Source organism: Conger conger, chromosome 4 (genome assembly GCF_963514075.1).
Source record: "Conger conger chromosome 4, fConCon1.1, whole genome shotgun sequence".
In the NCBI taxonomy this organism is placed as follows: domain Eukaryota; kingdom Metazoa; phylum Chordata; class Actinopteri; order Anguilliformes; family Congridae; genus Conger; species Conger conger.
Window position 1 is genome coordinate 9,791,806 of NC_083763.1, and position 144,179 is coordinate 9,935,984.

Below are 144,179 nucleotides of genomic sequence, written 5' to 3' on the forward strand. Positions count from 1 at the left end.
CGGGGGGAGGTTCGTGGCGGGCTTGGGATGTTCTCATGGAATGTTGCTTTTAGGGGCTTGTTATGTTCGTATGGATTGTTACTCTTAGGGGCTTTGTTATGTTTGCTGTTTTGGATTGTTAGTTGGGGTCTTAAGCATGTTCTTATGCCTTGTTACTCATCGGGGCTTGTTATTTGTGTTCTTATCGATTGGTACTCCTAGGGGCTTGTTAGGTATGTTATGCATTGTCACTCTTAGAGGCTTGCCGTGCCTGTTCTTATGGGTTGTTCCTCTTTGTCTCTCTCCGCTCAGACCGGGCAGATCTCCCGGAGCGTGCAGCCCGTGGGGGTGCGGGGGGTTCCCCACTCGTACACGACGTCCTCGCAGCTGCAGAACGCCGTGACGGCGGCCGCGCTGGTCAGCAGGCCAGGTAAGCATGCCATGCGTGCAGCGGGGTCAAAGGTCACCAACAGCGGCAGTAACCCCGCCCCCGGGACCTGGAGGAAGCAGAACACCGTGACCACAGGTAGATTCCTTCCACCCATCGGTAGAACCCCCGCCCCCGTCCCCCGAACCCCACCCTTTTACACCGTTTCCGCTTTCCTTCATCACGCCCCTCTTGCTCTCTCCTTTACTGCTCTCCTTTATTTTATTTATTTTAGATTATTTCAAGTTTATTCAACAGTTACTACATATAATAAAATATTGCTTGATATAGAGATATAGTTAAACGTATAGCTAACGCTCATTTTCAACCCTGTTTGCTGAGCTGCTCACCATGTTAAATGGCCACCCTAAGTTCATTATATTTCCAGTGAGTGAATCAAACTATCGGTTTGAAATAAAATGAGCTGGACGGGTGAGAAATTTGCCTAGAGCTTCTATAATCTGGGAAAGCTTTTCTAAATCAGCTCGCTCGCAAGAGGTCTGTTCCTTCTCACCTCCGATAGCGGGATCGTTATATACGACCCTTGTAATTGTGCCATCGTTTAGCACACTGATGACTCGGCGTTTGCATTGATTTGTCTTAAACCGGCAGAAGTATTTCAGGGAGTCACCGGTCCATTTTTATTGCTTGTTGTCACAGCAAAACCTGAGACTGTTATTATTGGACACTGATCCTAGCCTCCCCTCTCTCTGTGTTTTACTGGTGGAGAGAGTGGTACCCCTGACCATGCTCTTTTTTGCTTTTCCCTCCTGGGATCTGACCTCCTTTTTCTTCCTGGTGGTGGGCCTAGTCCTTGTCTTTAGCTCCTGTGTCCTCCCAGTATGATTGTAGAATTACTGTTTGATTTCGTAATTGTGAAAATGTATTTTAACTCCTTGTTGACAAGGATCGTCTTTCTCCTCTTTACTGTCTGATCCTTCATGTAAAAGTCGTGTTCGTCAGTTATTACGGACGCTGAATGCTACGTGTTGCAAATGCTTCGCATTATGGACACTATGCGCGTTACGGACGGGCGCTGCGCGTTACGGAAGCTGCGTGTTACGGACGGGGGCTTTGCGTTACTGACGCTGCATGTAACGGACCGACGCTTCGCGTTGCGGACGCTGGGCTGTGTTGTGTTGACCCTGCGCTTTACGAACGGACTCTGAGCTGTGTTGTGTTGACACTGCGCTTTACGGACCGACACTTCGCGTTGCGGACGCTGAGCTGTGTTGTGTTGACGCTGCGCGTTACGGACGCTGCACATTACCGACGCTGTGCGTTGCGGACGCTGTGTTGTGTTGTGTTGACCCTGTGCTTTATGAACGGACTCTGAGCTGTGTTGTGTTGACGCTGCGCGTTACGGGCGCTGCACATTACCGACGCTGTGCGTTACGGACTCTGAGCTGTGTTGTGTTGACACTGCGCTTTACGGACCGACACTTCGCGTTACGGACGCTGAGCTGTGTTGTGTCGACGCCGTGCGTTACGGACGCTGCACGTTACCGACGCTGTGCGTTGCGGACGCTGTGTTGTGCTGACGCCGTGCCAATGTGTCTGGCTCACACCTGCGCTCTCCTCTCCCCCAGGTGTCACCATGGCCTACGTGAACCCCAGCCTCTCCGTGCATAAGACCTCCTCGGCCGTGGACCGCCACCGCGAGTACCTCCTGGACATGATCCCCTCCCGCTCCATCTCCCAGACAGCCAACACGTGGAAATAATGCTAACACTGCGTATTATTAACCAGAATAATAGTAATAATCATCATTATCACCATAGTAACCGACAGCTCCTGGACACCAGCCGGGGACGACGAACTTACCGACCAATAAACGGGGGGTGGGGGAGGGCGAGGGGGAAACGCTCCCCGCCTTGTCTCTTCCCCCTCTCCCTCTCCCTCCCCCTCTTTTTCTCTCCCTCCTTTTCCAAGCCTTCAGCCTCAGTGAGGGAGTGCTAGAACGTTGCGCAGGGACGGCGATTCACCGGGGGCAGCGGGAGGGATTTTTCAAAAACAAACGGCAGTGAAAAGCAACGGGGGTCTGACGAGGGCTCCCTCTTTCACCCTGCCCTCGCTCCCTCCCTCCATCCCCCTTCCTCGAACCTGCTGCGGTGAGGTCACCAGCCTCCCCTGGGGGGGGGGGGGGGCCACAGGCTGGCCAGCCCGTCAGGACAGCGACGTCGCGCATCTCCCGACAGAGCGCCGCGCTCCAGCCATCCTCCCAATCTGGACAATGAGACTCTCTGCGCCCCCTCTGGCCAGCTGAGGAACGGCCGGGGGCGGGACCGCAGGTAAAATGGCAGGGATTGTGGTGTGAGGTTAGTGGACTCTCTCTGCGGGAAAATTCTAGATCGCTTCTGCTTTGCAACAACAACAAAAAAAAAAAACTTTAAAAAATGAAATAAAATCTAAAAAAAATAAATAAATGATTAAAAAAAAAAAAAAGACAAAAAAATATATATTGACAAACACGACCGCTACCTACGTAGTGCAAAGCGGGGGAGGCGGGTTTGTGTTTGCAGAGGTTATTTTGTATGGCTGAATGTTTTTGTTGTTTTTCTATAACAGTAGTCATACACCATGTGGATGGATATTTTCCCCCGGACTGTGAGGTCTGGGTTTAAGTCGTGTCCATGTTGAGGTGGTTTTACATCTGCTGCGGTGTTGGATTTAATTATTTCTGTCTAGAATTTCTGCAACCTGCCAGGAAAAAACAAATAAAGTTAGTGCTCTGCGCAAAAAAAAAAAAAAAAAAAAAAGTTAAACACAATTTGAGTATATCAGGGAGGTAAATGAATCGTGAGACTGTGTTGCAAAAGTTGATCTATTTTTTTTAAACCCTAGATGCGTCAATAAGCTCAAGGGTGGGGAGGAATTGACATAATAATTTTACTTTTAGTCCTAGGTTATTGTATTTTTGTTTTTGTTTTTTAGGCTTTTCCCCCCCCGGATTCGATTGTGTGGGTCACTGTAGTCAGACGAATTGTACACATGTATATCATGCCCTGAGTTTTATCCAGTTCCACTTTAGATTTGTTCTGTTACATGTCCAGCGGCTCCTGTTCTCCCATTGGTCGATTTAAAAGACTGGACGCCAATCAGAATGTAGTTGTGGACCCTAGTGAGTAAAGGAATGTTCATCTGGTTCAACGGAGAGTCTGCCCAGACGTGCATCGTGTTCCTGACGTAGCCTAGTGGGGTTTTCTTTTCTTTTCTTTTTTTTTTTACCTGCATAAAGCCGAGCGTTTTGACCAGTTTTGCGTAGCGCAGTGTGACCCGGTAGCGGGTGGAGCAGTGATGTCAGCCGTGCAGCCCGTGGGAAGAACTAAAGGGGGCCTCTCTTACGAGGAACCACGAGAGATTGGCCACACGGTTCATTACACCGGAGCCTGGGTACGCTGGGCCTGGTTTTACCCGCTTTCAGCTTATACAATACTACTAAGTCCAGGTGTGAACGAAAAATTCTTCAGACCCGCTTCAGGGGTTGCGTTTTAATTTCTTGGCCTTCAAAAAAACTTCCATTTTTTTTTAAAAATGTTCCTTATCTATGTTAATGTGGTCAAGAAACAAGCCCCTCTTCCCGGTTCTCGTTGGGTGGGGAGGGGAATGAAGATCTGACGCTGTGTGGTTTGGGTCACGGCCGTCCCGGTTGACCCAGCGCGTGTGACGGGATGCAGAGCTCACCCTGGTTAGCGTAGCCGCGGACGCCGTTCCGGCACCACGCCGGGCCGCTCTCTCCCGTTTCGCTTCTGTTCTCGTCCGCCGTCCATGGCTCGTCTTCCCTTCCAGGCGCGCGGAAACATTGTTTTCGGATCATTTCTCCTTTTAACCGTTCTCGACGACCCTCGAGAGAGGTCTGTCGGGATTCGTCGGCCGTTGTGGAAGGCCCTGTTGGAGGGGGGGGGTTGAGGCCCGCGTAGGGGGCTGGATTCCAGGCCGCTTCGCCCCGACGCTGTTCCTGACACCGCCTGCCGCCGCCTGACTGACTAACACCATTCCGTTCCCCTGGGGGGCGCTAGTGCCGTTCAATGCATTGTGCCCCCTCCTAATGGATTGTACAAGTCATGTTCCAAATTGTTTCGGGGGGTTTTTTTTTTTTCTCTGCTCTATCAAGTAATAAAACTAATTTTAATCCCTTTATATTTGGTGTGAATCGGTCGATAAGCGCCTTGTGTTGTTATTCAGAATCGAGTCATTATTGAATAAGCATTTCACTCAATGGTTCATTCCTCCTCTGTCTGGTGTTGAAATTGTGAAATATGAATTCCGTTATTTCCTTGTGGATGCTGGAAGCGGAATATTGCACAGATTTTTCATGAATCCCGCAGCAATTCAGATGCTTGACCTTTAGTTTTCCTCTTAATAAATCAAGGTCCCTGAACAAAGTTTAATCTACACCAAAAAAAATGGATTGGAGGCTTAGTACAGTGCTGATTGTCACAGAAATCCCAGGTTGGTCTAATAGGGCTTCCCTTCATTCTTGAACAGTGGGGGAACTGTGTTTTATTGGCTGAACTGCGGCAAAGCCGTTTCACCTTAAACTGATGTAAAATGCACCACATTTTAATGGTCATTACACTTTGAACAGGACTGTAAATGGCAAATTAAACACATTTTCTTGTAAATAAAAGCTGTCTCTGAACTCATGAAAATGCCTTCCTTGTCATGAAGTTCTTGGCAACAGACATTTTTAATATATAGTGGAGGGATTTAAATTTTAATGTGCCTGAGCGTGATGTATCTGCAGCTAATTTCCCTCAATAATTTATTCCGAGCAGCTCTTCACATAGGCCTATATTTAAACGTAGGATTATTAACTGCTCTAATCTCGTCAACTTTGATTTTAGGGTTGCCAATGTAAAAAAAGAAAAAAAGAATTGCCATTTTATCCCGCACCTGTTCCCCACACACCTGTTTTGTGTTTTAATGTTAGCGATACGTGTTAAGTGAAAACGATACTGAGAGAGCCCCTTGAAAACAGTGCTCCACCTCGCCCACTCTCTCGTGAGGTACAGAAATGAGGCGGGGTGAACGTTCAATTTTAGTGTCGGTGCAGACCTCGTGCAAAGGGTTAAACTGAAATGCGTTCATTCTTGCTCGTTATCTGCCTCACTGTGGCATGGATACACCCCCCTGCTCTTTGAGAGGGGAAAATGTCACATTGTGTTACACCGGGGGTAACAGTATGCCCGGGTCTTCCATCTACACAATGCCGCTATACATTTCACCAGTCACAGGATATAACACGAGAGACATGCATATTTCACCATGGCTTCTGCTTCACTCACACGCACGTACGATGGCCTACATACGGCTCATATACACTCACTTAGCACTTTATTAGGTGGACCTGTACACCATGGTCAAGAGGTTCAGTTCAGTTTTTCAGAACAAATGAAATTAGATCAGACCAGAAGAAATTAACAGCATTTAGGAAAGGTGTTTCAAGGTACATGTATTACATTATTAGTTATTTAGCTGATGCTTTTCATCCAAAGCGACTTGCAGTACATTTGATTAGACTGAGCTGGGGCCAATCCCCCCTGGAGCAATGTGGGGTTAAGGGCCTTGCTCAAGGGCCCAACAGCTGCACTGGTTTTATTGTGGTTACACTGGGGCTTGAACCACCAACCCTCCTAAGTCCCAGTCAAGCACCTTAGCAGCTAGGCTATAGGCTGCCCATATATTTGAGTCTTTTTAAAATTTATCCATTACTTCCACAGATGCGATGCAGCGCTAGCAGGAATTCAGTCCCCTGGGCTGGGGCTTTGACACAACGAGGCTGGGGAGGTCTGGACTCAGCTGGCCTGGCTGTGCAGGCAGGGTTATGCATCAGAACTGGGTTACACAAATAGAGCTGCATCACGCCATTCAACACCCAAGAGTCCAAAGCAGAACCTCGCAATCCATCTACCTGACGGCGAAGCAGATTAAAACGTTAAAGGATAGATCACGAGGCTGGCCAGTGCTTCGCAAAAGGTTTTCAAAATGACCAGATCCAGAAAAGTTCTAAAAGTTTTATTTGCATACAAGCCAGAAATGCAGGCACTGAAACTTTAGTTTCGATCTGAATTATTTGGACAAATGAGGAAAAGGTTGTGGTTACCATACCGCCCTAACCTAGTGGCAAAAAAAAATCATAATGTTCACCCCCCATTAATAAACACATATGACCTTAAAGTGGCTCCAGTTAGGCACCCCTGCCAACCTTCCAATCAATCCGTTACCTGCAAGACAGTATGCACTACTCAGTCAGCTGATGAAACTGGGCCAGGTTCACCCCTAACTCGAGGTTTATTTAAACATAAACGGTCACGCGCTGAACATCCTGTTGTAAACAGTGGGTGGGCTGACTGACGTAGCACGGGTTGCTCCTATGGCATCTGATTGGGCTTTAAGGAACAGGCCTACGTCATTATTTATACGGGCTACACCTTCGTCACGCCCCCCACCAAACGGGAGCAAACGTGCCTGTTGAAAAGCGTTGCGGAAGCGTATCGTTCGACACCTGAAACCGTAGCAAAACGGAGCGAAATACAGTACACGTCCTGTCCTATCGACAGCGAGGGCCACTCCTTCACAGGATAATGTACATTTGAATTCACGGTCATGGTGGAAACCCACCCTGGGACATGCTGTAGCTGGTCTAAACCGCGTTGGCACCCTGAGGGAGTGCAGTAGGCCAGCCGTGGAGAAAGCGCTGCTGAGGATTTCTGCATCACGGAGTATCAAGCCAACTATGTAATGCTGTAGGTGGGAGAATCAGACCGGACAGGCACTCTTACGGAGACGTCCGTACGGCGTGTGATTTTTCCACTGACGCTGCTCACTGGGGGAGGCGAGTGCATTAACGGGAAGGCCCAGTGCATTCTGGTCTCGCAGCGTCGCGGTCGCGCACTGGGGGAACCTGCACGAGAACAATAGCGGCCAATTAAAATGCCTTTCGAAAAATGATCAAAACCTGAATTGTGCAGACCACAGACGGTTGTGTCCCTGAATGACCACATGGAACGGGCTAGCCCAATCCGCTGTGCAGGGTCGAGAATATGCAGGTTTTCATTCCAACCAATCGATACATGAGCCGATTTCACTAACACAAATGTCAATGCGAAAATACAATGAGATATACGCCACTGGTCTGGACTGTGGATCCACCTGATGTTCTGTGGAAGGACATCACGCCCGCCCTGTCTTTTCACTAAATCCTGGAGCACTAGCATTTATACAAACATGCAAACATGCTTAAGAGCACACTATTTACATACTCAAGATCAGTGAATGCATTTCCCTCTCTAGATCACCCTGGAGCCCAAGTGTACATTATACCACTTTCTGAATGTAAATATATATTTATATTTTAGGTATGTCAGGTGCACAGCCAGATATCTATCCATTAAATAAATTCATTATTGTATTACGATACGGTATAATATAGCTCAAATAAAACTTTTAAGTACACCATATGAAATGTAATCGGCTCAAAATGAAATGCTTTATGCTGTGATTTAAACAGATTTTCACCTTGTTTAGTTTTTTAATTCTGATGGTCTTACCTTGCACACTCAGTTGAATACTAAATCCACAAGGTGGCAATGTGCAACTAAAATCAATCCTGCAAAGATCCCCTGTGCTTTTTAGCATTTTTTTAACACCAAAAGTTAATGTGCAAACCATTTTGTGCTTTTTTTATTTCAGTTATTGACACACATTTAAAGAAATTGCAGCAGTTGTGGCATGTTTTGCTGAGAGTGTGGAAGTGGTATTTATCACTGAATCATTGTCAGCAGGGGGTGCTGGGAGAAGATGTCACTGTTTTTTTAATGTCTGTCATTAATTCACCAAATGAATAGAATGCACAAAATGTTTTGTTGACAAGTATTTCTGAATGTATGGCACTAGCACTAAGGCAGCTATTTCAGAAAAACAATTCTGTGTTTTTATAATGCAATCATTTTTACTGTGCGGGGGGAAATTGATATATGGCAAACTATAGGCATCAATATCATAACAGTTCCTGTGAATCCGGTAATCTTGGTGAGAAAATTCAGAAACATTTTATTACACTGTATCCATTTGTATTTCCAGGGTCCGACCCGTAAAAATGATTCTTGTGATCGATAGCGGCCCGGCGTTTCCGCGTAGCCGTCCTATTGAGCAGAAGTCAGCAGTCCCGCTGGAGGGTTCATCCCTCATCCCAACCAGAGATCGATTTAAAACGTGATAAATTGTGCCTGCGGTGAGAATATTGACCCAATTAAAATGTCACTGACAGAAAAGACACAGAAAGACTGATGCTGAAGCGTCAAAGAAACCGCAACTGTCAAATCCCATGAAGTCCAGGCCCTCACTGGATCCAAGGCACGGGTCTACACCTGCTCCAGAAGACCGGTGGAAACTCTCGCCCTATCCTTTCCCCAGCTCACCCTTTCCAAAATCACTACAGCAGGGCTGCCCAACCCTGTTCCTGGAGATCTATCACCCTGTAGGTTTTCACTCCAACCCTAACAAAGCACGCCTCATTCAGCAGCTAGAACAGGGCTGCCCAACCCAGTTCCTGGAGGTCTGCCATCCTGTAGGTTTTAATCCTAATTTGGCTCACCTGATTCTACGTATTAGCAGCTCAATAAGATCTCTATCGGTTGAATGAGGTGTGCTTTGTTAAAAACCTACAGGGCAGTAGGTTGGGAAGCCCTGGATGACAATACTCACCACTTTACTCTTGACTTCTACTACATCATCCTCTCTGTAAAGTTAACTGCCCATAGCTAATTCTCTCCACACACTGTCACCACTTTCAGTTTAGCCTGCCATGAGTGGATGGCCAGTGCTCACACTAATGCAGGTTAAATTGGGGATTACAAATCAAGTTCCATAAACATTGCACTGTACTGCCACCATAAACTGTTACAGTCCCTAGCAGATTTACGTAGTGTTTTCTTACTTTTGTGGTGGTGATCCCAGTCCAAAGAATAACCTTCAGAGACACGGCAAAAAAACTAAAACATTAATGAATTCTGCCTTCAGGGAAATACATTGGTAAATGGTAGGCAACTACTTTAATCCTGGACGGTGTTTTAGTTCGCTGTGAATGCATTAACAGGTCTGTTTGATGGCACTAGATGGAGCCCCTTAAGAGTCAGAACCTCTGTTCTAAGTGGTAAGAAAATAATTATTGTGAAAGAGCTTTGGTTCTTACGCTCAACGGCTTTTTCTTGATTTGCAGAGGGGCTTGTTTTTTTCCACTTCAGCCAGCGTCAGCGCGGTTTCTTTTCTCTCAGACTGAAATGCGACGTACGCTAATGTGGGGTTAGCCGCGGTAATGATATGCTAATTAATGCTCAACTCCCGCAACTTGCTGCTGATGGCAACACATCAACACGGGGGCTGCCATTTTCTGATCTTTTGAAAATAATGATCTTTTTTGTAAACCCCTAGTGCTTTGCATGAAACTCCCTGCGTGAGAACAGGATTCTTCCCCCATCCTCCTCCATGTAATGATGCTACTAGAACACATTTAACGAGCTGAAAAAAGAACATTATTACTAAGTAGATTTTTATTTATCGCAAAATAGACAAACACAATTCGTATTTTATCAATTTAACTAGAATTTTGGGAATATGCTCCAAGTACACTCACTGATCTCATTCCACAGAATATGACTAAATGTACCAGCCGGCTCTTTAGGTGAGAGTAGGTTTAGGTTCCAGACAAGAAGGCATATGTTAACAAATGGGAAAAAAACAAACCTTCTTTCGTGGTTTCTAAATGGGGAACTTAATTCGAGCTACCATACATGTATGCTCTAAATAAACGTAGTTTAGATCTTGCTTAAGACGCGGTGGAATTAGATAAGACATCCAAGTTATCTATTTCAGCCTGCTGATAAGTCAGTATCTGTCTCTGTCTAACTGATGGCGGTTCTGCCTTTTGTTCCCGGATTCTTGGGATGTCACGAGTGAACGTGTAAGCAGAAGCCAAGATAACGAAGAATATGCTAATTGCAAGATAAAGGGAAAGATTTAGCTCTTCCGCACGGTTTAGCCTCTTTAATTGGAGAGCTTGAACAGGCAGCTCTTAGTGCAGTTATCCAGCTAACTCAATCATCCTGCTTCCAGGCCCCAGATCTGGAAGACTGCGTGGAAACAGAACACGGTCGTCTTTTTCTCGATGTCTTGATTTCCGTTCACGATCCTGTTGGTTGTGATCAGTCAGAGCAGCCGGCTTATATTATTCTCTCCGCGTTGATCTCGGATCGCACATTCTCACGCCTACGTCGGCAGGAGCTGCGCAGTTGCGCCTCTTGTTGACTCGGCCCTCATCTTGCATGCAAGTAGGCCAGTGCCAGTAATGCTTGTGGGCTGAACTATCATGAGTCACATGACTAAATAAATAAAGAAAGAAATAATAATGTGAATCCACCCGGAACTAAAAGAGCCAGCCCAGATGAGGGGTATGGTGTGGTTTCCCTGCCCCACAGCTGACCCCTGGGCCGCAAATTCTCCAACCTCTTCACCAAAAAATATTAGACATAAGATTTTAAATCTGAATATAAGACTTGTTCAGACTGTCTTTATTTTTCGGGTTTTGCTGTGCAGTAGACCCTGCTACTAAATGCTAGGACTGTATGGGTGAGTATAGCACACCGTGTGCTACTGGACAGGCTAGGTGTGTATGGATGGGTACAGCACACTGCTACAGGACAGGGTAGGCCTGTATGGATGGGTACAGCACACTGTGTGCTACAGGACAGGGTAGGCCTGTATGGATGGGTACAGCACACTGTGTGCTACAGGACAGGCTAGGTGTGTATGGATGGGTACAGCACACTGCTACAGGACAGGGTAGGCCTGTATGGATGGGTACAGCACACTGTGTGCTACAGGACAGGCTAGGTGTGTATGGATGGGTATAGCACACTGCTACAGGACAGGGTAGGCCTGTATGGATGGGTATAGCACACTGCTACAGGACAGGCTAGGTGTGTATGGATGGGTACAGCACACTGCTACAGGACAGGGTAGGCCTGTATGGATGGGTACAGCACACTGCTACAGGACAGGGTAGGCCTGTATGGATGGGTATAGCACACTGTGTGCTACAGGACAGGCTAGGTGTGTATGGATGGGTACAGCACACTGCTACAGGACAGGGTAGGCCTGTATGGATGGGTATAGCACACTGTGTGCTACAGGTCAGGCTAGGCCTGTATGGATGGGTACAGCACGCTGCTACAGGACAGGGTAGGCCTGTATGGATGGGTATAGCACACTGTGTGCTACAGGACAGGCTAGGTGTGTATGGATGGGTACAGCACACTGTGTGCTACAGGACAGGGTAGGCCTGTATGGATGGGTATAGCACACTGCTACAGGACAGGCTAGGCCTGTATGGGTGGGTATAGCACACTGTGTGCTACAGGACAGGCTAGGTGTGTATGGATGGGTATAGCACGCTGTGTGCTGCTCCAGTGGAGCTCAGCAGGGGCCCGGGGTGAGCGATCGGTATGTAGAGTGGGTTTAAGCTCAGGCGCTGCCCTGCGCGGTGAGCGCCGGGGCTCCTTTGTTCTCGCGCGTTGCGATGCCAGTCAAAGGCAGGAGCCCTCGGGGCAGCCGCGCGGTGTAACTGGGGCACCCAGGGGAGGGGAAGCTCCCGTCGAGGTGTTTAGCATAGCACCTCGCTCCCCTTGTGCGCCTGTCTGTGCGTTAGCCTTGAATGCTAAGGACTCCTCTGTGAGTGTGCAGTTGGGCCGTGTTTTTAGGTCGTGTACCTATTGTGTACCTATAAAGCTTGTTGCTGGGGCGATACCTTATAGGTACACAACTTTGTACCCCTAGCCGGCAAAACATACTCTTGCTTGGAAAATATACTCATTTGTACCCTAATAGAACAGGAAATCTGATCCTTGAAGAACAAAAATGTACCTCCACTGTCGCGTTATTTCTGAGTGTAGTGTAGAAGGTGGTGTAAGTGCACAAACTGTAAATGTAAGTATAAGGCTGGTTAAGTCTCTGTGTGGTGCACCCTGACAAAACTGCTAATGGCTACTCCTGCTACTGTATGCTTTGATGTATTTTGCTTATCAGAACTACAGTGCCTTCTTCCCTCCTGGGAGAAAAAGTGATTTGAAATGATTTATTGGGTTAGAGTAGGCTTCTTCTTTTTTACAATACTGTGCATGTGCATGCATGTATGTATGTGTGTGTGTGTACATGCTTGTGTGTGTGCATCCGTGTGTGTTTGTGTGTGTGCATGCCTGTGTGTGTGTCTGTGTGTTGTGTGTGTGTGTGTGCATGTGTGTGTCCATGCATCCGTGTGTGTGTTTCTGTGAGTCCGTATGGGTATTGTGTGTGCCTGTGCGTTGTGTGTGTGTGCCTGTGCGTTGTGTGTGTGTGTGTGTGTGCATTATGTGTGTGTGTGTGTGTGTGCATGCCTGTGCATTGTGTTTGTGTGTGTGTGTGTGTGTTGTGAGTGTGTGTGTGTGTGTGTGTGTGTGTTGTGTGTGCCCTGATGGGCATCTGTGTGTTTGTGCCCATAGTTAATGACTACCTGCTGATAGTCATTAAGACCAAAGACTGCGTTTTTAAGGCTATTTCAGATGGCTTCTGAAACATAAAGATCAGAGCCCACACCCCAAGCTTTGTTCTTCAGCCGTGACATTACTGTGAAGGTCATGTAATGTCAGGTCATGCGCTTGTGGCAAAGAGTTTTCTCACATAATTAGTTGGAAAATAATGTGAGAAGATAGGTTCATCTGTGGCTGCCATTTTATTTGTGAACCTTCCTGTACGACAGAATGCGTCGAGACTATCTAAGAACTACAGAGAAGAAAATGTATTTTTGCCATGGCTTCCACAACACTGCAATGTCGTGACTTCACCTCTAGGTGGCAGTGAGCTTCAGTGTGCTGCCTCCAGACTAATTAATGCACACTTCTGTCATCATTAAATCATTGGGTATTGCGCCACAGTAACACAATGTTGTGCACCTTAATTTTATATGACGCTTTTTTTTTAAAGTGAAGATTCACTGTAAATTCCTGTAAAAGGGAAACGGATTTGATTTTCATTCACAGATTCACATATTCATTCTCTCTGTGAGCTTCAAACAAAGGAATCTGTTTCCATTTTTTTTCATATATCCTGGCCTTACAGTAAGAAAATCAGGATATATAAAAATGGGAATGAGCCCTAAAATGAGTTGAAATATCAACTTGTACTGTCAATAGCTCAGCAAAGTGGCCTGTATCGGTCATTGTTCGAGGGAGCACAGCAGCCCCTGTTGCGCAACGACACATAGGTACCGTCTGCTTCGCACCCCACAAGTAAACCGAGCCGCTCAGCAATCGAATGTGTAAAATGTCCTCTCGTCTGTGTGTTTGTGGTTGATACGCGGTCGGTTTACAGCTTCGCCCTGATTAGTATGCTGTAAGGCCGGACCGTGGGGGCACCAGGAGTGAGGGGATAAGAGAGAGGAAGAATGTGGCCCTTTGTTGGAGCGCTTGCTCCGGTGGGCGTGTGCCAGCCCTCCTGGCCCTGGGCGCGTTGTGTGGGTGCGCATGCCACCCCCAATCCGTCAAGACCCTCTTCACTCAGCGGGCACCTGCTTCGACTGCGGCGCTGTCTGAGTCCTCGTAGGCTCCGTCCAATCACACGTCTTCCCTTTCACCAGAGAAGGTGGCGCTGGGCCTGTCCCCCCCCCTCCCCTCCGCCTCCCCTCCGCCTGTACCCTTTCACTCATTCATGCTGAAACAAAGCGGAACGCGGCTCTTTTCAGCTGTCTCCCTGTCTGAGGTGACACGCTCCGCTCGGAAAACAACGGGAACAATCGCGTGTCACATCCATCAGCCCAGCCACAAAGATTTCCCCTCTCTTTTTTCCTTTTTTTAGTTAAACAGCCCGGCTCACTGCAATTACCCCTTTCTGTCGGATAATCCCGCGGTCTTATTATCAAAAGCATCAAAACATGTCAAATGTCATTATTCACAGGAATGAGTCGCAGGTCGCGGTGCGTTTTTGTGCTTCTGGTTGGCGTTTTGTCTGCTCTCTCTCCTTCCCCCCCCCCCTGAGTTGTGCTGTCTGTGCCTTCATGCAGACCGGGAGTTGCATCTGAGGGCTGTCGCTTATGGCTGGCTGAGCTGCACGCATCACGGAGGCGGCCAATCGGATCGTTCCCACAGGGGCTCCCTGCCTCTTAATTGGCTGAGGGTGCCAGCCAGAACAGCTGATATAAACACACAGCGCTACTTGTATCAGACAGCGAGGGAGCGCGCGGTTGAGAGAGACACAGAGAGAGAGAGAGCCAGAGAGCGGGAGAGAGAGAGAGGAAGAAAGAAAGAAAAGGCTTTAAGTGGGAGACAGACACAGAAAGGGAAAGAGGAGGTCGCCGGTGTTTGAAAGGAGCCGGTGTTGGTCGCCCCTTTCCCCTCGCCGAAAAACAGCCGCCCGAGATTGTCCGTCACCCGCCCGGCAACATGAACCACAGCTCCACCGAACCCGAGGCTGAGCCCATCGAACCCATCCGGTACCTCAGGTGAGAGGAGTGTTTCAGGGAGCGTGTCTGTGGATGCCGAGGGGTGCTTCCTTCCAGGGGCGTTTTTTTTATTTTTTATGGCGACCATTTCACTGTGGTGTCTGCGACCAGAGCAGCGCGGAGACTTCCAGTCATTTTAACGGGGTTTTAACTCAGAGGGAGCGGGGATTGTCGGACGGGGAGGGATGGCTTCGGTGCACCTGAAACAGAGCCGGTGCCTGTCTGTGTGTCTGAGGTCACAAAGTTTCACGCAGGGTTCCTGGAGTTCAGTCAGAGGTGCGTGTGTGTGTGTGTGTGTGTGTGTGTGTGTGTGTGTGTGGTATGCTCTGTAACAGGTCTGTGTCGAGGTGCTCTAGAAAAATCCCAGAACATAGCAGAGACAGCTGGAGACTCCCTGGTTCTGACTGTGCTATCTGCATTCCAATAAAGTACCCATTCATGTGTGTGTGTGTGTGTGTGAATGCATTTGTTAACAGCTTGTGTGTATATGTGTGTGTGTGTGTGTACACATACATGTGTGCACGTGTGTGCATGTTTGTGTGTTTGTGTGTGTATGATTGCGTTTGTTAGAGGGTGTGTGTGTGTGCGTGCTTGTGAATATGAATGCATTTGTTACGGCGTTTGTGTGCGAATGCACATGCACGTATGCATGTGTGCGTGTGCATGCGTTTGTTACACATGCGTATGCGTTCAGGGTGCAGTGTCAGTCTAAACGCTGTGCACTGGGATCCCCGGCAGTGTGGAGATGAAGCGGACCTGCCTGTCAGTCTCACCCCAGCTCAGAGCCAGCCTGTAGAGCAGGAGAGACGTACCTGACCATCAGTCTCACCCCAGCCTGTAGAGCAGGAGAGACGTACCTGACAATCAGTCTCACCCCAGCCTGTAGAACAGGAGAGATGTACCTGACAATCAGTCTCACTCCAGCCTGTAGAACAGGAGAGACGTACCTGCCTGTCAGTCTCACCCCAGCCTGTAGAACAGGAGAGACGTACCTGCCTGTCAGTCTCACCCCAGCCTGTAGAACAGGAGAGATGAACCTGCCTGTCAGTCTCACCCCAGCCTGTAGAACAGGATAGACGTACCTGCCTGTCAGTCTCACCCCAGCTCAGAGCCAGCCTGTAGAGCAGGAGAGACGTACCTGCCTGTCACTCACCCCAGCCTGTAGAGCAGGAGAGACGTACCTGCCTGTCAGTCTCACCCCAGCTCAGAGCCAGCCTGTAGAACAGGAGAGATGAACCTGCCTGTCAGTCTCACCCCAGCCTGTAGAGCAGGAGAGACGTACCTGACCATCAGTCTCACCCCAGCCTGTAGAGCAGGAGAGACGTACCTGACAATCAGTCTCACCCCAGCCTGTAGAACAGGAGAGATGTACCTGACAATCAGTCTCACTCCAGCCTGTAGAACAGGAGAGACGTACCTGCCTGTCAGTCTCACCCCAGCCTGTAGAACAGGAGAGACGTACCTGCCTGTCAGTCTCACCCCAGCCTGTAGAACAGGAGAGATGAACCTGCCTGTCAGTCTCACCCCAGCCTGTAGAACAGGATAGACGTACCTGCCTGTCAGTCTCACCCCAGCTCAGAGCCAGCCTGTAGAGCAGGAGAGACGTACCTGCCTGTCACTCACCCCAGCCTGTAGAGCAGGAGAGACGTACCTGCCTGTCAGTCTCACCCCAGCTCAGAGCCAGCCTGTAGAACAGGAGAGATGAACCTGCCTGTCAGTCTCACCCCAGCCTGTAGAACAGGAGAGATGAACCTGCCTGTCAGTCTCACCCCAGCCTGTAGAACAGGAGAGACGTACCTGCCTGTCACTCATTCCTGCCGGTAGAACAGGTGAGACGTACCTGCCTGTCAGTCTCACCCCAGCTTGTAGAGCAGGAGAGATGAACCTGACCATCAGTCTCAGCCCAGCCTGTAGAACAGGAGAGATGAACCAGACTCAGCTTGTGTCCATGTCACCGTGATTGACGGGGTGGAGGGGGAGCCCACAGTGTTTCACCATGAATGCAGCATCTGTGTTGGGATTCCCTTCCACATTAGAAGTGTGGAGAGTGATTCTGCAGGGCCTCACACCAGCCTTCGTTCATTACTTACCTTTTAAACGGGCAAGGCACTGCTGCAGTGACTGAACTGGGTCTGCACCTGCATGACTCTGCATCGTGCTGCACACTATTCTGCTGAAGAGTAATACGTCTTGGTTTATGTAAGTGTATTACACAATGAATGCACTGTAGTCTTGGATAATTCCAGCTTTTAAGGTTGTATTGGGTTAGGTCATACAGGGTTGTACAGCTATGCCATTGGAATAGCACATTACAGTATGTTGTGTTAAGACAGGATAAATCCAATCTCGTTGAAAATATTCTGGAAGTAAATCATAAACAGTGTCTTAAGAACAAGTAGATAAACAAACAAATGAATCATGTTCTGTTTATTATTCAAAATTCTGTCTGAGTGTAAGGTAGTGATGGAAACATTTCTCATTTTGTAAATAATTGCAAATTCATACTTAATTGAGTCAACAAGACGTCAGCAGGGTCATTGCCCTGAATGTTTTTTTTTTTGTACATTTTTGCATTTTGTACAATTGTGCTGTGGCAATAACGCTGCCTGTTTGCACAGTAAGTTCTCTCACTTCTTTGATGGTGCAAACCGAGGGTGAAGAATGCAATATTCACATAAACATGCATGCCAATATTGGCAGCGTGAAGGACGGAGAGATTCACGGAGTGTGATTCCAATGGTTGTGTGTATACCTGCGCGCGCGCTTGTTTCCGCGTGAAAAACGTTCCGTGAAGGACAACGCAATTTTCACGGTATGAAGAAACATAATGAATAGATTAGCGGTATAATGTCAGTCTGTCGAGGAAATTTCCGCCCATTCCATCACAACCCCCACCTTCCCTCTCCGTTAAGCAGCTGCGCATCATTGCCCACCCGTCCTCTCCCCGAAACCCATCTTTCATTTTTACATTTTCATTGCTACACAGCATCTTTGCAAATGTAATTTATGCACATAGCGGAGTATTGCCTAAAATGTACTACATGCATTTATACCAATGAGTGCCCATTTCCTTAAAACTGCACTTGTTATTTGTTGATATTTCTCAATTAGAATTCTAAGTCAGTGTTCTAGAACTCAATTGCTCTCAATCACCAATAGTGATCGTTAAATCAGCATTAGGATGTTTGCATAGCATATTTATGACCTCACACCTTAAAGTGCTAATATTGTTCCTTTCTGCATTTCTCGTGATAAAGAGTGATGTCCCCCCCCCCCCAAAAAAACCAAATCCAAGTGCAGAACATAGACGCATAATTGGAGCTTGTCTATGAGGGCAGAGTTGTTTCAGATTTCAGTTAAGCCTGGATTTGGGAGCCGGGATCGGTCTGGGTCGGCGGTGTCTAAACCCGCACATGGTGTGTGGGCTGGCACGCCCCAGCATGCCTTCGGAAATATGGCCGCTGATTAAGACTGCGCTTCATCGCCGTCCCACGCTGCGTAATTGTGCTGCCAGATCACACAAGGAATCAATCCTTAAGAGGCTTCATGAGCCGCTCACTTTCACCTGACTGAGGGCCAATTACTGAGCGGAACGGTAACAGTGGCGGTGGTATGAATAGACCCGTATCCAGCCTCATTAAGCCGGCGTGGCGGCTCAGTGACTGCAACACTGTGGCGGCGAGCGGGGCGGCGGTAATGAGAACGGCTTCATGCTGGTGTCACCGCTGGACGTCACAATGCCATCTCGTCGATTGTCAAAACATTTCAAATTACGTAGAATGCTAAGACGGAAGATGGACACGCCTCGTAATGGCTCGTTATTATTGGAGATGCTCACCTGCCGCACGCTCGTACATAGAGTGGCTGTGGAGGTACATTTCAGTTCTTCAACGATCAAATTTCCCAAATGGACCCTGAAACTACAGTAATGGTCTATTTGGGTACAAATGAGTTTTCAAGCAAAAAAAAAAAGATACAAATGTATTTTATATTGCTGGCTAGGGGTACAATTTAATGTACTTGTAAGGGTAATGCCCATGTGACAAGCACTTACCGTGTACTCTCTGAATGTAAAGCCACAGAGAGTTGAAGGAGACTCCAAACACCAGTGTGATGCTTCATCCTGCCCTTTGTATTTGTATCAATCCGTGCCTCTTTGTCTTGTTACACCCTGAACACTGAGGGCATGTCCAGACACGTGTCTCTCTCAAAAGACAGAAAAACAATAAGCCATGTGGATATTACAAGGCCTGGCAGAACTTGATTTTATTCATATTATCAAATGATACAGTTGATTATTCTTAGTGAAGCCATTCATATTTAATTTGAAACCTGTGGGAACTTGTGAGACCGCAGCCTCTCTGTTGTAAGATAGAAAACAAAACAAATTACTTATTTTTAACAACTACACTACAGTGATGCTCTGGGTTTAGGGATCCTCAAATCTGGCCCTCAAATCCAAATCCTGTCTCGGTTTTCTTTACTCCCTGGTAACTACCAGAACAATTAGTGCTCCTGATTGGCCAGACAGGATTCACACCTGACTCCCAGGTAGAGAGAGGGCGGAGAACCAGCCATTCTCAGCCCTCAAGGACCGTGATTTAAAGAAGAGGACTCTCGAGCAAGGTGCAAATCACACCCAGGAACACGCAGTAGCTGGCACAGTGGGTGTGATTTGCACTCAGGCTTTGGTTGGTCGGCGACATGTGTCTGGCATCTGTCTTGTCTCTTTCTTCCTGTGAAGCTCTCCAGCCAGGTGTGCTTGTTAGGGTGACAGTCTGGAGAGGTGGGGGATATGCTGGCGTAACGGGCACTTCCTGGGCCTCAGGAATGTTATATTCCCGTGTGATCAATTATGATGCAGTTCTGTATACCGCTCAGATCACTGCAGTGCTCAGATGTCCCTCTCACTCTGTTAATTGATTCATACCGTGGTGTAAAATCCAGCTTGAAAATCCCCGCTACCAGCTGTTTCAAACGATAGCTTCAGCTGGTCAAATCATGTTGAGTACGGAGCTGGTCGGAGCTGGTCTCAACTGGTCAACCAGCTACCAGTTGTTTCAAAACCTAGCATTTTCAGCAGGGTAAGCCCAGTTTATTTTGTTTAAAAAAAATTAATAAAATAAAAATGGTGTCACCTCCTGTTCTTTAATGTGTCGGGCACAATCACTGTGACAGGCCCCTTTGGCTGTGTGCGACGGACGGTTTGTTGTTGTTGTGGTGACTCCGCAGCGCGTTCCCACAATTCATAGCGCTGAGAAGCTCCATTTCCTTTCTGCCTGCCACCAGTTTATTTATAGGTGGTCATTTTCGAAGGCAATAATCGCAGCATAGGCGCGGGGTGAAGAAGCAGAGGGGGCGAGACGGGTGATTCCGGGGGGGGGGTGGGGGAGATTCAGGGGAGGGGCTGTGGGGGAGATTCAGGGGAGGGGGTGTGGGGGCGATTCAGGGGAGGGGGTGTGGGGGAGATTCAGGGGAGGGGGTGTGGGGGAGATTCAGGGGAGGGGCTGTGGGGGAGATTCAGGGGAGGGGGTGTGGGGGCGATTCAGGGGAGGGGGTGTGGGGGCGATTCAGGGGAGGGGCTGTGGGGGAGATTCAGGGGAGGGGGTGTGGGGGAGATTCAGGGGAGGGGCTGTGGGGGCGATTCAGGGGAGGGGGTGTGGGGGAGATTCAGGGGAGGGGGTGTGGGGGAGATTCAGGGGAGGGGGTGTGGGGGAGATTCAGGGGAGGGGCTGTGGGGGAGATTCAGGGGAGGGGGTGTGGGGGCGATTCAGGGGAGGGGGTGTGGGGGCGATTCAGGGGAGGGGCTGTGGGGGAGATTCAGGGGAGGGGGTGTGGGGGAGATTCAGGGGAGGGGCTGTGGGGGCGATTCAGGGGAGGGGCTGTGGGGGAGATTCAGGGGAGGGGGTGTGGGGGAGATTCAGGGGAGGGGCTGTGGGGGCGATTCAGGGGAGGGGGTATGGGGCGATTCAGGGGAGGGGCTGTGGGGGAGATTCAGGGGAGGGGCTGTGGGGGCGATTCAGGGGAGGGGGTGTGGGGGAGATTCAGGGGAGGGGGTGTGGGGCGATTCAGGGGAGGGGGTGTGGGGGAGATTCAGGGGAGGGGGTGTGGGGGAGATTCAGGGGAGGGGGCGAGACGGGCGATTCGGCGCGCTCTCGCTCCGTAATGGCGGCTCCCATTAGAGTGGAATTAGACTTAAGAGCTCTCAATTCGCCCTGTTTGAAGTGAGCCGTGTGTGATTGTGACACGTCAGCCCGATGCATACTGTCTGTGACAAAATGATTGCATTATGAGGATTAAAAACACACACACACACACACACACACACACATGAAAGACTGCCCGGCTGATCCTCTTTCACGTTGGCTCTCAGGCAGGGAGAGGGAAACAGGAAACAGGGGAGACCATAGGAACAGTCTCCAGGCGAAACCCAGCTGAGATTCAAGCTTGAACGGCTGCAAAGCACTTATTCTCAGGGCTTTACATAACACAGGTAGCGGGTGTACAAACCCACTGGAGCCTGAGACTACCCAGCATCCCCTGCACAGCACGCTGGAGCCCCCGTCAGTGCGTGACTGTTCCTGGGTAATGGCAGCAGTATTGACATGTTCATCAGCATTGGCATTAAGGCCATTTCACATCCAGCGTGTGAAATTGAGAGTGAATGACATGCATGAGAAGAGGAGAAGGGAAACAGGTTTTTACAGTCTCTGAAGATGGTCAAATCTCTGTGCTCAGCAAGTCTTGAAGTCTTAAATTGATCTACTACAATTCTGTTTATTCTGCACCTAGTTTTTTTTATTTTTACCCCCATGTTTATTTCTTCTATTTGAAAGGTCAGTTTATATTTGTCGGCTTGTTCCATCTCTGCCTCAGCCTCCCTCAGTCAGTCAGTGAGAGTGCAAACCAGCAAGCATCTCCACTGAAATCCAGGCTGTTGTCCACTGTTGTGAGCCTGGTCCTCAGTCGCTCCGCCTCCCAGCTCCTGTGTCACAGCTCAGGAAGGCACCGATTGGGCCAGAGAAGTGTCCTTTCCACAGCAGGACAGGGCGAAAACCCTGTCTCCACCTACCGAAATCCTCCCCTCCCTGGGTGTCGCAGTGCTCCTAGAGGCCTAATATACTTCGTCCTGTGGGATAGCGCTGCTTCCAGGCTAGCCGCTGCACTGGAAAAGGCTGCTTTAGCAGCGTTTGATGCCTGAGAGTGCCAATTTTAGCCCTCCTCTGAGCCTTAAAAACACTGAACCTGTTCTGACGCTGCACTCTAATAAACTCTCTCATCCAGCAAGCTTGTAGACACGTAGACCCACAGGCGTTAGCAGTTAGCGAGTTACACAAAAGATCCTCTGTGTTCTTTCGTGTGATATTAGCCTATTAGCTGTCTCTTGCGGTAGCTGTGATGTCACACTGTCTCTTTGCTGTTTTCACCATCACAGCTGATGCACATTAGATGCTGCGTTGCGCTGGTTTTTACCGGTTCTGTTGCTATAATAAAGTATACAAACTGCTTGCATTAGCTGTGGCAATCAACCCCCTAATGTTGCTGAAGGACTGAAGGGTAAGAGAAAAAACCCTGCATGCCACATTCATGTGATTTTAATGACACGGAAAGGACTGCTTCAAGTTCAAGTGAAATGCTGATGACAAATGAGATCACTCTCTACACCCCCCACGCCCAAGCCCACCCCTGATTAATGCGCGAAACGTGAAAGCCACGAGCATGCTGTCCTGGGCTGCTCCAAGTTCGTGGGAAAACGGTCCTCAGACCACCTCCTGTTGACACCCAATCAGTGCCCAGCTCCTGGCCAAGAGAAGCAGATGTTTGCTGAGCTGTGAGCGAGGCTGTATTATTTTTCAACCGCTGTTTTCACTCCTCGATGCTGAACTCTGCCAAGTCAGCTGCACGGCAGATCCAAAGAGGCTGTGCTTTCGATGATTTTATGGGCAGAGTCCCTCCTATACAGCAAATACACGGATCTGGGAGGACCCCCTAGAGAATGCAAGGACGGCTTGCATGGATTAAGGGATTGCTTTTTGCCGTGGGCAACTTCCATGCAGTCTGGCTCTCGGTAAACTGTAGCAGTCGTTAAAGGTTAACTATTTCAATAACAAATTGGCTGTGGCTATAAAACTTGACTTTAATCTTCCCCATCTGGAATATTCAAAGGTCCCCTTCCCATTTCCTAAGGTCTTCTATGATATTGCTACAGTTTCTCAGCCCTGGGGTAAAATCCAGTTGTCACTATCTTGAAATACCAGCTACCAGCTGTTTTTTTCAGGGGAGACTGCAACACTAACCAACTACTTCACTCTGATATCAACCATAGTTCAATCAACCAGCTGTTGATTCTTCTTGTTCTTTGGGACATGTCTTGAATCTTAATGTTGTGTAGCTTAGTATTCTAAGAGGTTGTAAAATATTTTGCTTTATGGGGTGTTCCAAGGGCTCAATTAATCACAGTGCACAGTTTCCATGTTGAGGAGCTGCTAATGACCTCATGAAATAAACATCTGATTGCTCCTCCAGAACTGGACCTAATCTGAGCCTCTAAATTGCTGATACAGTCTGAGTAATGTGCAAACAAAGTCCCTAATTTTATGTCCCTGGACAACCACCGCATACACTCACTGAGCACTTCATTAGGAACACCTGTACCCCTACTTATTCATGCGATTGTCTAATCAGCCAATCGTGTGACGCCAGCACAATGCATACAATCATGCAGATACAGGTCAGGAGCTTCAGCTAATGTTCACATCAACCATCAGAATGGGGAACAATGTGATCTCAGTGATTTTGACAGTGGAATGATTGTTGGTGCCAGACTGTTGCTGGTTTGAGTATCTATGTAACAGCTGATCTCCTGGGATTTTCACACATTACTCTCTAGAGTTTACTCAGAATAGTATGGAAAAACATCCAGTGAGCAGCAGTTCTGTGGACGGAAACGCCTTGTTGATGAGAGAGGTCAGAGGAGAAGGGCCAGACTGGTTGAAGCTGACAGCAAGGTGACAGTAACGCAAATAACCACCGCTGGAGGAAACTCACACAGGCACGGGGAGAACATGCTGACTCCACACAGACAGGCCCTGGCGTGAGTATTGTATAATAATCTGAGCGGCACACTGGTGTTTCCCTCATTTCCTTAAGCGGGGGCGGTGGGATTACCCTCTCCTTTGGCTGTGGGTGTACAGATCCAGAGGATGGTAATTTGTCGGCTGAATTAGCTCCCCGAAGCCGAAACGTTCTCCATCCATAATTCAGCAGTGCCTTCCTCCGCATGCTTTTTTATCCGAAAGAGCTGCGATCAGAGGAGAGAGGCAGGACCGAGTAGGGTCTGGGGAGACCGGGAGAGGGGGGGGTGGCTAAGTAAGACAGACAGTCCCCATGCTTCATCAGATCTCTTTAATGAGCAGAAGGCTGGATGATGAAGTGTGACCACAGGAGATGCGATTCGGGGGGTGGCAGTTGAGGGATTGTGCATCTCGTACTAGGAACAGGCGGAGGGTCTCCGTGTTCCTGAAAATTGGCTGTGATTGCGACGCCCTTCAGGAAGTATCTTCTCCCTCTGTTACACCGTTCTCTCCATTAATGTTTCTGCAGAGGCATCCAGCTCTGCTCCTTCCCTGCTCTTCATTTCAGTTTGTCATTATATATACTATATATACACTCAGTGAGCACTTTATTAGGTAGACCCGTACACCAGATTGTTAATGCAAGTATATAATCAGCCAAACATGTGGCAGCAACTGAATGCATGGTCAAGAGGTTCAGCTGTTTTTCCGACCAAATGTCAGAATGGGGAAGAAATGTGATCTAAGTGACTGTGAAATTATTGTTGATGCCAGACAGGGCGGTTTGAGTATCTCGGAAACTATTGCTGATGCTTCAGATCTGATGAAATTCACTGGTGTTTCTGTCAATCCTTCCCCTGTGAGGCGACAACTCAGTGCTCTGGGTCTGAACGGATGTGCATCTGTCAAAAAGCCACTACTGACAATAAGGAAATGAGCAAATCAGAAGACCTGAGATGTGTAGTAAGATTTTATGGACTGACAAGAGTTTTTTGGAAGGCAGTATCTACCGTGCAGTTTGTGTTTGTGCTACAACATCTGGAGTTGGTGATTTGGTTTTGATTGAAGGCATCATGAAAGCAGATGAATAAACACAAGTATTAACATATCATGTAATACCTCTGGACAGCATTTGGTCGAGAGAAATAATTCATTCTACAGCAAGATACTGAGCCCAAGCACGCTGCTAAGTAGATTAGGCTGCTCGTGTGCCCAGAACAATGGAGTCCAGACCTCAACACCTGTGAATGTGTCTGGGATTACTTGGATTGTAGTGTACGCGGAAAATGCAACCAACTTCGAAGACTGAACTTTGGACGTGTTTACAAGAAGCATGGAAAAATATCCCTGCAGATTTCTTTGGAAAAACTCAAAAGCAAGTCTCCCGAAAAGAATGGAAGCTGTAATAAAGGCAGTGGGTGGACACGCTAAATACGGAAATATTTGATATTGTTCATTGTTCTGGAAGACCAAATTTGTGTTAAATAATATTTTCTGAAACATAAATAACTTATGCACATAATGGCCATTTTCACTGGTAGCAGGTATGAAGAATTTAATATTATTGAAAATAGACTATTGATATAGAGTATATTGATAGATGGAACATAAATGCCATATAATAGTATATACTATATCATAACAAATAACATTTAGATTGTGTATAGATTGTTTCATGGCCCTAAATGCATGGCTGAGTAACACTGTCTGTTGCACCAGACCCCTGCCAGGAGTTCAGTTTTACTGGGAATCAGTGGGTTTCATGTTCTGGCACCAGGCAACTCCAGGCCTTAAATTTCAATGGAGGAAATTGATAGAAATCTACAACGGACATGTCTCTATGGTACCCTCACCTCTGTCAGCAGCAAACTTTGCACTCGGCTGAATTACCACTCAGCCAATATTTTTAAAGCATGACTTTTCCACAGCAGTTTTTATCTAGCTAAGCCAGCACATAACAGAGAGGGAGAGAGAGGGAGGGAGAGAGACAGAAAGAGCGAGAGAGAGAGAGAGAGAGAGATAGACAGGAAGAGCCAGAGACAGAGGGAGAGCGAGAGACAGAGAATGACAGAAATAGAGACAGAGAGAGAGGGGGAAGGAGAGGGAGAGACAGAGAGACAGGGAGAGGGAGAGATAGACAGAGAGACAGAGAGAAACAGAAATAGACAGAGAAAGCAAGAGAGAGAGAGGGAGGGAGAGGGAGATACAGAGAGAGACAGAAAGAGAGTAAGAGAGAGAGAGGGAGGGAGAGGGAGAGACAGGGAGAGCAAGAGACAGACGGAGGAAGAGAGACACAGAGAGAGTGAGGGAGGGAGAGAGAGTCAGAGAGAGACAGAAATAGAGACAGAGAGGGAGAGAGAGAGAAAGAGAGAGAGCTCTCGCTGGAGGCTCTGTGTTGCTCAGCCGTTGTCAGGGTAAACGGTGGTGTGGTTCCCCCCTCAGAAGCAGTCGGGGAGGCACAGCGAGGAGAGGGGGTGTGTGAGAGTGCCGGTGGGCGGGGGTGGAGTGTGCGGGGAGCTCTGGGAAGGATCGGCTCAGGAGCTATCGAAAAAGCTGGCCCTCCTGCACTCCCTTCCATCTCCATGACAACGGCAAGACCCAGAGTTCTGAGCCAAGCCCACACAGACAAAGGCCACATTCCTGCAGGGCTCAAACACAAGCACGCCACCGATCGCTAAAGCCACGATTACCCTTTTCAAAATGAATAAATAAATACAGAAATACTGCCATGTCGCTGTGTTCTGTAGGTTCATGTTGTACATGTTATGTCCATATTACTGGAGACAATCACCGAAAAAAGAAAGATTAGTTTGGTATGTAAAACCTAAATAAATAAATAATATCAATGTCTTTGTCCGTTGATTTTTGGATTGGTGGTAGAGGTGATATCAAAATCAGCAGTCATGAAACGAACACGGCAAGCCTGCGTCTGAATCGATTCATTCTCATTTTCAGATTGGAAAAATGCTTAGCTACAATAATGTGAACTGAATTTGAAATAAAATATTCTCTCCTTCTTCTTAAGAGCAGCAGTTGACATCCAACTACTGGTGTATTACCAGCATCTGAATAAAATCTCAGTACTCTTGATCTGTCTCTATCTATCCTTCTGCCACTCAGAGAGGGAGACAGAAAGACAAAGAGAGCGAGCGAGAGAGAGAGAGAGAGAGAGAGAGAGAGAGAGAGATGTGGTGAAAACCTGTCAGCTACCATCAGGCCTTATAAAGGCGGATGCCGTTCTCAAACACAGATGTTGCTGTTTTATCAGTTATTAACACTTGTCGCCGGTGTTTCTTGCATGGTACGGAGTCACCATAGAAACCTTAGAAGTGCAGGAAATTCTCGCAGGAAATGTACGGGTAATGTACGTGTGCCTGCGTGTTTTACACTGGGGGATGGATATAATTTGCATAATACTGATATCAAAAGCAAATGTAAATTCAAGCAATTTCAACAGTTATAGTGTATGAGCACAAGATAAATTCCACTCGGCGGTAATGCCACTTTATTACAGACAGGGATGTGTTTTAAAAAACAGAGATAACTCAATAAGTGTCTGTGGGAGTGTGTGGGTGTCGACTCGTCAGTGTGTGTGTGGAGCGCTTAATTAGGTCTTTTGAGCTGGAGATAATTTCTCTCCCTCTGCTGTATCAATCTTTCACAGATCATCAAATTTTTCATCACCATTCTGATAATTTGTTTTTGATGGCTGAAGCCCAAATACTCCACTCAAGCCTTTAGCATTTATTTTGCCTGAACTGAAATAAAATGAACCTTCAATATGAAGGCTATTTTGCTTGAACTGAACTAAAATGAACCTGCAATATCAATCTATTTTTCTTGGTATATTGATCATCGAGTCAGCCAAGGGAGGTCTGAGGCCTTCTCCGCTCAGGAAAGTCAAAATATCCATATACTAAAGTTAGAGACAGCACACAGTAAAACATTCAGTGTTAAAGGTACAATAGGTAAGATTTTTTTGTTAAAACATTGCTACAAGACTATTGTAAATCCCTTCCGATCATTGAAAAAGGCTCACTGACGTGTTGACTCACCCTCTGCCTGTGTCTATAGTCCTTAAATTCGGGCTTCAAAATAAACGGTTGACGGCCTGACACTCTGTACCAAAACATTGTGTCACTGTACAATAATTCAAGCTCATTGGTTTAAAATGGGTTGTAATTGCCACAGCCAATGGTGTTTCAATGTCAGCACATAAACAGTGTTGTGGTTTGAGGGTGTTTGTTGCTGCTATTCCTCTCTTGACCGTTAGAAGTCCGAAATGACCTATTATACCTTTAAATGAACTCATACAGTGTACTGTACATGTGGGCCCTACTGGACTCCGTATGAACTCTAGTCAAGCTAAAGAAACACTGGATATCTTGCTGTGTGGGCCTGCAAATGAATAATAGCCGAAGTATACTCCAGCCTAATTTCAAACGTGTTTTGGTGCGCTCCCATATTTTAATTTCCCCTCGGAAAAGAGTCCCACCAATTTGGCCCCCCTCAGACAGACTGCCTCAGTCTGGGCCGTCTGGCTCATATCTCCATATTGGTTGGTTGCCTTGTTTTAATGGACAGGAAATGGGATCCTCTGAGCCTCTGGGCTCATCAGCAGATACGATTTTCCTCAAACGGGAGAAAATGAGAGACGCTTTCAGGGTTCGGGAGCGGATTTCACGGCCCTTACTATGCTGTGAGTTCCCCCTCCATTTTGTTTTGCCTGTACTTCTGAGAAACAGAGCTTCCCTGTTATCAACTCTTCTTCTGTAGTTCCCTTTTGTTTGGGTGTGTGAGAGGGAGTGTGTGAGACAGAGGGTAACTGCTTTTGAGAAAATGTAACAAATCAAATTAAATGCCGGTTTTATTTGTCTGTGGTGTCTGCCCAGCAGAGAGATTTCAACAACAACAACTACAGCAGCAGCAGCAGCAAAAAGGACTGCTAAACCACTAATTTATCCACCAATCACCACTGGGGTTGTTCTGTTTCTTATTACCAGTGTACTCTGTGATTGGTGGAGCTCCTCCTGGTTTCTATGCAGAAAGTTACCTGACATTTGTGTTTTATTTCATTATCCTTGGCATTTATAAAGCCGCGTGTGCTTTAAATTGAGTTTTTATGGAAATAATTTCACTCGTCAATTTTTTTCCAATGCTCCACTGGACGTCTTCAATAATGTGAAGCCTATACCATTGCATGTGTTCTGCAGCATTGTGTCTACAATAGCTGTCTTCAAGGTGCATTTTCATTTCACTGAATATGTGAGGGTTCTGTTCTCCTTTAAAATGGCTTTGTGTCTTCACCCTTTGTCCTGATGACTATATGGATAATACTACTGCCCTGTTGTGTGTGGTTATATCAGTGGAGAGAGGCAAGCCTTGGTTCTGTGCGTTTCCTCTGCTAGATATTTATGGATTGGGCAGCCATATTGCTCCAGTTAAACTGCAGGCCCAGCCTACAGTATATGTTAATATTTTATAGCTGCATTAATGTGAAAATCGCATTCAATGCTTTGTGGATATCACAGCCCTGCTGAAAAAAAAAAAAAAACAGCTCAAGCTAGGTTTTGAATCAGCTGGTAGCTGGTTGACCAGTTCAGACCAGCTCCGTACTCAACATGGTTTGACCAGCTCAAGCTATGCTTTGAAACAGATTTTTACAGTGCATCTAAACCAAACATAGGACTGTCATTTTGACATTATCACAACCTAAATTACACCATGGATGTTTTTATTATCTTTAGTTCAGAATTCTGTTTGTTTAGTCACTGGCATATATTACATATGATGATTTTATTTAGATTTAGTTTACAAATGAATAAGAATGCTAATGTGAGACTGTTGAAGACCCTACATTGACACCTCCAACGGTAGCATATGTGGGAGCATATGAGAGTTAATATCCATTATAGCAGCATAGTGTCCAATATTGGAAAAGCATCAGAGAAAGGCTCTGTGCCAGCTATCTGATATAGTCACTGATGCAGATTTTGGGAAGTATTTGTGGCAGCAAGGGACATGACAATGCCTGTCCAGGACATGGCATTGTGATTTTGGAGATGTCCTATCTCACAAATGAGTTTGTGCTCCATCAAATCAAATGAATACAATTAAATCTCAGCCCACGATTGCCGAATGAAGAAATAAATCCCAGTCAGTCCTTCACATTATAATATTACCAGAGATAAGAATACATTTCAAGTGAAATTGGAGTGAGTCCAAACCCAGATTTAGAGAAAGCGCAAGCAGCTTTGTTGCCTGTTTCTTTCATAGCTGATTAAATTCAAAGACTTCTGAACTCTTAATAATGTGTGAAAAAGAAAAAAGCAAGAAGCTCCATTTACTCACATTCCTTATTCAATGGTGAGGACAAAGCCCATGTAGATTAGATTATGTTGAATACTCCAGGCTTTTCCAGCTGCAGGCTTGATTGCGAGCCAAAAGAGCCAGGCTCAGATTGTGAAGTGATTTTTTGTCATTCACTTTGTCTGGAGCTGCAGCTGTGCCCCACCAATTACAGTCCTATCGCCTTGGCCGACATTTCTACAGTTTGGCGCTGTATGCATAACTACGCCTGTACCCAGACCACAGTAGTTCTTCTAGTTCTTCTTCAGAATTAATTCCACATTATCTCAGAAACAGCCGTGCAATGGACTGCCGGCCTGTCCAGGGTGTATTCCTGCCTGTCACCCAGTGATAGGCTTTCACCATATATATATATATATATATAGATGTATAGATATTCTCACCTTCCATTCAGAATTTATATTTCAAAAGACAGGTAGAAATTGGTGTATTGTTATCATTGTGGACTTTAGAAATGGTTTGAAAAACCGACTCCCTTTGTCATGGCCCCAACAAGTCTTCATTGTGCCGATAAATGTCGCACACACAAGACGAGATGTGCGGGTCTCTTTTATTTGTACTCGAAGCAACAGTTGTGGTTTTTATGGTTTTTGAGGAGCGGACCTACAGTACAGTAAGTGCGTGTCCTGATTTAAGTGCGTCAGAGAACGAATGTGGGACTTGAAAGAAAAGGAGCGAGCAGGTGCTAGCAGACTGTCGCCTGCTGTTTCTAGGTCAGACTCACCAATTACAAGAGCAGTTCTTTTTCTCGATGATAGATTTCAGTACAAATAGGCCTTCCCCAGAGGATGTCCGTATAGACCTTGTGTAGTCCTGAAGTGTCCTTGGGTCGTTGTGTGACTGTTGGGAAGGTGTGTTAGCAAGGGCGTTGGCTGCTGGTCTACATCCTCTCTCTGACATACACTCTCTTTCTTTCTCTCTCTCCCTCCTCTCATATGCTCTCACACACTTTCTCTCTCTCCTTCCTCTCTCTCACACACTCTCCCTCTCTCTCTCCCTCCTCTTTCATACTCTCTCCCTCTCTCTCTCCCTCCTCTCACACACTCTCCTTCCTCTCTATCCTCTCTCTCACACACTCTCACTCCATCCTCTCTCACTGTCACACACTCTTTCTCTCTCCCTCCTCTCTCACACACTCTCTCTCCCTCCTCTCTCTCTCTCTCTTTCTCTCTCTCTCTCTCTCTCTCGCTCCTCTCTCTCTCTCTCCCCCTTGTGTTTGAGTGTTCCTGACTCAGGCGTGCTCTCAGCAGTGTGAGTGGGTGGGCTGCTGGCAGGCCCGGCCCGTGTGTGTGTGTGTGTGTGTGTGTGAGAGAGAGAGAGAGTGTGTGTGAGTGTGTGTGAGAGAGAGAGAGTGTGTGTGAGTGTGTATGTGTGAGAGAGTGTGTATGCGAGAGAGAGAGAGTGTGTGTGAGAGAGAGAGTGTATGTGAGAGAGTGTGTGTGTGAGAGACAGAGTGTGTGAGAGAGAGTGTGTGTGTGTGTGAGTGAGAGAGAGAGAGAGTGTGTGTGTGAGAGAGAGAGAGAGTGTGTGTGTGTGAGTGAGAGAGAGTGTGTGTGTGTGAGAGAGAGAGAGAGAGAGAGAGAGAGAGAGAGAGCCTGGATCGGAGGCAACACGCCGGCACTTCACAGCGCGGGACAGAGCAGCACGACTTCAAAAGAGCGGGATGAAAGCGCCGCTCGATAGCTGAGCCCGGCGCTAAACTCTCCTTTAGCTCCGCTAAGTTGTGCGTACACGCGTAGGAGCTCGCTGTGGATTTCATGAGGTCCTGAACGCAGGGAAAAGACCGTGAGGCAGTGTCGATTTTTTACCCCCTCCGAACAGGCAGCCGGTGAAGCATTTGTGCCCACCTGGCAGTGTCTGCCACAGGTCAACGTGGTGCTAGCACTCTGACTCCCGGGGTTCCAGTGGCTGTCATGGCCCTCACCACCTCCCCCCCCCTACACCCCCCCTACACCCCCCTAACCTACCCAGCTCCCAGCATTAATTATAGAGGGAGCTCCCGACAGCTCAACACCTGGGCTGTCTGCTCCCCTGCAGCAGGAGTCTGGCGCTCTTGATATTTCCATATCGTACAGTGTTCCTCAAGGGTCTCGCCATGAAAGAGATGCTTGTTGAGATCCTCGTCTCCGTTACTGAAGGGAGACGGGTGTTTGGGAATGCGGGTTTTGCGAGCACGACGTCACGCTTCATTTTCCGGAGGATGATGCTAGTCGACTCCGTTGCTAAAGCTGCAGGCTCTGGGTTTTTCCTTTTAAGATTCAGGCCATCTTGTTTGGCTTTTTATGAGGGCACTTCCAAAATGGGTGACCTGAGAAGTTTGACGTGAGTCAAAAAAAAAATGTGGCACAGACATTTGATACTCTCCTCACCATTGCTTTTCACCCATTTCATTTGTCTATGGTTGAGAGGGGTGTGTAGTATTAAGAGATTTTATAGCAACCATGATGCCGTTTTTGAGGCAGGAAAGTGGAGCAGCCCTGAAAAGAGGGAAGACAAGCTCTCCTGGACATGACACCTTTCCCCGTTCCTCCTTAAAAGAGCACCGCATTGTAGCTTTCTTACAGTCGCTTTCTTAGACACGGGTTGGAGAGCCTCCCGCTGTCATTTTTCCTTTGTCCTTCTAAATAAAAATGATACTCTGAATAGGCTCAGGGACTGACTGGCCTCCAGCATATATCTTTTCAAAGCAGGCTTGTGGTTTGCATATGAAGTGTCTGAGCATAAGACTGACTGCTCACTTAATGTTCCAATGATCAATGGTTCATCAAGGACCAGCCTGTCTCTCTCTCTCTCTCTCTCTCTCTCTCTCTCCCTCACTCTCCTCTCTCTCCCCCTGACTCTCCTCTCTCTCCCCCTCACTCTCCTCTCTCTCCCCCCCTCTCTCTCTCTTCCTCCCTCTCCCTTTACTTTATTGGATCCTAATGTGAGAGATAACTTCATGTAGCAAGCTTCATGGGTACTTTAGATTGCATAACCGTAATTATGAAAAGAACCGCGGGTGCATTTGCAAGTTGCCTGTACATGCATATGCATATGGACAGGGGAGTGGTTATCCATTTTAATGTTCGGGCGACACTTTGAAGAAACGCGCTCACGGGCATGGCATAGCAACAGAACGTAGAACACGCGCTGCACTACTGCACGTCCCCTGCACTCTCATAGACGGCTTTTAAGGTCCGCACACACAGTTCTCGTGTTTTTCAACTTTTCATATCATCTTTGGAGGTTTCCATTTGTGTCCCATGCTGATTCATGTAAACAATATATGTTTATATTTTGGTCAAAGTGCTATTTTTCTGAGCTGTTCTTAGAACGGTTTGCCCCCCAACACACACACACACACACACACACACACTTCAAACTGAAATTACGCCCCTTGGTAGGCCTACACCCCAGATCTGCTTGTCCTGTTTCTGTAGTGCTCAAACATGTTCTATTTTTCACGGCACGGACCTGCTGTGGTTAGCATTCCCAACCCACCTTCCACTTCTGTTCTTTATTTGCTCAAGTACCTGATCTTGGTCTGTGGACGTGTTAAGTACCTGAATCGCTCTCAGACTGAGAAGTGCACGGGAAACGCACGACGTTACTATATATAACTGCCCCCATGATGTACGCGCTGCGCCCGGCACTTTGCTCAGCTGTGAATCCGTGGCGCTCAGCTGCTCCGAGTGGGGCTGGGAGATTTAAATGGATGAATCTCAATCGCCAGGAACGAGTTCGGCTGCGGGATTGGGAATGCTTATTTCAGCGACTTGAGCTCCCGGAGGAGAACACAACTGGGCTAACCGTGCCGTGCTCAGTCTGAGCGGAAAATTACATCAAATTATCAGAGCTCAGCTACTTAACACGAACTATGCAGATGAGATACGCGAAGACAACATAACGCTCAAGTCTCGCGTGTCAGTCGTAGAACTCACGCATTGAGGTCCATTCTCTGATTCACACACTCTGGTCGATGTTTGCCAGCTGATGCTGTGTCGTATTTCACGTCTTGGCCTGATTGCAGGGACGACGCAAAGTTGTGCTTGAGCACCAAAGCAATTTACGTATTTGACCCAGGTCTGCTGATTAATGAGGCAGCATGCAGGTCGCCAAGGTAGGTTAATGTCACATTAGCTTCAAACAGAAACAAAACGGATTACTGTATGTGTATTTAATTTAAATTGAAATATTATTTAATCATTAAAAACATTCAGAAACAGGTTTCAGACCATTAGCTATAGTTAATATGTACATTTTCAGCCTCTCCCATTTAAAGTTATTTTTTGTATTCTAGCTGCAATTGTGGTATGCTAGTTTGAAAGTTGATTGTACTCTTAAAGGGTTCTGATTTTCTGCATGTTTACACTAGGACTCGGAACTATACTGTCCTCTCAGGTCCTCTTTGCACTTGTTCTTGTGTTTAATTTGCACTTTGTTGTACGTTGCTCTGGATAAGAGCGTCTGCTAAATGCCATGTAATGTAATGTAATGTAATGTAAAGTTGGCAAATATTTATTTGTAGTCAATCCTCGCATTTATAATCCTCACTTCCAATTGAACATAACTTACAATTTTTCCTCCATGTGCTTAACCAAGAGGGGATTTCATTAATTATGGATCTCCTTAATTAGTTACCAAATAATCCAGCAAAGTGTTTGATCTTTGTTTGTTCCAGTTTCTCTCCCTGAAGGGGGAATCTATGTCTGGTCTATGCACCGTCTGGCCTCCTGCCAAAGCAATCTCCCGTTGCTTCTTATCATAAGTATCACCGTGTGAAAGATGGGTGGAGATGAGCACATGATGTAACAGTTTAAAGTCAGGTTACGTGAATTGGGACTAATTAATGTAGTTGTTAACCGACAACTGAGAAGTCGATCTGTACAGTTTTGTTTATCTATTTGTACATCATTAATTCATGCTAGCAACTACATTATTAAAGTCAATTTGTATCGGAATGAATTTTTTTTTAAATGTGTTTATTAATGGTTAACCAAGTATGTGTTTATTCTATGGTTTACTAATGTTGTCTATAAATAGTCATGTAACTAATACATTCGTCAGTGACAAATACATTCAGTAAGGAAAAGTCAATTTCATGCTGAATTGATGCCTTTGTATGTCAATTGATTCATGTTAACAGCTACATTAGGTAATGGCAATTCATGTACCATGTTGTAAAGGGTGAGCAAACATGTAATAGCCTGGTTTGTTTCTTAAATTGACTTCAGACGCCCTGCAGGTTTGTGAGAACAGTCAATGGAAACGACAGAAACATGGGGCATGGGTGTATTGGCTCAGGTAACAGGGGCGGCAAGAGCAGTCGGAGGGCTGCCGGTTCGATCCCGCCCTGGGTGTGTTTAAGTGTCCCTGAGCAAGACACCTAACCTCTGACTCCCGACGAGCTGCTCGATGCCTTGCATGGCAGCCAATCGCCGTTGGTGTATGAATAGGTGAATGAGAAGCATCTATTTTACAGTGCTTTGGATAAAGGTGCATTTACCATATTTTCAGTACACCAAGGTTTATATTACATCACACAGATGTAAGCACATCTAACACTGACTAACAAACATCAGCATGCAACCAATTGTTTCAAAAAAATAAAAAAAAGAATTATAATATTTGATCATTTATTTTGGTCGTTGCTTCAGTTGGAGGGGTGGTGTGTGTTCATATACAGAGATGAGATGCAGTCTCACGATTGGAATATCAAAGAGGATGTCAAACTGGTTTCCGTGAAGGGGTCAGTATGGGTCAGGGAGAGAAAGGGAGAGGGAGGGAGTGAGGAAGAGAGGGAAAGAGAGAGAAAGCGAGAGACTACAATCCCCTGCCATCATTGCTGCAATGATAGCCGCCTTTACCCAGCTGTTAAAAGGAGCAAATTACATATCTCTCCTGTCCCCCAACCAGAGTTGCCACCAGGGGTTTCGGGGCCCATGAAACGATTTCACTTTGGGCCCCATCACTGCCCCCAACCCAATGTTTTCCCAGTTTAGATCACTGGGATCAGGTAGAGCTAACCAGGGGTGTTCTGTTCAATATACCTGTTCATTCTGCTGAGTACCGTATAATGTGTGTAATGTGAATAATCGACAGCCGCATTTACCGCTTAATCCGCCACTTAATTTGAAAGTGGCCAGTGTGTGTGGTGCGGTTATTCCTTAAACTTCCAACTCAGTCAGCATTAGGAGGATTAAGAGCTACAGCCCAGAGGCACTTAGCCAGCTTCTCCACCTGTCTCAGCGGTGTCAAAACCCCGTACACCGCCATCGACCTGGCCTCCTCCTGGCCTCCCCCTGGCCTCCTCCTCGCCTTTCCCGCTGTGTGACCTTCAGCTTCTCCCTTCTGTCCGACAGTCTTCTTCTCTTCTCCCGGGTCCTCCCGTGGTGCATTTAGCTGTTGTCCTGCTCCAGTCTCGTGGGTCAATGGCGTGTTTCAAAAGAAGCCGTTATTGAATAAGGTCGCGATGCTGACACCCAGCAGAGTCCGGGCAGAGGGTTTTAAGAAGGCACTCCGCTCTCCCCCCCCTTTCCCATACTCCATGATATGCGTACGCAGTGCAAACTGACTCTCCTCTCTCCAGAACAGATCTGTCACGGCGCATCCGTGGCAGAACTGTTGATAACTGTTTACATTGTCAGCAATAAGTAAGGCAGTCTCCCTGCGTTATTTTTATCCTGTATCCTGTTATGATTGGAAACGCGGGAATAAATTATATTCATGACAGCTCCGGGCCTTGAAATAATATTTTAAAGTGATGAAATTGATGACAGTCCTTATTAAACATCGCCATGGGAACTATTCACGAGGTAATAAGACAAGCCCTTTAATGCTTCTGGTCTGTAGGGGTTCTAAAGAATGCTGTGTTGCTTGTCAGATGGGCTTGCAGCCATGAGAAAGAGCACAAGAGTGCATTTCTGTTACAGGGAAGAGCTACAGTTGACCTTTTAATGCTGTCTTACTGCACGTCATGTGCTCTTATTCAGAATGCCTAAATGCCAGCCTCATGACCTGTGGATTTATACCACCACTAACTTTAACATCGAGAACAGTCTGGTTTGAGAATAGAAGTAGAACACTGCAACAAGTGTTTTTTGTCTTGTCATGACACTTAATGTATTTATTTCAAGTAGAAAATATTTGCTTGTTTTAAGTTACTGTTTGCTTGATAGGTGAAATATTCTTCACGGGTTTAAGTTGTATCTATTTGATCACTCTAGGACTTGGAACTGTACTTTCCTCTAGGGTCTTCAAGGACGTGTCCCTGGTTCTGAATGGCACTTTATTCTACGTCGCTCTGTATAAGAGCGTCTGCTAAATGACTGTAATGTAATGTAAAAATATTCTTACTCCATTGCCAAATCTTGAAATGGGTCAAACTGGATTGCCCCATTGGCAATATTTTTGTCTTATTCAGCAAAAAAGTAATAGAAGTAAGAATATAAGTGAATGTAAGACTAAAGGAGATTGAGATTGACTTATGTTTTGGGGTGTCTTCCATCTCCATCTCCGATGACGGGATGCAGATCTCCATCTCTGATGACGGGATGCAGATCTCCATCTCTGATGACGGGATGCAGATCTCCATCTCTGATGACAGGATGCAGATCTCCATCTCTGATGACGGGATGCAGATCTCCATCTCTGATGACGGGATGCAGATCTCCATCTCTGATGACAGGATGCAGATCTCCATCTCTGATGACAGGATGCAGATCTCCATCTCTGATGACAGGATGCAGTGCACGCAGAGCAGCCAATGATATCGATCTTGCAGCACAGATGGTATCGACAGAGAAGCAGCGGGTGAATTGAGCACTGCGAACACACTCATCCGCACACTGCTTGCCAGTACCCCCGGTCAAGCAGGACGTATTGATCCGCTTCGATAATCAATGCAGGCTCTGAACAGAATGTGTGATTTTTCGATGAGCTTTCTGATCCCTGAGCTCCGGTCCACATCCCTGTCCCCAGGTGGTCAGCGAATGATTTTCCTTCTCCTGGTCATTCCTCAAGCGTGACTTCTCTACGCAGGATGACTCATCGTTGACTGATGGCTGCATGGAGCCAGAGGACAGGCTGGATGGTTCAGCAGACACGGGGCCCACTGTCCCGGTGTTCCCCCTGCTTGGTCATTCTGAGGACACCGGACAGCAGGGGGTCACTGCCAATTGCTTATTTTTCACCTCTTTTATCTTCTACTTGCTGCTGACCCGGAAACCGATTGAGGTCTGCCATCTGTAAGGACATTCTAACTTGTTAACTTCAACTTCAACCAAATGCCAATAATGTAATAATGTAACTTCTAGCTCCTAGAAGGAACACTTAAGAACTCCCGATCCTTCCTTTCTTGTGAGGAAACGCGAGTGCGTCCTTTGAGGAAGTATTTTTTCTTAAAGCGTGGCTTATAAATTATCAACCTGTGGTTCCACCTGTGGCTCCCCATCTGCCATGTCTGTAACTACTGACATGGCTTTGAACTATCCTATCCTCCTGTACAGCCTCGCAGATTGGATCTGGAAATATGCCTCGTACATGACACATATCTCAGAGACTGTTTCGAAGACTGTGGGAAGGAATGACTTCACGGTATCGCTAATGTATGACACGCGTGTTTCAGTGCACTGTATGGCTCCTCTGTCTGCTGTGTCTGGAAGGCCAACCAGCGTATGAGTCACTACAATCGGCTGGTTGTGTGTTGTATGGACAGTAGGGTGTTTTCTGACACCGAAACAACAGGCTTTGTGTGTGGGGACGTTGTCTACGAATACCAATGCTCTCGGCAACGGCTATCGCGGAATTCTCCTTGGACGGCGTTTATTAATTCAGAATTTCTGCTGTGATCTCATCTCTCCCTCCCTCCCTCTTTCTCTCCTGATTTTGCGCTCCCACTCGTTGCTCTTTTGCTTCTTCCTCCTCCCTCGTTCATCTGAAACTTTTTCTTTTTTTTTCTCGCGCGGTAATGTGCGAGCGCTTGCCTCCGTGGCAACGGTGAATGAGTTATCCCGAGCGCTTGATTACGTCTGCGAGAATCTCCCCGTAGGAAACCGTAGGTGGGACGGCGGCATGGCTCGACTCGATAAATTAACGGGCGGACACTCATCCTTCAGTCCTGGCTGATTAGTCTGGGGACACTCAATCAGCTCCAACAACAGCATGACTCAGAATAATGTCAGCGATATCCCCACGGCGAGTGTGGCTATGTACGACGCAATCAGTTGGACTTCAGCGGGAGCGAAAGTGCTGTAAAGCCTCGTAAAAGTGGATCGTTCTCATTAAACGCGATAGGCTATACTTGGAAGGGAAACGCAGTCACATCGCCTTTGCGATTAGGGGACTGTCCTTCCGTGAGCCGTGAGCAGTTGGCTCAGCCATTTTAAAATAACTGTCGTCTGAGGGAGTAATCTTTCAGTTGATTTATTCTTTTGTCTCAGCAACTTCCAGCTCAGCCAGGCGGCGGTTTTAATTGGGCCTGAAGGAATGTTGCTGTACATCTTTCTTTATTCCTTTTCTTTCTCTCTTTCTCTTTCTCCCCCTCCTATATCCGCCGATTGAGGCTGCACCCCAAAGGGCTGCCTGCGTTTCCATGGTTTCCAGTATCCAGTGGTTTCCAGTATTATTATTCTTAACAACGGTGCTAATGATGCTCTTCCGCATTCGTAGAAACACTTAGGGAGAAACAGATGTATTTGTTGCCTGTTAAACAGACTTCCTTTTGTATGATTTTTCTGGAGAGGACGAGGCTTATGAGAGAAGACGGCACTTCAGATGTGAAGTGCGCGGCAGGCAAACAGATTGCTGAACTTAAAATTTGATTAAATCTAATTTTTACAGACAATGTCAGAAAGATGGTTTACAGAAAATGCAGGACGGATAGGAAAGACTAAATTTTAAACTCAAACTCAAAGAGATTAAAACTCAAACTGTAGCAAGAAAAACTGCCCTGGTGGAAATAAGTTGCAGGAGGAACGTACAGTTATCCAGAGCGACGTACAGTTGATTAGACTAAGCAGGAGACAATCCTCCCCTGGAGCAATGCAGGGTTAAGGGCCTTGCTCAAGGGCCCAACGGCTGTGCGGATCTTATTGTGGCTACACCGGGATTAGAACCACCCAGTGTGTCCCAGTCGTGTACCTTAACCACTACGCTACAGGCTGCTTGATTACGTCTGCAAGAATCTCCCTGTCTCCCTGTCTATCATCAACCCTGTTCCTGGAGATCTACCGTCCAGTAGGTTTTCACTCCAACCATAACAAAGCACACCTCACTCAACAGCTAGAGATCCTGTTGAGCTGCTAATTGGTAGAATCAGGTGTGCAAAATCTACCATATGCAGTGAAAACATACAGGATGGTAGATCTCCAGGAACAGGGTTGATGATAGACCAGCTTGGTGACCGTTGTTAAAGTAGGGCTTTCAAATTGGGAAATACAGGTAAAATGCATATCTTTTTGGATTGACAAAAATCAGCAAGTCTTTCCTGAGAGACTCTTTTGAGTCTGATTATGTACCTGGTACATGTAGTTAATCAGTTGAAGTCACATATTCTTAATAATACCCTCTGTCACCACTGTCCATAAGATGAAGTTTGTTCTATCACCAGCGGGGTGCAGGAGGGATTGTGTGCTTAGAGAAGCTGTGCGGACAGCCAGTGGTGTCGGGTCCTTTCAGAGAGCCTCATAATCACAGCGAGAGGCTCTCAAACACATAGACTTACCCACACTTTCATCTGAGGTCAGGGAGAGCTGGAGACGAGCATTCAATCTGGGAGAAAATGGGCCGAACACCTCGCGCCAACTGGGTTACTCTGACACTTGTGTTCACTGGTGGTTAAGAGGGTGCAAAAGTCCTTGAATTCTGAAGCAAAGAGACACAGGTCTGTAATTCATTTATCAATTTCCCTCTTCAGAGTTAAAAAAATAGTTTTTTATGGAGGTTATACTCAAATAACTGGCTGTATATGGGAGGGGGGAGAGAAAAAGAAAAGAAAAAGAGGAAAAAAAAGCATAAATGCAGTTAAATCTTCCGCACATTTTATCCTCAACCCAGCTTCTGGTCATCGTGTGGCAGGCCTGAGAAGGCTTTACAAAGTTAGCCAGCTGTGCAGGAGGCTTAATGCAATTTTCAGACGCTGTGGACACAAATCCCCTCGTTCCGACCCCAAGTGGATCTGAATGAACATCATTCATTTGGTCACCGGTCTCGGAAACAGCGGGGGAAGAAGGCTTGAGCTGCCGGTCCCTCCCACCTGCCGTCTGGAGGTGGGCCGCAGGTCCTGAACATCATCACTCACAGGGGTAAACAAGATGGAGGACGGTTGGTGAAGGGCCATTGTTTATTGTGCCGTTTGGCCCTTTCTTCGTCGCAGCTGCGGACAATGCGGTTGGACTCCGTTCGGATCGACGGTGTCGATTACTTCCTCTTGTGAAATTGCGTTCGTTCAAGCTTGACATTGCTGCCAACGTTTACAGAGAAATACAGGAATCCCTTTAATAAATGGCAGTGTTTTCCCATACATTATTCACACCAAGATGTTAAAAATAGTACACTGAATATGCCATTTCTTAATACGTAGTGTACTTGAAGTTAAAATAGGCATACTTAAAGTATACTGAAGTGTACTATTTGTTTTACATGGGTCCTCAGCATGGGTTCCCTTGATTATTTTGTGGCCAGTGGAGGAGGGGCCCCCTCTATAGCTATACAAGTTCCTACTGAGATTTCTTGCCTTTGTTGAGTAATTTCTTTTCACCCCAACTGCTTGCTTTCTGGGGGCCTAGTTTTCAGATCTAGTTTTTTGTCAAATATCCTTTTCCATTTCCACCATAAAGCAGCTTTGTGATAGTGCCTCTAAAAGCAGTATACAATTATTAGTGACTTGAAAGCTTATGAATTCTAAGTTAATAATCGCCCTATATACAATCAAAAACCCGGAACAGTCAAGTCAATACGAGTATAGAAAGAGTTAAAAAACTACAAGTTAATTGCAATTTCAATGTGTTACTATTCCTTGAAACTGGAGTATGACAAACCGATCAATGTAGAGAAATGGAAGGTAAAAGTTCTTCCTCGCAATCTTTGTGCTTCCGCAGCCAATGAAATGCGCTCGGCTGCCCCAGACGACCTCCTGACCACAGCTCCTTTGGCTTTTAATCCTTTTAATCCATACTAAGCCCTCCTGCCCGCCGGCCTCTCTCTGCGTCGCCCTCTCGCGCCGATCTTTGCGCTCTGCGCTCCGTTATTGATGTCTGAATGCGGCGCTCTTCCTCTCTCCCGGCCTCCTTCACCTCCCGCCGGTGTGCCGGTCGACCTTGCAGCCGCCCGCTGAGCGGTCGGCCATTTTGCACCTGCTGTCGGCTTTTATGACTTCAAGAGTCTGTCGAGAAATCGGTGCGGCTGGCTGCCAGCGCCTCTCTAAGCGTTTTGTTCTGCTGCGCGAGTATCCGACTTCAATTTGATTCAATTTTATTAGTATAGGTTTTTTTTTTTTTTTTTTTTACAGAAGACTGTCAAAAAGAATCTTTACGGAGTAACAGAAGGGCAAACGCCAGCCATCAACCCCCAAATAGCAAACACACACACACACACACACGCACAGACACACACACAGACACAGACACACAGACACACAGACACACACAGACACACAGACACACAGACACACACAGGTAAAAAAAAACTCCCCCAATAGGAAGAAATCTCGGGAGGAACCGGCTATAGAGGGGGAGCCCATCCTCTGGCCAACAAGATGAGAATGGGGGAAAAAGGTAGAATGGATATAACAGAAATGCATCTTCACAAAGAAATCTACAGTAAATCTACTGTAATCAGATGACCGTGATTCAATGCCCTGTGATGGTGTGCATTTACTGCGGTGAAACCCCTCCTTTAGGTACACAAATGAACATGTGAAAAACCCTGAATTGGCTGGCCAAGGGTGGAGCTGAATCACAGCCTCATCTTTCTGTATTGAGCACACTGGAGTACAAATGAGCGCTGGGCTCATGTTAAGATGTAAGATATCTCAGATTAAGGGTCTTGGCTTTTTATCATGATGGATAAGGTTAGGATAAGTCTAGGGAAAACATAATCCTAGACCAGATCCCATACTCTTGATATTCCTTATTAACACATGGACCGGTGCTCCATGCACAATCCAACTGAGATACCTGGCTTTCCGTCCTTATGGAATACCAGTTCTGGACCGTGAGCTTACTAATGAACTTGTAATTAACTTATAATTAACTCTCTGTGGTGTTAGTACGATTGGAATCAAATTAAAATGGTTGTTGCTAAACTACTTATTGGACACTACTTGTGATCCATTAAAAAAAAAATTGCTACAAGTGACAAATTCTAATTTTGTATTCTTCCAGAATTATCTGGTGAACCTTGAAATAAAGGCAGTGCTCAGTGTGCAATCTAATTAAAAGCTTGGTGCTGTGTTCTATGTCCCTGCCGTTCTGCCTGCTGTCAAGTGTAATTAAACTATCCCACCTAATTGGTGTAAAGTGGAAATGACAGACGACAAAAAAAACCCAGAATACCAGGTGAAATATCATTTATTTGATTATCTCAAGGGTCCACTCTTGAGGGAATTTGCTCATTGAACAGAATTATTGTAACTGAAGCTTAATCGGGCCAGGGGAGTGATGGATGATGGAAACAGAACCGGCCAGATTCCCCCCTCCTTCCCCCCCCCCTCCGTCCCTTTTCTTCTGAGCCTAATGAGTCTGTGACGCTGGACAGCGCTCGACTTTATCTGAGCGTGAATGGCACTCCACACATCAGGATGCCGCGCCCTGGGCTCCCTTGAGTGGCAGTTGGACAAGTGCTGGAAATGCCGTTATTTAGCTGTCTTAAGAGCTGGGTAATTACCGCAAACTTGCATAGAAAAGAGGGTTTATGGCGAGACTCCGGATTTAGGGGCTGTTTAGCTAATTATCACTTGCGGGAAGGAGGAGATGTCATGTGGTCGCTCTCAGTGTTCAGGGCTCTCCGGAAAGCCGTAAGAAATATTTTCATGCCATATATCCCAGCACTGTGCGTGGCTCTGGCACGAACGATAAACCCATCGATATGTGCATGTGCGTGTCTTCCTCTGTGTGTGTGTACATCTGTGTACATGTGTGTTCCTGTGTGTGTGCCTGCATGTGTGTTTATGTGCCTGTGCTTGCGTGCGTGTTCCTGTGTGTACGTGCCTGTGTGCGCATGTTCCTGTGTGTGTGTGCATGTGTGTACGTGCCTGTGCTTGTGTGTGTGTTCCTCTGTGTGCATTTGTATGTGCATGCGTGTGTGTTCCTCTGTGTGTGTGTGTTTTGCACAGGAGAGCAGCAGCAGTCCCTCAGGGTTAGTTTGCAGGGTGCAGTCCTGTGCACTGAGACGTCTCAGTAAACAGGCTCATTAAGAGATGTGATTACAGGCACAGGGTGCGATGTGCAGCCCAGGGGGGTGGGGGCGTCACACGGGGAAATTAATGAGAAGTTTCGGGAGGGGGGAGGGAAGGGGGGGGGGTCTTCCCTGCTCGTCGCCGTTGTTTGCTGCAACAGATGTTGGCCTGCACGGCCCCTGGGTTGTGTTTTCAACAATATGGCGCTCCTCTGTCCGCTCGACTCCAGGCTGGCACCGAACCTGGAGGAATTTAGCCTCTAGACAGAGTAGGCCCAGCAAAGGCCTTTGTTTGACGGTGGGGCCTGTATCTGGCTTCATCCAGCTCTGCGGGGCACCCATCCATCATCCACACCAGCCTGTAAGAGCCACGCGGGAACCTTTGTGTGAGGGTTCTGTGCTAGCCCAGCGCTAGATCTGCTAGCACGAAATGTTCTCACAACGCTGCTGCAACATCGCGGCAATATTATCGCATTGAATGAATGTGGCAAGGTTCTGCGTCGAATATCATCTGATACCGTCCAATGTCAAAGGTTGACGCGGTAGGGTAAGTTTCATTTGAAATATCAGAGCATCAGGGTAGAAAACTTGCATACCACTAAAAATCCAAGAGGAGTCAATAAAGTTTTAAAAGAGCTGAGCGAACAAAATTATCTTTTATTTTAGTGTAGCATTGTGCTACCCCAGTACAAAAATGACAAGACAGTAATTGTTTCGGTCAAAGGCCCTTCCTCAGTACTACAAAACAAAGTGAAATGTAAACAGGCTGAACACAAACGCTTTCTTAATGTCAGGACATTGACTACACACATAATGACAGGTTGCAGCTCTGTGCGTAATCACTGATTATTGTACAAAGAACTCGTAATACCCATGATCGAGATGAGCTTGCGTATTGAACGATATGTAAAACATAATGGCATTAAGTCAATAAATATGTTTTTCCCGATGGTTAAGCATGCGTAGCCTAATCACTTTTCCCAACAGTCTAAATTACAAGGGCTCGTGCATGAACAGACTTTTCTGTGCAGAACCAGATCTCCCAGAGAGGATCATGGGCCATCTCAGGCCACAGGGTCCCAGAGCCCTCCTTTATCCTTGCCACTGACAAGGGGCACTTCTTTTGCACCACAATGCTTAAATAAAATGAAGTATTTTTTTGCTAGGTTTGTGAAAAAAATGTTGTGTTGGCTGGGAGTACGCACACACACACACACACTCCACACACACACACACACACACTCCACACACACACGCACACACACACACACTCCACACACAGACTTCACACGCACACTCCACGAAAACACAGACTCCACACACACACACACATGCACACTCCATGCACACACACACACACACACACCCACACACACATTCTCCACACACACTCATTCACACACACACACTCACGCACGCACACACAGACACACACTCACTCACTCCACACACACACACTCTCTCACACACGCACACAGACACACTCACTCCACACACACACACACACTCTCTCACACACACACACTCACACACACGCACAGATGGATAGATTCATATTGCCCAATGTAGCGAGTGGTATCATGGATTTTCAGGGAGGTGGTTGGCCTGGTGATCCCGCAGGTTAAATTTAAAAGAGCAAGATCATATCCTTAAGTTAAAACCTGTGGGCGATTTGAAATTAACATTTTAAAAAATCATGAACAATTGCATTTGTCATTCTGTCACTGCAAAACCTGGGAAAAAATGTATTGTGTAAATTATGCATGCAAGCTGTAGCGACTTCTACCCACTACTGGCAAATAACAAAAGACATGCTGTATGCTACAGTAAAGCGCTAAAAATAAACCTGAGGTGAGGAAGTACCAGCTCGTCCTCATCGAAGGTGAAGCTTATGCGATGTAAAATGATCTCTTTTTGCTTTATTATTATTATAAATAGCGTTTGTTTTTCATTAATACTGGTTACCTGGGTACCTTGCCCGATGTCCATTCTGCTGGGATGGGCTCACAAAGAAGGATTGCAAAATGTATTGAATACTATGCTCTTCTAAGATCTGTGTCGTGATAGGAGTTCTCTGGTGGTATATGAATTTGGTTTTCGACAAGCATTTGAGGGATCCACCAACACACACACATAAACATGAACACACACATACGTTGGAGCTTGAGATACGTGTTTCATGAGTTTCCCCTTGATCGATGTTTACCGTAAGCGATGTGCTGACCCACGTGCTATTCATTAATTTCTTGGTTGCCTTGGCAACACGCTATGAAGATTATGTCGTTGACCTGGATGGCCGAGTAATCTGTGTCCCATGGTCTCTGGTCAGACTCGAGCTAAAGGCCAAACAATTATCTCCTCCCCGATTCCTTTCTGTTTCCGCTAGAAGCCTTGAGACATCAGTTTGAATAAAGCCAATCGGGATGAAATGAAGTCCTTACTGTGCGCAAAGTGCAGCTCAGAGACCGACTGTCCAATTACTTTTGGTCCCCTAAAATGGGGAGGACCGTGTATAAAAACGGATTCAATTCCTACACGGATCACCCGACGTGGATGTAAATGCCCGTAACTTCAACGCGACAGTCTGCACTTTGACCCCGTATTCACCGTTTCATTTCAAATAATCCAACGTGCTGGAGTACGGAGTGAAAAAGAACAGAAAATTGTACCAACCGTCCAAATACTTTCGGACTGCACTGCATATGCCCGAGACAGAATCGGATTAAGCCTGGCTCAGTAGGCGCAGTCAGTTTAATGAAGGGCTGGGCAGGAAGGCCGGTATCGCTCTCCGCATCTCCTGCCAACTTGTGCTCGTTTATCTAACTAGCCCTGACATATGCGTGTTCTCGCACTTCAGCCAAGCCGCATGATAAGCTCCCGAAAAGCTGGCTGTTCCCACATTCCTGTCAAAACACTGCGCTGAAACATTGCCCATGTCCAAACATCGTACACCTGGGGGAAATGAGGACTGGCACACTCAATGGCTCTCCAGGAATGGATTTGCCCATCCCTTGCTTCAAAGGATTGTTTTTTAAGACGGTTCAGCAAACAGTTTTAGCTGAGCTCACCCCATTGTTACAAAAACTGATGTGCTCATCCAATATGTCACTTCATATTTTACTTTATTTTCGTAACCAGGAGGGTCAGCTGAGAACTGGCTTTTTCCCGTGATGCCCTGGGGAATCTAAATGGATATGAGCAAGGGATTGTGTAGTCAGGAGAAACTACACTACGGGGCTCAATAAAGCATACATTGTAAATGTAGGAGATGGGTAGCAGGGCAGGGCACTGATTCCCAGAGAAAAATGACTGAGTTAGCTGGATAACTGCACCGAGCTGTTCCAGGTTTTACTCAGTTGGTAACTAACTCAGAAATCTTGTTCATGAAACTGATGAACAGGCATTATTTTTATTTATTTATTAATGTTATTATTTTTTGTAGGATTTTGGCCAATAAGCCAGTGATTCAGGACTTCACTACAACACGGATTAACCTGGTGCTAGGGGAGCCGGCACCTAAAATCAGGTGCCATCTAAAATACCATACTTATTTTTTACTTAGTAGTTCATTGAATTCTTGAATGTTGAATGTTGAACATATAACCTTTAACAACCAGTTAAATATGTTGTAACCCTTTATAGATTGCCTTTATGTTTGGCCTTACTATCATATCAAAACACGTGTGTCCGTTTATCTCTATTAAATGTCAGCAAGGTACCCAAATTAACATGAAAAAGCAGCACAGCAGTGCATAAAGAATCCACAAGGTGTCTCTGGTGTAATAACAGATGCCTCACAAGAAGGTCTTGAATTTGTTAGAAGCTAATACATTTGGAACTGCCCTTTAGCTACAAGACATGCCGTATTATATAACATCACCTTCAGGCACATACTAAGAAGACAATCGCTTTTCAAAGATGTGTTTTGGGTCCATCTCATTAACTCATTTCCGATTCTTTCCCTCGATCAAATACCTCAAATCCAGAACAATCCTCTTATCCTAAAGTCCAACTCCATTCAAATTGCATTGCTTTTTGTTTTAATGTCTTTTTAATGGGAAATTACGTCTTGTACAATCTTCTCAAAATGTAAAATGTGCCCAATAGAAGAATAAAGAGAATTATGTCTTTTTGTACCAAAATGGGACCAATTTTGGCCAATATCAAGTGTTCAAAAATGTTGTTGGCTTGTTCATTTGTTTTTGCCTATTTTAAGTGCTGCCTTAAACACAATCAAACTATCCAGAATATATTGTTCAAGTCATGATGGCCTTGCTTATCTAGTATGAAAAATGTTTCAGAGAAAGCTAATCCTGTCAGCGGCTTCACATTCTTCAACTAATTTACACTCAGAATTCCTGACATTCTTACAGTTCACCCATTTTTCCAAAGTGTGTGATTCCAACCCACTCCAGGTGTAACAGCATAATTCACCTTGATATGACATGAGTGTGATACGTTACTTCACCCCGGTTAGTTCACACTCTGAGGTGTTCGTCACTCATCCTTGCGTGTGAGCCCTGAAACGGAGGTTCCAGTTGCATCACATGTCAGGCATTTGGCAGACAGTCTTATTGAGGGCAACATACCACTTCCACAGCTTTAGCATTTTTACACGGTATCCAATCATATCGCTGGATGTGTACTGAACCATTTCAGGTTAAGCCCCTATCTCGAGGGTACAACAGTGTCTGGGAATCAAACCTACAACCTTTTGGTTATCAGCCTTATTTCCTAAGGTGGAAATCCAGGGGTCAGAAAGTACACAAGTCCTGCCCTGTGTTTCTTCCACCCATGAACTGCAGCCGACTGATTTCACTAATTAGTCCTAAGGTACCTCCTGACTCAAGAATTGTGCTAATTAGCAAATCCAGGTTATTAAAAAATATACCGGGGAGGACATGTACTTTCTGAACCTGGATTTTTACACCTCTGTCCCTAACCATTATCCGGTACTACGCCGCCGCCCCCAGTTCTCAGGCCGTGCCCCGTTCATGTGGCTCTGCCGTCTGCCCTCAGCCCTGGAGACTCGGGGAGCTAAAAACAGAGAACGGGGCTCAAAGAAGACCGGAACAGAACCAGCTGCTATGTGAGGAATGAGAAGCAGCTCTGAAGCAACACGCTCCAAAATGGCCGCCCCTGGTCGCTATGCAACTCACACCTCTGTCCTCACAACACCTGGCTGTGTCACAATCTCGAAACAATTCTGCGGTCAACACCAGGGGGGGTATGTCACAGAGCGGGATTACTGAGTGAGCTGGACTAGTTCACAGAGTTTAAAAAGAGAGAGAGATAAGTTTAAACCCCAGGACAGCTGTTTATACTTCAGTCCGTGATCCAGGTTTGGGAGGGCTCTGGGTTTTACGCAGTGAACTTCTCCAGCTAGCTGCGTAATCCTGCTTTGTCATACACCCCCCAAGAGGATCCTGTCAAAGCACAAGCTTTCTTCTGTAGAACGTAATTATTTTTTTTAAAGGATTTTTCACACTGCTCACCTATCCGCATCTGCTGGCACCCCAGAGTGCCACGGTACACCATTTTAAAAAGCGCTGCCGTAACAAGCTGAGCCACCCCACGTATGCGCTTTCAATCTATTTCTATGCGATCTTGACCTCTGCGTACACTTAGCTAGCTGCAGCAGGCAGCGCAACGTGAGTCACAATGCAGTGAAGTGACTCCAGTGTGAAGAATTGTTGAAAACGCGCCCACACAGAGTTGCGGGCGCATACGTTTCTGACACGTTTCTCCGTAACCTTGGTCTCCCCCCTGCAGTAAGGCAGACGCGGCAGCCATACAGACAGAACTGCTGAAGGACTACCGCTTCGGACAGCAGCAGCTCATCGAGATCTGGGGTCACGCCTGCGCCATCGCCATCGCCAAGGTCTGTGCCCTTTCCTATTGGCCAGAGGTGGGGAGGTGAGAGCTGTGCTTGTTTCCTATTGGCCTGAGGTGGGGAGGTGAGAGCTGTGCCTGTTTCCTATTGGCCTGAGGTGGGGAGGTGAGAGCTGTGCCTGTTTCCTATTGGCCTGAGGTGGGGAGGTGAGAGCTGTGCCTGTTTCCTATTGGCCTGAGGTGGGGAGGTGAGAGCTGTGCCTGTTTCCTATTGGCCTGAGGTGGGGAGGTGAGAGCTGTGCCTGTTTCCTATTGGCCAGAGGTGGGGAGGTGAGAGCTGTGCCTGTTTCCTATTGGCCAGAGGTGGGGAATGAGGGTTGTGCTTGTTTCCTATTGGCCTGAGGTGGGGAGGTGAGAGCTGTGCCTGTTTCCTATTGGCCAGAGGTGGAGAATGAGGGTTATGCTTGTTTCCTATTGGCCTGAGGTGGGGAATGAGGGTTGTGCTTGTTTCCTATTGGCCTGAGGTGGGGAGGTGAGAGCTGTGCCTGTTTCCTATTGGCCAGAGGTGGGGAATGAGGGTTATGCTTGTTTCCTATTGGCTAGAGGTGGGGAATGAGGGTTATGCTTGTTTCCTATTGGCTAGAGGTGGAGAATGAGAGCTGTGCCTGTTTCCTATTGGCCTGAGGTTGGCAACAAGGGCCATACCTGTTTCTGGCTTCCAAGCCAACTTCTGGCCTTAATTGCTTAATTAGCCCTAACATTTATGCAATCTTGCATTTTAGCTACATTTCTCAATAAATGAATGAATGAATGAATGAAAGCCAAAAGCCCTATTCAGACAGACTATTTTCTCCAATTTTGTGTATCATAGATCCAGTAATATGAATCCTGTCCGAATCAACCATATCTGTGTTTTTCACACACCGCCTCGGTTAAAATAAAAAAATGTGGGAAACTAATCCCATCCGAATAGGGGTAAAGACTGCTTTTGTGTCCCTATATGAAAGGCTTTACTGTCGTCTAAACTACGATAGGAACACTGTTAGCCAATTAGCTCATTTAGCGAGGGTAATTGGTGGAAACGAAAGCCTAGCCGGATACACACCAGGCCTCCAGGACCGGAAATTAGCCACCCCTGCTCATATGCGCTGAGGCCCCAACGATGTTATCTCCCCACATTTTATCTCTTCCTCTCCGGCTCCCTCTCCATCTCCGTCAGACCCCTACCACTCCCTCCCCTCTCGTTTTACGGTTGTCAGAGCAGGGACACATACGTGGATCTCGTCCGACCGTTTAAAATAAAAAACATAACGAATAAAACAGTCATAACAGCAGCTCCAGAGAATCGTAAAATCGGCAGCACATTTTAACAGAATTTGTTAACGATGTAGAAATGGTCTGATGGAGTGACCTGGTTCACTGATGGAATCCTGTCGGCAAATGGAAACATTACATCACCCTGTACGGGTGAAGGCCAAGCTCCGTTCTCCCCCCCGGACAGACTTACAGTACAGGGTAAACGGTTAGCATTTATATAGCGCCTTTATCCAAAGCGCTGTACAATTGATGCTTCTCATTCACCCATTCATACACACACTCACACACCAACGGTGATTGGCTGCCATGCAAGGCGCCGACCAGCTCGTCAGGAGCATTTGGGGGTTAGGTGTCTTGCTCAGGGACACTTCGACACAGCCCGGGCGGGGGATTGAACCGGCAACCCTCCGACTGCCAGACGACTGCTCTTACTGTCTGAGCCATGTCGCCCCACATGTCCCCCCATGTCGCCCCCCATTGGGTGCGTCCCAATACCTGAACAAATGCATCCTCCTTTCCTCCAGTCATCTCCTCCCCCCTCCTGGGTAGGAGACGAGGAGGTAGTTGTTGAGGAAAGGAGGATATATTTCGTGACCTTAGAATGACAAGATTCTATCTGCATTGTGAGTGGTTTTGAGACATTGAGCTTCATAGATTAGAAGAAGTGAATGGGCTCCAAACAGATACTTTTCCATTTTTTTCATACTTTTTAATGAACAGTATTTTTGTGTAAAACTATAAACAATATATTTATGGCGCTCATTTTCATCAAAAATGTCAGTTAGAACCTTGTAATTCTAAGGTCTCGATTTTTCGGAGTGAGCCCACGCAGTACTTGTAGCTGTCTGCCTTGAGTCGCGCTGAGGATTATGGGTAAAGCTGCTTCTGACACCTGTGGCCGGTAATGCTTGATTAACCCGAGAGCTGGTTTTGAGCCTGTGTGAATTCTCAATGGGCACTTGATGATTATGATATCACAGTTTTACATTCCTGAGCATAGCACTGAGGTTCTCTACTTTATTAAATCACTCTGGATTCGCTAAGCGTCTGCTTAGCGAATGTAATTTAATGTAAATTCTGCATTTCAGCAATGAACCGTGCATGCCATCAAATAATTAAAAAATGCACCATTTGTTTAAAATGACTGTAAAGGTAAATCCCTGAATGGACTCTGAATTGTTATTGGTTATTATGGTATGTATTAAGCATTAGAAAAACCAAATGCATTGCAATATTGACTTATATCAGTCTAAGCGTTTCCATTTATTCCTATGTGGGGATTAAATGGGTGAAGTTCGATTTATTACCAGACTCTGAGCAATTAGGTCCAGATCATTTATGACTAGTCTCATTGAATATCTCCTCCCATAGTTTCATGAAATTTGTATATAGAGATTTTTAGAGAGATGTGTGGTGTGCACTATATGCTGGTGCAGTCGTGTAACACAAAACGGCGGCCTGTAGCGTAGTGGTTAAGGTAAATGACTGGGACACGCAAGGTCGGTGGTTCTAATTCCGGTGTAGCCACAATAAGATCCGCACAGCCGTTGGGCCCTTGAGCAAGGCCCTTAACCCTGCATTGCTCCAGGGGAGGATTGTCTCCTGCTTAGTCTCATCAACTGTACGTCGCTCTGGATAAGAGTGTCTGCCAAAATGCCAATAATGAAAATGCCCAGGGTTGGAATCCTGACTGGGGCCTGTCTGTGTGGAGTTTTAATTTAGCTATTTTTCACCTCTTTCAGCTCAAGGCCTCTATCAACCTCTTCCTGTGTCCCTCCTTCTCCAACACAATGGACTTGTGGGTGGTGTATTTTGGGAGGAGCTGAGGAGGGAGGTGGGGTGGTCAGGTATTCCAGACCACGCCCATACAATCCTGACATTGTTTTCAGTGCAGGGTTTATGTCTGACTTGAAATGTGTGTTATTGCAGTTATTTACATTGCTTTGAATGGATATTTGGTGGATGTGTAGTGGATACATCCCTCTGTGACAATTTACGATTATTACCAGCCCCTTTACAGTCACTTTAAATTATTCTTGCCATTGTGCCGTATAACCATCCAAAGCTAAATTATGAAGCCATATTACATTTCAGGTTACTTCTATGATTACAGATGGAAGATTATGCTCCCAGTCAGCATCGAAATTGCACATATCAATAACAAGCATCATAACAACGATGATTCACAGGCTTTTGTTGCATGGGTATTGTGGAATTGCCATTGATTGCCATCTGCATGGACCTCGGAATTGGAACATAACGCTAAAGTTACAGTATATCGCAATTTCACGTAATTGCAATGCGGAGTAATGCAAAGCGCGTTGCCAAACCGTGTATTTCACCGAGTTGCATTGTGACGGCCAGCTGGATGGATGTAATAGAAGCGGTGTAAATCCCCCAGTGCTGGTGTGCCAAAGTCCCACACCCTGGAGACTGATTCTCACGTTGTTTTGATGTCTGTTTTCATTTGCAGCTGCTGATAACAGACAAAGTGCCTTTAGCGCCATGACAAGTAAACAGGCCTACCCCTCCGATTATGTCAGAAATCTCTCACCTGTGGAGCCTGTCTCCCTCACTGTTCCTCTGCTAATCTACGGTGGGCGTTAGCCGCTGGCTCGGCGTTGCTGCAGCGATGTAGCCGACATGGTGCTGATGCTCTTACATCAATCATGTGTGAAGAAGGAGTTGGGGTGGGGGGGTTTGGGCGGAGGTGTCGTCTCGATGGGAACGTGGGACGCACCACTAATTAGCAGAGCCGCTGGGGAGGCGCGTCCGCGGGGACCCTATTAGCTGCCCGTCGTCGCTCCGGGTAAACACCGCGATCGCGCTCCGGCATCTGGACGGGACCACAGTCACACGCTGGGATCCCTGGCAAGACGCCGAAAAAACAACATTCCTTCAGCGAGCGCGCGGAGCTGAGCCGCGGCCGGCTCGTATACACCTGCCAAACGCAGCGTACGCTGGCACGGCAACGCAGAGGATTCCGCTGTCTCGTTCGTTTTTTCCTCTTTTTCTGAAATGAGGTGGTTGTTTTTGCCTCAAATGGGCATACGCCCCCGCCTATGTATCAATTAGGGACTCTCTGCTCGAATTAAAGTTAAGCCGTTTCCACCGGGGAGGCCAGACATGGTTTTTCAATTTGGCACTCAGAGCGGTTGGGGATACCAGTGCTTAACAGTGAGAGACACGATTAAAGTATGCCTTTAAAGACACGCCGTACGCAGCTCTCTTTAAAAAGAAACCGGATTCTCTGGCGGTTCCTCAGCCGCTGGCTGTGATCACGCGCAGCCTTTTCACGCAGGGTGAAAGCGCGCCTCCTGAAAAAGCACCGATGCATGTTCCCTGTCTGACTTGTGATCTGTCACGTAAATTTCAACTATCATTTTAACTTCGGTGTCTGGAACTGGAATTTTCTCGAAAACGAAATATATTCATGAAAAATAAGCCAAAATAGCAGTGTTCCAAGCACTCAATTTGAATGGCTGCACAATAATTTCTTGGTGAGTTCAACTGAGCTATTATTAATCTTCATCTTATCTCATAGGAACATTACTTATAAGTTCTGATGCGATGGCACCTTCTTCACTCAGAAAGACCCCATTATAAGTAATATAATTGCGGTCTTCTTGCAGAATGGAACTGTGAACTGAGGTTATAACACCACTACTGGTGGAACTTGCTCGTGGTCCCAGAAGCAATCTGTTAATGAGAGTTATGTTTTTCACCCTGGAAACTCAGTGTTTTCTTCAGAATATTAGAATATTATTGCAGTACCCTCCGCTGTTGGCATCTTTAATATAACTGCTGTGTGTTGTGTAATTGTCTTTCCACTGATCATTGTCAGACGCTGGAGCTAAACCAAACTGCTCAAGTGCAATGAAAATGGAAGTTGTTATGGCACTTTTTTTCTGCCTCAAATACAGTGTAATGCTATACGATCACTGGCTTCATTCACAGCTTTTCGGCCTCAGCGTTTCGTGACTGACACCTTGGCTACATTAGCGAGAGAAAGCACTCCGCACTCGCCTACCGGAAGCACGCCCTTTGACCCCGGCAGTCAGCCAGCACAGTGTGTGGAAATAATAGTGTCAGTCAAACTAATGAAATGTGAAACGGTGTCAGTTATTGTATGTTCCACCTGAACTGCGGGAGGCAGGATAAGATGGGCTATCCAGGGAGACGTTAGCCACCCGGCCAACGGCACGCATCGCAGCCTGCCTAGCAGTTCGCGCACGCGATGGAAAGTGCGTTATTTAAAGAGGACGTCCTGCTGTGAGGGCGCCGGTATTTTTTCCCATCCTGTCAGGGTTTATTTTGATAAGTTTGTGCTTTTAAAAAGAGACGGGGATGCCATCCCCCCCCCCCCCTGGCGGCGGGTGGCTCCCGCTGGGAATGGAGCGGTTGACGGTGATGGAGAGCTGGGCCCCTGAAGCTGGAGGGCGAGGCTATGCTACGAGCAGCTAATCGCTAATGCTGCCTCCCACCCCTAATGTCTCTCTGTCTGACCACCCCTCTCTCTATCCTCATCCATCTCTGTCTCTCTCTTTCTCTCTCTCTCTCGCTCTCTCTCTCTCTCCTTCCCTTCTTTTAGTATTATTTAACTTTTTTGGTGTACCTCAATATTGGTGGTTTAAAAGTTAAGTCTCTCTCGAAGAAGAAGAAGAAGAAGAAAGTAACATAAATCAACACACAATGTAATAAATGTGAAGTTTTTGCATTACACCTTTAATATACACCAGTACACACATTTCCACAGGTGCGAGTTGATGTGACTTTAAAATGTAGTTTTGAGTGACTTGCCAAAGGCCCAATGCGGTGCGAAGCATCAGTTTTTGCAAAAACGCTTTATGCGCTGCTTTAGGGCCACATCCATCCATGGGCCACACAATTCATGTTTGAAATTGCTTTTAGGGAAGTCATTTTAATTGTGAAGTATTTGCAAGCCTGAATAGGTTCTTTGATGCTATTGTCCTTGTCCGTTTTCCCCCATCCGGGATTGCCGCCAGCATCTGCCCCTCTCCCTGGTTTGCTTGTGGTTGCTTCCGCCAAAATCCCCCAGCCACTGAAATCCTTGAGTCGGTAGGTAGCTGAGAAAATCCATTAGATATGCCACCACAGATGGCTGGAAGGAACACAGTATTCCTCCAGCAGAGCCTCACTGCCCCTTTCCACTCTAATACCAGCACAACGGTTCAGTGTGAGGAATATGTCACCACCCGTGTGAAGTAAACAGAGTTACAAGGAAAAGCCGACGCCTTCACCATTCATTATACAAAAGTGACCCTCCCAAGTGCATCCGGCTAAATCATCACTGTGACTGGGCATCCCATGGGGAGGTGCGAAATTGACCGTGGTGACCTTCCCCCCAGCAAGAGGCAGCGTTCCAGGCAACAGGGTGCCCCCCCTCCCCCCTCAATCCCCCACCACCCTGCACCTACACCTCACTTCACATTAGCGATGCACCTGCAGCCAGCAAACGCCATCTGTGTGAATGTGACCTCCTGGACAGCGGCCATGCAGGTGGACGGCAGAACGGAAGGCTAAGGCTGGCTGTGCACTCAGAGGATACGCGCTTTACTGCCTGTGTTTTTAACCCGACTGAGGATATGCGCTTTAGTGCCTGTGTCTCTAACCCGACAGAGGATGTATGTGTTAGTGTGTGTGGTTCTGAACCGATTGGGGATGCATGCGTTCGTGTATGTGGTTCTGAACCGATTTGAGGATGTCTGCGTTAGTGTGTGTGGGTTCTGAACCGACTGGGGATGTCTGCGTTAGTGTGTGTGTTCCTGAACCGATAGAGGATGCATGTGTTAGTGTGTGTGGTTCCAAAACGACTGAGGATGTCTACGTTGGTGTGTGTGGTTCTGAACCGATTGGGGATGTCTGCGTTGGTGTGTGTGGTTCTGAACCCACTGAGGATGCATGCGTTGACTGCATGTTCTTCCAAACCGATCTAAGATGTTCCTGCAAATGCTTTGGCCTACAAGTACAACTGTGCATTCCAGGATACCAGCACATATAGGGGACAAACTGCGCTATAAAGATACTTACAGTTCAGCATAAATACAAAATACAGAAATGAACCAAGGCGAATGTGAACTAAAATCAGTCCAAACTAATTTGCCACGGTTTATGCACAGATGCTCAAAGAGACACAGTAACAGATGGCAGGACTCTTTTTTTCGTCCAATTTTCATGCCCTGTGTGTTTTCTTCCTGATTTGGCTCTGATAATTGTACTTATCTAGTTACCGCTGTGCCACCTACACCCACGCGTGTGCTGTACCTCCGACGCTCCTGTGAGCCAGCGATGATCTCCCTCCCCGCAGGTCACATGGTTTTGCAGCAGGGCGACTTGGACCAATCGGGGGTGACGCGTGTCTCTCAGTAATGAGGACTGTCACTTGTAACCGGAGGAATCCTGGTGGACTTCATCACCCACAATACCTTCTTACTAATGAAGACTGTTACGTACTGCCAGTTCAGACTCAAAGTCATAGTGTCTGATTTACTAAGACTTTTTAGCACCCGCAAAACCAATAATGTGTTGTGTTATTAGCTGTGCATATGCTAAAAGGTTTTGCACCTGTAAATCAGACCAGTAGTTGGCTAACCACAGAGCCAACTACTATTATTTCTAAAACATGCAGTACAGTTATTTCACAAATTAAACCATATTTTAGATGCTGCCCTCAAACCGATTCCAGCACCAGAATCACTTTGACATTAGTTATTCTTTCCATGACATCTGTTGTTTGTGGAGGGGTGAGGTTTGGACGAAGCTTGGCCTAAGTGATTTATTTTTGCGTGTTTGTGAAGATGGGAGCAGTAAAGCTGCTTCGCTGCCTTTGTAGCTTAGCACGTTAGCGTAATTCCTGGAGCCCTAAGAATAGCGTGCCTATGGAAACCGACAGTGCTGCCAATGGAGTAGCTATGTGTGCAGGATGCCTGGGCAGAATTAAGCATTTTTCAGTGTGGTCATGTTTTATTTCTTTTGCAGGTGATATTTTATTGCTTTGACATGCCAATTTTATTGAAATATATCTCTCTAAATACCACCCCCCCTTCCCCCCCTCAGTTTCTCTCCGTACCCTTAGAGGTAACACCTGTCTGCATTTTTGTTGTTTGTTTATGAATGCTTCTTTTATTTGGGTGGGGAGGGTTGTTTGTTGTGTCAGCTTTTAGCTCCCTTAGTCTTTTGTTTTGTCTGGGCTCTGGGAGAGTCCTTCGAGGTTTCAGATCATAGACACAAATAAAGGGACCTTAAAGGACTGAAATCTCTCTGAACCTCTCTCTCTCCCTCCCTTTCTCTCTGCCTTTCCCTCTCTCTCCCCCTTCTCTCTCTCTCTCCCTCTCTCCTTCTCTCTCTCTCTCTGCCTCTCTCCTTCCCTCTCTCCCTCTTTCCCTCTCTCTCTGCCTCTCTCCTTCCCTCTCTCTCTCTCTGCCTCTCCTTCCCTCTCCCTCCCTCCCTCTCCCTCTCTCTCTCCTTCCCTCTCTCTCCCTCTCCCCCCTTCTCTCTCTCCCTCTCTTTCTCCCTCTCTCCTTCCCTCTCTCTCTGCCTCTCTCCTTCCCTCTCCCTCTCTCCCTCTCTCTCTGCCTCTCTCCTTCTCTCTCCCTCTCTCCCTCTCTTTCTCCCTCTCTCCTTCCCTCTCTCTCTCTGCCTCTCTCCTTCCCTCTCCCTCTCCCTCTCTCCCTCTCTCCTTCCCTCTCTTTCTCTCTCCCTCCCTCTCCCTCGCAGGCCTTTCCGCTGAGCGCTCTGAGTAAGAAGCAGCCCACGGTCCTGGTGGTGTGCGGTCCGGAGCAGAACGGCTCCATCGGGCTGGTGTGCGCCAGGCACCTGCGTATCTTCGTAAGTAACGCCGGGCGCGGAGCGAGGCCGCGGCGGCGCCGGCCGGCTACAGGAAACGCACACAGCTCCAGTGACAGCATGCAGCGGGGGCCTGTCACTCCGCCGTCAGTCAATCAGGAGAAAAACACTACTACTGCCAGCCTGAGAGCGTGTATAAATATCTGTAGCGAGGCAGGAAATGTGTGTGTGTTTGTGTGTGTGTGTGTGTGTGTGTGCGCGCATGAGTGCATTCTCTGTATCACATCTTTCTGCAGGCTGCAAGAAAGTTCAAAGTTTGGTATGGTCACTCCTTGTCGAGCCCATGGTATAATAAAGGTAGTTTTTAGTGCATGACATCACAAGATAGATTTGTATGTCTGGTAAATGTGCGTTGTTGAAGTCTTAATGAGCTTTCTTAGTGTTACCCCGTGATCAGTGTGGCAGAGCGAATTTTGCAGCTTGTGATTAGAGACTCTGCACATTGTGTAGTTTGTTGCACTTCAGTACACAAACAATTTAAATTAGCATTTAAAATGCTACAGTGTAAATGTGATCTCAATCATGAATTCTAAAATGAACTAAGCATCAAAAAGGTGGTAGCACTGACAGCTGTGTGGCTAATTGTTTGTCATTCTTTGAGGTTTTTATTGATGTAATTTGTCATCATTCACTATACAGAGAACAAAAGCTCCCGGTAACAATGGTGCCAGTAGCACATATGTGGTAAACAGGGCCCTATTCCACAGAGCAGGATTACTGAGTTAGTCGGATAACTTCACAAATAAAAACCTTTACTTCAGTCCATGCTCCAGATTTGGGTGTGGCCTGGATTTTACTCAGTGCAGTTATCTGGCTAACTCAGTAATCCTGCTTTGTGGATTTTTACTCAGTGCAGATATCTGGCTAACTCAGTAATCCTGCTTTGTGGATTTTTACTCAGTGCAGATATCTGGCTAACTCAGTAATCCTGCTTTGTGGAACAGGCCCCCAGTCCAGTCTACAGTACACATTTAGGGCATGTGAGGTGGACAGTGACCAGACCTCATAACCCTCGTGACTGCTTCTGGTGGCTACAGATCTATCGCAGACTTACAGTATAACGTACGATAACAGACATTACAGCTCATTCAACCGACATTCTGCAGACGGGGCTTTGCGTTTTGGAAGGCAGCGTTTTATTGCTAAAACAGCGCAGCCAGTAAGTATGAAACACATGCTAAAAACCTTCAAATGAACGTGAGCCGCATGACTTTGCCATATGGACTTCAGATGCAAGATTTATGGGTGATTTAGATCTTTTATTGAAATCTTTTTCTTTTTTTTCTGTAAAGTTGGTGGAATATTGTCTTCCAGCCATGCCATTCCGGCTGCTTGTGAACTGGAACCTCATTATGCCGTGTGTATCAGACCACGGAGGTGTTTTAATGCACATTTTCACCCAATAAGAGAGTCCTAACTAAGAAATAACCCACTGGAAAGTCTCATTACTCTTTTTTGTATGAACGGCAGGGTTCCTTAAAATGTACGGCACCCTGCTGAAAAAAAACAGCTCAAGCTAGGTAGGTAATCTCGGCCTGTAGCGTAGTGGTTAAGGTACATCACTGGGTCGGTGGTTCCATTCCCAGTCTAGCCACAATGAGATCCACACAGCAGTTGGGCCCTTGAGCAAGGCCCTTAACCCTGCATTGCTCCAGGGGAGAACTGTCTCCTTCTTAGTCTAATCAACTGTACATCGCTCTGGCTTATGACGTGACCACGTTTCCAGCTGTAATAAATCAGCGTTTTCTACCCATCGAATTACCGTCGTCAAAAAAAGCTTTCATTTTTGCCACACTAAACGACGTCATATCGACCTCGTCCGACGTTGATTCGACAACTAAACGACATCGGAATCTTTGGTTGGGATTGTAATTTGGAGGGCAGAGGAGCTCCGAGCCTTAGCTCTCGTTCTGCAGACCGAGGGGAGGCGGAGATTGAGTCGGTTGTGGTCGGCGGTCGAGCGTGGCTGATTTTAACACGGGGTTTACTCATCCGTGTTCGTTTCTTGGCTTCCGCGTCTGTGTCCTTGGCAGTTGGCACCCCCATGCGTGCTGCTTCCCCGCTGTCCTGTTCTGCTCTGCGCTTTAAATAACCAAACAAACAAAGCATCGGGCTCGGCCGGAGCGAAATGTCCCGCAGCCAGGGCTGAACTTTCGGCCGCACGGAGCGAATGCCTTCGGGCGTCCTGGTGACAGCTCCCACTGTCTGCCCCGCCGGCTCTGCTGTTTGGGAAGACAAAAACGCCTCGCGTTGCTCCCTTTGTCTGGGATGTGGCTGTAACAATAAAAATGTCTGCACACTGAGAAATGAAGTGACGGAATAGGTAGTTTTTTTTCCTCTCGAGCATAAGGAATTTCACTGAAACTACAGTGATGTTCTCTTTGGGTGCAAATGAGTACGTTTTCCGAGCAAAAAGGGTAAAAATGAGTTATATGTATATTGCTGGCTAGGGGTACAATTTTATGTACATGTAGGGTATTGCCATAGGTTGTACATGCATTTGTACCTTTTTAGACAGTTTCCGTACCTTTATTTCTGGGTGTGTGGAAAGCTGAGGGCCATATCATTACATTACATTATTGGCATTTGGCAGACGCTCTTATCCAGAGCGACGTACAACAAAGTGCATACCCATAACCAGGGATAAGTTCGCTGAAAGACCCTAGAGGTAAGTACAATTTCAACTGCTACCTGTACAACAAAGATAAGGACAAGGGCCAATTTTTTTTTTTTTTTTTTTTTTTTGAACAAACAAACAAACAGAGCAAAAGTCACCAAAGTTAACTATCCAAACACTGCTTACCTAGCCAACTAAAATACTGATACACAAGTCACAGAGACAACAATTAAGGTTCACAGGGAGGTAGGGAGGGATGGGGAGAGGTGCTGTTTGAAGAGGTGTGTCTTCAGCTTGCGCTTGAAGGTGGGGAGGGATTCTATAGTTCTGACCTCAACGGGGAGTTCGTTCCACCACCGTGGAGCCAGAACAGACAGTAGTCGTGAGCGTGAGGTGGAGGTTCTGAGAGGGGGAGGTGCCAAGCGGCCTGTGGAGGCTGAACGAAGAGGTCTGGCAGGGGTGTAGGGTCTGATGATTTTTTGCAGATAAGCTGGGGAAGACCCTTTAACTGCTTGGAAGGCTAGCACCAATGTTTTGAATTTGATGCGAGCCATGACAGGCAGCCAGTGGAGGGAAGTAAGCAGGGGGGTGACGTGTGAGTATTTGGGAAGGTTGAAGACCAGACGAGCTGCTGCATTCTGGATGAGTTGGAGGGGTCTGATGGCAGACGCTGGGAGGCCAGCCAAGAGGGAATTGCAGTAGTCCAGGCGGGACAGAACCATCGCTTGGACCAGGAGCTGGGTCGAGTAGGGGGTGAGAAAGGGGCGGATTCTCCGTATGTTGTATAGGAAGAACCTGCAAGACCGGGTCACCGCCGCAATGTTCTCGGAAAGGGACAGTCTGCTGTCCATCACCACGCCGAGGTTCCTTGCACTGGGTGACGGCGTGAGTGTGGTATCCCCGAGGGAAATGGAGAGATCCAGATAGATATCACATCTATTCTATGGTATCTTGTTAAAACATCTGTGGGTTGTGAATTTACTTAACCCTTACTTAACCCTCAGCTCAGCCTCTGCCTGTTGGTTAAAGATCATAGTTCATAAACTATGTGGTCAGGCAAAAAGAAAAATAATAATTTGGTGTTAAAACCAAATACAGCTTCATACAATTAAACACGTATGTGTGCTAGCTAGAGTGAAAAACAAGGTGAAAAAAAAACCTAATAATAAAAACATATTATGCTGTTATTAAATAGTAGACAAGATCCAAAACACTTCAATACGTATACCAACTGAGTGCTCGCATTGGCCATGTGGGATCGGGCTGTGCTTTACCTTAAGACTAACCGCTGTGACCGGTTATAGACCGTGACCGAAGGAATGTCACAGCCCGTCTGTCTACCTGGGAGAGGCCTGCCTGGCGTGCAGGGGGGAGGCTCAGGCAAAGGGCCCTGCAGCCGTGGAGTGAGAATGAACCCGTGACCCAGGCCACAGGATGTGAAGCTGCTTCCAATTTTACCCGGAGAGGGGAAACCCCCCAGCGTTTGTCCCCGTGTCATTGCCGGGGGACCAATCAGAAAGAGCGCAGCGAATCCCCAGCCAACGGCGGCGCGGAGGATCCCCCGCCGGTGTTTCCGCGGTGTCTCCGCCCCTTCGACACACACAGCCGCCGGTATGTTTCTGCAGGGCCCTGGCACTCGCAGCCGGCCGCTCCCCTCTGATTTACAGTCCAGGGAGCCGGCCCCTGTGCATGCCGACGGGACGGATGAGTCCCCTGGGGGGCCCGGGGCCCCCAGGAAGGCTCAACCGCAGAGTACAGCAGCAGGACAGGTGTTACCTTGTTGCCTAGCATGTCAACAACAACACACACCCCAAAAAGAGACAGTCTATATACGGTGCGCTCTCGGAGTTTATCTGTGGATGTTCTGTCGTGAGATGCCACCGCCGCCACCGCTTCCCGCCGCTTTTATCCCGCCGTCTCTGTTCCCTCGCTCACCTTGGCCCCTAGCGAGTCCCCCGGGGCCTCGCGAGGCCCAGAGGAACCTGACACATGAATGAGAACGCTGCTTCCCTGATGCGCATTACAGACAAACAGCTGACATCCTTTCTTAAATCACGTCGGGACTTAAGCCACTCATAGTCATGTCAGATTGGCTTGATGTAAAGGCTCTCTCTCTCTCTCTCTCTTTCTCTCTCTCAAAATTCTAGTAAATTCAATATGATTTATTGGCGTGACAAATGTGTACATTTGTACTGTAAAAGTGTAGTCTACAGAAATAACAATAAATAATGAGTTGCTCTCTCTCTCTCTCTCTCTCCCCCTCTCTCTCTCTCTCTCTCTCTCTCTCTCAGGAGTATGAACCCACCATCTTCTACCCCAAGCGCTCTTCTCACAGTCTTCATCAGGACTTCACAGTGCAGTGTGAAAAGATGGACATCCCCTTCCTCTCCTACCTCCCCACAGAGGTGACCGGCAGATTCCCAGCTCAGCCGTATGAGTTTAAATGGGAAACTAAACAGGGTTTTCCCCCCACACCTTTAATGTGAGGGGGTGCTTTATCAAAGCTAATCTCGAGTCATTTAACAGCCCGGTACTTTTCAAGTACTTTACAAGTATTATTTGTGTAATTAGTTTATTCTAAAATGACACGATTCATTGGAAATTGTGTGGAGCTTTTCCAAAATTGTCTATTTTTAGTAGCTGTCACCAACAATTAGCCTCTGGCGACATCTGCTTGCTTTTATCATTACCCATTCATTTCGCAATTAAATTAAATGTGTGAAAACTTGTATTTCATTTAATCACACATATGTGACATGAACCAAATGTAATAAAAGCTAAACTGACATACCAACAGACACAAGTGCATTTACAATAGCCTACATGAAATAAAGGGTTTAGGAGGGTAAAATCCCCCCTTCGATGTGAGATGCCAGGACTTTATCCAATATTTGGTGCAAGCGTAATGTAAAAAGTTCTTGAAAAACAGTCGGTGATTTGTCTTTATTCTGCTGTAATGTCGGCCCTGAGTTGCGCTGATGAGGCTGTCTCTCGTGTGCTCAGGTGCAGTTGATAAACGACGCTTATAACCTGGTGATCGATGCCATCCTGGGCCCGGAGACGGACCACACGGACGTGAGAGAGCCCTACGCCAGCATCCTGGTCACCCTGAAGCAGATCAAGATCCCCATCGCCAGCGTGGATGTACCATCAGGTACCATTACCCCAGGGAAATCCACCGATCCACAGTGTCCGATCGTGCACAGCTTCCTTAACCCTGGGCATGGTTTAGCAATCTTTACCACGCTAAAGTTCTCAGACTATACCCTGCAGGTTTCATTGAATGGTGAAAAAATACTGAAGTTTTGAAATAAAATGCGCACAAAATGTTTCTTCTTAAGGTAAAAAAATGATGATGACGATGATGATGATGATGATGATGATTATTGTTATTATTATTATTATTATTATTATTATTATTATTATCGTTATTATCATGCCCAATCATAAATCTTGCAAATGTATTTCTATTACTTTAAACTTGTGCAATAGAAAAATATTTTTGTTATGACGCACGTCATTGTGTTGACTCTGAAGTATTGATTGCCAATGCAGACGTTGTGTGCCTCTGATAAATCAAGGTTGGGACACGGATGAGGCCAGCACAGATGGAATCAGCCCAGAGGTCCTAATCTCCCTCACGGCACCAAAGAAGTGCGCTGCCAGTTTCCCGGGGAAGCATTACTTGGCCGGACGGTTCCTACCCTACGACATCCAGAAGAAATATGAGCTCAATTTGCCAGAGTATCCAGGCACAGACTGTCTTATAGAATTGTAATGAGCACAGGCAAGCTGTTCTTTCCATGAAAAAATATAAAATGAAATATAAACACATTTTTGTATTTTACAGTTTGTTACAGTGCTATATTGTTATTGTGCTCTGTAAAATGAGTCTGAAGCATATTGTGGCCTAGACAGAGTCTTATTTCTCTGATAATCAAAAAAAAAACAATAGGAAGAAATATTATATATTTAGAATATGTAAGTGGTCTGAGTTGCAGTATATGAAGTAAATTTGCAAACTAGTATGAGGGTTGTTCATGTTAATACCTTTTTTAATTTCCCTCCCAAGGAAACAGGACCTTTTTCCCAGTGGTAAAATGTTATGAATGTTGTGCTGCGGAGGTGTTTTATACCTTTAACCACTGGAGTTATTTTTTTATTTATTCTTATGATCACCGTTTTTGACGTCCGCACCTCTTGTAAAATAGCTTCTGTTGTTATTCATAACATCCTGTTAATTTGAACATTTATTCTCACACCCTTTTTGCTGTCCACACTACCTGTAAAACACAGCTTCTGTTCTTCCTCATAATTGTTCATACTGTTCCTTTTTCCCTGGCTGTGTTTACATTCTGTTCCTTAATTTATCTGGCATTACAAAACTCCATTTCCTGTATCCAACGGATAAACTCTTGTTTGATATTGCGCAGTTGTAGGGATTAATCCTAGGTTAATTAAAGGTCTTGATAAGCCACCAAGCTTTTAACGGGTGTTTATCTGAATTCTCAGAGATGGTTTCAGTTTGGAGACTGCTTGAGAAGAGGCTAATTCCGTGCAGGAATGGATAAACAATAACGTGCTCTCCTCGAGTAGAGAATCAGGAATTATGGCACAAGTTACTTCTGTGTCACCGACACCACACGATGCCCAAGTGACGCACTATCCTACAGTCTGTGCACCTGCAAACCGGTAACTGTTTTCCACCCTCCCGGCTTCTCTACCTACATCAGAGTGATTCATGATGGCGCTGGCACTGGTAGCAGTCAGAGGCCTTAGCAACGAACCACATTATACAATACCCGTAAAATAAAATATTTTAGCAATCTTTACACCGTGCCTCGCTAATAAGTGAAGTTGAGTCACGTCTTACGACAGTCAGCAGAATAAAAGCGGGGGACGATTCAGTGCTCGCACAGAAGAGGTGAATAAATCTCAGAATTTGGGATCTGCTTGAGCAGGGGCCTTGGGACAGATAAGAGGAACAGTGCAGCTGGTGCTAATGAGGGTACTGCATAGATACACACTTTGGAGACAAAATACTGCAGGTGTACACTGTGTTGAGTGTCCATTTTTTTAATGTAACTTATAAAATGGGGTAATTAAATCCTTGAATGTTACCCAAAATTATATTACCTTTAGTACTCACTTTAGTATTCACTTTTATTATAGTGCACTACTTACTCATTGCATCATATGGTTATTGTGGTGAATCGCAAAATAAATGTGTGCACACAGAGCTGCTCAAATGAGTATACTAGCAGCACTAACTCTAGAACTGACACAATTCAAGATACAGAAGACATAGAAAGGGGTCAGTGCTAACATCAATGTTTCCATTACAGCACTTTTCACTGCTGACGGTGTAAGCTGCCTAAGAAACAGTCTTCCTCTCTCCGTCATTCATTCATTAAATTAACACACATCTCTCACCGGGAACGGTAGTGATGAGGTTGTACCACTAGAGGGAGCTAAGGCTGGTGAGGTGGTCACAGTGGTTTGTCTTGTATTCATTAATGAAAAATATGTAGCTCTATGTATACAGCCTGTTTCTTTCAGATAGCATTTGAAACCTGATAGCAATAATGCAGTAATGCACATTAACTTGAAATTAATTATTACAGAAAAAAGTAGCATGTTCCTCCCAAACCCCGTCTGTCGTATTCCTTAAAGTTCAATACAAATACAATCATTATGTTATGTTCCATCACAAGAAACGTGAAGGCATACGCCCTTAATCTCACCTGTCAGCACTACAAAGGCAGCCTGAAACATACGAGGAGTCGCGGGGGCTATGCACAGATACTCCCTCGTCTGGAGCGTTACATAACCGTCATAAAAGGACAAAGACACGAGAGAGACTCGAGGCCAAGGTGAAGGCATACGGTTACTGAGACATGGCAGTAAACGTTTGCGTTGGAAGTCGTCTGTTCTCTGAATAGACCTCCTGTACGTCACTAGGAGCTGCGCGGCCCTATGGAGACAGCGGTGACCTCCAGGTGATGATCTGAAGCTCCAGGGGGAACCCCGGGGAAGGCGTCCCCACCGTTGGATCTCATTTCGCTTTCTCTTTGAGGCTAGCACAAATGTACACGGCACATAATCCTGTATGTGTCGGCTTTTCGGGGGTTTGTGGCATTTTTGTTCACAGTGGAAAAGAGCCTTGGCAGCCTTGTAAGTAGAACCAGGGCAGTCAATTTACAACGTACTGTGAAAATCCGTTCCGTTTTGTAATTTAGAAAGATGAAAGTCTCAGACAACTTTATGAAATCAGAATGAGCTGGAAAACATGCAAAATAATGTTTAGGTAATGCTTTGAGTAATATAAACGATGATGCAATACTTGCATACTAGCTTTAATTAAAGGTCAAAAGCACTCATTCTGAATTCTGTATTTTCAAACTGATTTTCCCCTGTATACCCTTATGGCACTGAAATATATTGTAAAATGTACTGAAATAAATATATTATCTATACATCGCAACAATTAATATATTGGCAAGTACACTAATTATTGCCACAATAGGATATGGCTGCAATATTTTACAATTCTGAGAAATATATTTATCATTGTGTTTTCCACATAGGTCCACATAGGTCCACATATATTGCAGTATATTCCATTTTCATAATGGTGCCGTAAGAAATTATTATGTATTATTGATGAATTACTGGAACACTGTTGCAGTTAAAGTTTGAGTGTAAATAGGCTCTATAGGCATTTTGGACCTATTTTAGGAAGTGAATAATTTGATGGGCCAATGTTTGTCGTATCTGTGAAGCTGTATACATGTAGGGTATGGTATAGTTTATGGATGAGGTAGTGTGTTTAGGCCAGGAAATGCCTAAAAGGATCAGAAATAACACTAACATCATTGTGGGTGGGATTCAAGGTCATTGTAGTACAATGCGGATCCATTTGATCCATCTGGTTCAGAGTATTAAGGCGATATAAAAACAAGGATCATTAGACCAACGTTGGGATGCGAATAGTGACAACAGTGAACTAAACTTAACAGAACTAATCTCTGTCTCTGTGCTGAGAGATCATGTGGTGTTAGGGGAAAAAATAGAGGCTTGGAAAGTGGCTGAATATTCATAAAAATGCAAAGGGGCTAATGAGTCACAAGGAGGGATCTTGGCTTGTCAGTGGAATCGTACATGCTAATTGCAGAGCAGCGCTTTTTCAGAGGATTTCACAGTCTGCACCTCAGGAGAATAATCCGCTTTTTAAGGACAAGACAATCTTGCATGTTATTCTCATAGCCTAAAGATCAGAGATGGATTTAATGGGAAAATATCTACTTAAACAGCTCAGAAAAACAGCAGCGTACATGAACATAATAACATAATAACACTCAACATAATCATCCAGCATCCGGCTGCAGAATTATGTAAAAAGAGCACACCAATGTAAATGTGAAATAATTACTGCTTCAATTCCTCACAAGTGCAGGATACTAACCGTGAAGCATGTATAATACTTAATTACACATGCACGCACACACACACACACTATCACACACACATGCACACACACAGTATCACACACACAGACACGCACACTCACACACAGAGTATCACACACACACACACACACTCACACACAGAATATCACACACACAAACACACACATACACATGCACACATACACATACACACACAAACACACATGCACAGACACACACACACACACACACACACAAACACAGCATCACACTGGAAGTCAGCAAATCATATACAGACCTATACAATATCAGTGAAAACAGACTGAATGAAAACGGTCATATATCAGATTACATTTCTAAACTCCCAGTTGATGTTGATGAAGCAAGGTAGCCTGAACTGCTTCAACACAACTCTGGCTCTATAAATAGACCACACATGAAACACAAGCTAAGTTCCCCTTCCCCTTGGATAAGGCAATTTGCCAAACAAATAAACAATGCCATTTGTTCTCCTGCTAATTGAACACAAGCTAAACTAAAGCTTATTAAAAACTGTACAGAATCGCCCCTGAACTGCAATAAAAAAAGTTGAATTAGGTCTGATGAGTTTATTCCATTCTTAAAGAATGTCTGACAATATTTTGCGGTGTTTATCGAACGGCGTGCCATATGACGCTGCTTCCTCCTCTGGCCGACCGGCTCAAGGCGATCACAAGTCGTTAAAGTTACAAAGCTGGAGCAGGAGTTCACCATCTGCTATTGCCATGAGGTAGGCGCGAACACAACCGGAGCGGAGGTCTGTTCTGAGTCAAACCCGCGGACCGAGCAGCGTACACAAGCGCTCATACATGTTGTTAACAAAGAACACAGCTAGTCCACAGTCGTGTGTATTATATATGCGAGAAAAGGGATTGGAATGCAGAATGATATCTGGGGTTACAACAGCTCGTATCATGCATGGGATGGGCGCGCACCATTATGATACAATATGATTTATATGATTTTCTTTCATTGACACCACACACACACCTGACCCATCAAAAATGTTCTTCCAACAGCAGATGTAAAACCTGGTTAAAGAGGACAAGAAGACCAGCCAAACCATGAACATTTGGAAATGCCACTCCTACAGTCAATAACCCAGACACCCACGTTTTTATTTTTTTTTATTTGAGATTATTTTCATTCCGCTTTCCATTCCTTTTTTTTTTTTTTTTTTTTTAGGAGTGATGAGTAGAACACAGATGTTAACACATGCTGACCAATGGGAAGCAGGAGGGGGCCGGATTGGACTACACTCCGAATGTGACTTCTTTTAAACCTCCGAGCCCAGCGCAACTCACAATTCTCACTTTCCACAGTTAACAGAGGGGGCAATTCTTCAGCTAATAGCACTCAACTGAATTTCCTCAAACCTTTTTTTTTTTTTTTTTGATATATCTATACATTTGTAAAAAATAAAGTTGGAAAAGGGCTTCTGAGTTTACTACCTTGAGTGGAAAAGTGATACACATCGCGGGAACACTCAAAGACTGAGACCATGTGGGACTTTAAGAAGGTGGCACTTTGTCTGCCTATCCTGCTCGCAGTGGCCCTAGCACAAGGTAAGGACTACTGATTTCTGTCTCCCTCACTTTCTCGCTCGCTCTCTTTCTCTCTGTCTTTATTTCCATCTGTCTCTCTGTCTCTGTGAGGGCGTGTGTGTCTGTGAGTGAGAGATGGTATGTTAGAACTGCAATTACGCTCATTTAACCTGTAATGATAAACTTATGATAACTCATGAATGATAAATTTATAAACAGTATAGTAAAAATAAAACAGTTATCTGTTTCAAAAAGAGGAAAGGCTGTCAGACCATTTCACCCATTTAAATTGAATGAGAAGACAGCCACACAAATGTCTGACGGTTCTGAGGTTCAAACGGATTCAAGCCCTGCAATAATAATGTCAATTGACACGACTGTCATTTTGAAGGGGCCATTAAGCAGACATTGTGACAGTCTCTTTATGCATCCTTAAGGTGCTGCTATATCGTGGTATAATCACAATATGAGCATCTTAAAGCTATTGAGTGACAAGCCTCAGATATAAGACCAAAGAAATGGTAGTTAACTACATGCTGCCCTTGCACTGTTACACTTGTGTTTTTCACACATCCTATTTTGCTTATATCAAAATCTCTAAATTGTACAGTATGTCTTTGATCCAGGCTTATCCATCCATGTATGAAAGTTAGTTGCAGTTATTGCATAGAAGGCAACGTGGTGATGTTTGTTTGACTTGGCAACGCACTGTTATGTAATGAAATGTCTCTTTGGCAAATGTGAATTCCATAGACAGTCAGGGGAGGTTCAGTGGGTGAATAAATCATCCGGGAGCCAGTGAGATCAGCTGCAGGAAGATGATCCCATGAGGGCTGGCCACCAGTGTTGACAAGTTATCAGCAACGCGCATTGTCCTTGCAAAATGTGTCTCATGTGTGTGCGTGTGTGTGTGTGTGTGTGTGTGTGTGTGTGTGTGTGTGTGTGTTTGTGTGTGTAGACAAGGTACTGTGTGGCAGTCCCTGAATACTAAGCTATCTTAGACAAAATACTTTGGGACAAGCAGATGTTCAGCTTTGTTAATAATTCTATAACCAATATATACTCAGTGATCACTTCTTTAGGTAGACCTGTACACTAGCTTGTTAATGCAGATATTTAATCAGCCAATCATATGGCAACAACTAAATGCATAAAAGCATGTAGACGTGGTCAAGAATAATGTTTTTCAGACCAAATGTCAGAATGGGCAAGAAATGTGGTCTTCGTGACTTTGACCGTGAAATGGTTGTTTGTGCCAGACAGGGTGGTTTGCGTATCTCAGAAATAGCTGATTTGTGAGAATGGTGTCAAAAACAAAAAAATCCAGAAAGCAACAGTTCTGCGGGCAGAGACCCGTTGTTAATGAGAGGGCAGAGGAGAATGGCCAGACTGGTTAAAGCTGACAGGAATCCAAATAACCACACATTACAACAGCGGTATGCTGAAGAGCATCTCTGAACACACAACGCGTCATAACTCTAAGTGGATAGGCTACAGCAGTAGAAGCCTAATAAATACTTAATAAAGTGCTCACTGAGTGTATTTACCATGTAAATACCAAGGGTCAAATGGTCATAATAAGTATCAATTATGCATTGAGGCCAGTCGACTTAGCCTTCCAGAAGACAACAAAGTGTACAAGCCATTATATTATTATTACTGTTAATACCATTTATAATACAGTTAATTGCAAAAGTATTAGAACTGTGACACAATTTTTGTTGTTTTACTTCTGTACTCCAGCGCAATGGATTTCAAATAAAAGTCAATATGAGGTTAGCGTGCATTAATTATCTGCTTTAATTTGAGGGTATATACATCCATATCTGATGATCCATGTAGGAATTACAGCCCTTTTAATACATCGGCCCCAATTTTAGGCAAGCAAAAGTCATCATGTGTAATACTTGGTTGCAAATCTTTTGCATTCAATGACTGCCAGATGTCTGCCACCCCTAGACGCCACCAGACACTGGGTGTCTTCCCTGGAGATGATCTGCCTGGCCTGTTCTGCAGCCATATTCAGTACCTGTGTGTTTCTGGAGCATTTTGCCTTCAGTCGTGCCTTCAGCAGATTAAACGCTCGCTCAGTTGGATTCAGGATGGAGGATACACTTTGCTACGCAGTCAAAAACATTGCACTTTTTGGCTCTGGATGACTGTTAGGCTGCGTTATGCAGTATGTTTGGGGTGATTGTCCTGCTACAAAGGGAAGCACTGTCTAATGAGTTTTGAGGCATTTGGTTGGATCTGTTCTGTTGAAAAAGGGTTTTTAAAGTATTTTAAAGTATTCTTCAGCCATCCACTAAAATCCTCTTTTGCGGTCGTTTGCTATTGCTGACCTCACCATTCTTGCTTCCGAGCAATATATAAAACTTTAACTTTAACACACCCAAAGCAGCCAATTGCCAAAATACTTTTGCTCCCTGAAAATGGGGAGCTAGGTGTGCAAATGATGTAAATACCCTCAAATCAATGCTGACAATATTCCCATAGATCATTTCAAATCCAACATACTGGACTACAGAGCCAAAACAATACAAATTGTGTCACCGTTCCAAAAACGTACAATTAAACAATGAAAATGTGCCACACACCACTGGTCCGTAGGGGATAGTAATTTGAATGTTTAACTCTTTAGAGCAGCCTAGGGTTTTTGGAATGTTTCTTTAAAAAATATATTTATCTAAAGTTTTAGAACTTTATTGCTTTCAGTTACCAATAGTGTTTGTTAGCATAAGAACTTTCAGTTAAGAACATTCTAGCCACATATTTGTGACCTCACACCTTAAAGATTCTCTGATTCAGTTTGTTCCCCAGTCCTCCTACTGCTACCACAGAATGAGAAACGGTAGACACGGGTCTCATCTCCCCATCCTCCACCCCCTTCTCCCTCCTTTGATATGTCTTAAGACTTGTAAGATCTGAATTAAATTGAACTGTCAGTCACCGGTGAGAGACTTTAAGCAACGGTGCCCGTCTGAGAGTAACCGCGATAACATTTTGTACCTGAGGCGCTGTTCCGAGGGCATTTCATTAACGGGTGAAGGCAGAGAGTGGTGGATTCAGGACATTCCTGTGAGTGACAGTAACACAAACGGCTCTCTCTCCTCTCTACTTCTCTCTCTGTCTCTCTCTGCTCTTCCTCTCTGTCTCCCCCCCCCTCCCTCTCCCTCCTTTTGAATTTATGATCCATTTCCCAATTTGAGCAGGCAGCTGCTCCTGGATGTTTTGCAGCGCCGAAAAGGAACGTGGGAGCTAACATTGTCGGAGTTAAGTCGAGGTTTTAAAGCCGTGTGTGTTTTAAATAACCAGACGAGCCGCCGGGTGAATCTGTAATGAGCCTCACTCTGGTGTGCCAGGCAGCCGTGGTATGGGGGCTTTCTGTGGGTGATGGAGCCATTTCAGCAGTCCAAAGTAAACACAACCACCCCTTAATCTGCCTCATCTGTGAGCTTAATTCTCCGGGGGCTTATCTGAGTGCATCCATCAAACACATTCCAGCGCAATACGCATTACTGCAATAATGACAGATTGAAAACGGAAATCAGAGGCTCCAAAAAATCAGATGACCAAGACCAATCAAATGAAATACCTCTATTCCCATTCCCCGCATCACAATGCTAAGGCTTGTTCCTTGGGAAGTCTTATCGCGCCATATAATTTCCATTCCCAAAAATAATCTATAGACTATAAATCTTGGATCGATTTCATTTCATAATCCAAATTGCCGTGCAACAGTCTATATTCCCGACACCGTGTGTTCCACACACTGTATAATACATTGTTATTTTTCTACGCTTCAGTTAGAAATGCGTCAGCAGCAGCAGAATTGCAGTACGCACCCAAAGCTACTGTTTTTCTCTTTAATCACAGGGAGTCACGGGCCGGTCCCCATCACTAATGCTATTGTCAGAGGCGAAATTGCATCTACAGTAATGGAGGACAGATGTGCCTATTGTAATGCGATAAGAATGATCATGAAGCTCAGGGGAACAGTCGCTCAATGGCCAGTCCAACGCTGGAGAGAGTCGGACAAGACAGGCCTCTTCTTAACCCAGCACCTGTGCCAGACTCACAAAATGGCCTCCAAATATGTGACAAAGACACATTCGCTTTTTGGAGAAAATCTTCCGACTCGTTAATCTCTAATGGGGTGTAGAGGACACAATTCGGCCCCATTGGCTTGCCACGGTCCTTGACCGACTTGAATGGCTTTTTAATGTTTTGTATAAATAACTGCTTGTTACCTAAATCCCAATAAATCAATGACGGCCGGTGGACTGCTCTGATGCTCTGAACACTCATGAAACACACTGCTGTTATTGCACTTAACTGCCATACTGCGGTATGGCTGAATCAACACCGTGACTTTGAGCAAACCGCCATTTATCCCAAGACTTACATAACGCAGAAAAGTGTTTTGACATTTTGTCTTGTTAGGGTCTGGACCATTTTGAACTACATTCAGACAAATAAGCCAGACTTTCTGAAAGGACTGCATTGCTGCCAATCTAATTCTGGCATCGCAATCTGGCTAATCTGAAGAGACCCACTGTGGGTAAAAGCTTATTATTATTTTTTCAATTTTTTTCATTCTGTGTTTTATTAGCTGCTGCGAAAAGGGTGAAATGAGAATGCTCTTTTTATTTCTTTGGAGGGTACACAAATCACTTAAAAAGCCTCCTTCGGGAAAAGCCTCCTTGTTATTATTAGATTGTTTATGCTTGTGTACGCTGTTACTGAATAGCAACTCGGCTACCATTTGGTCACAAAATTCGCAGTATCACAATGAACCTCCTGACATGGTGGACATGCACCTTAAATAGCATGTTCTGAAATAACACGGGGTGGGTTAAGTCCTGTGGATTACAGTACTCTGTTCAAGATAATTCATTGTTTCCATGGTGCCTTCTGACACGCTATGCCAGGGGGCCTCAACCGTAGAAAGGAAACACTTAACAATAAGGCTCCATGAATTGGCATGACCTAATGTAGTTGTTAATGAACTACTACTGAGAAGTCATTCTGTACAGCACTGTTAATGTATCTGTACGTCGTTAATTCATGTTAAGAAGTACAGGAGTTATTGCCATTTCATATTGGAATGAAAAACTCAGTTAATGTATTTGTTATTGGTTAACTAATTATACACTCATCCCATGGTTTGCCAATGTATAAATATCATGGAACAAATATGTTAGTTAGTTATTAGCAAATGCATTAACTAATGAAAAGGTAATTTCAGGCTTAATTCATGTATTTTCTTACGTCACATTACGTTACAGTTATTTAGCAGACGCTCTTACCCAGAGCGACGTACAGTGCAAATCCAACCCAGGGACAAGTGCGTTGAGGACCTTGGAGGAAAGTACAAATTCGAAGTATTTGTCCATCATTAATTCATTACAGTAGTTAATGCCAATTCATGAACCTTATGGTGAAGTCTGACCAAATCAAATGTGTCACTGCTCGGTTGGAATGCCACACTGGCTCTCTGGATCATTTTAAGCGGGGCGACGTGGCTCAGGCATTAAGAGCGGTCGTCTGGCAGTCGGAGGGTTGCTGGTTTGATCGCCCGCCCGGGCTGTGTCAAAGTGTCCCTAAGCAAGACACCTAACCCCCAAATGCTCCTGACGAGCTGGTCGGGGCCTTGCATGGCAGCCAATCGCCATTAGTGAGTGTGTGTGTGAATGGGTGAATGGAGAAGCATCGATTGTACAGGGCTTTGGATAAAGGCGCTATATAAATGCCTGCCATTTACCATTTAAGTGCCCCCCCCCCCCTCCTATGCAGTCATTTCTAACGTCTCGTAACCTTGCTGAGATTTCCTCTATGGTCAGGGGCGGTGCCATGTAAATGGTAAATGGCAGGCAGGTAAAGTCGAACCGGCAACCTTCCGACTGCCAGACGACTGCTCTTACTGCCTGAGCCACGTCGCCCCATGTCAGCGAGGATGACCAATGAAATCGAGTCTTAGCACGGCACTAACCAGCCACCAATTCACTTACAATCTTTCCCTGCACTGCCTGTTTTTAATGATGTCCTACTCGGTCCCTTTAAAGCCAATGAAAAGGCATTCGTGTCCCTGGTCGCATAAAAACACACATAAAGTCACTCGGACTGAAATGACCGTAAATAGTGTTAACAGGGAAGTGTTAACGCCAAGGAAATACAGGCCATAAAGTCGAGCCCTGGAAGCTCTGAGCTGTGCAGCTGGGTGACTGATGTCTGTGCTTCACATGATGTGTCTGCGGCATTAAATACGTCGCATAGCAGCCTTCCTCTTTATGTACATCACGAGTGGCTCTCGTACACATAAACGAGGCAGTGATTTCAGAAACACGTCTCCACTCCACTCGTACGTTGAAGTGAAAAGTTTAAGTGTGCATTAACAGGCCTGTGAGCTGTCTGTTCATTGTTTCTTTTATATGCGCTCTCTTGGCTTGGGTACACAAATTACTGCACAAACGAAACAAAAAAACATGTATATATTTGCGCATGACGCACTGTATATAAGTCATGCAGAGTCACAGAAAGATAGCCAAACGTCTCCAACCAAGCTTCTCTCTCGCCGTTCCACTTTGCACACCATTAGCACTAATTTAATCATTCTGATTTACTGCTTCTCAATATATAATTACCCTGACAGCAAATTGAAATTCACCTAATGCAAATTCACGCTCTGAGCACTGTTTAAAATCATTCATGCTGAATGTGAGTGTTATGCTCATCGAGTGAAGGTTAGGGCAAAAGAAACGCAAAAACAGAAACGGCATGTCGGAGGGCTGCGCAGGGCAAGCTTGAGTGCATCGTGACGTTACCGAGGAAACACTTTTAATCACAATACTTTACTCATGATTTACTTTCCATCAAATTAAACTTTCAGTCTGTCTTGCAACCAGTTATGAATTGCTGTCGCTGATCTCCCCATTACATAAAAATCTCAACGGGAGCTGCTAAAGGCGTATAAAAGAGGGTTCCAAGAGATATATAACCATAAAATGGTTTCCCTCCCTTCATTTTATGGTTCAATTGGCTGAATCCCAATTTTATGTGTTATTTACAGGGATGGCCTGCTGCGTCAAACACAGTGAAAAACAATAAAAGTGATACAGAAACAATCTGGCACACCGAAGGAAAAGGGACGAGTGCCACAAAGCGCAGTAAAATCTAGCGGAACGGGACGAAGGAGAGAGTCTGCACGGGGCGTTTTTGCATTTCCTTCCAATAAACTCCGCAGTTCCCCTCAGAAAGCAGCGGGCGCTCCCCCCAGACGCCCCGAATGGCTTTCTCAGGCACTGGTGACCTCATGCGGTGAGCAGGGTGTTGAGTGACTGTCTAGCTGTCTGTCTGGAGCCCCCGTTTCCCTGTCGTACGTACGGCGGGTGTGATCGATCGGCGTGGGGGCCGAACGCCGGGGCTGCTGGGCTCCGGGGCTCCTTAACGAGTCTACGAAGAACAGAGAGACGGGGCTGCGACGCCGACGCGGAAGAAGGATGTTCTCGCCGCGGCGGAAAAATAACGCTCTCCTCGTTTCGCCCCTCTCCGCTCACACGCCAGGGCTAATGATTCACCGCCAAAGCCCAGGCAGTTAACTCCAGGAGTGGAAGTCGGGCTTGACTGCCATCCTGGCCCAGTCACTTAGAAAGGGTGGTTCATGAGCGCTGATTCATCTCAGTTACCGTGGATATTGACATCGATGAAGACGTGTTCATAGCGAAGAGCGTTTGGACCTGATGCAAGATGCCAGACAGCCTTGTAAAGAAACACTGTGTGTTACACTTATGAAGAGCTCAGAAAGCAAAGCAAAGTAAAGTACATGAACGTGAGAATTAAAGGCAAACATAATAATCGTAATAATTCAAGATCTAGCTGCAGAATTATGTAAGAAGGGCACACAAATTTGAAATAAAGTAACACACACATACACCCATGCATACGCACACACATGCATACACACTCGCACACACACGTGCGCATACAGACACACACACACACACATGCATACAAATGCATATGTACACATGCATACACACACGCACACACACACACACGTGCGCACACACACACACGTACACACACGCACACACACGTGCGCACACAGACCCACACACACACACACACACACACGTGCACACACACACGTGCGTACACACACAGGTGCACACACACACACAGTGCCCCCACGCTCTCCGAGAGCCTGGGGTGTAATCGACCGTGCGGAACATAGCTCACTGTCAAAGAACAGCGAAGCACTTCCACCTGTCTCTGCTCAGCTATCTCCGTGTGCATCCTGGCCTCTGCCGTTCCCCAGCATTCCTTCAGAGATGCTCCAGCGTGGAGCTCAGCTCCTGATTACCTTTAAACAGAGGAGAGGGAGGGCGCCGGCACCAGGCAGGGAGAAGAGAGCACCGCAGATACAATCAGGCTCCAGTGATTTTCCATATGTGCAGGACTGGACTCTGTTCAGCACAGCAGCAGACAGCCCCAGGACCAGGGAGGAGGAGAGGGTGGGGGGGGGGGGACTCACAGCATGAGGTCAGGGAGTCAGATGTCTTTGGAGGGCTAAGACGCGTCTGGCAGTGGCCGGACCAGACGGACTCAGCTACGGTGCTGGACGCGGGGGCGGTGAGAGAGTAAAAAGGCTAGACTGGCGGTAATGTTCTAATGCCGCACTGAACGCAGACACCCAGGGGCAGCTACGGAGATCAGGTGTCTCCCGAACCAGCCCCCCACCCCCAACCAGGGACCAGACCGACAAGACATTCCTCCTCAAATTCACTACAGACACTAGTTTTGAAGAGAGAACGTGTTGCAGACTAGGCCGCCCTGCTGTGTAGCTCCAACACTGCTAATGCTTATACCTCAGTATTTAGGCCTCACTAAATACCAAGGAACCAGATCCGCTGGTCAGGTGCTGGCCAGACACTCGAGATCACTGTAAGGGCAGCCGTGCAGGTATGGCTGCCCTGTCTCCTAACCAGAATCTTCCTCCCCGTTTCCCACAGATCCCGTCTGGAGCAACTCGCAGGTCAGAAAGCGGAGCCAGAGGGGCAGGAACAGGAAACAGGCCTACAACACGGTGCTGGGGTCCCAGACCACAGGTGACTGTCTGACTGCTGCTCTGTGGGCCACGGTCTCCCCTTGCAGTGCTCCAGACGACCTCCCTCCTGTTCCGACTGCTCATTTACCGGTTCTCAGACTGATCGTAATCAGGAGGAAAAACATCATGAAAGAATCCATTCGGAATGTCCATTAAACCCACTGCAAAAAAACATGTACAAATAAAACCCATAAAAACAATGAGGGAATTTAGCCTAATTTAGCCTGGAGTTTGGCCCTGTCCTTACAGTGCATATGGTCTTATTTAAGGAATAATCAAGATAACTTTCCCAATCACTACTGGGTAACGAGACAATAAGGCTTTTAAGTGCAGGGACTGTGGCTCAAAATGGGAGTATGAAAGGTTGAAATGATATTTATTTAAACATTATTTAAAAAGTGCTTTTTAATTCAGCAGAGAGGGTCACTGGGTGCAGGTTTGCGCTGTCCCGGTGACAACAGCTTCCTCTCATAAATCTCCACAATTTCCCCGTGACACTTCCCTGGAGCGTCCTTTAAATGACGCGACCAATATTTCTGTGGAAAAATACGAGGCACACCGCCACTGAGCTGCCACGCGGTGTTTCCCTGGAAACGCGCTGATCCCGCGGCACATGGAGCGCAATGGCGTCTATCAGGGGGGAATCTGTAAAAACCCCAAAATAAGCTACTCCCAGCAAGAACTTTAGTCTCATAGTTAAGACTTTAAATCTTATTCCTTTTACTGCAAGACAAGCAAAAGATTTTGTCAATGAAGTGAGGTGGTTTGACTCAAGGTTTGTCAATGGGGGAAAGAAAATTTCCCCTGTCGAGCAAACATTTGTTAAAACAAGCTAACATTTTCAACTTGAGAGAAATTGATTTTAGTTTCAAATTAAGACTATAACATTAGTTAAGACAGGACTTTCTTGCAGTGGAAGAGCATTCAACCACTACCAATGTGTAGCACCCACCCGGGGGAAGCACAGCAGCCATTTTGCGCCAGAATGCTCACCACACCACACAGCTGTCGGTCATGTTCACCCGAGTCCGTGGAGAAAGCGCCCCCCCCAGGGTCCGACCCTCCCATGTGTCTCCTCACGCAGGGCCGACCGAGTGGACATCCTGGTTCAACATCGACCACCCCGGGGGGAACGGCGACTACGAGAGGCTGGAGGCCATCCGCTTCTACTACCGCGAGAGGGTGTGCACGCGGCCCGTCGCCATGGAAGCGCGCACCACTGACTGGGTGTCCGCCGCGGACACCGGCGAGGTGGTGCACTCCAGCCTGGAGAAGGGCTTCTGGTGCATCAACAAGGAGCAGCCGTACGGCCGGCTCTGCTCCAACTACCACGTCCGCTTCCAGTGCCCGCCAGGTAAACAAAAAAACTGGGTTTGGAAACCCAGCTGGTAGCTGGTTGAACAGTACAGACCAGCTCCCGGCTGGAAATGGTTTGGCTGGTCGACCGGGTCAGACCAGCTCACAGCTCAACATGGTTTGGCTGGTTGACCAGTTCAGACCAGCTCACAGCTCAACATGGTTTGGCTGGTTGACCAGTTCAGACCAGCTCACAGCTCATCATGGTTTGGCTGGTTGACCAGTTCAGACCAGCTCACAGCTCAACATGGTTTGGCTGGTTGACCAGTTCAGACCAGCTCACAGCTCAACATGGTTTGGCTGGTTGACCAGTTCAGACCAGCTCACAGCTCAACATGGTTTGGCTGGTTAACCAGTAAAGACCAGCTCACAGCTGGACGTGGTTTGACCAGCATAAGCTATATTCTGAAACAGCTAGCTCAGACAGGCTACCAGCACTAGCTGGTTGACCAGCTCATATCCAGCTCGACCAGTTTACGAGCAGCTTGACCAGTTTAATTTACGAGCTGTTCAAGCCGGCAAAACTGGATTTTACAGTCCAAAAGGCGGCCGTCTTTGAACCAGTGTTCCCGGGCTGCCCGACCCTGTTTCAACCGCCATGAAGGTTTTCATTTCAATCCTAATTTGGCACATACAAATTCTAATTAACTGCTCAGCAAAATATCTAGCTGTTGAATGAGGTGCGCTTTGTTAGGGTTGGAGTGAACACCTACAGGAAGAAGGTTGGATGGCCCTGCTGACATAGATGAATCCAGGCATGTGGTTCGGTATTTGATCCCCTGTGGCACTTGCTGCTTTCTGTATAAATAAAGTAAAAAAAATATTATATTTGAAAGGGCAGACTGTCTGCGCTCCTTTTAGAAAAAGAACGTTGTTGGCTTGGACTTATACAGCCCGTTTTATCTCATAATCTTGAAGCACTTTGCAGTGTAGAGGGAAAACTTTCTCCAACCACTGACGTGCAGCGCACACCTGGCCTGGCAATTGGCAGCCAAAGCAGGAGACAAAGCAGAAACATCACTGTCTGATGCATGTTCTCACCCTCCTGTAATGGAGCATGATTTATATTCTTCATATCCTTTTGTAGAAGCTGTAAGAGTGGAGGAGTTTGTCAGGTGGGGAGAGGGGAAGGACGATTGACCAGCATTTAGGAAGCATTCATAACCAGCTCATACCCAGCTAGACCAGCTTTATGATCAGCTTGGCCATGCTGGTTGACCAGCTCATACCCAGCCTTACCATTTTATGAGCAGGTTAACCAGCTCAATTTTCAAATAGGTCAAGCTGGCATAGCTGGATTTTACAGCAAGATACCAAAGTCAATTTTAACCTCATAATGGATAAGGTTAGGATACGAACAAGGGAATGCTGGCCCTAGACTGGCCTGCATAGGCGATCCTGCCCTGGGTGTATCGAAGTGTCCCTTAGCAAGACACCTAACCCCCCAAATGCTCCTGACGAGCCGGTCGGTGCCTTGCATGGCAGCCAATCGCCGTTGGTGCGCGAGTGCGTGTATCAATGGGCGAAAGGGAAGCATCAATTGTACAGCACCTTGGATAAAGGCGCTATATAAATGCCAACCGTTTACCGTTCACCATTCGGGGCTCTATGAAAGGTTAGGCTGACCTCTCCTCGTCGGCGTGTCTCCAGTGCAGGCCTACTGGACGGACTGGACGGCCTGGAGCAGCTGCTCGACCACGGCCTGCAGTGACGTGGGCATCCAGGTGCGGGAGCGGACGTGCGTGAGCAAGCAGCCCCAGACCCGGCTCCTCTCCCCGCCCTGCGAGGGCCCTCAGATCGAGAGGCGCGAGTGCGCCTCCCCTCCCTGTCGAGGTAACGCCGTTAAAAAATAAAATAAAATAAAATAAAAATAAAAAATGTTCCCGACGAGCTGGTTGGCGCCTTGCATGGCCAATCACCGTCGGTGTGTGAGTGTGTGTATGAATAGGTGAATGAGAAGCATCAATTGTACAGCGCTTTGGATAAAGGCGCTATAAAAATGCCAACCATTTACCATTTACTCTCCCTTCTGGAAAGTCCTCAATGTGAGGACGGTTGGGCAGAGCTCTGAGAACAGTATAACTCATATTACACCAGCAGCAAGTTCTCAACTGTAGTTTTGCTATTCTAGTTTATGCTATTCATATCATAAAACAGTACATTTAAAAAGGGGGGGGGGCACTGCTATCAAGTGTACAGCACTAGAAGTACCTTAAAAACTACTGAAAGAAAATCCGTACTGAGAAGTAAGCTAAGTTCATCTGGAGGACCTATGACATCATATTTAATTAACTAGCCAGATTTAAAACTGTATTATTACAGTTTGCTGGCAATGTTATTTTGGCCATAGAAATTTAAATAGAGATATTTAATACATTGCAATCAGGCTAGCTAGTCGGTTGTGGTACGTGCCAGAGGCCTATGTTGTTGACCAGAATGATGTGATCTGGCATGACTTCCAGGCCAGGCACTCATGTTAAATCATAGCAATGCACATTTTGTTTCACTTCATGTTGCATATAAATATTGAAACATTTTGCACTGAAATCTCATTGGACAGAAATCCTATCATCATAACCTATCTATCGTCTTTCGACAACACATCTAACATCGGCCTGTCTACACTGTAATTACAGCTCCAACAATTCGCAGTGGAAAAATGTCATTCTGATCCAGAACCAGTCCACTGTGGCTTGATCCCGGTCTTGCAGAGGTGTAGACCTGACCTTAAAGCTTCCAGAAATGAAATTACACGTCCGTTTAAATTTGAAACCTGCACGAGAGATTTACAAGAGTGCAGCAGGAAGACATTACAAATTCCAGCGACTCGTGCGCTGGCAGTTTTCGTGTTCACACATGAAAGGCAGTCGGGGAGCGTGATTATTCCTTCTTCCGCAGCGACTGTTGACTGCGGCACGCTCTTAATTAGCCGGCATATCGCACACACCGCTGATGTGGCGCAGCAACGGGGATCAGGGCTTTGATCAAAACTGGCTGCCAGGGCAAACCTCTACCCAGAATGCTCAGGTGAACATAACTGACAGCTGAGGTGTAGTGAGCATTCTGGCACAAAATGGCTGCCGTGCATCCCCCAGGTGGTGCTACACCTTGGTAGTGGTTGAGGCGAAATTCCCCTTCATACTATTTTAATAATATTGGGGGCCAGCTTTAGCGTTGTGGCTAAGGTACATGATGAAGACCTGGAAGGTTTGTGGTTCAAGTCCAGGTGTAGCCACAAAAAGATCTGCACAGCTGTTGGGCCCTTGAGCAAGGCCCTCAACCTTGCATTGCTCCAGGAGGGATTGTCCCCTGCTTACAGTAATCAACTGTAAATTGCTCTGGATGAAAGCAGCAGCTGAATAACAAGTTATTTTCCATTATATTATTATTACGCCCTTCAAACAGACTGTCAGAGGCCCGAAACAGAGCCCTTCCTGGCCTGAGAAACACTGAACTGGGGTTTGGTCTCTGAAGTTCTGTCCCGTGGGGTTTGCTCTCTGAAGTTGTGTTCCCCTCAAACCCACTCATCCCCTCTTTCCTGTTCACCCTGAAGCCGACTGGAGCCCTTGGGGCCCGTGGACCACCTGCTCGGTGACCTGTGGCAGGGGGCGAAGGGTGAGGAGAAGAACCTGCCAGAAAACCTCCGTCACCGTGCACTGCCCGGGACGTCCCGTGGAGCTTCAGAAGTGTGGGAAAGCCCCGTGTCCAGGTACGGTCCGCCAGCTAGCACACAGATCACAGAATCTCGATCATGGCTGTACACTCCCCGCATCCTGGCTGTACACTCCCTGCATCTGTGGAGGTCTGATCAGGGACACACATAGATAGCGATTCTGGGGCCCCATCCTACTGGAATTCTTGAGGGCCCTCTCCAGCTGTGAGCCCCTAGAATCATCACCACCTTTCACCCCACTAGTGACGACCATGAGGCTGATAGCTGATAGCTGATAGGTAGCTTCAATTACTCATTGATGAGTACTAGATTATTTAAAACTACGGTGCAATAAGTAATTTGTGACACACAAGCCATGAGGAAAACATAAGGCATTTGTGAAGCAATGTAGAGTATGGATCGTCATACGGGTATATGGATACAAAGAACATCTTATAATATTAATGTATTTTGTTTATTGTTCTGTCCCTGGTTGGAGCTACGTGTACAGATGTCGACCTAGATATCACAATTCTGCATGCATATTAACAATCATATTTTTTTATACTTCAATTATTTAAGTGCAAGGAAACCAAGAGTAATTCATGAGCATCTTGGGTTGCCAGTTGTATATCGCTGATGTAGTACATGCCAATGAATAAGAAAATGCTTTGTGTGTGCACATGTGTGTGTTTGTGTCTGTGTGTGTGTGCGTATCTGTGTGTGTGTGTGTTTCTGTGTGTGTATGTGTGTGTACATGTATCTCTGTGTGTTTGTGTATGTGTGTGTGCGTATGTCTGTGTGTGTGTGCGTGTATGTGTGTGTCTGTGTGTGTATGTCTCTGTGTGTGTGCGTGTATCTGTGTGTGTGTGTGTGTGTGTGTGTATATGTGTGTGTGTGTCTCTGTGCGTGTATCTGTGTGTGTGTGTCTCTGTGCGTGTATCTGTGTGTGTGTGTGTATATGTGTGTGTGTCTCTGTGCGTGTCTCTGTGTGTGTGTGTGTGTACGCGTATGTCTGTGCGTGTCTGTGTGTGTGTGTGTCTCTGTGTGTGTGTCTCTGTGCGTGTATATGTCTGTGTGTGTGTGCGTGTCTCTGTGTGTGTGTGTGTGTATCTGTGTGTGTGTGTGTCTCTGTGCGTGTCTCTGTGTGTGTGTGTGTGTGTGTATCTGTGTGTGTGTGTGTGTGTGTGTGTGTCTGTGTGTCTGTGTGTGTGTGTGTATGTGTGTGTGTGTGTGTGTGTGTATCTGTGTGTGTGTGTGTGTGTGTGTGTGTGTGTGTGTAGCGGCGTGCCAGCGCGTGTGCTCAGAGGGCCGGCCCAGCAGTGACTGCAGCCGCTGTGTGTGTGAGGGCCACGTGCTGCGCGGGGAGGTGAAGGGCTCCACCGGCGTCCCCGTGTCCGGGGCCCGAATCACGCTGGACGGCCAGGACGAGCTCGTCCGCGCCCGCACGGACGCCCGCGGCCTCTTCACCGTCCCGGGGGTCTGCTCCCGCGCTCCCACCCTCGTCACCTTCCAGAGGGAGAAGTTCGCCCCCGTCACCATGCCAACGTCCAGCAACAGCACCGGAACGTCCTGGGTCCAGGCGGTCATGATGTCATCCGGTGAGACCCAGAGGAGAGCTTCCGCTTCTCATGATATCACCGCCGAGGTCGGCCTATGCAGACATTCATACGCACTGTCCAGACTGCGGGAAGCCGAACGTAATACAAGCGGCCACTGGAGAGATAAAAGGCTGTATTTTTTCAAGGATTCCTGAAGCAGTTAAAGCAAGAATACAGAGGCCAGGGGTTTGCAATTAAATCCCAAGACGGCAATGTTTAATAAGTCCCGAAGACAAGTTAAAATTATGCGCATGATTAGGTCTTGGGTTTTACATAATCTGATGCCTCAGTGGCATAGTTCACAGCAGTTAACCCTTTCAGTTAAACAACATTCAAATCTCAGACCTCACACCTTAAAGGCCTTAAGCAGAGCAGTGCTGTGGGTTTTTTTAATTTATTTTTTTATCATTGTGAGGATTTATCATTGTGTGGTCCTTTGCTCTACAGAGAAGCCGTACATGGAGAAACACCCAGAGGACAAAGTGCGCTACGAAGGGCAGCGTGCCACACTGTGCTGCAAAGCCACCGGGACGCCCGCACCAGACAAATACTACTGGTGAGGCTGTGCAAATCTACGGTCGTGCGCTTGCCAGAGCGTAATCCGCAAGCTAAACATAAACACGGTCAGGCACTCGACCGTAAAGCAGCTTAACGTTACATCCGGTTTATCACTTGATCTATTTCCCTTTTTGGCTTATTAATAACTAATTTGCCTCTGGTGAGAAATAAACACGCCACATGAAAAAGACAGATACGCCCGTCTGCGCGTTTTAATGCGAGCAGCTGGGCCGGCGGTGGTCTTCCTCTTGCCTTGTTCGCTCGAAATAAATCCGATCGTGAGATTCGCCTAATTTCGTTTCCAGGTATCACAACGGCACTCTGCTGGATCGCAGCGTGTACAAGTATGCAGAGGACCTGACACTGAGGGACCTGACGCCGGGGCAGACCGGGCAGTACCACTGCAAAGCCACTAGTCAGGCCGGCAGCATTAAGTCCTCCCCAGCTCTCCTGACTGTGCTCGGTAGGTCTGCTGCCATTGACTAAATCATATGCCTGCACATATAGACGTTACACAGGGGACCTTAAATCGAACAAGATAAAGAATAGCAAATGTACTGTGTCTGTTATTCTGAAAGTAAGATCACGAAGAAAAGAAAATAAGATCAGAAAGAATCAGGACCTCGATATATAACGCGAGCAAGAGTCAGGTTTGTGTGTATGCTTGTGTGTCTGTGTGTGCGTGTGTGTGTGTTTTGACATTACTGGAAACAAACCTTTTCCAAACAAAGATTTTTTTCTTGTTTTTGCCAAGCGATCACCCAAGATACAGCGAAAAACCACAAGCCCCCATTCTCTAGGGCTCTGCGCATTGAAGTGAAATCCAACATTCCCAATAAATCCAGCTTCTTGTTTTGCTTTGTCAAGTCAAACAAGTATGCGTTCCCACATCCGCGAGGGATAGATACACGCTGCGCGAAATCCCCCGATGCTTGTTAGTCGATATATAGATTGACCAAAAGGCCTGCTGAGGAGTGTGCTAAAGTAATCAGCGCAGAGCTTACCGAGAAGGATCAGCCATGCTTTTGATTCGCAGCAGGATAAGAAAAAAGAAAAGAAAAAAAAACGCACCAGTGAATGAAGCCAACGGCTCTGCCATGCTGAGCAGAATATTATGAACCTGATTTACTAAAACCGCTATACTGTATGGGTTCTGGGTCATTCTTTTCTTTGTATTTTAAATGTCCGTGCCACAGACAGTTATTCTCGGAGGAGTATGATTTAAGATGGTATCATATGCACTCGTGGAACAGGAAAACATTGTTTTTAAACGAATACAGTACTGTACAGTAGTTGCACTTGTGATGATTAGGTTCTTCCCTCCGTCAGCAATAATCTGTTTATTTTGGGAAAATGTTGTGATTATTGGACTGAAAACTAAACCGTGATGTCATACATGGAATTGCTATACTGAAAAAAAAAAAGGAAATTTATTGATATGAATTGTTATTCTTTCTCTCCAGTTCCCTCCTGGGATGCGAGTGAGCTCACTTATGCAATACACTAAAAGAGAATATTGTATTGTTTTTTCCCCTCCCGCCAATAATCATTCCATAGCAGAAGTTAAGACACATTACCAACATGGGTAACATTACCATCGCTGTGTTTGGGGTGTGACTAAAGTTAAACAGACGTAGCACACACACACACACACACAGACACACACACACACACAAACACAAACACACACACACACACACACACACACACACACACACACACACACAGGATTGTTCTAAGTGAATACAGATTGTGCATTCCTGCCATTCTGTATACCTTTCTTCTAGACTAAGCAGTAGAGACTACTGGAACAGTAGTATATCACCACAAGATTTTGAGCACGCTTATAAAGTGAGACTCACAACAGTTTAGAAGTCAGTGGCCATTTTGAGGGGCATGTCTTCTTAGCTGTGCATGGGTCAAACAAGCTCAACATTTGTTTGCCCTCTCAATGGGCCACTTCATTTTATTTGACCTCTTTTCTGAAGATTTATTGGCTAGCTTTGAAAATTTCAACTCTATGGAAAACATTTAAGCGATTATAAGACAATTTTGTTGTGCACATATTTGACTGAAAGGTAATAAATGAACCTTGGCAAGGTGTTGTGTTCCAGAAAAATGTTTGAATCCTCAGCAACCCACTTCACTTTCCTGCCAAGCGGTGAGCATATTTTGTCTGAAGTGAATCCATGTATGGTACAGTACCATTTTTAAAAGTAGTGCGTGTTGGAAATTGCTGTCATGACATAGGTCAAGTGAGAGTGCCTTGGCACTAATTTCCCTGGATTTTGGCTAAACATTTTCAGTCATTTAGCACAGGGAGATTTTTTTATTCAAGTATTTGGAACATTTAAGTGGATCAAATAAACACAAGCTTTTCACCACTGAAAATGTCTTCTTGGATTCACAAATATAGTGGGTTCAGTGAATAGCCCTCCAAATAGATCAATGAAGGGCAGCTTTAATTCAAAGGAAAAACGCAGTGGTCCTACAAGAAACAGCTTCTGGAATATGTTGTTGTATGAAAGTAATATTTTTACTGACTGTTGGCTGGGCTTGTGAAACCTGGCACTTAAAACCATTTTGGTAAAAAAAGAATTATGACTTGCTAGAAATGTCGTTTGCAGTTTAATTTGAATTTAATGACAGTTTGCAGATGTTCACAAGAGCAATTCTCATAGCTGTTAACCACCTGACACACCACAAGAGCTATGACGTTAAGCCGAAGTGCATGTCTACATGTACTACTTTTCATGATTTAGGTAGAAAGTTTGAAGCAAACTAAACTAGGGACTAAAATCAAGTACAAGCCGACAACATTAACGCCGTCTGTATTTTATGTCTTGTAGCTAAAGGCACACCCGCCTGCGTATCCACTCCTGAAAGCCACCTAATCAAGCTGCCAATAGACTGTGTGCAACCGGGAACTAACTCCATGTTCTATGACGCCGGGAGTTGCCCCCATAACAAGTGTGTGGGATCTCTGGACTTTGACCTCCGCTGTAGGGATGGGGGCAGCTATTGCTGTGGAGTGAAGCGCTTGGAAACCCGGGAGATCAACTGCGGCAGCTACGTCCTGCCGATCCGCGCCATTGTCGAATGCGGCTGCCAGAAATGCGTGGAGCCCAAGGTTCTGGTGCGGGGCCGGGTAGTCGCCGCGGACAACGGGGAACCCCTACGCTTTGGGCACATCTACATCGGGAAGGAGAGAGTGGGCACCACCGGGTACCAGGGAAGCTTCACCGTCCAGGTGTCTCCCGATACGGAGAGGCTGGTGGTGAACTTTGTGGACCGGCTGGAGAAGTTCATCGACACCATCAAGGTTTTCATCTTCGATAGGAAGGGGGGTGCTGTCTACCACGATGTGAAGGTGATGCGGAAAAAGGAACCGGTCGACATCAACTCGACGGAGACCAACACAATCTACCTGGGAGAGATCAAAGACGAGGATCCTATCGGCCAGATAGTTATACCTCCAAATTCTTTTCACAAGAACAACGGGGAGGTTTATGAGGGCACTGTGAAAGCCAGTGTTACCTTCATTGACCCCAGGAATATCACCACTGCCCCTGCCGCACCAGGAGACCTCAACTTTGTCAACAATGAAGGAGACATGTTTCCTCTCCGGACCTATGGGATGTTTTCTGTTGACTTCAGAGACGAAAGCAACCAGGAGGCCCTCGGGGCTGGCTCCGTACAGGTGCTTCTGGACACAGAGCACGTCAAAATGCCACAGCACATTTCCAATATGAAGCTATGGTCCTTGAACCCGGAAACAGGAATCTGGGAAGAAGAGAGCGACTTCCAGTCCACTCAGGCCACCGGTGAGGGGAATGGGAGAAGCAAGCGGGAGGAGCGCACTTTCCTCATCGGGAATATGGAAATCCGGGAGCGCAGACTGTTCAACCTGGACGTGCCAGAAAACCGCCGCTGCTATGTCAAGGTGCGGGCATACATGAGCGACAAGTTTCTGCCCAACGAGCAGCTTGAGGGAGTCGTCATAAACCTTATCAACCTGGAGCCCAAGCCTGGATACTCTGCCAATCCAAGGGCATGGGGCCGTTTTGATAGTGTGTTGACCGGACCCAATGGAGCCTGCCTGCCTGCCTTCTGTGATCCTATAAGGCCCGATGCTTATACGGCTTATGTTACAGCCATAATGGGAGGGGAAGAACTAGAAGCAGCTCCCTCAGCCCCTAAAATGAATCCCAATATCATTGGAGTATCCCAGCCATGTCTGAACAAGATAGAATACCGGCGGTCAGACCACGAGGATCCAGCTCTCAAGAAAACCGCCTTCAAAATAAATTTGCCCAAGCCTAATCAGAACAATTTTGATGAAACGAACGGGCCGATATACCCCTATCAGGGTTTGATAGCTTGCGAAAATGCACCCATCGACGCCAATCACTTCCGCTTCTTTCGCGTGGAGAAGGACAAGTACGAGTACAACGTGGTCCCGTTCGAGGAGAGTGACCTGACGACGTGGACCGGCGACTACCTCGCCTGGTGGCCGAACCCCCAGGAATTCCGAGCCTGTTACATCAAGGTGAAGATTAACGGGCCCAACGAGGTCATGGTGAGGTCCCGTAACTTTGGTGGCTCTCACCCTGCCACGAGGGGCGAGCTCTACGGCCTCAGGGATATCCGCAGCACCCGAGACATGCATGTGGCTAACATCTCCTCCGCGTGCCTGGAATTCAAGTGCAGCGGAATGCTTTTCGACCAAGACATCGTTGACAGGTCGCTCATCGCGGTCCTCCCCCAGGGCAACTGCCGACGAGTGGGCATCAACGGCCTCTTGCAGGAGTACCTCACCAAGCACCCTCCCGTCATGCAGAACAATGAGAGCTTTGCCTTCAACATGCTGGCCCCTGTCGACCCGCTCGGGCACAACTACGGCATCTACACGGTCACGGACCAGAACCCTCGGGTGGCCAAGGAGATCGCAATCGGGCGTTGCTTCGACGGTACCTCCGATGGATTCTCCCGGGAGATGAAGGCTGATGCTGGGGTGGCGTTGACTTTCGCCTGCCCAGAGAGGACTGTGACACGGGAGAGCCTTTTCCAGCGCCTGCAGACCAACCCTGGCCAAACTCTGGCCCAGGTGGCCCAGGACATGAGAGAGGCAGGAGGGGTGCAGGTCGGGAGAGGGGAGCCCCGAGTGGTAGCCTACCCTTCAGGCCAGCAGAGCCGGACCCAGTCTCGTAGGACCAGTACCACCAGCAGAAGGAGAACTCAAACCAGGACACGGATTCCTCAGTAGAATTACTGTTTGGTAAGCTACAAGTTCCTCTGAATGTAAAATACTGAAACTAAGGGAGCACTGGGCTTTTAATAGTGAATTTACTGTCTGTCACAATTTATTTCACAGTAAACTAATTTACTATCCTGTTCCATGATTAATAATGAAAAAATCTTACCATGCAATACATTTTTACTATGTCTTTCATTTGTCCCTTTCTACAGAAAAAATATATTGTCCACGGGGAAAGTACAGTGAGAAATGTGAAGATGAAGATATCACACAAAACAAAGATGGAGATCCCAACCTCAAACAAGCTGTTGATGTTGGACATGAAAGCTTTCCTGACACCTAGTGAGCATGTATCTCGCAGAAAACAATGCTCTCATCACCTGCACATACCCATCATGCACAGAGCAAAACAGATTCATTAAGATCACATTGCCTAAGTCAAAAGATCAGTTTGACACTAGAGCAGACACAACTACCAACTAGTTCATGAAATGTACCATTTGTATTCATTATATTCACAGCATTCCAGATTCTTGACAATTTTTCCCATACAGGATAGAGTACTTTAGTTTGAAGGCCTCGCGAAAATAAGAACATGAGCTCCATGTTGAAACGTGTCTAACAGCACATTCACTTCTGTGAATGCAAAAGTGTGAAATCTGTCATTCTGCTAATGAAAGACACATTTTTAGACAACCTTGTAGAGAGTATGGAATTGGGAGTTCCAGGAGAGATACATCTCTGTCCCTTTTTAAAAAGAACGTGTTAACAGTGCCGACAGGAAGACAGCCAGCGTTTACACTGACAGAAAAGTGCAACAGGGCTTTCGCCAAGACAAGTATTCCTTAACAAAATGGATCTCACTAGTAGACTAAACAGAGGCAGCGTTATAGAAGACCTGGACTGAAAGTAGTTTGTGAGGGGATACACATTTGCCTTAACAATCTGCTCCCCCCCATCCCCAGGAAGCTCCCTGAATCCCATTTTTAACTCAATCCTACATTTTCTCTGTAAAGAAATCTTGTAAATTGCATCATGGAGAATTAGCTAGACTAATCATAATGGTTACTTGACTGTATATTGTTTTTTGTTGGTGTCTTTGTCACTTGAAGTGCAATAGTAGTGTTAATGTTGACTTGAGTGCCCTGACAAAAATGTCCAAAGGGGCAGCCTAATTTATTATAGGATCATATATCACATTGGCTACATCCCACAATGAACTGAGCTACCTATACTACATATGAGCTTTGCAAAATTAAAATGCAACTTGGATCAGTTGCTGTACATTACAACGTACATACATCTACAGATAACAATTTTTTAACATTGGGTCAATAACCTCTGCATTCCAAATTGCATGTTGGTACTATATGTACTGCACAGGTAAAACAATGTTTAGCTACATATAACTTTGCTTCTTGCCAATAATGTTCTATATCTGTAATTAATTGTTCTCGCTGATGCATTAAGATGGTATTACTCCAACTCCATAAATTACTGATTTCCTGCCAAACTCCTTGACATGGGGCCATTTTGTTTATTTTACATATAATAAAAGATAAAAATAAAGATTTAAATTGAGTTAAACTCGTGACCTTCAATTACCCCATTTTCCCCTGAAAATGACTAAAATATGACCTTTGGGTTGCTTTCGAGTTTGACTAAAACAAAATATTTCAAGATGAAAATGTCTAGTTTTCTTCTGCTTTTTCATCAAGTCTAATTTAAGTCTGTAATTATAACTACAATGAAGTTGTGAAATTTATATTATAGGCCAATGAATTGGTCTTGAAGATCCAACTTGCTTTTGGTTTGTGCATAATTTGAAATATGAAATATTCATACCCTGATAGTGATTCCTTAGGCTGATGATTGCTTTAGCTGTATTGGCTCTGGATTTATTCATCATAAAACTTGACCACTATTCAAGCCTAATCAATCCCAAATATACTATTCGCCTGTAATGCATACAGTACAGTCCGTAAGTATTTGGACGGTGGTATAATTTCCATTCTTTTCACTCTGTACTCCAGCACCCCCATTTTATGGGACCAAAAGTAATCGGACAGTTGGCTTATGAGCCGCTTCTGATTAGTCAGGTGTATCCAATCGCTTCCTTCCATTGTATCATTTCAAATACAGAGCCAAAAGAACATACATTACTTATAGACTGCACTGTCGATATGTATATAATCAAGATATTCTCACCAAGTCTTCACTAATAGAAAATTTCAAAGGCAAGCCATAAGCTAAAAGAGCTGCTAGGCTATTGCCACGCAGGACCTGAGCTAGCCACAGTTTGGCTAATCAATGTTGATCCCCCCACTAACACATGTTTCTGCACCAGTCTCCTCCACGGCTGTCTGGCAGGTCTCCACGAGGCTATAACTTACTTCAGAACATCCTCAATAAAATCAGCTTGTTCAGGTTTTTTCTACCATTTTCTTGGATACAGTTATGTTGTTGCCATTTCACTATGGAAAAATAAATCTGGAACGCTCATAAAAAAACATGAATATAGGGCAATTCCTCATATCTCTGTCTAAATCATTATGTAACATGTATTGCATGACTTATCCTGCCTTTTAAATATTTTTGTTCCGATTTATGTGTACATTGTGTATTGAAGGGACATTATTAAAATGTTTTTGAGGTGCTGTAAATAAACCTGTTGTAAACTTGGTTTTGCGTTACTGTGTGTTAAGCAATACTTCATGAAACATCGCAAAGGGGCTGAAGAAATATATTTATTTTATCACAAAGAAGAAAACCAACAATTTATTAGCTGGGAAACATTAAATCAAGCAGAGAAGGATAGTCAAAGTAAAGAGGGAAAAAAAACTGCATAATTCATGTGTTCACGACTAATCACCACATTGACAGGTAACATTTGGAGACAGGCACATAATGTAGCTGTCAAACAGTAGCTTCGGTAAAATATTGCATTACCGTGAATGGCAGGTTTGCAAATGATAGAAAAAACATAACTATTTAAATAAATTTCTGAGCACTGACACTGCCGAGGTTTCTAATAACGGTTCACAATAATCAAAGCCTCCTGCACATCTGCTGAATGTAGGAATCACACAAGCCGTACACAGCAGAGCCAATAAAATCAGATTCTTCTACCAACGCACCATGGCTGTGTCTCAATTGTCAATTGGCACATTATTCTCTCGGTACCGAATTATTAGACAGAGCGGCAAAGCCGCGTCCACATGGCGGACAAATATTCTCCCAATAAAGACACAACACGGGCGAGGTGTGAGGAAGTAAAAAAAGAAAAGAAAAGAATAATAAAACAACATTGCTCACTTTTACTTCCTTTTTTTAGCAGCTTTCAGATGCCCACGTGTGAAAACAGACGAAAAGAAAGGCTTGCCAATTCGTTTGCCAGATCATACAGTAAGGAAAAGAACAACAGCAACCCAATAGCACTTTGCTTCCCTGTGCTGCTCCAGGAAAGCCTTACGGACCCTCACACTTCAGCTCCACTGCCAGGGTTAAACGTGGCCACACAAATGGGAAAGAGACACGTGGAGGTATTATTTTTACGGAGACCTTTAAGATAATGGACGGAAAAAAACCTCTGGAAAAACACTAATTGTATTTACACTTGATGCGTGTAGCTAAACTGTCAATAGGACACCAGATTATAGTCAAATTCAGGCTTTCTGGGTTTGTATTCTGCTCTGCTGGAGCTGGTGGTCAATCCAGTCACCACCTGTAAACCAACTCTGAACACTTTCATTACCATTCCTGTGTCTAGTGAACGGTTGGTTGGATTAGCATTGGTTTGTGGTATAAGTGCAAAAGATTAATATTAGGCTATACACTCAGTCGACACTTTATTAGGTATTTATTAGACTTATTTCTTAGACTAATTGGTCTTCCGCTGCTGCAGCCTATCCACTTAAGAGGTTGGACACGTTGTGTATACGGAGATGCTTTTCTGCATACCACTGTTGTAATGTGTGGTTACTGTCACCTTCCTGTCAGCTTTGATCAGTCTGGCCCTTCTCCGTTAACCACTCTCATTAACAAGGCATTTCGGCCCGCAGAACTGCTGCTCACTGAATATTTTTTGCCCCATCTCTGCAAACTCTAGAGACTGTTGCACGTTAAAAAATACCTGGAAGATCAACAGTTTCCGAGATATTCAAACCACCCTGTCTGGCACCAACAATCATTCCACCTCACTTAGTCACATTTCTTCCCCATTTCAACATTTGGTCTAAAAAACAGCTGAACCTCTTGACTATGTCTGCATGCTTTTATGCATTTAGTTGCTGCCACATGATTGGCTGATTAAATATTTGCATTGACAAGCTGGTGTGCAGGTCTACCTAATAATATGATCAGTGAGTTACATGTTTGCTTTCTTTAACAGTCTAAAGAAAAATCTTATTATTAAATGCATATAAATAAAAAAGAAAAGAAAACAATGAAGTAGAAGTCAAAATATGATGCATATTATCAAGAATAATCTCAAGTTGATTTTTGCATAAAGGACATTGTTGCTAAGATTTGCTGACATACAGTATTTACTTTGACACTCCTTTTAAAAAGTAAAATATTTCCATTCTTAATTTAAAACAGATCCATTAGAAATACAATCTTAAAGTCCCTTAGTGGTTATTAGACTGGGGTTTTTAACTATACTGAATAAGTTAAATTAGGAATCGTAGAGTTGAACAGTGGTTCAGGTATAATAGCAGTTGAGTATCCGGTCGATTGTCAAGATCAAAACAAACCTCCAATCACTTTTTCCCTTCCACTGTCCGCAATGGCTGGACTCCCAGAGTTAAAAACAAGACAAGGTGATGTCATTGCCCCTTCAGACGATCCTCTTGATAGTGCCTGGATGTTTACATTGCCAGATTCATGTGGAAAAGGGCTGTTAGGACAGCAGATAAGGTGAGGAATGTCTGTTGATGACCTGGGTTGTGAAAAAAGGAAATCTGAGACACAGCCAGGAATGTTACGGCCGGGTCTATGTGCAGAACGCAGGAGTCTGTGTGAGCTTTGAATCAGCTCTCTGCAGCTGGCGGGAAAGGCCGCAGAGACAGTGGACTCGGGTGCTTCACGTACACCCTTTCTTCCTCTACCTTTACTTCATACACTTCTTGCTAAAACAGACAAAAACAAAGAAAAGGATAAAATCCATTTCTATTCATTTTTTTTGCGGCCTCTGTTTAATACAGTGCATATCTCTTGTCTCCAGTGGGCAGCCCAATGACTGTCTACACTGTAAACTCAAGTTAATTTACTAGGGGCAAGGTTTCAGTGGCATTGTTGCTGTACACCGGATACTTTTGCCATTATTTTCAGTCATAAATGGAATGAACAGGCTTGTATATTAATTTTGAAGATGATATGGCTACTCATGTAGAATTAAACTGTAAGCTTATGTTAAATTAGTTTTCCATTTTTTTGTGTATGCTGAGCATTGTGAATGTGCTACATTTTATAGTTCTGTATCTTATGTGCCAAGTTACACATGAGCATGTCTTCACATTGTCCTCAGTTAGTTAATGGACATCACCTTTACAACTCAGAGGAGTGATCTCATTTACATCTAGTTATGTGAATGAATCTCACACAGCCAGCTAACACCAGAGGTGGAAAATCCAGGTTCAAAAACTCCCTGGTCACCTGGATTTGTCACATTTTGTATTCTTGGATTTTTCCTAATTATCACAATTCTCCAGCCAGGAGGCAGAACTACTGTAATTGGTGAAATCAGCTGGCTGAGTTCACCTCCGACTAACACGAAACAGACAAATGTACAATTCTCTTTTGTTTGTTTTGACCAAATGACCAATGTCGTTTAGGAGTATCGGGAGGTACGCCTGAAGGTGTCTGAAGTTACAGACATATGAGATGATATACAGTGTACACCTATGATAATGAAAGAAAAGACACAAATATAAGAAAACGCGTGTGGACGCACACAAGTGCACACACACACACACACACACTTTAGCTCAACTACCCGTGTCTTTGTGACAGGTCATAACATCACTATAATCTTAGCCCACCTGTAAACCAGTCTGTGACTTTCCTGTCCTGATGTTGAAGTCATAATCATGCCAGGGACAGAACACCTGCAGAAGTCCAGCAGTGTCTTCAATGTCTCCCTCGCACAGTGGACCACCTGTCAGCCACAAATAGGGTTCTGTACAGCTCTTTTGGCACCATTTTTGGTGCCGTTTCATAAAACCAGACAAAGTCAAAGCCATGCAAATCGAGTGATTTTGAGTGCTTGAGTTGTTTTCTTGGTATTCAACTCACCTTAGTTATATTTCTATAATACATAGGAATATGCAGGAGGCATAAAGCTTCTGCTTTAGGAAAGCCACGTCCATAAAATGTAAAGGAACATATGCAACGTTTATCTTGCCCAGATAGACAACCAGCGGAGACAGTCCGCCAGCAACACGAATGGCATATTATAATGATAAAGAAAGCATTTGTAGTTGTGTTAACGAGGTGTCGCTGATTTTGCCAGGCGGGCTAGGAAGTAATTCACATTTTAATGGTACCCACGAAATCAAGATTACATATCCCGCAGGTAACTAAATTGTTTATAAAAAAAATAAAATAAAATAAAAACGGTCCGGTTAGCCTACGCACGCACGCGCTTGCAGTCACCCCAGACGACGAGTTCTTTCTTTCTCTGCTTAGTTGTAGTGTTAAGCGCGAAAGGTTAATCGTGCAATTATGTTTACATATAAATGTTATCGCTAATATTTACCAGGTTTTTATACCGCTACATTGTCGTTCTATTTGTTCTATAAGTTCGTGTATATAATAACCGACTGTAAAAACACTTTCAATGAATTACGTGTTTAAATTGTAACAGATGGAGGGAGCTAGCCTTTAGCAGGCAGCCTGATTTCCCCTTACCAGCGTGAGCACAACGAGCATCCATAGCAAAGAATTCCCCCTTTAAGAAGAAGAGACAAACATCCGAGTTGAAGCCGAGAGCGGAGTAGACCAGTCGGCATTGCTTCTTGGAAAGCTCCGTGACTGGGCCTATTAGCCTCCATAAAACGGCGCTGTGTGTGTTCTCATCAACACTTCCAGAAGCCATCAGTAACTGCAAACACCCTTATGCCTGTTCACCGCTTATAAGTAAACAAAGTCCTTCGCTTCTCTTCCAACGGACGGAAATGCATAAAAATAACTGTAGTGGTGTCACTGACCGAGGAGGCTATTAAACAGTGCTTTGGTTGGAACCTACGGTTATCTCCATAGAAGGGTATCTGTCTCATTGAGTTATTGTATTTAGCTGGTTCGCCAACTGCATTGCAGTTTTATTAAATATAAAATCCTCATTAAAAGTGATTTCATTGTAACCTATCAACCTACGTTTTATAGGTCAATAGATTTGCATGTAAATTATGAAAACTACTGTGGAGATAAACATACAATTAACACTTCATTTAAAAAGTGTAGAATATTGAGACCTGTAGGCCTATATCGTTTATTGACAAATCCTATTAAATAAATAGCCCACAGTTGTGTACTTAACTGACCTTATTAGCTTAAGGAAAACAAAACATACAGCCACTCATGACAATTACACCAAGAACAGAATGTTATTTTAAATAGCCTACACTTAATAGAACTTTGCATTTAGATGAACAGCAATAATTCTCAAATTGTTATAGAAACCATCTGGTGTGGATGCTAGTCAGTATTTGGTGTTTTACAGTTTTGTTAGCCATATTAAAATTAGCACTTGTATATTTCATGGTATTGGGCCTATTAACAAGTGTACACGTACACATCTGCATTGTGTTATTGCTCTGGTGCTAACAGTTTTATACAATCTTTAATGAAGGACCAATGCAAAGACATCGGCCTTTCTAAAGTAACTGCAATTTTAGGATTTTTTTTTTATCTGACTTTTCTTTTTTCAAAACAGAAAGAAGAACCAAAAACAATGTGACAAATTAACAAAACTATCTTTGCCTGACCTGAAAGTGTTGATTAAACATGTTCTCCAGATATCAGAAAATGTCTACTTATTACACATTCAGTATGTAGTGTGACAGTGTGAAGTGTTCAATGAGGAATTACACACTGCTGCCATCCATGGCCCGTTTCCCCTGCCAGGCAACAGCTCAAACCCTAATCCCAAACCTGGAAACAGATACAACTGTCTGGCCTCTGCTTTCCAGAATGTCCGGGCCAAACAACATAAACTAGAGGTGCTCCATAAACATATCCCATAGCAGAAATTTATAATGGAGCACTTATCGTTCACACATTTATCAATTAGGCTCCGGATTATGAATGTTTTTGATTTGTGTACGAGTGGTGGATGTGAGGTCATTATCTGGCCTGCCTACGGTTTGTTTACGAGCTAGTAAATTTAGTGAAATGGTTTTTATTTGGCATTGAGCACTTTTCAGTGTTTTTTAGGTATATCAGAACGCTTACATGCCGCTGTATCCTCTTCTTGTACGGAACTGTTGAAGCTATCTGGGAGTCTGGGACATGGTCTGCTCGTTTCGTTCTTAGAAAGCAGACCCGCAGGGAAAACAAGCTGCTGGGGAGCCATTAGGGGGCAGTCTTCCTAAGTAAATACAATGCCCAGCAGTAGAGAAAGGGGCACAGTTTAATGAGACACATTTCAATCAAGGTTACAACACATTTTGATCAGTAATAAAGGAGAGCTGTGATAATGTCACAGCTCTGGATAAGTTCTGACCCTCGGAGGAAGAAAACGCTAATTGTAATTCCATACGGTGAAGCGGAAGTCACGCAGGACAGAAGGAGCTCAGTAGTGAATCCGTGAAATTTCTAAACGACACGAGCGGATGATTTACCAGTAACAGCACCTCAGATAGTTCTTTGTGTGAGGCGTCTGATGAAGTCGCAGTGATTTATAGTGTGTAAATAATCGGCATGGGGCCAGTAGCTCTAATTTGTCCCGCCTCCGTGCAAGCCTTCCGGTCTAAAAGTGAACGTGCACACTGGCTATGGGCCCATTCGTGGGAACGTTGTTGTACCAGTGTTGATATCATTAATAGCAGGGTAAGTGGATGTCTGCATTCCTTAATAGGTAGATGCAAATTAATTGAATGGAAAAATTAGGAAGAATACATTTTGAGAATATATCAATAAACTCACCACTTGTTCTCTCTCTTTCTACTGCCACACCGTAGCATGCAATTAGTGAGAGGTGGTTATTACAGTAACCATACCAACAGAGATTAAAATACTTCCAATTTCTTGGTCTAATAATGGGTGTTGACAACATGCAAATAGGAAAGTCCGCATCACTGCATGAGTTCTGTTGAAGCAAAATTAATATATTTTTTTATTTATTTTCTTTTTTACTCTTACCTTGGTAAGACTTTCACACCACATGCAAGGTGTTAATGATACCTTGAACAAACCTTTCCACTGCTGGCCTGCAGTTTATGATGTCAGGGATCTTATATGTCATTCAAACATCACATGGCTGTTCGAAATTGACCCACTTCATGAGAAGCTAATTACAGGGCATTCCTCAGCACAGTCCTGCTGTTCAGACAGACCGTATCCCACAATGCTCTGTTGTGCGGTGGGAAGAACGGGGCTTTGACACTGTCCTGACATCATGGTGGGCGTCTGTCCAATGCTCCCCTACTCCAAGGTGTTGGTAACACATGAAATGGAAAAATATAAAGCTCCGGGCTGGTTAAACAGGACAGAATTACCCTACTTCCAAAAATATTTTCTTAAAAAATGAATAAGATGCACAGTGTAAAACAGTCAGAGGAAAAATCGCATGCCAGGTCAGCAAAACCAGTAATGGGTGGAAAAAAAAATCAGCTATTGCAGGCCACCAAATTGCTGAATGCAGTATTTTAGGCCTGTTTGAAAACAAGAGTCCTCTTGAAAATGGCCATTGCGCTGTCCTCTAACTTTTTTTTTTGTGAGGGTTATTGTGGCTTTCTAAAAAGCTGTTCATCCTAAACCACAACGAGCAAGCTCAGACGTGATCTCTGGCTGCCAGCGAAGTTCAGGCTCATCCATCAATGGTTTCCTGCAGGTTCCCCAAAACACTGTCTTCTTCCCAGCAAACCGCCCTCAGCGGGCCCCTAACTCACTGGCCTGCCCTGGACACTGGGCCTTCCAAAAAGTGTGGTTTTCATTTAAATGAATCGAACGCTAGCTAATGGCTTGCGTGGGTGCCAGCAAAAGCAGCAGTGAGCGCACTCCTTTCCCCTAGTCTCATAAGCTTCCTTAAGCTTGCAAGGTGAAGAATATCCCCCTCAGGTACCGTGCATAAAGTAATGGCTGACCATGCTGATGATGTCATTGCTAGCTGAAGATGACCGGATTGGCTGACATGTGTCGCTGCATAGCGCGCTAAGTGCGAGTAGCTGTAGCAATCGATTATCTATTCATTTTCCATCTGTTTTGAGAATTCTATGTCATGCATATAGGTGTATGTGTATTACATATTGGTTCCTTGCGTTCAAAGCAGCCTTGACCGCCACCGTTTTGTTTGTACCGCTAACGGGACCGCCATTGCTGCATTGCAGTTGTTTGAAGTGTTCCACCCAGTTTCATCGATCCCTCGTATCGCCAAACATTACTTAACTGTACAGGGATTTTGACAGGAAACGAACATCAGCTTTGAACTGTAGTTTTGAGGTCACTTCTCTTGGGTTACATATAGTCTGTTTGGACTCAGTTTTAATAAAACTACACAAAGTTTATAGTACTATCAAAATGTGCATTTGATGTAACCGTGGTCTGTTTTCATGGACCCCTTTCTTCAGCGGAAAGCACTCAGCGAGCTCTGCAATCAATCTCACCTCAGCAAGGCTGCCACTGTTAATCTGCTTATTTTGGAGTTTTCTGCAAAAAAGACTGGAAGGAAAAATGATTCAAAAGAATAACAGAGATTATTTGTCTTTACACCTCCCCAAAAAAGAACAGAAAACAGTGTAAGAGAAGAAGAGTGTGAGGTCATGGCATTGGGAGGCCTTGTCCTCTGTGTCCTAGGTGGCCTCGTGAATGAGGAGGTGATGAAATAAACAACAGAGGAGCCATCTACTCCATACTAATCTGTCATTCCTAACACTGAGTGCGTATACGGTATTTATATTTCATATATAAAAATGCAGTATTGGGTACAGTACATTCTAAGTACAATTAAATGAGCTATTCATCATAATGTGCAACGATACTAATATTTTGTACTTGTGTACTTAGTAACTTGGGCTATCCGATGGCATATCCTGTTGAATAGGGTATATCATCAAACTACAATTGAAATACAGTACAAGGAATCCATTTTAGGTACAGAAGGTGTCACATACGGGGTGACATGGGGGTGACATGGGGGCGATATGGCAGTAAGAGCAGTCGTCTGGCAGTTGGAGGGCTGCCGGTTCGATCCCCCGCCCGGGCTGTGTCAAAGTGTCCCTGAGCAAGACACCTAACCCCTAAATGCTCCTGATGAGCTGGTCGGTGCCTTGCATGGCAGCCAATCGCCGTGAGTGTGTGTATGAATGGGTGAATGAGAAACATCAATTGTACAGCGCATTGGATAAAGGCACTATATAAATGCCAACAATTTACCATTTACATACCGTAATTGACAAATAACTGAAACAGTTAAGCCTGCTATTATTGTACCTTAGACTTATATCAACAGTATGCCTACACTTGAAGTCAATCAAAGTGGACAGTTGGTCTTGCCTGCTGAAATTGGTTTGGAGTGGATTAAGAGATAGCTACCTCCACCAAGGTAGTTTGTCCATCCATTTTTCTGTCAGTCAATCACAATCATAGCTGGAAGGGTAATGGACAGATTGCCATGAAATTCTCTCTGCTTAGTCTTGTACCCAATTGACCTATTGACGTATTGATTTTGGTGATCCCAAGACTTTTCCTCTAGCGCCACCAACATGCAGAACATATCTCAAAAAGACTGTGCACGTTCATGCTTGGTGGAGGTTTACACTCTTTTGTTATAAGATGAGTGACAGAGCGCCTTCAGCGCTGTAACACTGGCATAGATTTCACAATAAGCCCTACGTTTCCGATAATTGTGAACTGAACAAAAAAAACTGTATATCTATCTTTTACGGTGTACTAAGATATACTGGAATTGTAAGTTATTTTGAATCATTTCGTTTGTCAAAGTGCCTGGTAAAAACCTTCTCCTTCACATATGTCACTGGTAGCGTTTCTCTTTTTTCAGAAAGAGTGATGGCTCACAGGTGGTTTCGCCCGCCTGACGGGTGAATGAGAGCCGGGGCTTGGGCCGGGATGAGGGAAGTGTCCGTTATGTGGTTTGAAAAACGGGGTTTTAGACGAATGGGGCTCGGAGGTTGCGTGATGAGGGGATAATTGCGGGGCTCCTTTTCGCCCCCGGCCTCATCTCCGTCTCGGATGCGGGTCTGCTAAAGAGATCAGACCCGGAGACTCATTCCTGATTCATCCTATCATCATTCATAATAACATCCAGACATAATGTTGCTTGTTCTGCGGGCCTCAGTCTGACAGCCGCATTCTGCTCAATTTCAGAGCCTTCGCACAAGGGAGGAGCTGGAGCAATTCTGCGCCGGAAAACAGGACCCGCTACCAAACAAGGCCGAACGTGGCCAGGTGTTATTCACTATAAGAAAAGGAAGGAATACTTCACAACTGATTTGCAACCCTAGCATACGATGGGCGGTATGATATCGGGCGTTCTGAACCACAGCAGGGGGAAAATGTTTGTATAAGTAATGGGAATGGCCTCGGAGTGCAATTTTCGATACAAAAGAAAAGCTGCGATCATCACGTAATTTAAGCATTTCGGTTCTCTTGCCCAACTATTTCCTGGTCAGCTGAGCTGCTTGCAGGAGAGGCTGGAATGCAGACCGAGGTGCTTCGCATCTGCGGATACGTTTGGCGCAACCAGCCGCCAAATAACTACACGTACAATTTTCACGTAAACAAATGAGGTCATCGCATTCTGAGACATGTATGTCACCGATTTCGCAGTGAGCAGGGATGTTCAAGAAACGATGAAAAAAAAAAAAAACCCCCAGCTCTGATGCAATGGGAGATGAGTTACAAAGCCTCAGTGCCACTTTCTTGTGCGCGGTCTGGTTATTCAATGAGATGAGACACATTGTGACCGTGTCATCTATCTTCTTGAGCATCGGACGGTTGTGTAGACTTGGCAGTGGGCTGGTGGTTGCACAAAGCCTTGTATAAATTTGGAAACAGTAGGGTTGTAAAGTGGTCCGTGGAGGGGCGTAAAACCTGGCGCATTCCAGTCTGCCGCTCCGAGGGTCAACCGGTGGCTGCCGCTGCCAAAATTTTGGGCGTTCGGCCCAGCCGTGCCTCCCGGCTATCGATGTGCCGTAGGTCCCTGCCAGGTTATGAACCTCACGAGCCCGGCACCGTACCCCATGAGAGACCTCGGAGAAGCTCCCAAACACCTCCCCCGTCTGGATGGCAGAGGGATCTGGCTGCCTCGGGCTGCTCTCACCTCTGGCTCTCGCTCAAGGTAAACCAAAATGAGCAGCGCACTATCTGCAGGGGAAAATCCACTGGGCTGACATAATGCTGTTTACATTTGATTCGATTTGGGAGAGAATTAACTCCAGTGTTTACTTTAACTCTTTTTTTTTTTTTTTTTTTTTTGCTTGAATCGGACATCTGCTGCCAGCTACACAGCTCCCGGAGTTGAGCAGATGTCAAAACAAACCTTTCTTTGGGACGCATTAGAGAGCTGCATAAATGGACAAATTTGATAGATTTTCAGCCCCTTTCCACCCATTAACTTAAGGATAAAGTGCTATGACTCGTCATCACCTGCAGCCCTGGAGACAATCTGAACAGCTTCTAGAAGTGACCCTGTTTCAGTACAGAGGGTTATGTTAGGTCTCTCGTCCACCTGGACAGAGAGAGCATTTTGCGCCAGCAAATTAACACTACAGCAGTCCATTATAGAGACAGCACCTTTCATCAACTATTTTGCCCTCTCTAAAAAAAAAAATGACCCTCATCTCTTAACGGCTGACTGTTCATGCCGTTTGCTTTCAGGAAATAGTTTCATCTTAACCCATTATGGACTAAAGTTCCCTATAGAAAACCCGTAGAAAGGCCTAGGAATCACAATGCATTTCAACGGACAGGTCTCAAAATATGTTCATATGATCAAATACAACGCTGCCGTCACATCCGTCTGTTAAGGGAGATGTAACGCGCAGGTCACATCCGTCTGTTAAGGGAGATGTAACGTGCAGGTTTCATCCGCCCATAAGGGGTTAAGTGATCTTTATCAGTGCTTTCCCAGGTTAAAAGGGGAGACGATGTGATCAGCCATCTTTGGTGGCACACAGCTGGTCGACTGCTCCATTGTCTGTAAACTCTATCCCCACACTCTCACTCTGCTGGGAAACCACAGCTTAACACTGGCTTGGCTTCTGTTGGAGATACCAGAAATGACTCTCAAGAGCCAATGGGGGGGGGGAAAACAGTCTGACGAGTGGAATGGAAAAAGGTATAGTTTACATTTCGCTCAATTGAATTTAAACTGTCCTAAATTCAATCGTAAATTATTTTCACCTTGTGCCGAATGCGTATCCCTTCGCATACCTCAACCAGGCCCGAGAGATTAAAGTACCTGCGGTTGAAGTTCTCCCCATTGCCCCCGAAACGCTATGTTCTCCCGCCACCTCCCTCTCTGGGAGGCGGCCAGGTCTGTCTGGGTCTCTGTTGATGAGGTAGTGAATTCTTTCCCTCCAGACTGGAGCAGGACCTTGGGCTGGCCTGGACGCTGAAGGAAGGGAGTTCACGGGAGGAGGACACACGCGGCAGGTCGCTTACTTTCTGACCCCTGGACTTTACACCTCTGTGTGGAATACTGATATTCCAAAACTGTTCAGTCATCAGTCTCGATCATTAATATTTGATCAAATATGTCGTTTTCCCCACGTCGATGCAGTCATTTTGCTCGTTTCTAGCAAAATGAACGATACATGTGATGCATAGTAGCACCCCATTGAGCAAAATCCAGAATATAGAGGGGATCTACGTTCGGAAATGTTTTGATGTAAACCGACTAGGTTATCCCCAATATAGCTCAGGCTAGATAACTTTCACTTTTCAAGCAAAAATAGCCACATTTTCACCAGACAATGTTTCACCGACTTTTCGCTGACTTTTCACCGCAAAAATATTCACTGGGACATGGACACGTTTCGGCTTGCTTGAAATATTTTTGTTTGTTTTCTTGCGGTAATACAGTGAAATGATTGGGCCCAAAATACAGTGCATAAGTTTTCAAGTTAGGAAGTCCTTGTCAGCTTGAACTAATCTAGGAGAAATGGAGAGAGAGGTGGTTCGGGGAGTGATGGGATTTGCGGTGTCTGCTCACTGAATGTGGCTTTCTCATTGCTATCACAGAGGCAGGTATTCATTTCTACACACCACCCCTCTTCATGTATAGCACAGGGTACACCACCCTCACAGGTGTCCATTTCAGCATTCCATGGTTCGGTGTTTGGGCTGTTGCCAGGGGCATCACCGGTATGAAATTACAGAAAGGAAACCTTCCATTTCACTGCTGCCATTTTGCAGGCATCGTTGCCAGACTCCATCCCTGCTCTCTAACAGGTGGCCCACTTCACATTTCGTAGGTCTGCAGTTACAAATCTTTCCTTCTCTGATTTGGATGATTCTCAGTTTTTCGTAATGACCCCTGTATAATCACCGAACTCCACCAACTCCTGCTCCTGAGCCCTTGAATAGGACAAATAGTCAAATTGTAGGTCTCTTTTTTTCATTACATTCCCCATTTTTTTATTCCCGATTTGGAATGCGTAATTGTATATATATCAACTCTCATTGCTGAAACCTCCATTGTCTGTTATTTAGGAGGAACTTTGTTTTTAGAGGAACCTTAGCCAGAGAACTGTCAGACAGGCATGTACTTCCCTCCAAAACTGGTGAAGTCGCTACCTTTTCTTATAACAAAACAGTTCACAAATTTGGCTCAAACAAACATGTATCGACAGAAGACACTTCATTTGCTTGACAGACGAGCAGGTAACTGATCAACCAGGCCACTAGAGAGGGATGAGAGGGAGTCATCCGAGCCAACTGAAACCCTCCCGTTTTTGATCAAATGTTCAACAAAAACTTTCAAACAGAATATGGCCACAGAACATGGTCAAAAGACAACCGAAATGAAAACAGTGGAAATCATAACAAAAACTTGACAGCAGCAATCGCCAGGCACCCAACTTTCTGTAATTATCTCCAAGAATCCAAATTATCAATGTATCCATGTCGACAATTTGGAGGAAGCTATTTACCCAATGAGACCAGGACAGGGAGTGCGGTGGCTTCCTCCTGTGTGCAAACATCTTTTTAGCTGCAGTGAAACCAGCCAACCATACACATTTTTGAGGTAGAGATAAATCAAGTTTCGAGTTGTCATAAAATAATTCTTCTCATATAAATCTTCTCCCATCTTTGGTGACACCTGAGCCAATTATGCTTCGCCCTGTGGAACTGACGGCTACAGCTCGCACTGCCACAGTCCAGATTCGATACTTGACCATGAGGCCCATCCATTCATGAGAAGTGCCTTAACAGGACCTCGGTGGGTTTCAAATGGCAAGTCTCAGACATGAATCACTGTAGCAGAATAAAACATACCAGGAAGATACACAAAGTTCCACTGATAAACATTACCAAGAATAACAAGCAACCCTTCTCACTCTCACAGTGTAGTCTCCGAAGACTTTTTGCAATGGGTTTAGCAAAGCGTAGACTGTATTTCTCTTCTAATGATCATATAAAATAATCGATTCTCCACTTTCCCTCCATCAACTTTGAAGGAGAGTTATGGTTTTGGTCGAGGGTTTAGGCTTCTTTGGAAGTGATTCCATGAATAAGGACCCTCCCATCGAAACCGAATATCAAAGCACTTACGCGTTGGGGACAGTGAGTCGGACCGAGGGTTAGCCACAGCCTTACGTCAGTGGATCCGATTTCAATAAAACATACCTGATCCCACGGCTCACTTCCCCTACTCATAGTCATTCATACATTAATAATAGTATATTTGTTAATCGGTTGACGTAGCAGAATCAGGAAAAAACATTTCCACGAGCTACTGTATAAACATTGAGGTTTATTGCGCTCTACAGAAGGCTGACTTCATTGCGACTTTGAACAAACAAAGCTTCATTCACTGTATTTACTGGAGGATTGAGTCTTTGGCTTGCTATTGCCTAGAACTCATGAAATGAGGCAAAGCGGAAAGAAAATGCGAAAAGGTTTTTTATTGTGGCACAGACAGATAGGCGGAGAACCTGAAGGCATCATTATCATGTTCTGAGAAATTGGAACCATACCTTCAGTGTAAAATCCGTTTTCAATTCGGCGTAACAGCAACATTCAGAAATGGTGCTTGTGGTTAGCAGTCCCTGTTCTTTTGACACAATGCGATTGGCCCTCCAGCGTCAGGACTGGACGTGCATGTCTGTGTCGTTTCTACCACTGCTTATTCTAAATTTCGCCAGCCTGAAAACTTGCGGCAGTGGCCCGCTTGCAGCCTGCCATCAGCTGCTGGAGCTATGAAAGTCACCCATACAGTGGGCTGCTTGAGGACAGGTGTGGGTGAACCAGACAGGAGAAGGATCAGCAGTTAAAAATAATGTGAAATAACAAATGTCCGTGCCTCTGGTGGAAAACCACTGTTCTGTAAAACACTGGTAGGCCGACAGCTGCCACTAACAGCAGGGCCAGTGGTTGGGGTGTAACGATACAACCTTATGATCCACTGAGCAATGATGCGATGCAATTGCTCTAAATACATGACGGTAGGATAAGATTAATGATGATTCATCGTGATACCGTACGATGCGATTCGCTGCAATGTCAGTGCGACCGTTAGGTTTGACAGATTCCCCACCCGCCCTCCACACCCCACCGACACTCAAGATATTGTTGAAATGATAGTATAACTTTTCATTTTCAAGTGTGTTTGTTATCTTCAGTGCCTCAATCTGCCTGAATACGAATTGATTAATTCATGTCACATCGATGCCGTTGTATCATGCCGTTTGCATCACGGTACACTGAGGCATTTCTTCACCACGCTAGCCAATAGGAGGCTTGTGTTTTCTGTGTGGAAGGCACTGAGCAGGTGTCCTTTTGCAAGAGGAGAAAGACCTGAGCACGAAAGGTTCTAACTTTCCCCATCAGCTGGTGGCACAGCTTTAGTGGTGATGTCATACACGGCCCACTCTCCAGCTCACAGTTCACCTGTGTTCAGAGTTCAAACGCAGTGCGGCCACCAACTGACGGGATCCCGACAGGCAGGAACGACTGGGTTCTGCATCTCTTCTTTTGTGAGACTGAGTGAGGGAGTAGGCCGCAAGGACTCAATAAGAGTACGAGGTAAGTAAAAGTAACAAAGCAGTCAAACAAATCAGACTTCCAGGTAGTACACATCGTTAAACATGATCATGGTACTACTGAAGTACATTAGTACCCTGCTGAGCAAAACAGCTCTTGGTTTTGAAACAGCTGGTAGCTGGTTGATCAGATCAGACCAGCTCCGTACGCAACATGGTTTGATCAGCTCAAGCTATGTTGAGAAACAGATCGCTGGTCATTTCAAGTTGGTCGTAGCTGGATTTTACACCAGGGTAATGGTGGGGGGGGGGATGTTTGTGAATGTTTGTGTGTGAGAGAGGGGGTTGATGGGAAACTCCGGCACACAGTGTTCTATGCCCCCACCACCCCCCCACCACCACAACCAACCTTGTTTTTAGAGGAACCTCAGCCTGTGTCTGTTTTGTTCATCCACACAGACCCCTCTAATGGCCAACACAGACTGTCTGCTTCTGCTGGTGCCCCAGCCAACAGGGCCCTTCTAAAGACACATTCCCCGTTGCTTCCCTTGCCCCCCCCCCCCCCCCCCTTGTTTTTCCTGCCCTTTATTCACTTTTGGCAAAAATATCTGCCTCCCTCTTCGGCCACGGCCAAATACCCAGAATACCAGCGCAGTGCTCTGCTTCCTTGGCCTTCCCCTGCAGTCAGATCACCTTCTCCACGCCCGCCAAACAGGGGATCCCTGAGGAACACGTTTCTGAGAAATGTGCTAATATTTCTGTTGATTTATTTTTTTATTCATTTATCTTATAATCGTCACAACACTTCCATCTCGTGTGAGTGACAGTCCATAAAACTCAAATACTGTATGAGTATATGTGTATGCACTACACTGTACACGTATATGTGTGTGTGCATGCGTGTGGTTGGATGTCTGCATACTCAAGAATTTCGGGAAAGTTGTGAAAAACAAATTACTCTGGGAACACATGGGTACATTATGTACCTCTGGGGGGGCGGGGGAAACAATGTTCTGTACAGACTTCCAGAAAATCTACGTAGATGTTTGCTGTGGGGTTGTGAGTTCAGCAGGAAGATCTCGCCACCGGGAATTTACGCAACAATTGTATCTCACCATCCACCAGGCCTCAGGACATATACTTCTATTTAGATTTACTTCCAATTCTATGTACTGGATTATTAATGTTGAAGTGTTCAGACAGAGACTTTATGGCTTCTGACAGACCGTTACATGGCATAATTTCAGCCCCTGAGATATTAAAAATATGCCTTGCTACAGCACATTGCCTGTCATAGCTAATTAAAACTTGAACAGAAACCTGGTGTTTTCCATTTTGTCCCATAGAGACCTGTGAAGTACGAACAGCCTCATTCTGTATTGTGTTTGGTCTCGCCCCAAAAAACATTGAAATTGATCCCTAATTTGTGTCCTCTCATTGTGACGTGTGTGCCCCCATAAACAACCACAGGCCAAAATTCTCTGGACATGAGATCAGCCTAGCACATGCTATCGGTTTCGTGCGCGAACACGGATATTGTCTGACAATATTGTGTCCTTTCAAGTGACCCCATTTTTTAACTGTAATGTTTTTTTTAATTATGTCCTTGGAGTTATCCAGAAGGGAGTCCCCATTGAGATTGTCTTCTCTCTTGGAACTGGCCAAGAAATAACAGAAATAGGATATTAGACACTCTTGTTAGCAGGCTTAAACATATGCAGTATACTGTAGGAAAAGTGACCCTCTTAACTTCTCTGAAAGAATACAGGACCCCTGCACCACACGGCAAAAAACTGTCTAATAACAAGTTTCAGTCTTGTAATGAGACTTAAAATCACATTGTTTTTCTCTCAAGTAAAAACTATTAGTTTGTTTTAAGTTACTTGTCAAGGAAACTTGTCTCACCCCATTTGAAAATCTTGAAATGAGTCAAACTGTCTCCGCTCATTGGCATTGTTTTTGTCTTATTAAGCAAAAAATGTTTTTAATCTAAATATGAGACTAGAATGCTTGTAAAGATTATTTTATTTTAGTTTTTTTGCAGCACATAGTGCATTCCTTTCCATACTGGCTGACAGTCATATCCCTCTATACGACACTGAATGCTGGGCGTTGAAGGAGAGGTCCACTGGACCATGTGTTTCATAGACAGACCGTTTTACGGGGCATTTTACGTCTGGCATATATATGTTCTGTCTGACTAATGAGTCTGGAGGTCCAGGGGCCTTCTGGGGCCATCAGTGTCTTGTGGTTTTATGATGAATCTCTTTAAACGAAGTATCTATCGCATTAATCTGAAACATCAGCGCAGAGCTTGACAGCTTGGTAGCTGAAGTCGTTATCTCACCTCTTGTTAACTCCTGATAAAACTCTTACAGTGTTTCTTAAACCTCGTACAACTTCCGCTATGGGAAGAGGATGTGCAGAAGAATGTTTTTTCCACTTTTATTTCTGAGCAGATTATTATTTTAAAAATTATTATTAACTGGATCTCGTTTTGCTGTATAAGCATTAATTAGTCCTGACGCAAAGTCTTATTTTCAGATTTTCCCCTTCACTCTTTTCTACTGTACACTTGATACATTTAAATACATATCCCACATTTAAAGTCAATGGCCACCATATGTTTTGTGGATGAAAATGATTCAAACAGAAGGCCAAAGCATGCAGAAGAGCAGAGCAATTTATGTCCTTCCAGACGCACGAGTCAATGACCTCTCTGTCCTCTAGAAACCTCATTATGGTGAGACTTCCAAATAGGAAAAGTGTGTCAAACACTCATTTTAATGTGTTTACTACTGCATTAGAGACTCTGGTAAGTCACTATTTCATCATAGTTAGATCATTTGAGCCAAATTATCTCAGGAACAGCACTGTGCAGACCCAAAGGAAACAGTGCTTCTATTTTTGGCCATTTAAAATGTTTGAGTTCACGCTTGTGTGGTGTGGATGTTTGTACACAAAGTTATGCATACTTTCAGTTAGCATTACTAGCATTATTTTAAATATTAAATTATCTGTGTGGGGAAAGTGTACTAAAGAATGTGTAGTACCAAGAAACGTTGGCTCAGACAAAAAGGAAGAGAAAAGTTCTTCGCAGTTTCCCACACATTTTTCTCCATCAGCCACAATAAGCCACTTGAAAGACAATTACACAAAACCATCTGCTGGAGGTTTGAAGCAATATAGCAAATATAACTTATCTCGATTCACAGTTAACAGTTTTGTCCAGAAAATAGCGAGTATGGCAGACCCATTCAGGGAAATGCCAAAACTGACATCAGAAATCCATTAGAGCACAATGAGGCCTTGGGATGCATCTGGGATGCTGTAGAATTGTGTATTCTCACTGATACACAAACGTAAAAAAACAATGTTTTACTTAATCCGAAACGAGGACATGTTTTTGGCCAATGATAATAAAAAAACGCTGGAAAACAGCTTCATTTTGACCAAAACCGAAGACAATGATAAGTGCGTGCTTTGTTTTTTTGGCCTGGTCAGAACATCGATCTTGTGAAATCCCCAATCTGAGCCCATATGGGCTCTAGCTCTGTCTGGAAGCTCTCTGATCACATGACAGGTAAACCCTTGTGAGTTTCTTCATGCAAACAGCAACACAAACAAAGCCTTGAGGCTGTATGAATTTTTAGAGGGGTGGACTGACTCACCGGCATATTAAAAACCTGTTAATGAGGCGAAATGGTGATTACGGCTCTCTGTGTGGATCACAAGACACTGTACAGAACACGTGTGCAACCTGTTGGGTTTTTCCACTCAATTTCAAGTCTTCATTGCATCACATCAGAGGCACTTGAGACACAGAGAAACCTGAATTGTTTCAGTTCATATTCAGCTGTGTGAGTTTCATGCACGTTCATGTAAATCTCTGCATCGAAGCATGTGTGAAATTTCCAAAATTCCCCAAACCTCCCCTCGGATACCCCCAGCCGAACCCAGGAATTTCACATGTTCCATCTCAAGCACACCCGATGTGAGTAATAAAGGGATTGATGCGTTGTGTCTCCTTAATGCAGAGATTTACACAGACTGACATTAAAGTCACACAGCTCAATATGAGCAGAAACAATTACAGGTTAATTGCCTTGCTTAACAGTACAATGGGGGAGCTCTACTGGGGAATTTGGACCTGCAACATCTGTGTTATACACTCATGTTTTCAGTTCAAATAACGTGTAGGTGCACTTGTCATCCATCTTGCTCTCTTGAGCTGTCAATCACAACTGTGTGGTAAATGAAAAAATTCACGAAAGGAACAATTTCATGAAAGGAAGTATGTCATATACACTTTCCATAATATATTAAATATATTATGCAATAATGTATGCATTCAGTTGAATGTAGTATAAATGCATAACATTATTATATTCATTATATTAACAACATTACATAACAAACGTTATTATATTCATTATATTAATAACATTACATAACATTATTATATTCTGAATGTAATCAGTTTGGTTATGAGTCATTCGCCTCTGTCATAATGGAGGCATTCTCAGATTAACTATGCTCTTCTGAATCACAAATAATATATTTTTTATGGACGGCACATGGTTGTTTAATTTATTGAAAGATTCAGGGTACCTCCCAAGACTTGGGAGAATCATTAATTCAGCTCTTGGGTAGAAGTGAGTAGTTGCACCTTGCTGCCGTAGTGTGTTGGGAGAGCTTAGCTTACCTGGATTCCCCCAGCAGAATTCCAGCTGTGCAAATATGTTCCATGTCTTTCATGAAGGCTTGCACGCATTAATGCATTAAGTGTATAGAAGTCCAGTGTTTGTGTGTAGCCCACTTTCAGTTGCTTGGCCAGTCTGAGAGAAACAGGAAGACGGACAACAATGTTAGCGTCAACACGATAATACCTTCATAGACTTAAAATAGAATATACTGAATATAGTGGATATAAATGCATGAACTATTTAAATAAATGATGCTACCAAATTGCATTGTTGTTGCTGTTCTTGTTGTTAGTGTCTTAACACTACAATGCTAATGAGAAAAACACTCAATTTAGCACAATTTCCTTCAGCATCTTAAAAAGGTATAGACAGTAAAAAGTGCTGTTGTCAACAAACAGCAGCTAGAGCCAGAGAAATGACTGCATAATTAATGAGCTTGATGCCCCAGTGCTTTCTGTGAAGTAAATTATACGTATAAACGGGTGGTGCTTCTTCGCCTGTCTTCAAATGGTGAACACAGCATATAGAACAGGCATCATCAAATTGCAGTCCTCGAGGGCTGGTTTTCCACCCTCCCTTTACCTAGGAGTCAGGTATGAAGTCTGACCAATCAGTAGCACTAATAGTTCAGGTAATTACTCAGGATAAAATAAAACCAGGGCTGGATTTGGGTTTAAGGGCCAGATTTGATGATCCTTGATATAGAATATAATGTACAGGCTGCATTTGCAGAGACTGGTTCCCGTGGTCTTCGCCCTGTGCTGGCCTGCAGTGCTCCTGTTTGCAGTCCTGTGGTCTGCACCCAGTGCTGACCTGCAGTGCTCCCGTTTGCTGTCCCTGTTTGCCTTCCCGTGGTCTGCACCCAGTGCTGACCTGCAGTGCTCCTGTTTGCTGTCCCTGTTTGCCTTCCCGTGGTCTTCACCCTGTGCTGGCCCGCAGTGCTCCTGTTTGGCAGTGGCGGGGGCCAAAACTCAGCAGAGTACCAGCAAGAGTGCTGCTTTCCTGGCCAGCACTCAGAGAAAGGGAACGCATGTGTAGGCACTAATTTCATCTTTCTAGGCAAACACATCTACACAGACACACACACACACACATGCACACAGACACACATACACACATGCACAGACACATATAAACTCAGTGAGCACTTTATTAGGTATTTATTAGACTTCTTGTTTAAACTTATTGGTCTTCTGCTGCTGTAGAGGTTTTGACATATTTGTGTGTTCAGTGATGCTCTTCTGCATACCACTGTTGTAATGTGTGGTTATTTGCGTTACTGTCACCTTCCTTTCAGCTTTGACCAGTCTGGCCCTTCCCCTCTGACCTCTCTCATTAGCAAGGCGTTTCTGTCCGCAGAACTGCTGCTCACTGAATGTTTTTTGTTTTTCGCACCATTCTCTGCAAACCCTAGAGACTGTTGTGCATGAAAATCCCAGGAGATCAGCAGTTTTTGTGATACTGAAACCACCCTGTCTGTCACCAGCAATCATTCCATCATCAAAGTCACTTAGATCCCTTTTTTTCCCCATTCTGACATTTGGTCTGAAAAACAGCTGAACCATGCATTTAGTTGCTGCCACATGATTGGTTGATTTAATGTTTGCATTAACAAGCTGGTGGACAGGTCTACCTAATAAACTGATCACTGAGTATACATGCACCCACACAATCAGACACACATGCACACACACACACACAAACACATACACTTTCCAATGATGAACTACATGTAATTATGAAACAGTAAATTACTGCACAACAAACTGGAGAAGGTAATCTGTACATACAATTATCTAAATATCATTCTGGCCTCCTCATGTAACATGCAGTTTCATTTACAGCATTGGAGCGGATATGGAGAGTAGGACATCTTGGATACATGACTTTTGATCCAAAGAAGTGTCAGTTTTATGGCCTGCTTCAAATCAAATACTGTTCCATTAAACCAGCCCGCTTCCTTTCAGTATGAACCTTCCCTGCCTAACCCTGGCTATCCGGCCCTATCTTGCGGGGAACATAGTGTGAAACACACTTGATTGGGTTTTACTTTCGCCAAGTGGTTATTGAATTTGCTAGAGGGACTGGGTGAGGGCTTAAAAACCTGTTATCGTGGGGAGCCACTCAAAATGGCAGCGTGGCCTCTTTGGAATGTGTAAATAGCTCAGGGATGTGTGCACGCGGTGCATTATGACACACGTAGCACCAGGACATATCCTTCCTCTGGTCCTGCCGGCCGGGCCACGATCCCCGGGCACATGCTAAACCAATTGAGGGAAGCTGGATATCTTGACGAAACGCATCAAGTTGCTCGAAGAACGGCACGTTTTTTTTTTTTTGGTCTCGTATTAATTTGCCGTTTTTTTTTCTTCTCTTGTGGTGAATGCGCCGAGATCGATAGACTATCATTACCCCCCATGCTTCTTCCACAACATCCAATCACAGATAGTACTAGTCTCTGCACAACCAGGCTCCCCCCTCCCCCTGGTCCCTATACAACGAACATCCCAATGCCACCTCTCTCTCCACTTTCCCTCAACCTCCTGCAATTCCTATTACCGTTTCAGCTCCAGTTCTCCCTCAAATTTTCCCATTCAGGTTTTTCTTTTCTTTGCTTAAAACCGCTGTTGCTCTCCACTCGATAATAATTATAATACAAGCTTGTGGCTCAGGTATGAAAAGGGCATATTTTAGTCTAGACTCTGAAAGGTATTAAATAGACATGCCTGTACTCCTTGGTCAGTTTATATGAGTAGCAGTTTGAGCCAAAAGAAATATATTAGAACATAGCTATTTTTAATCATTGTGTGGTTGTAGAACTTTTATGCATATCTTGTAAAGACATCTTGAACCAAAATAATTATAATTGGGGCACATTACATATTAATGGTTGTTCAAGAACAGTTAAATTGGATTAACTGAACACCTCAGCCAAATTAGCCGTTTTTGTTAACACAATTCCCTTGACACAAAGAACAAATCTGTAAAGTACTCGTATGTTTCGAGTACTTTTTTTCCCACACACATCATTTTACCTCATATCCATTGTTAGTATTAGGAGCCCAAAAACGGGCCAGCATCATTTACGGTATGGTTAACCGCCATTTAATGAGTCACACTCATTCCCTCTTTCATAAAGGCTCAATTACTCATATGGTATCAAGCGAATACCTCAAGAGAATGTCCTAAAAATTAAACAAGTAGAATAACATTTTTAATGATAAAGATTGCATCAAATTCCGAGTAAAATACACGTAGCCACGATTCGTGGAGATTACGTCAGGCACAACATAGAATTCAAGCAGAGCCTTTGGCGCACCGAGGCCAGAGCTGGCAACCGCTATACAATATTTACACACCGATATGCCTTCCTGTATACGCTATCCATTTGTGAGCAGATGTTTTACAAATACACACTCGTCAAATTCTGTGGGGATTTGAATTGTGAAGTATCACGGTTTATTTGCGCATGAATGGGATAACCTCCAAATAATGGGAAATTTATCTCAGCAGTCAGAAACGCAATCGCTGAAAATTGACGGAGCGCAGACTGGTAGGCCCGTTAAAATTGTGCTTCTGCGTCTTCGTGAGATGACTCTCCAGGTAATTTAAGGACACTACTGGCAAAAAGGGAGATATTGATTCAACAAATTGCTTTTCACAGAAACAACACAATTTGGTATATATCAGCTACATCAAGGAATGGATTACCTGAAACTGCCTTTAAAACAAATCACAGATAGCAGGTTGCCATGGGTACGCTAGTACCAAAGAATACAAAGTTTAGAAACGTGGAGAGGACAAAGGACTTGAACACAGCTTCAGAAACAAACGTTCAGAAAATACGAGGGTGTTTAGGCAAATATCCGCAAATGTAAAATACAGAAGCTGTGTAAAATACAGAAGTGCAACAGTGCAAGGTGGGACAATAAAAAATATTGATATATCAAGAGCTGAAATATTCATCTATAATATACGCCAGCATGTGTGTGTTCTGCATGGTGGTTATTAGCATTTTGGAGTGATTATTTGACTCTTGCCCTCCAACCGAACGCTAATCATAGGCTTTAGTTCCAACATCAAATCCAAAAACTTTTCCAAGTTGAAAGGATGTATCATTTCATTTGAAGATAATGAAGAGGCAAAGTACTGACATTTTTCATAAGAAATTAGAGCGCCATTTAAGATTTTCCTTTTGCTTTGCCAAACCTAAATTACCCCAAAAAAGCCACAAGCTACTAACATACATACCCGACTGTCTCAAGATCTTTTTTTATAGCAACATGAAAATGACATTTAGTAATATCACTTCGTTTTCAAGTGGGCAATAAAATGATATAAACCGCCATTTCTCTCTGTACTAGGTTCAGAAGAGCACATTTTTATCGCATGTCGAAATAAAGTGGAAATGCTGCTTCCGTTAGATCTCTCCGGTCACTGAGTAACAGGCATCATGAAGACCTCATGCGTTCTTCTGACCAGCTTGGGCCGGAGTAGCCTACTTCTACCTTTGGGGCCAGCTGCATATACTTTCTTGAATAATTCCCACAAGACCACAGGAGCTAGTAGCCCTGGGAAAGTAAGTTTCATCTGCCGGTCTTGCAGCTGCACACATCTAACAGACTAATCAGTACATTTGTATAATGCTTTGTGGTTATATTATTTTATTTTTCTACTTTTCAGAGACTCCAGTGGAGTTTGCCTGAGGGAGACGTACTGCATGCTTACCCATAATGAGCACACTCACTTAGCACATTATTAGGAACATTTTTATTTTATTACACCTACTTATTCATGTGACTATCCAATCAACTGTGCAGCAGCAGAGCAAAACATATAATCATGTAGATACGGGTCAGGAGCTTCAGTTAATGTTCACATCAACCATCAAAATGGGGAGGGGAAAAATGTGACCTAATTGACTTTGACCATGGAATGATTGTTGGTGGCAGACAGGGTGGTTTGAGTATCACAGAACCTGCTGATTTCCTGTGATTTTCACCCACACTAGTCTAGTTTGCAAAGAATGGTAGAAAAAAAAAAAAACAAGTCCAGAAATGCCTTGCTAATGAGAGATGTCAGAGAATGGCCAGACTGGTCAAAGCTGACAGGAAGGTGACAGTAACGCAAATAACCACACATTACAACAGTGGCATGCAGAAGAGCATCTCTGACCACACAATGCATCATAACTCTTAGTGGATAGACTATAGCAGTAGAAGTCTAAGAAAATAAGTGACAAATACCTAATAAATGTTTGGCGAGTGTATACATGTACTCATCTCTCCCACTACTCTGGCTGGATCAGTGCACACAGGACCAGATAAGAGGCAAAGGAAACCAACGCAAGTTGTCTCCATTGACATTTGTCCAATCTGCAGGGGCTGAACAGTTTGTCCATCAAATTTATAAAATCAAGAACACTTTAAATGCGTGCAACGACGGTCGACTATTTTACTACCTTTTTTTTTTTTTTTTTAAAGCTTGAAGACCTTGTCTATTTTTGCTTTTAATTTTGTGTAGTTATGCATGAATACAAATTATATACTACCCAGTAGAACCATCCAATCCTGTTGCTGGAGATCTACCACCATGTATGTTTTAATTTCAACCCTAATTTACCACACCTGATACTAATCAGCTCAAGGAGATCGTAAGCGGTTGAATGAGGTGTGCTTTCTTAGGGTTGGAGTGAAAACCTACAGGACGGTTCATGACCAGTAACAGCATTAAGCAGCCCTGCGCTTCAGCCTTTCTTGCAACAGGGTAACAATGCCCCCTGGTGGACAAATCGCACGCAAAGAAAATGCACACACCAAAACCGAAATGATGCAAATTACTCAAAATTAAGGGTAAATCGGCCTCATCCCTAAAAATACGGTGCCAAATCTCGAGTGAATGGGGGTCGCGGTCATAAAAATAATCAGGCACAAACTCACCAGGAGCCACAAACGCAACCAGCCATGGCAAATGACATTAAATGGGTCTATAGCACCCTCTACAGGAATAATTCAGCTCCACACCCAGGCAAGGAAACTGCACATCCAATTCATACCGCCACCACCATAGCCAGCAAACACCAGAGGTGGAAAGTACAGGGGTCAGAAAGTAAAAGTCCTGCCCCCCGTTTCTTACAAGAATCCGGCCAGCTGATTCCACCAATAGGTCCAACTTCTGGCCGAAGATTTGTGACAATTAGCGAAAACTAGGCGACTGGAAACAAAATACGAGGCGAATCATTTTATAGTTCGGCTACTTTGTTAAAGCAGTTTAACCTTGCTAACCTTAAAATCGTGGTCTCCAACCCTGGCCCCGAAGAGCTCCTGGTCTGCTGGTTTTTGTTTTCACTAAAATCTATACCCAGGTAGCCAAACGTGTTCAAGACCGCAAACGGTCGCGGCAAACCAGGCTTAAAGATTTTAAATTAACATTCCATTTAGTTCGCCACCAACGCGTTAAGGCAAATGGAAGCGACTTGTCGAACAATGGCAGCTAGCGGATTCGTTGCCTGCGATTTATTTTAAGGCAAGAACAAACATCACATTGATTAAAGTACTACAATAGCCAAATAACTCAACTTTTGTTTCCACCCGCATCAGCCATTTTTGTTCGCCATGCACTACCTTTTAGCTAACGTTTGCCATCTGGAACGCACGTCTGCTGAGGCATCCAAATGAAATCAAATTCTGTATGTCAATCAATTCAGTTTCACAACCTATTCGTATTTTGGTTTTGAAGAGGTGCCTCGCAAAGCTAGACTGCCACCTTAAACTTCGCGTCTAGTAGTTCTCTGGTCCCATTCATAAAATGCGGTTTCATTTTTTCATTTTTTATTTTCTAAACGCATCCCCAATTAATCACATTAAACAGAACAATTTGGATGGATAATTCAGGACAATTCACAACATTGGTAGTTTTACATTTATTTAAGAAAAGATACAACCATGATGGTACAGAACATTAAAAAAACAAATATAAAACAAATCTGACGCAAAACTGGGCGAATCGGATTCCACACAATGCCACTGGAAAAGTTCTGAAACGCTTGCTTTTGAACTGATCTGCCTCACAAAACAAAAAAATCGTTGCACTTGCAATTGTATGTAGTACAAGTTTACCCTTCAAACTAAAATAAAATTAAAAGCACAACATACAACTGAGCAGTCAATCCCAACAGGTGGAGACTGTACAAGTAGCAGATTCACAAATGAACTCCTGACCTCACTGGGTTAGTTCCCTTCTTGTAACGGTTCGATTCAACAGGGTAATGTTTCACTTGTGCCTGTCAAAATAACAGCCGCGAAACTGTTCGACTCGTAAATACTGTTACGTCATTCAGAGGAGCGTTATAAAAAGAGCACGAAGCCTTTGCCTGAACATGTCATCGCGAGGTCATGATGCAAAACGAGTCGCTGAGGAGCGTTACCCGTCTCACCCACGACTGTGCCTCTTTGAGATCAGCACAACTTTAACAATAGCCATCAAATTGACAACTACAGCTAGTGGCCCCAACCTGTAAAGAACTTGAGGAAGGGAAAAACCAAAAAAAAAAAAATTCAAATAACAAAACTTGGAACAGACCGGTCCGGGCGGCTCAACGTACGAGCCAGCCTTTCCGCACTTATCCAGGACTGCTCGTATCTACATAGTCCGTTTCAGAAGAAATATTAAAGTGTTGGGTGAGAGCAAGCTGTGGGCCAGGGACCAGGCCTGTTTGAGGTGTTCAGGACCGGTCGGCAGGGTCTGGGTGGGTGGGGCTGGGCCCAGACAGCAAGCATCCACTTCTGCCCGTCTACCAGCCTCCCTCATCACCTGCAGAGGAAGCCAAGGGGGGGGGGGGGGCAAAAGAAAGAAAAGGCAGTTAGCACACAGCAAGACCGGACGAACAAGCGGTTTCCCCCCCCACTTCTGAAAGCAAGCTGAAAGCGGAGACCGTGGCACTAGCATCGCAACAGGTAAGAGGTCAGAGTATAGTATTATGCAGAGACCAAGACCCTATGCAATAATGTTTAAAGTATACACTTACGTGCCATTGATTGAAGTCAATTGAAAGAATCCCAGCAAACAAGCTGGAATCTGGACATCCACAGGTGTGGAAATTGAGGTTGAAAATTCTCATGGTCCCCCCCCCCCAAAATAGCTCAGCGGGCTACAATGCCTTTGCTAAGCAAATGTAGCCTGCTTTTCACCCGGACATCTAGACTGCGTTACACTGGCTTCAGCAGAAAACAGACCAGGAGCTCATTTCTAATGAAGGCAGAAGGTTGACAGGTCTGTATTGCATGTGGACTTTGATTTGACTGGCAACCCCAGACTGGTTAAGATGTCGATGCCATACAACCATCTTCTGCAATAAGGAGTTCCCAAATGACCAATACCGAATCTGTAGTGGCATAACTCATTCAGGAGAGAAAGGGGAAATAATTAGCTCATTACAGCATTCTCCCTTTTGGATAGCTACAGAAACTCATTTGCTGCACAGGGTCTTTAACAGCAGTTAAATAAACAGATTAGAGAATAACATTTGCAAGTATGAAACTGCTGACAAAAGCAATCAATTTCCTAAATGGCAAGGTTTATTGTAACAGGAGGCGCAACTGCGGAACAAAGAGCAGAAAAACTACGTCAAGAGCAACAAAAACCCAGCCAAACCACCGATTCGGGCAGGAGGAAATGGTATTTACAGACATTTCCTCCAGAGGAAAGAACCCATTCCCACTTCCAGCAACAACAGTTTGTGAATGAGAAGGATGCAACACCCTCCACTTCCAAGCTGCAGCAACAAAGCGCAAAAGAGCCGTCTGCAAAGCCACCAGAAGCCTGTAGGGTTTAAGACAAGCCGGAAGAAATGAGCAAGTCTAAGAGCAAGGCCCCGTCTAGCCAGCTCTGGTCACAGACTGTGGGGGCCAGCCTACCTTTCCACCAGTTCTGCAGTGCTAAACTGGACCTTATTTTCACCAACACAACTGAACTACAGAAGGCTTCAGAAGAACTCAGTGGCCACCACCTGTTCATGAAGAAAAAGTCCAGAGGTAGGAGTTAGTAAATACAACTATGGATGGGGCAGGGGTGAGATTGGTTGCTAGGACCTTTACTAGCATACTCAGGCTAATGCTTACTGTGGGGGCCAGCCTACCTTTCCACCAGTTCTGCAGTGCTAAACTGGACCTTATTTTCGCCAACACAACTGAACTACAGAAGGCTTCAGAAGAAGTCAGTGGCCACCACCTGTTCATGAAGAAAAAGTCCAGAGGTAGGAGTTAGTAAATACAACTATGGATGGGGGGTGAGATTGGTTGCTAGGACCTTTACTAGCATACTCAGGCTAATGCTTTCAGAAATATTTTCTGGTTTCAATCCAGTGATAGAATCAGGAAGCGGTTGGCTAATGTTTGAGTGCATTAAGTAAAAGCACTCTTGTTGGTCCTACAAGCTCTCATGCAACCCAATTGACACAAGGCCATTAGTCTAACAGGACAGAATTTAACTTTCATTTTGATCAGGGCTAGCTGAAGCATCATGGACATGGTGGTTGGGAAAGAATCTAGCTAGAGTAGTTGCACCAATATTTTGGCCTTTTACAGTCCTACCATGTTAAAGGCCACAGTTGTCAAAGGGCATAGCCAAACGTGTTATTGGCTTTCAAGAAGTGTGGCCAAGCCTTGTTCATTGTGGACAGCCACCTCTGAAAGTTTTGAAAAGTATTTAATTGCATTTACCCATCTTTTCATCAACAAAATATTAGCAACTGCTTACAATGTGATCAATCCCTTCCTCATTAAGTTTTGGTTTCACCACTCATGCCTTGGCAGACGAGCCATCGCTACCTGGAGAAGGAAAATGAAACGCGCTTCCAGCTCCACCATGAGTGGCAAACCTAGTCAGAGCCACACTGCTCCGAACAGTTTCTGCCAGCTCGTCGTATCCGAGCAGGGCGGCACCTTGACGAGCAGTCGATCGACATATCCAAATCTATGGATCACTGCAGCGGAGTGGCTGTCCAGGCCCCAGACCAGCCACAGCCTGCTTCAGCCTCCAACGCTGGGTTAAATACCTCGCGCAAGAGACTTCACCATAACCGTCATAGCATCTCAGTACGAACCTCCAGAGCGATCCCCGTATCCGCCTCCTTGTGCCCTGCAGGTCAGAAAAAAAAAAAAGAAAAAAGTTCCAATTACTTAAATTGGCACTTCCTTAACATAAATTTTAATTAGCAAGGGTTCTGACAATTGGCAATAACCTTGCCTACATGCACACCAATGCAACAATGACGGCACAGAACACATCAACTCCAAACGGTATAAAACTCACCGGTCTCTGTTGTAGTAACCACCTCCGCCTCCACTTCGGTCGTAACGCCCGGCACCGTACCCACGCTCACCGCCACCTGCAATCGAGAATCGTGTAAACCGACTTTCTGCGCGTCGCTGGAGAACCGCCCCAGTCCCCATATCGGAAGAGTAAAATTCTCATTTCAAACCAAAACATGTTACCGGGGTTAATCACACACAACGTGCTTAACACAAACATTGTATAGTGCACCCTACCATTAATTCTAGATATTAATTGAAGCATTTACACCAGCCCTTGTGAGAAATTGCAGACCACCATGACAGAACTGAAACTAGAGATTTTAGAGATTGTTTGTGACGGTTTGTGACAGTGAACATACAACCAATGTGCTACCATGAGCCCAGTGAAATATTGGTCATTGAGGTGCAAGTTTGCAGTGTGCTTGAATGCAAAAAAGTTTCCCCAAGTAGAAATGGCTGTGGAGTGTACAATGCAGGCGAGTGAGGGTGCTCGGTTTTGGGATTGTACCTCACTCGGACGAACCATGAAGACCGACTGGTACAACGAACGCCATACTCATGTCTCTACAACAACCGTGCCCAATCGCGGGCCATGGACGGCCGAGCGTATGCAGGTTCTCATTCCAACCAATCACTGCACTTGCCGATTTCGCCAATTAGGTCCCACCTCTGGTCAATGGCATTTTACGTTGAAAGCAGGCGTAGCAATTGGTTGGAACAAACCTCTATACACCAGGTATAGAGATATACTCAGTGGTACAGCTGCTCTAGAACTACAAGTCTACATGCGCTTTCAGCACAAGACAGACGTGAGGGGGGGGTAAGGCATTAAGGGACAGTCAGACGGGGGTGAGGCCAGCGGCTGACAAACGAACGGCAGCTTCCGTTAGTTCTGCGTTCAGAGTTCAGAGTTCTAGGCGGGTGAAGGTCTTTTGGAGCAGGGATGAGGGATGTCAGTCACTCCACAGCAAACGAGGGCATCCAGACAAGAAAAACAACAAACTTGCCTCGTGAGAAGCCACGCCCACCTCGTCCACCACCCCCTCTGCCCCCGCGGTAGTATCCACCTCCTCCTCCTCCGCCTCTACCACCTGAGGATCCCCCTCTGTAGCCTCCTCCCGGCCTGCCGCCACCACCAGACTTCCCGGCCTGGTCAACACGGATCTGTCTTCCATCGAGGGACTGGGGAAAGGGGGAATAAAAAGACAACGTAAATATTAACTGCAAGGTCGGTGGTTCGACTCCCAGTGTAGCCACAATAAGATCCGCACAGCCGTTGGGCCCTTGAGCAAGGCCCTTAACCCTGCATTGCAGTGGCTAGCTAGGGGGGGGGGGGATTGTGACCTGCTTAGTCTAATCAACTGCCAAATGCCAATGTAATGTCAATGAGTACAGCATTCCCTTTGGGGAGTCTACTCAACATTTGCCAAAGTTGAAGCCAAAAATGTAATATTTTGCACTCTGGCTTCAATAAAGACACACAATTCTTATGTAGCCACCAAAAGCAGAAGTGTACAGATTCAGAAGGAACTACAGGCTGCCAACTACTGTCCTCAATAGGTACATATTTTGTACTGTCCACAAAGCATACGGTCTACTTGGTATGCACTGTGCTCCTGAAAGCAGACCATGAGCACAGTGCATGAGAAAGTGGGTGAAACACTCAAGTAATCTACTTAATCCCCGATTACATACATTTTCAGGGTGTTTGAGCGCACTTTTCAGAAAGTAAACCAGAGGAAGAGGCTGAGCCATCATTGGGCCCCACAGAGTCGAACAGATCAGACGAGGTGGGCCCCTTATTACAAGAACTGACACCTTGCAACACTGCCAGTGAAAATAGTATTGAACAGAGAGTCTGCAGTACGTTTATTAGGGTATGTTAAGGTCAGACACGATCACCCAGCGAAACCTTGGAAATATGGCAGGCATATGCCCATTTAACCATTCTCATCCAGTGTACACAGAAGGCAAGAAAGCCATTTGGGAGAGTTAAAGTAGGCAAGAGTTCTCACCCCATCAAATCAAAGTAACAAAACCGCTTCCAGGCATCACTGCCTGCAGACCACATTAGCACATTTTGTAATCTCACCTTGCCATTCATGGCAATCATGGCATCCTTGGCATCATCTGGGTTCTCGAAGGTGATGAATCCAAAGCCTCTGGATTTCTGACTTTCCCGGTCCTTGATTACAACAACTGCAGGAGAGAACAGGCATAAAGGGTAAGCAAGCCAAAAAGGCTGCCTACACAGAAATGTAGTGGACATGGTATTCACGGCACAAGTGTCTTCAACTTCACACAGGAATACACAAGTAGTCTTCACCCATTTGAAATTTTACACCATACAAGACAAACTACTTAAACATCATTAAGAACAATGTTTAAAAAGGTAAATTTACACCCAAGACCATATCAGAAAGAACCTTCCAGGCCTAACCTTCAGTGATCTGTCCATACTTTGAAAAGACATCTTCAAGAGACTGTTCATTGGTGTCAAAGCTCAGGCCACCAACAAAAAGCTTTCCTTCATCCGACATTCTTGCCTTGCAGGACTACAAAGGAAAAAAAGGGGGGGGGGGGGGGGTACCGATAGGCAGGGCAGGCATTAGGTTCAATTAACAAATTATATTTTTTTAAACCACCTTCAGCATACCAATGTTGACAAATTAAGGTGGTGTGAAACTTGAGTAGATGGCAACACTTTGCACTATTCAAAAGACTGTCTACAATTTATTCGAAAAGTCTTAAAGTTAGTCTTTGTTCTGCTGTTCTCAGAGGCTGAACGGGGACACAATCAGGCCATCTGTCCACAATAGCCAATCCCCCTCCAAGTGATCACAAGTTACCATCCCCCACACCTCATAAAAGGCACTACCCATCTACAAAATGGTTCACAGACAAACTACCGGTGTTGATAAATGAGTCTCGGCAGTCAACCAACTATAGAGTAATCGACCTAAAATAACTGAACGTAACGCGCTGCGCTCCAGCTCGGTCTTCCTCCACTGCACAACACGAGATGGTATAAAATTAACACAATAGCAGCGATGGGGAACCCCGCACTTTTGGCTAAAGTTAGCTTGATTGGTACCCCGGAGGTACCGAATTTTAACACGATGGCAGAGCTTACCAAATCACGTTATCCGTCGTGCTATCCAAATACAGCTTTCACGAATCTGAACTCAGCCGAACGGTTAAAGGGCGCCATATTGCTGGAAGCGAATCTGAATCGGAGTAACTTTACAGCTATAATAAGATAACGGGCCATCTCAGATAGCAAGAGGAAGATATTATGTTCCACTATACAACTTTGTCAGTTTAAAAATAAATAAATTCCGCCACATATAGCTAGAACAAACACGACTGCCTGGTTGTTTTCGCGACTGATAGATTCAATTAGTTAACGTTATCTGGGGCACAGGCTAAAAAGGAGTTCCACCAGCTAACCTTAGATAAACTAATATTTATTTCACGCAAGTTACTCGTCCCCCAGCTAGCCATGTAGCCAAGCTAGTTTGCGTTACTAGCTAGCAAATGAATACTAACGTTAGCCAACGCATCTAGCTAGCCACTGCAATACTGGGAATAGTGAAGGAGTCAACGGAGGCATTTTTGACGGTGTTCTGCTAACGAACTAACTTTATATAACGTATTTAAATGACATTTGCTATGAGCATATAACTTGCATTATTATACGTGGCTAAAATTGGGCCAATTGGATCTGGGCCACCACATTTATTTAGCCAGCGGCCTACAGGTCAGAGGGGGGGGATAGCGTTTATCCATAATAAGCCTATTATAGTTAGCCGTGCAGTTACAAATGGTTAAACTGCAAACTAGCTAGATGTTAAGTGATTCAAGAAAATGTCCAAGCACTTGCTAATGTTAACTTATTTTTATGAATGAGAGGCAATAGGTCTCCCGTTTCAGCTGGCTTGCTAACGAAGGTTAGCCAACTGCTTAAGCCATTCTTTTTATTCCAACCCACCATTTTAAAGTCTACAGCAAGCGAGGATCTCCATTTGTACATTTCAGTGAAAGTGAAAATGCACAACAAATTTAACGAAAGCCGGCATCAACTTGTAGCTGCTCCCATTTTCCTTCACCCTCACACGTGCAACCGGAATGCGGTTCTTCGCTTTGTTCATTTTCTACCAACTCCACACGAAACGGCGCCATTTTTGGATCTGTACCGTTACAATCAGAACCCCGAGCACTGCGTCATGAAAAAAGCTAGCCAGTTAGCCAGCCAGTAAACTAGAACACGGTGCTATCCAACAGAACGTAGATTAACGTAATTGGCAGTTATCGTTTCATAGTCAATTTGTCGTTTTAAATAGCGTTATCGTAAAATTAATTCCCATTGAAATTAGTTGGGGAGGGGGGGGGGGCATATCTGGGTCGTGTTTTTAAGATGCGAACGGACTTAATCCATATAACAGCATATACACGACAATGCTAGCGTTTCTACAACAATATAGCAGTATTACACGAAATGTTAGACAAAATTGATTCATTATTGAATCATTTTTCACTTACATTAAGCCTCGCGCGCACTTCTGGATTTACCGGCAGTAGATGTGAGGGAGGGAATGGCGAAAAAATTGGCTTATATATGTCCGCCTCGTCTGTAACGCCCCTTTGATAAATATTCAGAAGGTAGGCTTGTCCATAGTTACTTCTTCCCTGGGGGTATAATTTTTATGGAACGCACACGCCACACATTTCCCACATATTACTTGCAAGTATTAATAAGATGCAAACGTTTTATTTCTAAATAATATTCGGTTAATTATAGTATGATGGCGAGTCCTGCTGCGAGTATTTGTAGGCTGCTACTGCAAATATCATGTCCCTCATCTTCCCCCGTCCTTTTTACACCAATCAACTGCGGTGAAACGAAAGACTAAGGGAAAATATACTACCATCCAAAGTATACTTGTGTGTAGGCTACTTTAGTATGACATTGCCTCAGGAATATTTAATATTCCAGAATACAAATAAAAAGGACTATTTGAATCCAATAGACCTCTAGATGGAAACTACTACTTTGTAATTGAATGCTCCTTGCCTGCCACTGTGGAAGAAACCTCCTCAGCTACCACGGCTCAATTCTGATCCAGTTGTTCAACAGAACATAAAGCTACACGGAGTGAGCAATGTAGTGCAATTGCTCGACTGTTTGTGTACTGCAGAAAATAAGATTCTAAAATTACCCGAGTCTGCCTTACAAACCTTCACCTTACTCGTCAAGTCTCAACGGGATGTGCTTTAGGCTACAGAGCGATTCTCATTTTATTAACCCAACTCCCTTATATCCCTAAGTATCAACTAAAAAGGGAAACGGGAGCATTATAATCTGAAGGAAATAAGGACGTACATCCAAATACAACGAGGCAATATACCTTGGGAGTAGTTTCCATCAAGGGAAAAGAGGTAGTAAATTTATCAAAACTATTTTTTCCCTTTGAATATTGGGTAGTATAATTGTGTAGCAACTGAAAGGAAACTACGAACACTAAAAGTCCTGTTTAGGTGGTTCAGGGAAGGTGACGAAAGAGTACTTAAATGTGCTAAAATGTTAAAGGGGAAGATACATTGTGCCTATTGAAGAATCTATTGAAGTCAATTTCTGCAATTTCATGTTAGGATGAGGCTAAAGGCTGCCTTTATTAATCTTAGAGTGGACCTCTGGACTGTAACCTTTATGCTTAGGTTGACTATTTAGTGGACAGCCTATATTAGGCTGACTAAGTATTTAACTTGAGGCATCAGAGCAAATAAAATGACTTAATACAATCAATTTCCATTTCAAATGCATTATTAGGAAAAATACTTCTAAATGTAGCTGAGCAACAAAGGTTGTTCTAAGCAAGGTGTTGTACATTTGTATTCCTGGACGGTGACAAAGTCCATCATTCTTTATCTTGGCAATTAAGTTTCCACCATGGAATAATAATTGCAAAGACACCTTTTCATTTGTACTACCACCTTAACTTAAAAACCACCTTAAAAAACCCTAATTAGGTTAACTTGGATACCACTGGATATTTACTACTTTTCCATTTAAAACTGTTGGTGGAATAGTCATCGTTGATAGCAGAAAATCCAAGTTGGCAAGCTTGTTTATGATAGTTATGTAAAAAAAAGTAGCATGACAAAATATACATGAGTAATTTCTTTCAATTTAATATTTGCAATTAGTTTGTGATCACCAAAACAAGTTTCAGACAAATTACATGACCGCACTTTACAGTTTGTCGGCAAAACATTTTCTTCTTCAGGTCTATGTTGCGTCAATCCAAAGAGCAGCTTTTCAGCACAGACCCAATGTGCAACGGGAGAACCTCCAAATGATACACCTGGAATCAAGATTATGCAGTGAGGTTACACATAATTAAGATGGTAAAAACTGACAGTCAACCATTTTCTATAATATTCAAATTCCTCATCATGGAACCATCAACCACAAGTTACTTCCCGTATTTATTCATAAGTCCTGGTTCACACTTGGTACCAAAGGCGATACACAGGACACGAGAAACAGAAATGAGGAAAAGAAAGCACATATTGGTCTGTCTGTGCAACTGTTAATTTGCACTGAAATGCGGTGCTTAAAATGAACAAGAATTGTGCACCTTTGATTAGGTTCTGTAATAAGTCAAATGGATGCCATCCTCTATACACAACATCCCTATGAGATATGGTAACCGTCAACAGGACTAACCTCAAGATCGACTTGAAATACCACAGCACCACTCCTGCAAAACTCCAGGTTACATTCCAACTCACAGGACAACAAGCAGGATCATTTCAACCTAGAAAAATTGAGGGGGAAAAAAACATTTAAATAAGTCAACAGTATAGGCTTCACCAACAAAATACATGTAGCATGCATTCCCAGTTCAACATACCAAAACACATCTGACTACTTCGACAATGTAACACACGCACACAAAAAAAAAAACTAACATTAACCATGGTCCCATAAGCGAACACCCACTCGCGATTAACCGCAGGATATAGACCATGTTCATATTTCAATATATAAAATAAGATGCAGGTTCATATTAGAGATTACACCCCTAAATTTTGGGTCTTCAAAAACTGGCCAGTGGCAAAAACAAGCATCCATTTTGTGAGCAGCGAGTGGACAGAACATGAAGGACAAGAACCTACTGTTCACACTACAGAAAGTGCTTATGGTGAGATTTCAACCTCATGACCTGCAGCTTGTTGGCCTGAACCATTTCACGTTTCATTGACATGGGAAATGCTTCCAAGGATTAAGATGGACTTGACATGGTCATGCAGCTTTTAAAAAATGGCCACTTTTAAAAAGGTCTGAGGCAGGAGCATCTTGGTAAAGGGGCGAGTCTGAACAAATATTATGAGAACGGTCTGAAGGACACGAACAGGAGAGCAAAAGTAGTTACCTCACATTACTGGCCTATCTCCACATATGAACTAGCCAAGAGAGCAGCGTTCATCCCTGATGATTCACTTGTCGGGAGGCACAACACTTCTCTCCGCGGATTTTGATGACTTTCCCACCAAAGCTAGCAGAGAACTCTTAGATGCAATGAACATTAAACAGAACCAGTGCCAGCTGATGTTTCTCGTACTATAGCGTCCGCTTTACAGGAAATGTTAATCTTAAAATTTGCACTTCTAAGATGGAGGTGAAGGACTCGGACCTTATTCCAAGTAATACTTGCCAATAAACCTGCACTAGCAATTCACCCACTCATTTACCCAACCAAACTGTTCCCCATTCTATGAATAGGTTCCCACTCCCAAATTCCCAGTATTAATTTTCAAACAATCAGCTGGCTTTGCTGAGAGCTAGGACTAATTTTTTGGAGGCACAAGAAATCAGAGCATTTTCATCCAAGGGTTTTAATAGGCTTCATGAAGCCAAAGTTTACAAAAAAAACAAAACGTTTCTTCAAAATTGATACACAGAACAAAAAGCACAATTCTTTCCCAAGAGGAACATTGGTTGCAACATTTAGATTGATCATGAGCAGTTCAGTCCAGAGTACATTAAAACACACAGGTTGCAAAGAGCAAAATACCTCCAGCAAACAGCAGCAGGTTGCAATTAGCACCTCGTGTGAACAGCTGGCCAACTTCAGGTTCAGTTTCACCAGTCTGAAAGTAATTCACTCTTTGAATACTGAATATTTACAGATCTTTACAGCTAGATCAAGGAGGTCAGCCAGGAACACAGGATTCCAGGTAGCATCCCTGCCTTGCCACACTGAAGGAATGCATTACACAGTTCAAGGCACACAAAGCCTTGAACAGTCAGTTCACCAAGCTTCTGGGGCAGGGGACTTCAATTGGAAACTTTGGATGTGGAAGTTTAAAAGAATTGGAATTTAAAAATTTCTCCAGTAATGCATTACTTTCAATGAATAATTGGTATCATTTTTAGAAGCCATCAAGCTGTGTCGAACAAGATCATCTTAAGAATAAACAGGACAATGAGTTCTTTATAAATACAGCCATAAAATGAACAACTTTTCCCTACAATATATTCAGCGCACCAGGAATGTGAACTCTTTACGTAGGAACCACTGCGCATCGGTTTGCAATGAAATCATAAATGTTTCAGGTTGAGACATCTCATTGAAGTCCTACACCGAAATTTGAAGATAAAAAAAAGCCTTTGTATAAAAAAGATGGCGTCAGGCTGCTTTAAAGAGGCTACAACCAGTTTACATCAACATTTGGGGGCAAAAACAAAAAGAAGTCTTCATAGCACAGCTTTATAAACGCAGCCAGTGAAGAGATGATCTTGAAATCGGGACGATTTTTACTCGTGACCAGCTGAGGACAAGAAGTGGCACAGATGTAAAGGCACGGACACAATCGAACAGGTTTCACATTAGCTAGCCATGGCTACCCCAAAAACACATTAACGCAATGGTCTAAGTTTAGTGCACCAGGTGAGAGCTTGCCACACCAAATAATTTTGGTCAGAAAGGAGGTCATTGTATAGATTTAATGAATGACGGCAAACAAATAGCCAGGCATTGAAACTGGAAGGCTGAACGCCTCGTTCAAGCAGCAGCTGACACAGGGCTTCAAAGTTAGCACAACTGCAGTTGTGTCCAAAGACTGGATTCGCAGCGTCAGAACTGAGAAGCCCTTACTTGTGTGGCTCCATTTAAAACCGAAAGCGTGTCAGTGGAGCATGAGGCCTTACCCATAATACAAGAACCCTCTACGACCATTCCATACATCTATCAGGCAACTGCATTTCACCATTTCCCACTACCCCAAGGTACACAAGCCCCTACAAGTCAGTCTTAGTGATACTCACCATAGCTGTCATAGCCCTCTCTGTAGGAAGTCGACGAACGTTCTCCATAACTTCCCTGACTCCTACTAAAAACACACAACAGTTAGCATCGTGCAGAATAAAAAAAATTAAACACACAGCACCGAGACTAAACGCCTCCCCATCATTACCTGTTGTCTCTGTTGTAATATCCTCCTCCTCCTCCTCCTCCTCCACTTCCTCCGCCGCCACTGCCACCTCCAGAGTAACCGCCGCCTCCGCTCCTGTTGGAATAGCCGCCGCCGCCGCTGCCGCCACTGCTACCATAACTTCTGTCGCCCCCTCCATAGCTCCGGTCCCCACCGTAGCTCCTGTCGCTGCTTTGGTAGCTCCGATCGCTGCTTCCGTAGCTTCGGTCTCCGCCATAGCTGCGTTCACTGCCTCCGTAGCCCCCACCGCCCCCGTAGCCTCCGCCGCCTGTAAAAATCAGTTAGCGGATCGTTGCATTTCCTACTTACGATTCAACGGGGGGGGGAAACAAAAATAAATGAAAAAAACAAAACAAAAAAAAATAACCATGATGTATTGCGAATGGATGAACCATCTTACAACTGTCAGCCCTCACCCTCCCAAAAACCCAAACCCACCTCTACCTCTGCCACCCCTGAAGAACCCGCCTCCTCTTCCAGAACCACCTCTGAAGCCACCACCAGATCTTCCTCCAGATTTGCCAGCTTCATCCACACGAATCATCCTCCCATCCACAGACTGCAAAGACAGTGTTGAGTGTTAAATAAGCATCACAACATACAACCTGACCTGTAGGTTGTATCCACAGGATTAATACGCAAGTCGAAGGGGGGAGGGGGAAAAAAAAAAAATCACAAACCTTGCCGTTCATTGCAGACATGGCATCCTTTGCATCATCAGGGTTTTCAAATGTGACGAAACCAAAGCCACGGGACTTGTTGGTCTCCCGGTCTCGGATAACATCCACTGAAAAGGAAGATTTAATTTTACCATCATTACAATAAATATAAATCAGCAATTTCTCCCATAGAGCTTTGAATACTACCAGGACAGAGGCCTTTTTAATTGACCATTTTATTAAATACAAATTATAAATACCTTTGGTGATGCTCCCATACTTGGAAAACGCCTGCTCCAATGAATCTTCGTTAGTATCGAAGTTCAGGCCTCCAACAAAAAGTTTCCCTTCATCCGACATGTTGAATTTTCTATGGAAAAAAGAAAACAGTCAGTGTTTTCAATGGCAATCCGCGGCTGCCCCCTTCTGCTTAAGGTTAGACCGTATAGGCCAAAAAGCAATACTCACACGAAACAATACCAGGGGAATAAAATATAAATCTAGCTATATACAAAGCAAACGCTATTGTATGCATGATGCATCTTGTGGAGGCCATTTCCAAAGATGCCAGATTCAGTGCGCTGGAGTCGCTGAACCATCTGCGCCATTTTCTCCCGCTCATATCGGAAATTTGGGGTGCGTGGAGCGGCCATCTTTGAACCCTCCAAATTCAGTTTAAGGAAATAACGATAGATACGAAGCTGCCATTTATTCGTTTAGTGCGTATATGGAAGTACACGAGCAGATCGGCTTCAGCTAATAAAATGAAAATGTTAGCAACCCGGCAGCTCCTTTGCTAGACATTTAGACTTTCCGTTCAACAAAACACGTCACTCCTGGCCACCATAGCCGGTCAGTGCCTGAACTACACGCGGTCGTTCATTTGCTCATCACGATTATCAAACCGAAACTGGCAACAGCGACGGAATAAAGCAACGCTAGCTAAACATTGCGACGGATAACAATCTAACGGGAATTGATAATTGGATTCATTAACTGAACCGTTATCAAGTACCATGAACTGTACCGGCCATTTTGATTAGCCATCTTAGCTATGAGCATCGCTTTGTTCCCTTGGAAATCCGCTAGCGATGCTAGCTAACCTAGCCAGCTAACAATCACGTGGAATCGAAACGCAAGAAATCAATATTATGCACGTACAATATAGCCTTTTTTATTACAAGCAGGTCAACCGAATGCACTAGGTAATGATGATGCAACTGAATTGGCTAACGTTAGATAAATACGCCCATCTAACCAACTTAGCGATTTAAAATTGAAATCTGACTTATTATCGCTTGATTATTATTAGAGCTAACGCAAAGCATTCTAGCATGCAGGCTAAACTATTAAGTAAGATAAATATATTTTCATTTAATTTTTTTTTTTTTCAGGATAAAGTTACCGACCTTGGGTGACAGACTTGCACGGCTCACAGTCCTTCAGGGTGCGCGACGGCGAGTGAAGTAAAACTAAAATGGAGTCTCTTTTATGAAAGATTCGCCGGTGCCAGCTCATGAATAAGTAAGTGAGACGGGTCAGAGGCCCTCCCCAAGATCCTCCTATGCAAGAGAATCGCTGGAGGGCGCGCCAAGTGAATATGACGCCAGAAGGCTTTTTTTTTTGTTGGATGGCAACATTTAAATTTAGCCTAGTTGTGTTGGCAATCCAAAAGCAATCCAAAGCACCACTTCAAAATGCACAAACTCAGTCTTCATCTCACATTTTATATCGTAAAAAAACACAAGACAACAAGTACAGCCCTTTCACACGAAAACGTGTAACTGTAACTTTTGAGTAGGCTAAATTAACTCTTATTGTGTAGGCTAGGCCTACACGAATATTGGTTAATACCAGCAGCTACACTTTTGCGTTATGCCACCGGCTCATTATTTTTTACAGATATAGATTTTTCTCATTTTTATGCAGGGTGTGTTACATTACAATACAATCACTTAGCAGACGGTGTTACCAATTCCAGAACTTAAACTGGTGAAAATTAGTGTCATGAGAAAGTGGGATATCACCAACATGGTATGCATGGAAGGTCAGTTTCTTAAAAATACAGAACCAAAAACAGAAATGTTTGTGCAAAATTCTGACAAATACATGTGTTTTCTGCCATATAGTGACTCTCTTCAAAATAAATAAATAAAAATATGTTGTTGTTCATCTGCAGGAGCCACTTCACTCAAACATCAAGTATACAAACAGTTTGAGGAGTAGTGACCAAAATCCAAGATATGGCCAGACATATGCTTTGAACATCATCAGCAATCCTTGGTCATGATTTCCACTTATTTTATATTTTCCTAATAGTGGGTGTAAGTAACACTATTTCTACAGGGAGTTTCAGTCAGTGTAGAACACTTTGAATATTGATGCTGGTTGCTTGTAGAATGTGAAACTCCCCAGGAGGTATGGCGGAATTTCAACCCCCGACGATGGCCAGACGTCGAACAAAGGCAAGCACCCCCACCCCCGCCTTCCTTGGGGCCGAGATTCAAAAGGCCGGAGAATGGGGCGCACTACCCCCCCCCGCCATGTGAGAGGAGAGGACAAAGGTGGGTGAGGTGTGGCAGGGGGTGAGGTGTGGAGGGGTCCAATTTCAATCAAAGTCACCAGGCAGAAACAGCATGCAGTATATACATTCACACTGTAAACCATGCTATACTGAAAAGGTCATAACATATGAGAAGCACCAGACCCCACACCCCTCTCTCTTATCGTATCCTCATTTAAAGTTAGGTATTTGAAGTGTTGATTATATCTCACTCATGATTTAAATCTGCCACAATGAAACATTGCTTCCTCAGAGCCTGAATTTATTCATATTTTACATTTACATTTACATTTACATTGTAGTCATTTGGCAGATGCTTTTAATCCAAAGCGACTTACAAGTGCATAGGCTCTTCCGCAAGCTAAAGCATCACATCCATAACTAGTAAAATATACATGAAGTGCTGTTCTAAACCAAAAAAAAACAGTCATTGTAATTTTTTTTATTTTGTATTATTATTTATAATTATTATAAATATTTTTATTTATTCACATATGTACATACTATCTTTCTGCTTTTTGCGGCTTTAATGTAAAAAATATATATTTTACCAATATAAAAAAACACTGCATATATCAGTCATTTACCTCATATTTTGCTGCAGCACGTAATGCCTGATGAGTTCCTAATGAAATAGAGTACCTTTCTGAAGAACCTTGTTCAAAAAAGGTTCACGTGTGAATACTCTGCCTGGGCCATGTTTACCTAAAGCTGAACATTACTGCCATCTGCTGGTGGGAAACCCACCCTACACTTGTCAGGACACGTTTGTCTCCTATGTAGGGGCGACATGGCTCAGGCAGTAAGAGCAGTCGTCTGGCAGTCGGAGGGTTTCCGGTTCGATCCCCCGCCCGGGCTGTGTCGAAGTGTCCCTGAGCAAGACACCTAACCCCCAAATGCTCCTGACGAACTGGTCGGCGCCTTGCACGGCAGCCAATCGCTGTTGGTGTGTGAGTGTGTGTATGAATGGGTGAATAAGAAGCATCAATTGTACAGCGCTTTAGATCAAGGCGCTATATAAATGCCAACCATTTATATAGCTACATATAAATAGCTTTTTTATTTAATTCCCTTGCAATAACCACAATGAACATTTAAAAATACTCTTCCAAAGTAATTTGTGTTTATTAAGTGCTTTAAAAATCGTATAACTGACGCCACACTGAAAATATACACTTTTATCTTCTATTTGACACTGAAATTGAAGCAGCACAATGAGACCCACCTACATTTTCCCCTCAAAGTTCATTTGAGGCACTGCAGAAAAAAGAAAGATTGAGAGTGGACCACATTAGTAGACCACATTAGTAGATCTGTGGGTAAGAGGTATGGTTCATAATTGGCTTTAGCTGCACTCCTATGGCTAAAAACAGTCATTGCTTTTTTGCAACATGTACCCAACAGTGTGGTGTTCAATGCTATGTATTTTATAAAAACTGATTTCATATCAGCGTGGTTGTGTAAAAAAAATAAATAGCTTCTGCTCCAAAACTGCCGCCACGATACACTGTCAGATGAATCTCGAGAGCGCTTTGATTGTTTAAGAAGAGGGTTCAAACAGACTGTAACTGCCAGCCCTCTGCACACAGACCCCAGAAATAAATGGTATTTTCTGCAGCGGTTGAGCCGAGCGGCCCTGCAGACCGCAGCCAGGCTGTAAGTATGTAGGTTGCTGGGCCAGCGTGAGCACTGGCCTCCCACCCGACACCTACGCACGCGCTCTGTGGCTTCCTGTGCCGGGCCCCCGTTTTCCATTCAGACCTGGCTGCCTGACAGGCACGTCATGCTCCCTCTCTGTGGGCCGAATATAGGTCACACAGGGCCCCTGTCCTCTTCGTCTTTCTGCAGCCGTGCACTTTCATTGTGTAAAACATATATATGTTTTACACAATGAAAGTGCATGGCTGCATATATATATATATATATACACTCACCAAGCACTTTATTAGGAAAGTTTTTCAGTTTTACTTTATTACACCTACTTATTCATGTGATTATCTAAGCAGCCAATTTTGGGGCAACAGTGCAATGCCTACAATCATGTAGATATGGGTCAGGAGCTTCAGTTAATGTTCACATCAACCATCAGAATGGGGAAAGAATTTGTTCTAAGTGACTTTGACCATGAAATGATTGTTGGTGGCAGACAGGGTGTTTTCTCACGCACACTATTCTCTGCAAAGAATGATGTTCTGCAGACAGAAACGCCTTGTTACTGAGAGAGGTCAGAGGAGCAGGGCCAGACTGGTCAAAGCTGATAGTAATGCAAATAACCACGCATTACAACAGTGGTATGTAGAAGAGCATCTCTGAACACACAATGCATCATAACTCTAAGTGGATAGGCTACAGCAGTAGAAGTCTAAAAATAAGTAATAAATACCTAATAAAGTGCTGGGTGAGTGTATAGTGCTAGAGAGAGAAAAGGGTTGAACTGGCATTGGCAAACACATTTTTGAATGTCACATCTTCACCCTGCTGTAAAATCCAGCTATTACCGGGTCGAAATGCTACCAGTAGCTACCAGCAGTTTCAAAACATAGCTTGAGCTGGTCAAACCCCTGTTATGCGGGGGAGCTGGTCTGAGGTGCTCAACCAGCTACCAGTTGTTTCAAGACCTAGCTTGAGCTGGTTTTTGAGAAGTATCAAATTAAATCAGCCATTTGATATTATCAGCCATTTGATAAAAATCTGCGATTTACCTATGCACTTTAATTTATAGCTGTTCAGTCGGACTTATGTCACCAATGTTTTCTGTTTGTACACATGGAAAGAAAAGTCCAACCAGTGCTATACAAGCGTCATGTTTCTGCTGCTTTAAAGTAGACGCAGTATATTAAGTAAGCACTAGATGGCAGTGTTGGCACACTTCCTGCTCGGAAGCTTTGCTGGTGATACTGTACCCAGCTGTTACACCACATGGTAAAAGCTGAACTCCCACCGAGTCACTGACAGCAAAGAATTACTCTGTTTACAGGAAGTTGATTTGCAGCAAGATGTTGATTGTTATTGCTCGGTTGAATTCTCTAATGTCTATTGCTGCTATTTCTGTCTCAGAATTATCTCACCGCCACTCAAGTTATCGGTTATCTATGCAACTGTATCCAACCAGTGGTGTGTGGGTTGTATCAGTGACTGAATGCAAAGGCACTGCTTTGTTGACAATCCCCAAACAGGACAGCACAAATATTATGAACATGAGAAACATAAAAAAGCGCATATGTAACCTTATAAATGAATCTATTTGCCTTTTCCCCCCAACCAATCCACGGACATGCTGTAACGTATATTTTAGATGTGAGACACACAGACTACATTAGCACTGGTGTCCAAACAAATTCTTATCATTCCTCTCACATTGCCTCCCAAGCAGGGTTCTGTCGAGGAAGTCAAACACACACCCGTCTTCACCCCTTCTTTTGATTTAACATGCCGCCAGCCTTAGGTCTGCACCTGTGTCTTTAAGAGGTAAAATAAGCGTACATTGTTATTCTGGGCTTGTCGACAGGGTGACTGTAGGGTGGGTGGATATGGAAGGGGGGGGGGTTGTGGCGCTGATGAGTAGGAGTCTCAAAACACGTGTCCCTGGGGCCGGTTTGGATGCAGGAGAGAGCAGGGGGGAAAGAGAGAGAGAGGGATGGGGGGATGCGACGGAGACAGCACATTATGTGTGTGCATCTTGCTGGCCTCCTTTTTTTCCGACATCCATCCGCACCAGCAGCAGCTAAAATCACGGTCATTTATCCGGGACTCGGCGTTTTCGACGCGCATGTCAGCCTGCACTCACTCCGAAGGCATGCAAATGCATTCAGTGCGTGAGCGAGCTCCCGGGTGATGTTACCGCCGCTAGTCCTCTCAGATGTCCGCAACAGACGAGCGAGCCAGAGAGGGGCGAACTGAGATTTGGGTTTGTGAGTCCGCAGAGGAGACGCCTGGAGCGGTTGCGACGTGGGCTCGCGTACACAGAGCCAGCTGCTCGCTCCTCTCCTTTTGTGAGTGTCCGTTTGCGGGTGAGATGGCGTGGAATTCAAAGCAATCGCTCTTTCGCACTCCCGTTTCCACGTGACGCTGAACCCTGCCGTGCCATCCTGCGTTTTCCAGGCCTTTCAGATGTGGCGTGGCAGCATCTGTGCAATAAACAAGATGGAGCCCGTTCAGTGCCCAGGCCCGTTCAGTAGCAAAAAAATAGATTTAACCCTTTAAGGCCTGATATCGGAACGTTCTAAAGCTGATATAACAATCACTGCTGGCAGTTGAAAGAACTTGAGTTCTAGAACACTGACTTGGAATTTTTGAGAAAACATTCCAAAGCAACTTAGAGGGTTAAAGTGCACATTCAAGGAGACATCGTATAGTTCACAGCCTCAGTGTTAAAATAGGTTGTGGGACGGCATTGCAGCGCAATCCTATTGTCCCACCATGAAGGTTAATGCAATGTCTTTCATAACCAGGGTAATTTCAATGGTACGCGGCTTGTTTTTTAATGCAATCAAATGGAGTCCAGCAACAGGCCCTAGAAATTAAAAGGCGGATGTCTGAAAACCTAGCTTGCAACACTACAAAAATTGCATTAACCAGGGAGTAGGGCCCCCTACATTCTGTTTTCCAAATACAGTGAACACTGAAGTCACACATGCTAAGGTGACCAGGCTCAATTTTGCTAATGTTGGGGGTGGGTATTTAGAAAATGTATTGCATTTGTGGTATATTTAGCATGTCCATTTCTGACCAAATTTGCTGGGCCTATATATGGAAGAAAGGGTATCCTAGAGGGGGCAAGCCCATTTTAGTCTTAAATGGGATGATGCCAGCTCATTTGGGTCCGTTTGGGAAAACTACCAACAGTGACATTTCTTAAGTCAAATATTTTTTCCCCTGCACTTGATACAAATGCACAATTACATGGGTCCTTTGCTTTCAATTTATAATTGTCTAACTGTACCCAACATAGGCTTCCACTGGTAAGAAGTATACATGCAAATTCCACACTCTTCACTATGGCTGTAAGGGAGGAATCTCAAACTGAAAGCCTGGAGGGCCACTGTATCTGCAGGTTTTTGATGTGTTCCTAAACGTACGTGCTTATTTTAAGTCACTGATTGGCTAAAG

General features: G+C 45.0%; 5 protein-coding genes across 14 annotated transcripts in view; 3 read left to right on the top strand and 2 right to left on the bottom strand.

The window, feature by feature from the left end:
- gatad2ab (GATA zinc finger domain containing 2Ab) overlaps positions 1-4,546 on the top strand; it is a 41,052-nt gene extending 36,506 nt beyond the window's left edge. The window contains 2 exon segments of the mRNA XM_061239739.1: positions 292-505; positions 1,996-4,546. Of these exon segments, the coding sequence (XP_061095723.1) occupies positions 292-505; positions 1,996-2,129 (348 nt within the window). The 3' untranslated portion in view covers positions 2,130-4,546.
- Positions 4,547-14,658: 10,112 nt separating this feature from the next.
- Positions 14,659-66,861, top strand: yjefn3 (YjeF N-terminal domain containing 3). Its single transcript, XM_061239693.1, has 6 exons — positions 14,659-14,936; positions 50,525-50,633; positions 59,639-59,749; positions 64,676-64,789; positions 65,388-65,538; positions 65,966-66,861. The coding sequence occupies exons 1-6, from the start codon at positions 14,878-14,880 to the stop codon at positions 66,160-66,162; spliced, it is 741 nt and encodes a 246-aa protein (XP_061095677.1). The 5' UTR covers positions 14,659-14,877; the 3' UTR covers positions 66,163-66,861.
- A 4,511-nt stretch (positions 66,862-71,372) lies between these two features.
- cilp2 (cartilage intermediate layer protein 2) lies at positions 71,373-95,568 on the top strand. Its single transcript, XM_061237794.1, has 10 exons — positions 71,373-71,436; positions 80,427-80,522; positions 81,606-81,875; positions 83,528-83,710; positions 85,431-85,586; positions 86,813-87,130; positions 87,578-87,686; positions 87,994-88,151; positions 90,538-92,966; positions 93,158-95,568. Exons 1-9 carry the CDS (start codon positions 71,373-71,375, stop codon positions 92,952-92,954), a joined length of 3,771 nt encoding a protein of 1,256 aa, XP_061093778.1. The 3' UTR covers positions 92,955-92,966; positions 93,158-95,568.
- A 28,110-nt stretch (positions 95,569-123,678) lies between these two features.
- Positions 123,679-130,977, bottom strand: LOC133126788 (cold-inducible RNA-binding protein B-like). Of its 7 annotated transcripts, XR_009708546.1 has the most exons (9): positions 130,890-130,977; positions 128,788-128,902; positions 128,440-128,546; positions 127,355-127,529; positions 126,346-126,421; positions 126,137-126,171; positions 125,171-125,262; positions 124,950-125,041; positions 123,728-123,846 (listed from the first exon to the last, which is right to left on the bottom strand). XR_009708546.1 is itself a non-coding variant. In XM_061239165.1 (7 exons), the coding sequence occupies exons 2-7, from the start codon at positions 128,885-128,887 to the stop codon at positions 123,827-123,829; spliced, it is 453 nt and encodes a 150-aa protein (XP_061095149.1). In that variant the 5' UTR covers positions 128,888-128,902; positions 130,890-130,977; the 3' UTR covers positions 123,679-123,826. The 7 variants fall into 7 exon arrangements, 3 of the variants coding, with proteins under 3 accessions (XP_061095149.1, XP_061095147.1, XP_061095146.1); XR_009708545.1 differs by having other exon boundaries at positions 123,723-123,846; positions 124,950-125,262; XR_009708547.1 differs by having other exon boundaries at positions 123,724-123,846; positions 124,950-125,262; positions 127,376-127,529.
- Positions 130,978-132,515: 1,538 nt separating this feature from the next.
- On the bottom strand, positions 132,516-138,052 carry cirbpb (cold inducible RNA binding protein b). Of its 4 annotated transcripts, XR_009708570.1 has the most exons (8): positions 137,917-138,052; positions 136,768-136,877; positions 136,529-136,635; positions 136,287-136,407; positions 135,831-136,116; positions 135,682-135,746; positions 133,078-133,168; positions 132,516-132,712 (listed from the first exon to the last, which is right to left on the bottom strand). XR_009708570.1 is itself a non-coding variant. In XM_061239579.1 (7 exons), exons 2-7 carry the CDS (start codon positions 136,865-136,867, stop codon positions 135,172-135,174), a joined length of 687 nt encoding a protein of 228 aa, XP_061095563.1. In that variant the 5' UTR covers positions 136,868-136,877; positions 137,917-138,052; the 3' UTR covers positions 134,234-135,171. The 4 variants fall into 4 exon arrangements, 3 of the variants coding, with proteins under 3 accessions (XP_061095563.1, XP_061095564.1, XP_061095562.1); XM_061239579.1 differs by lacking the exons at positions 132,516-132,712; positions 133,078-133,168 and adding an exon at positions 134,234-135,185 and having other exon boundaries at positions 136,293-136,407; XM_061239580.1 differs by lacking the exons at positions 132,516-132,712; positions 133,078-133,168 and adding an exon at positions 134,234-134,504.
- Positions 138,053-144,179: the final 6,127 nt, after the last annotated feature.

Excerpts from the sequence above, each read along its gene's own strand:
- yjefn3 (XM_061239693.1), top strand. The coding sequence starts at position 14,878 with ATGAACCACAGCTCCACCGAACCCGAGGCTGAGCCCATCGAACCCATC. Across the intron at positions 50,634-59,638 it reads GCGCCATCGCCATCGCCAAG|GCCTTTCCGCTGAGCGCTCT; the intron begins GTCTGTGCCCTT and ends TCTCCCTCGCAG. Across the intron at positions 59,750-64,675 it reads CCAGGCACCTGCGTATCTTC|GAGTATGAACCCACCATCTT; the intron begins GTAAGTAACGCC and ends TCTCTCTCTCAG.
- cilp2 (XM_061237794.1), top strand. The coding sequence starts at position 71,373 with ATGTGGGACTTTAAGAAGGTGGCACTTTGTCTGCCTATCCTGCTCGCA. Across the intron at positions 81,876-83,527 it reads CCGCTTCCAGTGCCCGCCAG|TGCAGGCCTACTGGACGGAC; the intron begins GTAAACAAAAAA and ends GCGTGTCTCCAG. Across the intron at positions 85,587-86,812 it reads TGGGAAAGCCCCGTGTCCAG|CGGCGTGCCAGCGCGTGTGC; the intron begins GTACGGTCCGCC and ends GTGTGTGTGTAG.
- LOC133126788 (XM_061239162.1), bottom strand. The coding sequence starts at position 128,887 with ATGTCGGATGAAGGAAAGCTTTTTGTTGGTGGCCTGAGCTTTGACACC. Across the intron at positions 126,422-127,354 it reads TGGGCGTGGCTTCTCACGAG|GTGGCGGTGAGCGTGGGTAC; the intron begins GCAAGTTTGTTG and ends TCTCGATTGCAG. Across the intron at positions 123,847-126,136 it reads ATACGGGGATCGCTCTGGAG|GTGATGAGGGAGGCTGGTAG; the intron begins GTTCGTACTGAG and ends CTTCCTCTGCAG.
- cirbpb (XM_061239578.1), bottom strand. The coding sequence starts at position 136,867 with ATGTCGGATGAAGGGAAACTTTTTGTTGGAGGCCTGAACTTCGATACT. Across the intron at positions 136,636-136,767 it reads GTATGGGAGCATCACCAAAG|TGGATGTTATCCGAGACCGG; the intron begins GTATTTATAATT and ends CTTCCTTTTCAG. Across the intron at positions 136,117-136,286 it reads CAGGGGTGGCAGAGGTAGAG|GCGGCGGAGGCTACGGGGGC; the intron begins GTGGGTTTGGGT and ends TGATTTTTACAG.